We start from the raw sequence: 144,179 nt of genomic DNA, 5'->3' as shown, positions 1-144,179 counted from the left end.
TACAAAGCGCAAAAACTTTTTGGAGTGCTATCTACTGCATCTTTGACAGTGATTTTAATTAGTTTTATATGCCACTAATGCAACAAAACACGTTTGAATATCTAAAACTGGAAAACCAGGTAAATTTTACAAGGAACATTTTACAAATGATGTCTCTCTCTCAAACGGCCCTCCCGTAGAGAAGTCTTTAATGTCTGTGTAGGCGAATACAAAAGAATGTAGGCGTAGACTGAATTTTGTGGATGCTGGTTTTGTAAATAGCTGGGAGGAAGAAACTCCTTTGGGTCCTGCCTGGGAGGATGGACAGGGATGGAAGAATCCACGGTGGGGTACAGAGAGGAACCCCTGGCACAGACACGTCATTGATGGGACATGGGCTGACTTTTACCTTGAGATGATGTCTGGATTTGAGCAGCGTGTGGCCTGAGTGTATTTGAAAATCTGAATCATCCAGAGCCACAGGATTTTGCCTTCTTGTTCAGGCTGAATGTTCACAAGAGTCAGGGATGAGCCATGGCACGGACTGCCTCTGCCTAGAAAGAAGTGCCGGGGCATGAGCTGTGTCCTGAAGTGTCACACAGCCTTCTGGGGAGTTTGCACTGCTAAAAAGCTGTGCGAGTCTGGATTTCCGAGTATGTTTTTGTGCCTTTGTAAAGTGCAGCAGAGCCCCATGCCCACGAGAGGGAGCGGTTGGATTACTTTACACAGTTTTGGTGTTGGTTTTTTTGGTTGTTTTTTTTTTTTTTTTTTTCCTGCAAGGGCAAGTATCTTGCACACAAGAAAGGCAAAATTCTGCTGTCGTCAGTCCAGCTAAATACGCTGTCAACATTTTGGATGAGAGCAACAACAAGAATGTTAATACTTTAGGGAAGGCTCCACATTGCATTGTGTTGAGTTTCAGCTTGAATCTGGTCTTACATAATCAGTGCATGGGTCCGGAGTGGGGCAAATTGTTTCTAAATATACAAACTGCAAATAGAGAACGCTTATTAAAAAAGAAAGAAAGAAAAGAAAACGCAAACCTTGAAGTGGATGGAATTGCCACATCCATCATCCCTCACCTCCAAGGCACGCCTGACTGATTGGCACGAGAAGCAAATGTGTCAAAGCTGTCTTCTGCTGGCAGCCAGCCCTGCTGTTACTGTCCCAACATCTTTTCTTCAGCATTCAGCTGGGCTGGTCATGCAGCAGAAGCAGGTCACTGCATTGCTGGGTCCTACTTTGCCAGGACTCTGATTTAAGAGCATGAGAGAGTGCGTGCTGGGCGGCCCTCGCACCACCAAGGTGGCCTCTGATTCATGGCGCGGGGGAAGCACGCGTGGATGCGAGCACACCCTGCCGTCGCGGTAGGTCCCGAGGCCCCAGCATGGCTTTGGTGGCTCTCCTTCTCCAAACCGCTCAAGAGCATGGGTTCTGGGCACAAAAAAAGACGTGTCGGGGAGAAGCAGTGACGGGTGAAAGCAGGTCAGCTGTAGGGAACATAATGCCACAGAAAGAAGATATCAGAGATGGGAACAGGGTGACCTGAGCCTGAGCACCAGGCCTAGAGTCTGTCTTCATACCTGTCCTCACCCTCGAGCGCTGGCTTGGCTGCCGCTATTTCAGCTGTGATGGAAGTGCGTGCGAGGAAGAATATTCCATTCCATTACTCTGATCTTTTCTTGTTCTTGCACGGGCTTTGTAAGCTTGCCAGCAGGGTACAGAAAGAGGCTTGTTCCCTCACAGAACTTGTTGAAACTTTTCAAATACAACAATATTCTGATCAAAAATGAAATAACAGCATTTATGGGGGTTGTCACTTCCGGCTCAACATTTTTTTACTGTCTTTACCTAGTTGTTTCTCAGACTGGGAGTTACAATTTCTTTGAAAGGTATAGGATGGGCACGAGAAGATGTCATCTGTGTGGTCTGTAGTTTCAGGGGGTTGTTATGTTCTGCCTGTTTTCAGTAGAGTTGGGACAGTGTGTTTCAGTGCTTTGAAAAAGAGTCTTAGCTCAACAGGCAAATGTATGGGGACAGATGCCGCAGCCGATGCAGTACGATGTAGGTGGTCGTTCCTGGAAGGTGAGTTACCCTCCACAGCCCCTGGAAGCTGGTGAGAAGTTGGTGAGAACTGTCAGCCTCGGGAGCCCTGCAAAGAGGGCTCGGACATGGGGGCAACAGCCAAGCATGGCCTTTGCACCCAGACCTTTCTTTTGAGAGTCAGACTTGCACACAGGTATGCAGAATTTAATATGACATATATAGAAACTAATAACTAATATTTCCAATAAAAGACTTGCGCAGGTCGATGAGATGGGGAGGTACACGCCTTGAAAGCCTTACGGTCTCTTTAAACAAATGTTCCGAAGCTGCTACCTCTTGCAGCTTATAAAACACCGAGTCAGCGAGACCACTCTCCTGTCCTGCCTACAAGAAACTAAAAATTGTTTGGAAGTTCTTCATCTCGTTTTTAGCTGCTCTTACAGTGTTGTACATGGTCCTACTAAAAATAGGTAACAACTTCAAGTAATACTAAGCAAATATGTAATATAATTTCTGTGAAATAATTTCAGTCCAAATACCAGTAAGTTGCCTGTAAAGGAATTTCATTTGGTAGCACTCCTTCCTCTTCAGGGAATCTCTCTTTAAGGCGTTTCTCATAAATTTACTTATTCTCTTCTAAAACTTGTAAATTCACTTCAAAACTTGTTCTGAGACTTTTGTGTGCAAACAATTAGTTTAGTCCCATTAAGAAGGATGCAGTACCAGAACAATAGCAATTGCTAAGTTTATTTCAAATGCTCTTGCAACCACTATTGAAGACATTGTGCCTTGGTTAAAAAAATATTTAAAAAAAAAAAGCCAGAAGCATGCAATTTCCTCCCCCCCCCCTCCCCCTTTTCTGTGTGTATTTATGTTTAACTCAGGGCAAGAATTTTATAATATTCTTAGAGGAAAAAATAGAAATAAAAATGGCATGAATTCATGAAAGCATGGGTTTATATATAGGCATTCTCTGTAAATGAACCAAACGTTCTGTATTATAGGTAGAACAACCTTATTTGTCTGCTCATACGCATTTCAGTTACCTCCATGCACTCCCACTCGTCTTACCTTTTTTGTATATGAACTGAATGTATTGTACCATGTTTCTGTTCAGACTGTGTGTGTCTGATGCATAAAACACGAGACGGAACAGCGAGGTTTTCCCCGCCGTCTGCCTTGAGTCACAAACCATCCAAGCTTTGTTCTCATGGTTGTCACCGTTTCACCAGACTCTTTCGGTGTTTGTATAGCCTTATACAGTATATTGCACTTACTGTACCTGTATAGTATCTTGTCTGTATACTGTATGCACATAAATATGTATATTCACTCATGTATGTATGTATAGTATGTTTATATATCTCTGTATATGTATGTGTGTTTGTTCATAGTCTTTCACTAGAAATGTGTGGCTATTCATATACATTATGTGTATGCCAATTATAAAAAAGTATGAATGCCAGCACCCACTTTTGATAACCTACTTTTATTCTCATTTTGTCTTGTTAAACAATGAAAATAAAGATGTCATGTATTTTAAATGAGAACTTTAGAAGATTATTATTTTTACTGATTGTAAGGTTTCCAGTTCTTCAGAAATATTATTTGAACACATCCAAGATTGCAAAGATAGTTGTATTTTTCATGACAGTTTTCTGTGGTTGAAAAATGTTGGGTAACAGCCCACACTGTGTAGGTTTGGGTCTCTGTATCTTACGCTGGTCAAGTGCTCCTAGATTTAGAAATGCCCTTAGCCAGCTGGACTCTCGTGCTGCAAATCCCAACTCTATTCACGTGAGGGACTTGCAGTACTTCTGGGGGGTGACACATCTTGCACGTATAAACACTGGATATGGAAGAGCCTTGGGCTGGAAAGAAAAGTTTCTCTAGTGCAGGTGAGCCTTAGGAACGGGTGAAATTACCGTACTTATGTGTGCATTTTATGGGAACGTTGCAGACACTACTTGTCAGACCTCTTACAGTTTGCAGGCTGCAGTAACAGGTAATTGCCAACTGATTAGGCATTCATTAAAACAGCTAACAATCATTTATTAGCCTTTTGTAAAATTATTCTTAATCACCACACAAGTGTATGTAGGCTCGGTTAACTGGCCTTGAGGCAGCAAAGCACTGGCTTTTCTTACAAAGCAAAATATCTCTGTAAATCAAGGGGATGACTGGTACGTGTTTTCCAGTTTGAGCGCGTGTTTTAAGTTCTTCACTGCGTTGGAGCTTCAATGATAATCGTTTGTGTTTCTTTGAGACTTAGGAGTGATAAATTTGCTTCCTTTACAGTTAATTTTATCATTGTATTTGCTTGTCCAGCCGGAACGGTCTCGGCGTGTAGTAAGTTACTGCAGCAGAGTGGCAAGCAGCTACTCAGAAAAATCTCAGAAGACAGATCTTTATGCAGGAAATACTAAGGAACTTAGAGGGTGACAGAGCCACTGCTAGGAAGAGCCTTCACCCCAGCTAAAATGCATAGCCTAAAATCCTTTTCATTTTTTAATTTAGAGTTACAAAGTTAAATTCTGACCTCACTCACGTCAACAGCGAATTCCCATTTCGCTCATAAGCTATAACTGGAATATCCAAGGAACGCTTTTTCTCAACAAAAAATAGGATGGGGAAAGGACACATTCCACTGATGGAGCTCGGTTCATGGGCCAGCGGCCTGATCTTAGGCCTTTTCAAGTCAGTGGCAATTAGCGGACTCTTGGGTTGGGTTGGCCCATCTCTTTTTTTTCGGTCTGAAAAAGCACGTTTACTATTTGGGGTTTATAATCACAATTGTATAATTCACAATAGAAAAGAATAAAAATGAGAAAAGATAATAGCAACATGCATTTTTAAAATTAATATGTGTCAAATCATGGCTCTTGCTTGATTTCTGCACCAAACTTGAAAACACAAACATAATCAGAGAAAAACGGCAGTTTTTTTGCTGGTTGACAATTCGTTTGCTTACGTTACAGGTGGTATGTGTGTATAGGGTACCATGAAGCTGAATGTTTTGTTTGCCATGCATTGTCGTTAGCCATTCCTTTTGAGACGGCTGTTTAAATTTCCTCCCTGCTCTGGAGATCTGAACTTGAATTCGCCTCACGCTGCCGTCGTAGGCTAAGTCAAGTTTGCCTGGTGGCTGCGCGCGTGGGAGCCTGCCAGCGGCGCCCTGCTCCAGCACACCAGTGCTGGTGGTTTAGCGTGGTACAGTCGTCTTGGTGAGTTAATGCTGAACCGGTGTCACCCGCTGATTCAGCCAGTGCCATCCCTTTGGAGATTTCAACAGAAACAAAGTACAGGGAACTGCTGCGTTCAGTGAATCCCGTTTTCTAAAGCATGCGGATGCCAGTCTTAGTTTCCTGCCCATATCTCAGCTACTCTGCGTGTCAGGAAATCATGCCTATATTAGATTTGGGTACCGTATTTTTTAGCAATTCCTGATATAAATGAAGTTTTATGATGTTGCTGTGAGGGTAGAGCAAATGTGGTATCTCATACTAAGGCAGGCTCTTACGTATTTGGATTCTTTAGGAACTCTCAGTACAGTTTATAGCTCTATCAACTGTTCATTAACTACGTTTCAAATTGGAGGTATCATAAATGGACATCTCTGTCCTTTAATCATGTTTTTATACATATTTCAAAAGGGAAATGTGACCACTTACAAGAATGATTCTCTCTGTACGTTCAGTGTTGTTTTCTGTCACGCTTTCCTAAAATTTTTTCCCCCGCATAATCAGTACAATACTTGAGAAATGGCATTTAATCCAAGAAAATGGTCATTGACTCAATTTCACCATCAAAAAAGGAGAAATGTAAGAGCACATTTCAAAATCTCTCATCTGTAAAGCAACTTCACAGTCTGTAACTGAGGTATTTGTGTATTTAGATCACCTAATTCAACACGAGGAATTGAAGACACCGGTCCTTTCAGTGCTGAGGTATTCTCCCATCATATATTACTTTAATAATTTTTTTTTTTAATTTTAAAACTATTCTTGTGACCATTTTCCTGAAAATGCTAGAGAAATATAAAGACTTAAGGGCTTTGCTGGAGAACAGGTGTGGTGAGGTTCTTCGGCTGTCACAGAGATAAAGGTTAGAGTGCTGAAGCTCATGTATGTGTTTTTAGCTTGGAAAAAATGAGGTTCAATAAAATGGGGAAACTACTGGAATAGGTGGTGTCCCCACATGTCACATTTTTGTAATTTTAGGATTGACCTTGATGCCTACTTTCTCTTAGTTCTTCCAAAGTCTTGGTCTTGTTTCCACTCATTTTCATTCTTCTGTGTTCATTTTCTGGGTCCTTCTTGGCCTCTGGTGGGTGACCAGAAGCAATAAGCCAGAGCATGCACCCTGCTGCCTTCAGCTCCCTCTTACAGGAGAGCTTTTGCCGTTCGCAGGGGTTGGATGTGGAGGAGGAAAGGATCTTGCCCACCAGCAGCTCGTGGTGCTCCATGCCACCTCTTAACACAAAGGGAGATGGGCTGTTCATCTCAGTCTGAGATTTCGGATCTGGCAGTTTTTCACAACTGTCGTGATTTAGAGTGAGAAAGACTAATTGCAGGTGTGTTGTACTGTGGATGTGGTTACTCAGCCATAGGCAGGGCCAGCTGGAGTGGCCATTGAGGTCACTGCCTCAAACTATCCTGCTGTTTTAAGGCTGGTTCAGGAAGAGTTAAGGCACACATGCAAGGGAGCAGCCAGCTCCAGCAAGAGGAGGAGGTGGGGAGGCAGGGTCAGTAACCTCTCACGGCAATCTAGGACGTTGGAGCGTCACCCTGCAGGTGCTACACCGCAAAATGCAGTTAGCAGGAGATCTCTGTGTCGCTGAACTCTAGCAAAGTATTCTGTCCTTTGTCCCTCCTTGAATTTTCCTTTCTATTTTACAGTGAACGACAGGATGCATCGTGGTGGGTTGCTTGAGTTCGGCATTTATTGCTTGGCAAAGGCATCGATTAAGCTTTGATTTTTCATGAGTGATTTCAATAGGAATGCACTTTGTGATGATCCACTGCATAAATGAGATGCATGAGACAACTTAACACAATATCCCTAATACGAGTTACTTTACAGGCTCTTATTTTAAACATACTAGCATTTACAGGATGCGTTAACTAACAGTACATCAAGTACATTTCAGACAGCTGTTTGATGTTGAAAAAAGAAAGCTCAGATGAGAAGAATACATGTTTCCAAATAAGATAATAATGCAAGGTCAGGAAGATCTATAGCTAGACTGATTGCCAGTATAAAAATGGAAAGCAGGATGGTGAATTTATCATTTAAAGTTTGCTTTATTGATAGCCTCAGCAAGAATCCAAGAGTTACCAGAAAACTCGAGGCACAGGAGTATGAGTGCTGCTTCTGTATAAAGTAGCTGTGACATGTAGTAATTGGAAGCAACGAATCATGAAACTGGAGGTCTGGAAGCAGAGGTGCTGAAGGTTTACTAACTATTTGCTAATTTAATTTTAGGATAAGTATTAATTGCTCATAATCTTGAATCTTCAGGAATTCCTGGAGTTACAAAGGTTCTTGTCAGTTGTTTTTAAGTGATGGTCATAGAGCTCAAGACAATGTAATAAGTCTTTTAGCGAGTCCTGTGTTTGAAAAAAGGTGTCCAGAGTTTTCTTACGATACTGCCCCATATAATTGCATTAAGTGGTAGAACAGTTATTACAGGCACTCTAGTTCTTATTTTTTTCTGTAGTAGTATCATTTGTAAGAAAAGCCATTTCCAGAAGTTTAGAGATTTAGAGTAATGGAAATCAAAACATTTCACCCAGGAATTCCTCTGTTACAATAGCCCTAAAACGCGATGCATTTGCAGTTGTATAAGTTGAAATAGCAGGTGTCAGTGAGTTCTTTTCATGTTAAATATACAGTGTAAGATTACAAAGTGCTCCTTCCCTCCCAACTACTTTGTCAAAATTAAGGCTGGGAGAATCCTTTCCCAAGTGCTTACAGGGAAAATATGTTACTTGTGTCTCTTAAAAAAAGAAGAATTTGTGAAAGGCTGGAAAGGGTGGTTTGTGTAGCGCTTAGCACCTTGCGCGTGCTTGTGCTTGCGGTGCGAGTGTGTGAATGTACAGGGGTCGTTTTAATGTGGTTGCTGGCATCGTAGGACACCTTCTAGAAAACACCTCAGACACTTGTGTAGGAGAATTTGCAGTCGGGTTATCCAGTGTCCCCGGGGAGTGTTACCATGCACTGCGAATTGCATGGAGAGTGTCTGCTGTCACAGCTCACCGTGCACATCCTGCGTGTTCCTGGATGTACTGTTACTTTTAATCACCTTTGTATTAATAACCAATTGTTTTGAATTTGACAGTAACAGGAGAACGGGTTAGCAGTACAGAGCTATACGAACAACTGACTATTACACTGTCTTTCACGTCAATATTATTCCAGAGTACCTCTGTCAGAGAGGAAGAAAAGACTGCAGATTTAGCCTGTAGTTTTACCCTCACGTACCGACTTTTGCAGCCATTGGAAGTAACAGCATTCAACTGCAGTGCAGTGGCTATAGCTAACAGTTAGCAAAAGAAATCTTGCCCGACATAGTTTTCCAAGTGCTCTTCAGAAGGCTTTTAGAATCATTTAAAGTTTTTTTTTTCTATTTGTGTGAACAAACTGTAATCAGATTCTTGGACCCGTAAAGTCAGCCGGTACACTCCTGTTGGCTTCCAATGGGTGAGGATCTCGCTGCTCAGATTTTCTGAAACCTGATTCTGGCTGAACTCCCGCCTTGGACAACTCCCCTTTTGCGAACGCGTGCTGAGGACCTCCACATCAAGCTAAGAGTGTCAGATAACAACAGGTCGTGAAGGAACTGTTGCTACCTAACATAGCCCTCCGCCACTTGCACCCGTGGCACACAGCTGCCTTCTAGGAGTGGGATTTCACACCCTCCCGAGTGGAAATACCTTAGCCAGCCCGATGGCTGGGACCCATCTGCACCAGAGAAAGTGCCGTCAAGAGTTTCAGTGGCAAAGAGAGTTTGGAAACTCCTGTCTGAGAGCAGGCAAGAGGGAGGGAGTACCTTTTCCTCCCAGAGGATGGTAAGTGGCTTTCAGAAAGCCTTTCTTCTTCACCTACTGTAGCCTGCCAAAACAAACCAGCATGTTTGGCTCTGCTGAATGGTGTGTAGCACTGCTCACAGATTGCACTGTTAGAGATCACTTTGTTTACAGATCCAGGAGACATTTCTAATAATCTCCTTCAAATGCTGCTGATATTTTTTATTTCATTATATTTTGCGTTGGTTTGAGATCACTTTGCTGTAGCATCACGTCAGCTGTTGGGCTTTCATTTCACCTGTGATGTGCAGTTGTCACAAAGAAAAGGGTGTTTGCACATGACGTCCATGACCACGTACGCGTGATGTGGTTTTCCCCATCCCTCCTGTTAATGAGTAGTCAGCCTCTCTGCCCATCCAGCAGGAGAGAGCAACACTCATGAGGGCCAGAAGAGAACAGTGTCTTCCTCAGCCCCATAGCCTCTACGATTTCAGCACAGTAAGTGGGAACCTATAGTACTAGGAAAAAGTTAATGGAAGCACCGTTGAATTACGGGGCTCTCTTATTGCCCAGAGCGTCCGATTTCACTTCAAACAAGCCAGCAACATTAAAAATAGGCAAACCTAAAGCCTAGTCTAAACCCCTCGTGTAAACTATAGTGGAAAATATGGTTTTAGGTCATTAAAAGTTCACACAGAGAAAAAAAAGCCCCACTCATAGAAGTGTCTAGAGCATGAAATGTCGGGTGGCCAACTCAAATGTTAGAAAAGCTCCCTCAAAAAATGAATGAAAATTGGCAGCATTTTCTAAATCTGTCACTAGTTATAGAACTGCCTACAATATTTCAAATATTTTTCTCCCCCACGGCATTTTTAGCAGCACGTATTTTCACAGGCACTTGTATGAAAAATTATAGTGCACCTTTCAGTGACAGGTTTCCTGAAACGCCCCTCAGCATCAGGAATTAGCATGACTTTATCCTACCTACACTTCACCCCTGTGGCCTGACTTCGGAGGAGCAGAACGGCTCCCGGCAGTTGCTCTTCTCTTGTCCCGGCGCAGGCAGGAGTGCAGGGCGCCTGCCGGCCCCATGCGTGGGGCTCGCCGTTACTCTTACATGGGGCTCGGTTCGAGACAAGAGGATGAGAGTGGGACTTATGTGGCACATACATCTTTTTACCAAGAGACAGCATTATCTATCTATGTATTTATGTATCTCTTTGTCTGTCACCCATGAGCAAGTAAAATTTATCACACTTAAGAAAGAGTCCCAGGCCTGGTGCTGAGGATTTTTCGCTCTGTATTTTCAGACCTGCTCCCAGATTTCTCTTTTAGCACCCCACATGTTTTTCATTTGGAAAGGCTGCACTACATGGGATTGTTTGGTTTGTATATAACTTAAAGGTGTTGCCATATTCTTTTCAGTAGCACGCACGTGTGCAGTAACTTACACAGGCCTGCTTGAGCCCAGTACTTCACCTGGAGCTCCTTATGGCCAAAGGCCAGTTCCTGAAGGGCCAGAAGGTCCTATCTCATATTTTGAATAGTCACCAGCAAAAAGATACCAGATTTTAGCTATACCTACTGACCACAGCTAGCAGGTGTGGAAAGTTGTATCCGCCAGTTGCTGCTCAATTGTATTGTTGGAGAATAGTTTTTTCTATCTTTTTTCCGTCTGTAACTGTTACTCTCTTTGCCAAAGCTGCTTAGTTAAGAACAAGGGAAGAACTATGTTCGTTTACATTTCTTTTTCTTGCTTTAAACATCTGTATTTTGAGCACTTTTGTGAATCTGCTGGTTCAGGCTGCCGCAGCCCAGTGCAGGCTGGAGCTGTGCTGGCATCATTCTGTGGGCAGCGGTGGGGGTGCCCGGGGCCGGGGCAGAGCCCGTGCCAGGACAATAGAAAACAGATATAATCTGCTGTGACACCAGGGAGTTCCTGGCAATGTGAGTCATTGTCTGTTCCCCAAAGCCTGTTTTGAGTTTTCCCGGGGATTATGAGCTTTTCTTGGTAAATTCTGATGTGGCAGAGAGCTACAGAGTGCACTGACCTCTGGCTCCAGGTCCTGTCCTCTAAGAGCGATTGAACTGTAGATGTTCTGCCTGTCCAACCTTTGCTCCAAGACAGCTCTGTGATCTAGCTCAGGGCAATCTAATTAAAGCAATACATTTATTTGTAAACCATTGGGACTGCTAGTTATCTTTCTAGAATAATTGAAAATTTCAGTCCTGTGAAGTAAGAAGAAATGAAGACAGGCCCACTGTAAAAGGAGGCCCCAACACACAAAAATATCCTGGTTGCACTTTGTAGAGAAGGGAACTACTGTGTCTAGTTTGTCTCTCAGATCTTCATAAAGCATTAAAGCACTCACAAAAAGTGATATTTTTTTCTTAGAAAAGTTTTATTAGACAAAACATTTTGCATTGTTTTGAGGATGTGTAAAAGTGGTGTCGTTTTTCCTTAGTGGGTTTGTAACATTACTTCTTGTTCTCTGGCACTGCCACCCTAGAATCTGAGAGTATATAACAGATCTTAATAAAATTCACTTCCAACGTTTTGGGAAGGGCAGATAGTAAAAGTAAGGTTGTCGCAGTTTAACCCTGCCACACAGCTGCTCGCTCACTCCCCCCACTTGCGGTGGGGAGAGAATCAGAGGAGTAAAGGTGACAAAACTCGTGGGTTGAGATAAAGAAGGTTTAATAGGTAGAGCAAAAGCTGCACACGCCAGCAAAGCAAAACAAGGAACTCATTCACTGCTTCCCATGGGCAGGCAGGTGTTCAGCCATCTCCAGGAAGGCAGAGCTCCATCATGCATAATAGTTACTTGGGAAGACAAACACCATAACTCTGAATGTCCACCCCTTCCTCCTCCTTCCCACAGCTTTATATGCTGAGCATGATGTCACATCGTATGGAATATCCCTTTGGACACTTGGGGTCAGCTGTGCCGGCTGTGTCCCTCCCAACTTCTTGTGCGTCCCCAGCCTACTTGCTGGCAGGGCAGCGTGACCAGAAAAGGCCTTGAGTGCCTTTTCCCAAATCCAAAACATAGCACTATAGCAGCTGCTAGTAGGAAAGGCAACTCTGTCCCAGCTGAAACCATAACAGGTGGCAACATAGATGGATTTCTCCGAAGGTTTTCCAGAAAGTTGGTGATTAAAATTGTATAGAAGAATTCAGTTTTGCATAGTGGAAGAAATTTCTTTCTTTTTGATGATGATCAAGTTTGGAACAAGCATTTGCTTTAAAGATTTTTGAGGAAAGCTAGAAAGTAATGAATAATTGAATGGTTAGTGTGTTTACCAGGAACTCACGAGACATCCTTATTTACACTTGCGCTCAGGTGAGAGAGCTTATCCAACCACTCTAGGTTCCTGTACTGTTCCTACACGTCAGGTTAGCACGCAGCTTTTACTGCCTGCTTAGGAGCAAGGATTTGAGCCTACCTCCAACACCTCCTAGGTGAATGTCCAAAATTCTGGGCCTTTGGCTGGTGGTTTCCTTCACTCTCTTGCTCTGTCTGATTTTAAACAAAAATTGTGTCTTAGACCCTGGATAATTTAATGAGAAAAAATTCCATCAGAACAAAAATTGGTGTACAATCAGCAAATTTCATAATTCAAAGGAGATTATGTGACATAGTACCTGATACACATCCTGGGGCCTCCAGGAGATCCCTCCTTACAATCCTAATGTTAGCCGCTGGCTCTTTCTTCTCTTTTCAGTAAGAACAGGCTTTGGGCCAAGACTCTTTGCTCAAAACCAATTTTGCGTCTCCTGTGCTGTGTCTCATTGGCCGTTACCTCCAGTGCTGATGGGTTTTGTGCCTGTCTACCTACTTTCACATCTGCAGCCAAGCTCTGACATGCTGCAGTATGTGTACCATTCCTCACGCGCTATGGGATCTTTCAGGAACAGGAGAGCCATATAGCTGTATAATATTATGAATGCTCTACTTCTTTCCATAAATTTAATTGTAACATCATTAATTTTTGTGCCTCTCACACTGAACAAATCCCTTGTTATGATATAGCAGGGATATTAACAACCTGGTGTGTGACCAGAGGAGCAGGCTGAAGGCAGAAAGGAGGGAGGATATGAAAAAAAATTAGTACTGGAACCTAGTGTGAGCACCGTCAGTTCAGTCACAGGAAGGATTAGGCCTAAGTCCACGGAGTTAAACACATTAGCTTTAAACACCTCAGAAGCCCTACTGAAGTCATCGAGGGTTACTGCTGTGATTAAACAGCTGGGTTGAGTGCTGGCTCGTGAACCTTAGCGCTTGTAATTTGTCCAGGACACACTGAAAATTTAGTTAACACTCTTTGGGATCTTGTATTAGCAACATGGTTATTGTCATATCTGTAGTTCATTGATCTACAAACAGGTGATTTCCTCTTAGGTCTGTCTTGCAACTTCAAGAGGCACACACCCTTGTTCAGTACATTTTTGTTTGGTTGCACATTAGTACTAGAACTGGACAAAAATATCAAATAAAACCCTTTAACATTTGTTCTCACTTTTAAGCTTTTTTTTCTCAAGTCTTTCAACATCGTATATGTTCACTTAGTCTATTTTAGCAAATGACTTTGCACATACCAGTTCTGCACATTCATGCTGCACATACCATTGTCTGAATGCAGTTACAGGAGAGGAACGTACCATGGGGATGTTAAATCTAAGAAGATGCTGGTGTGAAGCACTTAGCCGTAAAAAGAAAAAAAAAAAAAAATCACAAGTAGTCTTGAAAATCTGTGTCTGGGAAAGCAGAAAACCTTGAATTCTTCATAATAAATAATTCACTAACTGCAACACAATATGGTGGCCAGTATAAAAAAGGATTTTGGAGCTGCCTACACTCGGGTTTATTTTAGGGGCTGTTTCGCAGGGGGTGGCAGAGTGTCTGTGTAACTGATACATTCTGCAACACCATTTCTATCTTTGGGAAGTTGCAACTGGTATTTTAGAGCGTAGCATGTCAAAATCCTGCTTCAGTCCCCTTGAGTCCTGTGAAGGAGATTAGCTACCAGCAGACACTGTGTTGGCAATGGCCCTGCCTGTAGTGCAGTGGTGAGAGTCGGGGTGACGTGGATGTAACACCCTCACGGTGACTGTCGTACGAGCTGTGGATGGCGCTTGTGATGTGTGGTCACTGGAGCACACAGCATACCGTAAGGATTTGGTATTGGCACATGCTCTGTTTACTTATATGGTGGTTTATAAACGAGAAGGCATTGCCCAATGCCTAGAAGAGGAAAGCCGTGCTCACGCACCGTTGTCATCAAATCCAGCCCAGAAGCTGGTGTGCAGACTCACCGTTGTCATCAAATCCAGCCCAGAAGCTGGTGTGCAGAAGCTGTGTGTTGTGAGTATTTTGTTTAATGAATTGTGCGCAGACTGTGTGCCTGTCCTGCCCCACGCAGGAGGACCCAGCCAAAATGAAGACACTGCTGCGTAAGTACTGACCCGTCACCGATGAGTAGAGTGGCAGGAAACCTGCCTCAGGTAGATCCTCGTCCAAAGACCCGTGAAGTCGTGCCAGAGGGTGGGGAGGAGTATCTCCGGTTCAGTCGGTGAGTTCTGGGCCAGGCCTGGACACCCAAAGAGGGAAAGTCTCATGGCTGTGGTGGATGACACGCCTCGTACCTGCCTGCACCGCAGTAAATGAAAAATAGGTATTCGATCGGGAAAAGCAGGCCCAGTAGGCTTCCAGAAGATTTTTAGCTCAGCCGCGCAGGAGGACACGCTGCAGATATGCTACCTGGGTAATTCTAAATTCGTAAGAATATTCAAGAACAAAATTCATACTGTGGTTTAAACTTGTTCTACTCAAAGTACTATCTGATGTATAAGGTAAGTGTGGTTTTGTTTCAGTATAAAGAAAGGTAATTCTGTCTGAAATTCTTTTATCCTGTGTCACCCCTTAAAAACATTTTTTACATAGATATTTGAAAAAAACCCCAACATTTCTGTATTCTGTTTATTTTTCTGAGTACATTGTTGATTATTACTTTTTCTGGTAGGCTTGCTCAAGTTTATTCCTTTTGCTTTGTTTCCTGCTATGAATCTGAACATTTTTTCTGTTTATCAATAAATGCCAAATATGCTTCAAGCTGACCACAAAAACTACCAAAATCAATGGAAGTTTCTATACTGGCTTCTAAGACCAGTACCCAGTCCTAGGAACCTGGAATATGCCCACACTTGGCCTTCTAAGATTTGTGAATGAAAGGCATATGCATTATTAAATGTACTCAAGTACGCTTAATAATAAACATACATTTCCTTCATGAATCATAAAACGCTGCCAAAGGATTACTGTACATGTGCATTTTCATGACAAGATCAGAGATGTACTTGGACAGCCCCAGCGAATGTATGGCCTGTGTTTACTTACACACAAATCCTTAATGTATGACTAATGTGGAAAATAAATGTTGGGAGGCTCAAGACATCACTTCAAATTTGCGAAGTAAGTGTCGAGAGGAAGTTTTCTGATTTGCAGGTATACAGCATGTCATCCAAATACAGTGAGCCCTTTCAGGATAGTTTAGTATTAGCAATTTCGGTTCCAATCAAAAGCCTTTGAAGACACACACATTTTCTATCAAGTGGGCGCCCCACTGAACTCAAATAAAGCCACATTCTCAGGCTTCAGAGGGGCTGTGACATGTACTTACAACTAAACATATGCTAACTTCCTTTTTTGGGTCAGAGTCATGTTTTCAAATATTCTACATGCACGAAGACATGGAGTTTCTAAACTCTTGGTGCCTTCCAGTTAATGAAATATCACCACAGAATAGGCTAGGTTTATCCATCTAATTTGCATGGAGTTCATTAAATCATTTTAAAAAAATTAAACACAGACTTATCTTTAGCTTGATACTCAGAAGTGTTAACACCATGCTTTTAGTGTGACGGATTGGATTTGGAAAGCAATATAAAACATGGGTTTCGGCATACAGGTTTTTTTATTTCCACAACTTAAGGAGGTTGTTAAGATCCATGTGACTTTTTAAGATCTATTCCATCATTTAAAATCCAACCAGTGCTAGTTAGCCAAAAACATTTATCTTTATGAGCTTTCAGTGCTCTGGAAAAGTTAAAAAGGGGACCTTTTATTACCTTTTTTTTTCCCTTAAAGTAGTAGTTAGAAGTAAAAACTGACTTTGTTTCTGTTGTCGACATAGAGATTTTCTGTTCATCAAACAAAATAGAGTGTTTCACATAAGAGTAATGTTAACTTTGCAAAGAAACACCGTATTCGACGTATGACCAAATAGTTATTTGTATGCTTTTTTTCCTTCTTTTCTTTCTCCTTCTTTTCTTTCTCCCTCCCCCCAATAGGTGACATGTATGCAGTGGTTGCAAGGGGACCATACGATGCTGGATATGATAGAGAAAAAACGTTGCCTCTGCAAAGAAATAAAAGCTCGACAGAAGTCAGAAAAAGGACTCTGCAAACAGGACAGCATGCCTATTTTGCCGAGTTGGAAAAAGAATACCGGGACCAAGAAATACAGCCCTCCTCCTTATTCCAAACAACAAACTGTTTTCTGGGACACTGCAATTTGACAGGCGTGTGGAGGATGCCCTCTCCACTGTGTTGCACCGTGCACAGGTAGCCTGCTTTCTTAATAAGGCAAAGGCTCTAACCTAAGACTTACCTGCAGGTGGTGAACTGCCTAGGAAAAAAACACACGGATACAGTGCTCACCTGTCAATCGAGAGAGATTTAAGTTTCCGACTGGATTAAGGCATACATATTTATCCAGGATTTTTTTGGATCCAGAAGATGTCAAAATGTAAATATTTCACCAATATATTGAAAACACCCAAACTAATACACTGTTTAAATATATATATATATAAAAATTCAAAAATTTATGAAGAATTTTACTATATAATGTTACTGTTATACTGTTTTATTACCTATTTTCTATGTGGTATTCTAATGTTTCTCTCTCCCCGCCCCCCCCCCCTCCCCATTTTATTTCTCTTACCTGCCTAGATTTGGCCTCTGTACAAAAGCATGTGGTTGTACGTTTTGTTGAACAGGACAATGTACAAAACAACTGGGTGCTAGGGCTGTAGAAGTTACCTAGAGGTGTACTCGTTAGATGTCCTTAGCTTTGGGGGCAGGAGGGCTGGACAAAGGAGAGAGTTTTGGTGGGCAACAGCAAAACTGCAAGCAATGCAAATAGAAGTGCTTAATGCGGATGCCCAAGTTGCATTTCAAATATGAATCGTTCTGCATCAGTTTTCCCATAAAGTCGATCAGATAAATCACCCTTGGTTTTATATGACTCAGTTGCTAAAATTATTTGGCCAAGAAACTAAATTTCCTGCAGAAAAGCCTGCAACAGAAACTCTTCCTTCATGATATTCAGCTGACTAGCAGAGACCATGGTTCACTGTGACTAAGCATCGTACAGCCTGTGGCGGAGAGACCCGGTCGCTCGGCAGGTCGAGGCAGTGGCACTGCAGCCACGGTTCCTGTCACCGCTTGTCTTTGGTCCAGAAAATAAAGGCGACAAAACCTGTTTACACGTTCGTTATTTTTAAATCCAGCAACACATCCTTACTTTACGCTGTGTCCGATTTCCCAGTGTTATTCTTAAAGGCTGGAATTCAGACCCCTTGAAAGCCAGTAGGGAAATCCCTCTTGGTTTCGTGCGGGTTTGAAGCAGAGGCCCACGTAACACGTTCTCCCGGGTATGCCGTTCCTTCTTCCTGGCTGCTTCTGAAATTGGCTCGCAATCCTGTATTATATTACACCCATTTTAACAGAATATTATGTCATGACCAAAGAATTATGACCTCCTGGTTTTAACGGGAGAAAGAGATGGATTATACTGATTATGAGGGTGAAATCCATGCGGTGAAATATCTTCCAAAAGGATCTGTTGAGAACGAGGGAAGCTTGTACTGCTGGGGAGAAAAGGGAGAAAAGATCTATGGCATATATTTTGTATATTTAAATTTCTATCTATGCGTCTGAAGTTTGGTAGCACAAAAGTCCCTCTTAAAAACAATCATTTTAATATTATATTCGCCGAGAAGAAAAGGTGTCTTGTTTGAAACTTCTTGTTATATTGGCTTTTCTTTGAAATTATATTGACAGCATTGCCACAGCCGTAATCGCTGATCAAAAAAACCAAAAATATCAAATTTTAGAAGGTTTTTGTAATCTATATTGCTAAAGTTTGAGTTTGAGTAATGCTTTATCAGTAGTAGTTTCTTTTCAGCCTCTGAAATAAAGTTTTTAAATATTTTATAACTGATTAACTAATGTATATTTTGATGTCCAAACTGAGATTTCTGTAAAAGATAAAGTGTGTGTTTATATGTGTGTATGTATATTCGCATTATTGTATATGTATATATGCATATGTGTACACACATATATATGTATATATGCATGTATCTCTATATACCCATAGATGTGTGCATACGTATATACCCACATACATTAAATATTGGTGTGTGCTATGAATATACAGTGGCTGGAATGGGTACGCAATTGAAATGCAGATTTAAAGAGCCCCTCACAGCTGAAATGACAGAAGACATGAAAAAACCCCGAGGCTGTGAAGGAATCTTTGAATACATGTTACATCCAAAAGACACCAACTGTATATTCTGCTTATTCTCTTTTTTTTAAAGAAAGAAAATGGCAGAAGAAAAACTCCAGAGATCTCGCAAAGTTCCAGAATCTGCTGGAAAGAAGACGACTTGTTGGTCGTGAGAAATCTGTTGAGATAACAGGTTCATTATAAAGAAAGTGTTTATGCTTTGTCTTCCTTGTTATGTGGCAAGAGAAGAATTTTTCACAACCATGCGTGAAATACTTAGCTCGACCCTTTCCCCCAACTGCACTAAGTCTCTGGTGACAAAACAAAAGCCGGCGTTCAGTCAGTCTTGATACTCCTTCTCTGCACTGGTCTCTTCCTGGAGCAATTCCATTAAAAACCCTACTACCGAAGCGTGGATTTTGCAGTCCGGACCCGTGGGTACGCATGGGCGCTGCAGTGCCAGGCCCTCTGGGGGGAGGCAGACGTTAATGTAAACAGTTATGTGTTTAATAGTGTTTGTTCATATTGTGTCCTTTTCATATCGGTACATAATAGGAATAATGATCAGGGAATTGAAGCATTCTTGTCCTAAGCAGGCTTGCTTGTACACTTAGCCCCGCGTAAAACCACTCCTTGTTTTGCTTTTCTTGCTCGACACTCTTTACGTTGTCCTTCCTAAATAACTGCCCGTGTGCTTCCAGACCTCCATTGGATCCCATGGAAACAATGGCTTTTTGTTTTCAAGTGCGACACTACATGAAAAAGTAAACTATAACTTAGCACTTACCTTCAAAGCACTTTAGAAATGTGAACTAAACCTCACGCTTGCGAGAATGATTTTATGGAGGAGGGAAGTGAGGCTCAGGTGGAGTCGTTTCCAAAGGTCACGGACAGAGCCAGAGCCAGAGCCAGACACGGGCCACCGTCCTGTCCCGTGACCGCTGGCCCACCCCATCGCTCGAGTGAAAGGTGCGTGGTACTGCCGAGAGCGTGCCATCAAAACGCTGTTAAACATTTTCTACATCACCTATTGTCTCAGCAGTTTCTGTGTCACAGGGTGAATGACAGTGCTTAGTTACACACGGTCATTAAAGCTGTAGTCTGTCTAAATATGCAATCTGTATATACATACAGATCACATATATACACACACTTACCAAGACTGTATATATGAAATCGTTTGGTATGCACTTACTTTGCTTTAAACTCCTGAAGTTAAACATTATAGTGTAGCAATTTGTGTAAAGTGCACTGTGATTTCAAGAAAGCACAGTAAAGTCACAGGTCTTGTTATTCTTGCACTAAAAATGTGTTTACGTATATTAGCCAATGTATGTCTACTTTATTGCTCCTTTTGACAAATTAAAGCAAATGGTATAAAATGGTATGGGTTTTTTTGGTTTGGGTTGTTTATTTTTAAGTGGACAATGGCACTATGTTTTTAAATGACAGGGTTTTTAAATAAAATGAAATCATTCTGTGTTCATTCCAATGTAATACATTTACCGATATCTTGAAATTGAATGTCATGTTGCTTTTTTTCATATTTCATTAGAAATTGTCAGGTATGTGCCTGAGATTGTGTAGGAGTAAGGAGTAGCTAGAGGCTAACTGTAATCATATATTATTAGCCGTTTCTATATACATGGTATAAATACATATTAATTTTCTTTTCATTTTTGTACTTGATTTTTTTAGGTAAGATGTAATTAAATGTACTTTGATACTTCTGAAGTAATAAGATGTTGTTTGAAGATCAATTCTGCTTTCTTTAGTGCATTGACAATATTTTACAATAATTTAGTGCTTATTTATTTGTGCTCCAGTGTAATTATAATAAAAAGCAATAGTTTAAAATATTTGGCTGTTCATTTTCGTTTGATGGTTTCAGCTTAGGACCAGGTTATTCACTAGGGATTAGCCAGAGATTCCTGGGAAGAAAAGTCAAGTCATAGATGTATATTTATAACATTCCCTAGGCACATTTTTAATCACATCATTTGTTAGAGGAAATGAACGGATTGCTTTAATGGGTTAATATTTGCAAGTCATGCCTGGACGCATCTAATGCCATGAGTACCATCCTCAATTAAATCCTTAGGATAAGATTCCTCAAAAGAGCAGACAGATATTTTCCTGTAAGGACATTTTACAGTTTGGGATGGAAGATGCTCACTCACTTCAAAGTCCCTCCTTCAAAGATCTCCATTGGTAAAATATCCACAAATGAGAGAGGGACCCATCATGCTCTCCATAAAGCTCTAAAAAAAATCTGTTGTGTTTCCAGACCGAAGCTTTACTCCCATCAGGATGTAAAATCCAGTGCTTACAGAGGAATTCCAGAGTGGGAGGAGGGAACAGGAGAGGGGCTGTGGGGGAAGAAAAGGACATGTACAACCTTGCAAATGATACTCATCTTCCAGTGCTCAATTTTTTAATACTTCGGCTATTTTGTTGAAGTTTTGTAGCCTGGATTCTGTGACTGAGAGGAAACTCCAGCCTTTTGTCCCAGGCTCCATGTTTCATAGGGAAATCCTATACGGATGACTAGAAATGAACAGAACAAGGTTTTACAGGGATTTCTCCAGCCCTACAGGAGGAAAATAAAAGAGTTTCAGTTTCTAAGAGGCAGGTTGTTGTCTGTACTCTTCAATGGGACAGTTCATGAAGTCCTGTGTCCTAGGTCATTTCTAAAGACTTTCCAGGATGACTTCCAACATCCTCCTTGCTCCCTATGCCATGCCTGACCACTGCTGGAGATAGCAGCACCTGAACCAGAGAAGGAACAAAAGGGAGGATTGCGAAATGCAGCAGGGAGCATAAATCTGGGGCAAATTCAGGTTTTTCCCTATTTGAAATCTGTGTATTCACTTTCTTTGCCACTGCAGAACCACTTTCTATGTGCCATTGTTTCTTAAACAGAGGAGGTTTAAATTAAAAGGAGACAAGACCATAAAAAGCAATGGCTGAGTTTTACACTTGTATTTGCTTTACGTTTATTTAAAAGTGGAAAGGTGCCTGCAGTGCTCTATCTTGGGTCTCTGCTCCTTTTGCATTTTAAAAACCCTCACAATAACCCTGGCTGGAGTTACTGCTGTTTCTCCACCGCAGTCACTCAGAGTGACCTTAGCTGGTGCCAGAGTGGCTGCGAAGCAATTAAAGCACACAGGGGCCTGTCGGGCTTGGGAACAAGCAACCTGCCCTGAGCAAAGCAGCGAAGTCGAGCAGCCGTTAGAGGAGAGATGGGCCAACATGTCTCAGATCTACGGCCAGCGCTGACAGAGCTGGCAAGGGAACCGCAGGAAACTAAATGAAACTTACAAAAACAAAGGCAACTGAAAAGAAACACTGCTCAAAGGCAAGACCGAACACATTTGGCATTTATTTTCTAAACCTGCCAACATCTCTTTTATGGGGCGGTTTTGCCTTTAAAACAAAATTACACACCTGTCACCTTTTAATTGAGATTTTTGGCACTGGAGCGGGTGGTGGTTTCAGTGTTCTCCCCACCTGTGGCATATTTTCATCGTCCTTTGTCCCCTTCTCTCTTTTTGGATCAGTCCTTTCTTTTGTGATGTGCTTTGGGAAATATATTTGTAGATACAATGAGAGTTCCCCTGTCATCTTTTGTTCCTGTTAATGTTGTGCCCTCCCTCCCCTGTTCTCAGCTGACTCGATGCTCTCTAACCCTCACAAAAACATACAAAGACAGCACGAGCAGCAACCACCATCAATTTTATTTTAGAGGGTAGCATTTATCAATGCTGTTCTCGCTGTATACACAGCAAGTTTCATGGAGGGATTCAGAAGTGGCTAAAAAGAGCTGATAAAACAGAGGTATTGAGAAGCTGCAGACTGAACCATGGCTGCGGTTGGTGGGCAGCAAAGCCAGGGCTGATGCCCATGTTTCTCCTGGGCCCAGACACCCTCACCCCAAAACCAACTTTGGGTGGAGGAACAGAAAGAGTGGCACTCGGGGAAAGGTTCTCTGACTGCAGCTGGCAGGATATCAGCATGGGACAGGAGGAAATTAAACTACAGGTATTAAAACTGTGGTCAAATTTTCCCATAAATCTTCTCCCTCAGCTTTCACCTCTGTCTTGTGTATCTCCTGCACCATGAGCAGCCCACAGCAATGGCTCAGGAGGAGCTCTGCCTACCTCCCCAACCCTCAAGGAAGCCGGTGGAGGAGACCAGGAGCTTCGCCCTACTCCGGCAAGGTACTGGTACGGACCTGCCCTTTCCACCAACCTGCCTTGGCCCCTGGGCTGGGGGCAGTGGAACAGAGAGGGGATGGGGGTGGAAAACTGCTGGGAGCTCTGTGCAGCTGCTGAGGAGCTGGGGCACGGGGGAGCTGGGGCACGGGGAGGAGGGTGTGGAGGGCAAATAATCTGGAAAAATGTCTCACTGTGCCACTGAGGGAGAAAGCAGTTTGTGAGGAGGGAACAGGCTGATGTGAGGAGCAGAAAACTCCTGTCACACCCAAGGGCAAAGCCAGCCCTTCTGAGCACGTGTGGAAAGAGGCCATGTCCCTGTCTCAGGGGGGAGCAGAAGGACATGGGGAGAGGGACCCCAGGGACAGGCCGAAACTGCAGTATCATTGGTCAAGTTTTGGGGGGAGGACAGGCTCCTGGGATCTGGTAGCTGAGGAGGCTGGACTGCTTTTGATCTCTGGAGGCCAGCAGCACCTCACCTGCTTCTGGCACGACTGGAGCTGTAATTCAATAGCCTCACTTGATCAAAATCCAGCAATAATACCTGACTACACCTTCATACCAGGAGACACAATATGAATTTAAAAGACTAAAGAAAGAAAAAAAAAGGAGACAAAACCTTGGTCTCCCACAGCCTCCTGGTAGCTATGGCTGAAGCCAGAGGGCTTCAAGCCTGCAGAGTGCCTGTGTGAGGGCAGAGACCGGGGGGCTCCTGGCTGCCCCACCTCCATGGCTGCTCCCGGGGCCAGGCAGGCGGCGGGAGGCAGCGGCAGCCCCAATGCCACCTCTCTGCCCGTCCCCGTGCAGCCACACCGGGATCTCCTCTGGAGGAGAATGGGGCCAGGGGAGCAGCTCGCGGTCCCCAGGCTGACAGTCCTGCCACAGGTCCCCGTGCCACCTTGTGTGTGTGTGTGGGGCCGCACGCCCCAGGGGTGAGCAAGAATGGCAGTCAGGTTGGGAAAAAGAGAAATGACTGGGAATTTTGTGGAAAACACTAAACTTTAGTCTCAGCCAGGCCAGGTTTCTGCGTTTTCCAGGTGGGGTCCATTCCCCAGAGGAGGCGCAGCAGCCGCTGGGCAGCACCGGCCCCTGTTGGCTCACGGCTTTCCCGCCACTTTCCCGCCTCTTCCCCAGCCAACGCCCTCTGCCCCTCTGTAGCTGGCTCTCCCCTGAGGGAGCTGTGCCCAGCACTGCTGCGCTGCCCGGCCACAACAGGGGACCCTCCCTCAGCCTTCGGCACCCGACAGGCTGCCCAATTCCTTCGCAGAGCACCCTGGCACGGCAGGGGTGGGCAGAAACCGCCGGAGCTCGCTGAGGTGAAGCAGCAGCCAGATCTCCGGTTTGCAGCTGGCGAGACCACCACTTCACCGGGTCATGGCTTGGCCCAGCGCTTGGCATGGGCTGAGCTCCTTGGGCTGCCTCTTGCTCAGGTACAGCTGGCGGGCTTTGGGCTGACAGGCTTCATGTTGGGTCAGCCCTGCCTGCCATAACCTCCCTCCCCTGCTCTCATGTCAGAGGAGCGTGGCAGCATGGCGGCGCCCCATGGGGACAGAGCCCTTGGCTGGCAGGGCCAGCAGCGGGCAGAGCACTGCAGGTCGTCTCAGAGGCGCCGCTCGGGACAGGGGGAGGTCATGGGGACACAGCTCTCCAGCACACGTGACACCCACCAAAAGGTAATCTCCTCTGAACCGTTTTTTGGTAACCACCGCAGGGTGCACTCACATCAAGGCTCCTGTTTGGGAAGCAGTGTGCAGCGCCCTGGCTGTCGGTGCCCTGGAGAGGAGCCTGCACTTCCTCAGCAATCGCTTTTAATTGAATGTCTCTGGGCCTACTCTCTATGACCTTATACTTTGTTTAGACATTAACACCTCTGCAAAGTGGGTGTTAAATGGTGCTGTTAGTGTCTGTAACGTTTTTTACATCCACTTGAGGAGTGTAAATGATTCTACAAGGTGCAGGGCAGTGGAAAATCAGCCTTCCCCCAGCTCCAGCTGGCTGAGGAAATTCAAAATAACTCCTGTGGAATCCAACTCCCACCAAAGAGCTTTTTCTTTCCCACGTTCTTCAGCTTTTTTTACTGTTCTTGTAAACACAACAACTGAATCTCTAGTGTGTTTATTTTTCCAATTTAAAGAGGCTGAGATGTCCTTGGCCGAGCAGGCAGAGGCATTCACTTTCTGCCTGGCTTTTAGGTCCATTGGCGTTTGAGAATTTTGTCAGAATTTCTGCTGAAGTATGTGGCCCATCCAAGAAGTCTGAAACCAGCAACTTTCTTTTCCTGGCTCTCACCCTGTGTGTGAGATGTGGTGACACAAGTCATATATGGAATAAGCTGACAGGATGAGTTATTCCCTGTGGTATGTGTTTGACTGGCCAGGCACTGCCTGGCTTGTTGAGTAGTATGCAAGTGAGCTCCAGGAGGGATGATGGCACCCCAGTGTCCACTGCAGGTGGCTGTGACAATCTGGGGTGTGCTGGTACATGCTGTGTCATTGGGAACAGCAGGATTGGGGAGGAGAGCCATGATCACCTCTCCATGCAAAACTTTGTTGTGATTAATTCATGGCAGGCTGCAAGGCTGTCTGCCCGGGTGTGTGCCATCACCCCCTGGATGCTGGTTTTTGGGGTAGGCAGGAGCAGATACCGTTCTAGACCAACATGAAGGTCAAGAGGTTTCAGAACAGTATAGGCACGAGTCCTCTCTTGTCTGTTTTCCAAGCAGTTTAAGCAAGTCAAGCAGGAATAAAAACTATAGACTGAGTCAGAAGAATGAGTGCACCAGAGGAAAACATTTGGTCCTCCCAGTATACTTTGTTGCTGTGCTGTTATAACCACATAAAATGTGGGAGCATTGCTTCATCCTCTGAACTGTTTCAGCTACAATTTCCACACTCAACATCAGTAAGACTTCCTTGCTGTGCTTTGGCCACCTTTCTCCCTGGCCATGGTAACAGAACATCTGGCCTAACTTCCTGAAAGATATCTAATCTGGCGGTACCACAGAATAAGAGAGGGAATTTCCAAACTAACTGAGATCCAACTTCTTCAGGGTACTCAAGGTTGCAAGCAATGGCCTCAGCCTCAACAAAAACTAGACTTCTACTCCTTGGGCAGCAGCAGTCAGCAGGGGACAGCCTGCAGTACTGTACACAGGGTCAAAGGATTGAAAATCAACACCTGGAAGGGTAATTTTATCTTACCTAATCCCCGAATACCCCATGTAGTGCATTTTGCAGCACTCTCTTGGGTTTGCAGCATTACTGTGAGGAGTGGAAAGGTGATGTCTTTTGAGGGAAAGCCCAACCAAGCATCTCAACTGAACACCAGGTCAGGGGCTGCCCTGCCACTGTGCACAGTCCTGTGAGCTTGTGTGTGTGTCTTCATGTGCGACCAGGATACCGCTGTAAGCCCTTCAGAAACAGGTATGGCACGTATTTACCACAGTCAATGCTGGAATGATCTTGCCAACACTTGTGCCAGGGATTTAGTGCTATGGACTGACAGGGACTGTGAATTTGACAGTTACCATATGTTTTTCCTTGTACTTTTGCTGACATTTCATTTATCCTAGGCAGCTCCCCTCTGTTTCATCACTTATGTCTGTTTTTGTAGACATAGAGAGAAGTACAAATCTCCAGTACGCTGTCTGAATTAATACTCTGAATGCATGTCTGAGAAATACTGAAAACCCTTCATAATAACAGTTTTTGAAATGAACCAAGTAACACTTCAGGATTATTTTAATTTTTTTTTTTTTCAAAATGTTTCAGATTCCCTTACTTTCCATCTGTTCTGGGAATTCAAACACACGCAATATTTTGAGACTTGGTACCAAAAAGAAATTTCAAATTTTGATAAATTTGAATCCAAGTGGGCATAATCTAAGCATAATCTCCCCTTCAGGAACACAGAAAAGCAAATTTGAGCTCAGTCTTTCTGTAATTCCAGAAGAAAGCTTTCTTACTGCCTATTTCATGTCCACAGAGATACTATTGCTTATGTTAACAGACTTTTACCACACATAAATCAACTTTCTGTCCTTCTGTCTCTGAGAAAGAATGAATATGTAGGGCTTTTTGCTCAGGTTTTTCTTTCTCTGTATGTCCACAAGATAAATGAATGCACTGTCAAGTGAGGTTAGTGGGTTTAGGGGAGGGAAGGATTGTTTGGTGTCTTGGTATGATGAAATATAGCACTTAATGTACATATTCTGCTAGTGTCTTAGGAAAGTCTTATACTGTTTCCATGACAAACTAATAGGAAATCAGACAAAATGCTGACTTGGTATTTTCGGTTGTGACAAAGTGTGCTCTGTCCTTCTAACTGTATCTCCACTGAAGAGCACTAGACAATAGAACTGAGAGGAATAATTAATGGTACATTTACTGCTGTGCTAGCGTGGAGAAATACCCTTTTAGATTTACCCTGGACTGAGAATATTTTATGCATCTTTGATTTATCTTTGGGTAGACTGTTACTGGCTGTCTGATACTGTCAAAGGTAAATCAACCCTTAATGAGGGCCCAGTGTCAACCTGTCCCACTGTATTTCAGAGAATATTTTAAAACTTTGGAGATCTTTGCCTCGAGTACTCCCTTAACTCTCCACCCCCTTTTTAAATCTAGTCCCATTTTCTGCAATGTGCACCTTATGGATGCTTTCAGATTCCCTCTACTAGCTAGTTTGCTCTGGGTTTTTTTTTGCTTTGGGTTTTGTGGGTTTAAGTCTTGTGATATGTTTCTGTTCTCCTGAAACTCTCCTGTAAATCTTTGAAATAAGGAATAAATTAGTTTGCCATGACAAGGAATGGACATATCACTTATATATTCATGTATGTATGTATATCTTAAAAACACAATGGATACCCGACTCCAAGTGCTTCTGAACAAGAACGAGGAAATGGGGTCATTTGCCTTTTTGGCATTCAGTTCTTTCACATTAAGAAGGTCTCCTACTATGTTATGACAGCTCCAGCTTGGAATCCTAATTTGAAGATGTCATTTACTTTGCCATAGATTTAGGCATTTATTTACTTAGGCATATGAGTAACTTTCCTCTGGAGAGTACAACATTACCTTCAGAAGGGGAAAGAAATGTCTATCACATGCTCTTGTTGAATCCAGCCAGCAGTATATACTTTAGTTTAACAAATTATAATGGTTTTAAAAGAAAATAGTTTTCAGTGTCACATTTGTCATGTGCTACTTGATTGATGTAATTCTGCACTGGAATGTGAAACTTTAAAATAGACCCTTGTTTTAAAAATTCTTCTGTGGGGCATTAAGCTCTAGCGTATCTAATAAATGCTTTAAATATTCTTTCCTATCAGTTTAATCTTTCTCTATCTCTGTGCTGCCTTGTTACGTAATATTAACTGCTCATTTAAATTGATTGTTTCTGGTCTTTTCAACCATTGATTGTTCTTTCACGGTTGAACATTTTAAAATAACAGTATTGTTTTTTCTTACATTATAACCCTCCTCAAAACTCCTAACTAGAGAGTGTCATTGTGACATAAGAACATATGGGGACACTTACCAGTGCTGAATTTAAAATGGAAAATGCATGTTTAGTGCAATATTCATCCAAGTATCAGGATCTTAAACCAGTCAATTCTATGATTCTATTTTAAAACAGTGCTTTGGTTTATTTTCTTTTAAAAATGGTGAAAATATTTACTCACAAATATGAAATAGTGTGACACAGATCCTAAATGTGCTAACTGGAATATCTTGGGTCTCTACACGCCTCTCATTTACTAAGTTTCCACAGTTTCAGGGGATCAGAGTAGGACTAGAGAATGATTTCTGTTCTCCAGTCTCCTGCAAAAAACCCCTTATACTCACAGGTCTTATCTCTGTTGGGACCATGGGCCTTCATCACGCTCTCCATCATCTCTTCTGCTTTTCCATGGTCATCTATTTCTGAAAGAAGAGGCCTCAAAATCAGCACAGCCTCCTATTATAAAAGATGCCTTGTGACCATCAAAAAATGATTATATCTCTGTCATTTTAGCACTTCATAAAAAGCAAAGTATTCCATGTCTTCCTAACCTTGTAGCTTACATAGTGAAAAGAAGATAGAGAACACCTGCAGAGCTGATCAGTGTCAGATGATTATTCCTGCCATACTTACTGAAGTTAGTGATCTTTTGAAAATACAGTCAGTTCACAAGCAGAGAGGAGGCCACAACAGGTTTGAAGAAACAGACAGCTAAGTGTGTACAGTGGATAGGGAATCGATACCATCTCTTGCACCTCTGATGGCCCAGAGCACTCGCCATGTGCTTGGAGGTGACTGTCAGGCTTGTAGAGTAATCACTGGTGGCTGTGCAGGATAGGAGGTTCACATCTGTACTAAGCTGGTGGGAAAAGCAGTAGAATGACAAATTGTCAGGCTCATCACTTGTGCCTTTTGTGGTCTGATATTACTGTATTACTCAGCCCTGGCTTTAAGGAAAAATAGTTATTGGATTGCTTTCCATTTTCATTGGGGCAAGAGGGACAATTTTAACTTCAGAATGAAATACCATGTGGCCAAGAAAACACTTCTTTCCGTACTATAAATTTTAGGACATACCAGGAAGATAAATGCAAAGAATAGGAAGTACAGTTAATCAGAAAATTCTTGCGAGAAGTCTTTTGTCTTGTTGATATCAAAACATGATAAAATTCTAGTTTTCCCATTTTGAAATGCATTTTTAATATTAGTAGGTTTTATATATTAATAACAAACTTAAGTAAAAATCAACATTTTGTTGCTGTTCCTGAAGTTTAAGATTTGGGAGCAGGAAAGACTACTAGAAACATGACATACTGACACATAAAGGCTAGGTCACTGGCCACGGTCTGGTCTTTCAGAAGACCTGGCTCTGGGCATAGTGTTAATGGACAACATGAATATTAAGAAAACCCTAAAACAATCCCTCAGAATCATGAAAAGTGGTTGTCTCTGCAAGCCCACAAAATGATGTGGCTCTAAAGACCAACACAGAAACAAATATTATGTGTCATGGCCAGTTCTGTAAGATGGAAAGCCTTTTTACTCAAGAGATAGAGGCCATCTTTGTCAGAGCTGATTTCAATTAGCTCCTTTTGCTGTATTATTTCCACCTTTCGACTCAGGATGCATTTCTGACTCTGATCTAATGTTCTCTAGAAAACAGATAATTAATAAAGATACATGACTAATCCAGAGATCATGCTGTGGTTACGAGAAGTGTTTGATTAAAGTCTTTGCCCATGTAGTAACTGAGATATCTGCAGATTAGATAGTGCACCCAAAAGAAATATTGAAGGCAAGAGACCAGCATGGCTGAGTCGAGACCTGCTGGTCAAACTTGTTACGGTTTGAGGAACCCACAACAATTTATTGTTGTTTAGACAATTATTCTCTCACCCCATGACCTCTCCCCACCAGCAAAGGGGAATCAGGAAAAACAAGGAAACCCGAGGGTTGAAATATAAACAGATTTAATAGAATAAGACTAGATAATTAACATTAATAACACTAAAGAACCAATATTGATGTCAATACCAATATAAAATATAGAAGGATTATACTCAGCCAATTATACCAATAGGAAGCTGTGCACTCCCAGCAGTGGACAGCAAGTGTTGGACACTGCAAGCACTACGGCTTCAGGAGGAAGGGAAGGCCTCAGGCGTCCGGCACCAGAGCTAGAAGTTCTCAGGAACGCAGCCATCATAGGAGAGAGAGAACTGCTCATCAAACTTTCTAATTTATGTTAAACATGACATTCATGGTATGAAATAATCCTGTTGGCCAGCTTGGGTCAAGTGCCTGGGTCTTGCTCCTCCTCATCCTTGCACCTGACTATCTCAAAACTACTAAGACCTTGAAATCCACATACCATAGCTGGCTATAAAGTAAATTTTTCCACAAATTCAGACACTAGAGTCTTCTAAAAGTGCAGTTTTCCCAAGCATTAGAAGAGAAATTAGCCCTGTGTCGCTCAAACCAGGACAAAACTAAAGGGCAAGAAGGAAATGCACAGGCAGTGGAAGCAGGGACAGGTATCCTGGGAATAGTATAGGGATGCTACCCAGTTATGTAGGGATGGGGTCAGGAAGGCCAGGGCACAGCTGGAGCTGAACTTGGCACAGGATGCAAAGAATCATAAGAAGGGCTTCTACAGGTATGTCAACCGGAACAGGGAGGTCAAAGAAAGTGTACCCCCCAGATGAGCAAGATGGGCAAACTGGTAACAATGAGGAGAAGGCTGAGGTACTGAAAAACTCAGTCTTCACCGGCAACCTCTCTCCCCACACCTCTTGAGTGAATGGACTGGAAGGCAGGGACTGGGGGAGCAAAGTCCCTGCCACTGTAAGAGAACATCCAGTTCTGAGGAACACCTAAAGAAATCTGAACATACAGAAGTCTATGGGATTTGACGAGATGCATCCCAGAGTCCTGAGGGAAGTGGCTGATGTAGTTGCCAAGCCACTCTGCATGATATTTGAAAAGTCACCCACATTGTTCTCCTTTCCTAAATAGCTGTCATTGCATCCCAGCTGGCAATGGCCCTTTGCTAATATTCCTGACCTACTGCAACATCCATTATTATGTTTATAGATGTGTGTGGTGTCAGAGCCCTATGGGCACATTTTCCTTAATGGTCCTCATCAGCCTCACCTGAAGCCTCCACCTCACTACACACCGCCCCCACCCACGGGCCCAGGAGCCCCATTTAAGCTCAACCCAGCGGCTTTGGTCTCTTCCTGAGCAATATGGTAGCAGTGGTCTTAAGCTCTGCTGCAGTCCTGTCTTGCTGATCGGGACCCAAGTCCTGAGGCTGATGTCTTGCCTGGACTTGGACCTGCCTTGCCCCTGTCTTGCTGCTATGGACTTGCCTGGTGATTGGAGTTGTTGGTTGCACCCCAGCCTGCTCTGCTTTCATGCCTCTCATCACTGGGAACTTAATATTCAAGGGATGAACAGGAATACACAGAAAATGGCAAAATCAGGTAGAAGAAAACTTAATGCAGCAATTTGAGCAACCATAGAAGAGAGATGATAAGGCACTGAAAAGTTTGCAGCCTGACCTAAAAAATGTGAAATATTGAAGAACAGACTGAATGTGCTTTACTGGAGGAAGTAAAACTAAAAGGGAGAAAACAAATGTTTACCAGTGTCATGATTAATGCAGTTAAATAACACCAGGAAAACAGCCAAAGATACTGTTACAATTTAAGCCTGACACAAAGAAACTCGGCATAATTAGTAAAAAAGCAAACCCTGCAGGCTTTAACTGAGCAAATGGGGAAGGATTTTCAGGTGTTTTGAGCACTTGCATCCCCTGTATTGATGCCTGGCCCTTGTGAAACAGCTCTCAAGATTATAATATCCTGGATTCGTCAAGGTATGTTGTGGATACAAATATTTATACTCTGAAAACAATATACTGTTTAGGGTAACTTTTTTCTGGTTTTAAAAACTTGGTCTATTACTGCTGGTGTTTGGTGTGGTGCAGGAGATGCTTGCACCAGGCAATGCTGTCAGCACCCAGCATCAGACATGACCCTTGCATCTTGGGCCCTAGCTATGCATCTTTTTGTTCCTCACTAGCTTCCAAAAGCTGGAAATGGTCACGGGAGATGTTAGGTTTTGTATCAGCTGTTAAAAGCAAAACGTTATTGTAAGGTTGTCCTGTGGTAAATAAGCTGCTCTGGTTTATCAGTTGCTTGCAAGGCACTGTCAGGCACTTCCCTCCTGTGCACGCCTTGGAGAGAAACTGCATTAGAAGCAGTGGTCATCGCAACCAATGACGTATGGCTCACCAGTCCAGGGACTAAGGCTGAGCAGCGAAGACCACTGAGCGAGTATTGTAATGAAGCCTTATCTCTGTGAAGGGGTTTCTTTGTATTTCAATGAAGACTGCTTAGCATCATCTGAGCAAGTCTTTAAACCTTTTTCCATACGGCTGTTGTCCAAACTAGCAAAGCATCATGGAAGACAAACATCAATTACATGAAAAGCCTCCTAAGCTTGGCCTGTATTATCTCCTTGTATTTTCCCGCTGACTGTGAGACTCTCTGACCCTTCTTTGTAAAGGAGTGAACTTTTGATTTTTTTTTTATTTCAACAGCATGTGGTGCAGCAAGACCTTTGGTCACCAGCAGGGCTCCTGGTCAGATCGACTTTGGGTGGGTTACTGAAGCAGGCCTGGAAAACAACTGTTGTCCCTGGGCTACTGGCATCAAACCAAATCCCCTGCGTACTTGTGACAGCAATAGCAGAAGGGGAGTCTCCCTCGATATGAACCTGCAGGCAGGGGGGCTGCTGCAGACATCGAGCCAGAGGACATATGTGTACAGCGAGGCTGCATCAGGGTGGCAACACGACTGTGAGGTGCTTTGCTGGTGGTAGGTCGATGCTCGTGAAACCTTCCACAGTAATCTTTGAAATACCCTGGATTTAATTTTGGTGTCAGGCTGCTTGTTTCTGCCGAGAACAGTTTACGGCAGAGTTGTGTGTTTACAGAGAACTGTTAGGCTGCCCTTTAAAGTGTTTAAATAATATTGTATCAACATGGTGCCGACTGATATGTATCTTAGCAACTGTGTCAAGTTCATGATGGGCTAAAAATCCGAATGGGAATCAAACAATCTGGAGCCTTACGGCTTAGAAAGCTGAGAATAAGGAGAAAATTACAAGGTTATTCTGGGCCCAACTGATGCTCTCCTGCAGCTTCATGCTGTGCTAATTGTAGGTTAACAAGTACCTTGAAACTATAATTAAAATGAAAGATACGCACAGTATCTACAAAAATTAATGCCCTAAAAAATGATGTTTCAAGGCAAGAAAGGAAATTGAAATAACAGAAGTGCAATTGAAGTTTGAAAGGTGGTAACATCCATAATGAAGCAAAACATACTTGCCTGGGTTTATTTACACTTTGCTCATCAGTTTGTTCCTAAGTCTGGAAAACTCTGTATTTGAATACAAGGTTGAATGCTGTATGTTTACCCCAAGTGCTATGTGAGCAAGAATAGAAGTGCAGCGCTCCCTCTGTAAGCACAAGCAAATGCATGTCATCTACTGCGCTATTGCAAAAAGACACAGCTGTGAGCTGTGCAGAAACCAGCACCATAGAGAGTTTGCAGGCCTCTTGTTCTCAGACAGGTTAAGTGGGTCATAAATGGTCCCAGAGCTAGCAACAGTCACTTGGCATCACATTTTGATGATCTACATTCATGGTCACCCTGTTTATTGTGTAACTATTTCAGATCATTCCTAAACATACTGTGTGAGCAATTCTCTTTTTCTTCAGGAGGCTAAATTGGTACAGTCTGCAGTGCCTGATATGGGTCTGCAATGTCTCTTACATTAGGGAATGAAGTTTCCTCCATAAAGCACACTTCAGCTTTCAAAAAGTGTCATGCAAGAGTTGTTCAAATTTCACAGGTACTCATTTATACAAAGATCTATGACTCAACTAATGATTTGTAGGAAGCTGATATTTAAAGGCATTATTAGTTAAGCCTATTAAGTACCCTGAGGATGATTATAGGTCTGAGAGTTTCTGGCTGTCAGTACTTCATTGGGACTCTAACTCATCAGATGTCTCTGAATCTTTAAAAGCACATTTGTCTACACAAGTGAAGCTGATTTATTTGTATGGAAGGTTTTCAATACAATTCTTAGATCTATCTTTTATTTCAATATATTTTTTAAGAGAGAATGAAGGAATAATAATGGCCCTAACTGATTCAAAGTCTGTTTTAGGTGTTAATGGTTATGACCTTATAGTTCTTGAATCTGCTGGGCAAATCACTGCAGTAAGTACCAGGGAGTCTCAACAAAGATTATGGGCCCCTGAGATTCCAGCCAGACTTTGGGAAGAGATGCGCTGTGTGAGAACAAAGCGTTCAGTTTGGCACATGGCGATTAAAGGATCAATTTGGTAAGATGGAGCAAGAATACAGAGTTATTAAAGTTAAAAGGATCTTGAAGCACAAGGGGGGTTATGTGGTTAATGCTGCTTGTTGTACTATGTGAACCTCTGAAGAGTGGAGGTCCCATCTAATCTTTAGTTACTTTGTCCTTCCCACTTCTTGTGTCATGCCTGAGATGTGAGATTTTACTGACTCTGTATGCTCAGTAACCGAATATCCCAGCTGATGACTGAACCCTGCCTGGGAAACACAATGGACAGTCTAAGCACCTGTATTCTAAGACACTGAGTGCATTTCACTATATGAGTTTGAGGACTTCTTGAAGATCTCAATGGCTCCAGATGAGCAATTGGAATACTGGAGTACTGGAAAGAGCAGCAAAGATGGGGAAAAAGTATAGTAACTCCAACACTCAGAAAGGAAACTTATTTTACAAGTTATTCCTTTGGAAGTCGTTCACTTTTATCAAAAATTTAAAGTATGAAGATCTAAATAGAAAGGCAGTGGAGTGATTTCTTAAGAGCTAATAATCTGTTCCTAACAAATATTTTAAAAATTTACTGTGAAATCAGTTTTATTGGATGATAAAATCACATGGGTCTCTTCCATGGTATTCGAAAAAAGTGGTAACTTTTTTTCTGATGAAAAGAGATGTAAATTCTCTGAAATGAAGAGCTCTTTTTGGTGAAATAACTTCTTTTTTCCCATGGGAAAATGATGATTTTACAGGCAAGAAAATATATTCCCCTCGGGAAAACTTTGCCTGAAGTGAGAAGAGGAAACTGAACAGCTTTTTTCCTCTGAATATCTTACTGGGAGATGAAGATGCTGAGTACCCTGTAGCCTCACTGCCCCTTCAGTGGCCAGCCAAGGGAAGCAATATCTACCTGGGAGCTTAGCCTCTCTCTGTCAGCCTAGGCTGTTCATTTCAATTTTATTCCTGTGAAATTACCGAGGTCCTTTCCAGCAGACAGCAGGAAGAGAAAATTCATTATGGTTTTTCCAAAACAGTTATTTTTTCCTAAAATTGCCTTTCTGTAGAGAAAAGACCATGTTTCTAATTTTTTACCCCCTTCTAGAAGGAAAGAAAGCTTTCAAAACTCTATCACCTTTTGAAGGAATGGATGTGACTTTCCCCAGCTGTTCTACTTGAGACATTCACTGGACATTTGTCCAACATAAGTAATGCATGGGGAGCGCTGTGTGGTGAGAAGGACCATTGTGCCTACTGCAGATGACACACTGACATTTCAGTGGCGTCATGGACTAGGGGGTCCTAATTATTATGCCATAGGATTGAAGATGTTTCAGGATGAAGGAGGCTGCCTATGAGGGCTGTAATCTCCAGTGGAGCTTCACAAACAGTATTGTGTTAAATTTTAAGAGCTGTCCAGGGAAATTCCTTTTGTTAGCCAATCCCTGTTGTTTTTTTTTTTTTCCATCTATTCTCCCTTGCTTATCTTTTTCTCCAGTTTCTTTCCTTTCTTTCTGTCACCTTTCTCATTATGTATCACCCCCTACTTTTCTTTCCATAGAAATTTCCTCCTTGGGGGTGGGGGACAAGGAATCTGTTGTATTCAGTCCTGCTTCTTCCTGACAACAGTATTTTTAAGCTTCATGATGTCTAAAGATACTTTCAAGACATGACAGAAGAAAAGAACTAGACAGTGGCACCAGTATTCCTTCTGGCACAGAAAAAAAAAAAAAAAGTGAAATAGTATAGCCTTAATGTTTATGCTAAGGACAATTATAACAACAACATGCGGTGTGTTAATAATATTCTCCTCTCCATGAATGGCAAGGCAGATTAATAGAATTCTATGAAATGTGTATTTTTTCTTTATCTAAAATATTGTGATTTAAGGGCCTTGTTGTTTTTTTGCTCTTATTTACTGGCTCCTTATTCTGGAATTAATGGTGTTGATTCCTTTGAATTGATATTTACCCAATACTTTCCAAATGACTAACAACTTCTTGTGCCTCAAATGAGAGTAGACCAGACTTTGCTTGAGAAATTCAGAAAGAATTATGGCACGTAGACATGTGCCTAAGCCTGCCTGCACTCTTGCTCAGCAGGTACACATTTGCTTTAAGTCTGCCTGCAATTTTAAATGAAAATTTTTGGTGATTGCCTATAAAGTAATAATTTTCCTGAGCAGTATTTCTGTTTCAGCAGAACTTCTTATTATTTTCTAATAGTAACTTTTCCATCAGAAAAAAGTTACCACATCTATTTCCAAGCAGGCTGTGTGAGAGAAAAAAAAAAAAAAAGAGTAGTTGGAGTAGTTGGCAATCCTTTCTTCTTCTTTTAGATACTTTTAGAGAGAGAGTTGCAGGTTTCTGTTGCCCATGATGCACTAAAATGACTTCAAGGGCTTCAAAGAAATATTAATTCTCATTGCAACACTCTTGTTTGGGTGTAGATCATAGTTCTGAAAGAGCTTTTGTATCTTACCCCTCAGTTATACTATTTGACACTAAAGGTGCTGTGTAGAACTCAGTTATTCCATTACAGGAGAATGCATCTGTTTATCTCTTCTAACTAGTCTCCTTAAGCAAAATTTCTTTTTGTGTCCATTTAAAACTATTTTTTAAAATCATAGCACTTTATATGACCATTCTTCTCCCAGATGTTGCTTAACATTCAGCTTCCATCTTTTGGTTTGAATTGTGTTGCAATGTTCTCATTTGTTTTGAGATTGGCTATGGTTACGGTATTTGGCTTCAGCTTTTTGAACACTTCAGAGTTAAATAGTACTTAAATCCAAGATTAATCACGTTGGGTTTTGCCATTAGAGAAAGATTTCCATCTGCTAAATTTAAAATTACTTTGGGTTGAGTAATTTCAAATATTAACAGCAAAGTGTTTAAGCTTGGGCTTGCTTAAATTTTCTCTGTTTGAAATCCAAACTCTTCTGCTTCCTTTATACTTGCTGTCAAATCACAATAAAACATTTAGAAAAATGTTTTGTTCAATTCCATTAGTCACAAAGATATAACAAGATGACATTATACTTCTTCTTTCAGCACCTGGAAAACTTTCATTTAAACCTGCCAAGTATATAATTTGCTATTCTTCCTGAAATGTTTCACATGCAAACATGCAACAACAACAACACAGTTCTGCTATCCTATTGGTTACCACCTTGCCCATGCCTGGTTACTGGACAAACTGTGCTTGAGTAATGGGAAGTATGTGCTGAAAAAACACTTCTGAACCTCTCTCACTAGCAACATTTGGGCTCATGATTCAAAACAGAATTTACAATAGGAACACGGGCCTCCCTGATTTAATGGAGACTAAGATGTGAATAGATATTGTTCTCATCTCTATCTCTTATCTCTAGGTTGTGGACAAAACCACTAAGCTCTTCACCCTGGGGAGCACTGCAAGCACATAAGAAGCCATGCTGAAGCTGGTGAGCCTCCTTGTAGAGACAAGGATTAACTGTCATGATTAATCATCTCAAAAGCTAGCTCTTATTTATTTACTTTATAGGGGCTTATGAGAAAATAACCATCTTGGTTTTGTTTTGATTTTTTGTTGAGTGGAAGTTGGATCGGGGGTTCCTGCCAAGCAGTTATTTTGCAGTGCATTTTTCTATCAATTTTCTCTGAAAACAGTAAAATCTTCCTGAAGCAAATTTCTATAAATCATGGATATGCATTTATTGGGAAAGATTTCCAAGTGCTCTTGCAGAAACTGGAAAACTTCACCTTGAATTAAGTCTATGACCAATCAATGTCTTCTCTGAAAATATCTATTGAAGGTAGTATTTCAGGAAGGAGAAAATATTTGGTACAACGCTACTACCTTTTCCTCCTCAATATTACCCTTCATGTTCTTCTCACATTCAGTTAGGGGGGTTTAAGTCCCTGCAGTGAGAAATATCCACAACTATCCACAGTGTTCCGCCTCTTTTATTTTTTAAGCTTCCCTCAGCATATGGGACTGTTTTTTTTCCTTTTTATCCTAATTTCAGACTTGTTATTATTTCACCTCCCCTCTCTCTTTCTTTACCACATACTAAAGGATTAAAATAGGAGGGGTAGTCGCTGAATTTCTGTGAGCAGAGATTTCAAGAGCATATTTGATTCCTATAATGCGGAGTACTTTCATTTCCAATTAAAAGGAATAACGAATGAATCTGTTTTAAACACAAGTTCAGTCACCAAACAATTTAATTTTACCTATGCTACTGTGGTTTAAAATTTTCATACAGCACTGGATCTAAATGGAGATTCTCCTCTGAATGACTAGGAACTGAGTTTCAAGATACTGAATTTTAAAATGATTAAAAAAAATAATTAAAATTAATTGCAAACCAAGGCATGGCTTGTGAAGCTTTCTGCTTCTTTTTAAAAGCTGCTAGTTATTTAGGAAAAAGGTGAGGAAACTTCATTCACTATTGCATAACAACTCTTGCTGCATCTTGTAATGGATTTTTAGCATCTAATATACAAACAGGCAATAATTACATTACTCTGACCAAGTTCAAGAATCAGTCAAAATCAAAACATTCTCTTTGTGGACTTTAAGCAACACAAATATATATATATTCCTTTTTTCTCTGCAGCAGAGTAAATGCCAGGACATGTGTTGACATAAACTAAAGCAAGCTGGGTGAACTATGTGTATCCTAAAAAAAAAAAACCTTAACAGCTGAATTTAAAATAAAAAAGCTAATACTAATCTATTAATCCCTTAAGTTCATTGAGTTTTACAGAAACCACATAAGGCTGTAGTTACAACAATGTTTTTATACCAAATGTGTTACAGATCACAAAAAAAATTAAGGTTGCAAGATAGACATTATTGCTCAATAAAGAAGCATTTTAAGAAAAATGCATAACCACATAATGATTTTAAAATTAGTAATAAGTTTTTTCGGCCTTCTGAAAGTGGATAGGTAGTCTTTGATGAGGTTCATTATTTGTCTGATAAAGAGGACCATAGTGCTTAAAAAAGAGAAAAATTATATACAGTGAAATTTACTGTGAGTGTGGGTGTTGTAAAACTTCTTGCAGAGGAAAGCAGAGCAAGCATGAATCTCAGCTGTCCCTGCAGTGTGACTTGTTGCACCTACTGGTACTGGTTGAGCAATTTCACTTTTTTTTTTCTTTTTTTTTTTTTTTTTTTTTTTTTTAAAGAGGGGGATTCAAAACGTTTTAACACCTTTTTCACTACTACCAGTACCAGTAAGTCAAGTCAGCATGTTGAGGTCCAGATCAGAGAGGCACGTGGCCAGGCACAGATGCAAAGCAGCTCAGGCAAGGACAAGGTAGAGGGCCTGAGATTAAAAGCAGCTGCTTGAGCACAGGGGGAAAGGTCCCCAGTTAAGCATCTCAGCTGTGTCACACAGATCTTTTCCCACCTGAGATGGGTTACAGCTACCCCGTAGCAGAGCTGGCCTTGAGCACAGGCAGCAAAACACTTTAGAGGGGCACAGGATACCTTGGCAATTAGCAAGAAATAATCTGCATTGATCAGGCTGTGACAGTATCAGAAGATAGCCTATATCAGCTTTGTTTCCAAAAAGCAAGTTCTTGCTCATGCATGCAGTCCCATCAAGGTGACACCACTCTGCAGCTTCTAATCTGTGACGGAAAACCTGTGATTATACCTTTTCTATTTTCCTCCAGTCTTAATTGGAAAATACATACCAGCTCACTAGCTTGTTTTTGTGGTTCTGTCATTCCAGACTATCCCAGGTTTCATAGGTGAAGGCTGTTGATGTGTTAAGAACATTTGTAAATAAGCATGGATTATGACAAGTTTTGGCAGATTTACTGTAATTTGTGCACGTACCTTGTTTTGGTGATTGCTGTTGTGTTTTGATTTTCTTTTTTAATGAGGAAGTAGGAAGTATGCTGGCTGTGTCCATCCCTGCTAGGTGCCACAGGCATGTGTGGGACCAGGTAGCCTTCCTGCCTTTGGGAGTAAGAAGCAGAATCTCCAGTCTTAGGCTGACTATTGAAAAAACAGAGTTAGGACTGACTAAGGAGCTTCTCAGGGAGCAGAAGCTCAAAGAAGGGAGTGGCCAGAGGGAATAAGCCTCACTGCAAAGATTTAATCGCCCTGTTTCACGAGATCTCATCTTTCTTGTCAGAGGCCAACATGGGAATTTGGGTGATTTAGATCAAAGGAGCCATTATTAGCAATTGATTGGATTTCTTGTTTTCTGTCCAATTGCTGCTTATTCCAGTCTTCTCTAGGATATTGACCTTATAATCAACCAGTCAATTTTGGAGTATATTTACTTCTTGATTAAAAAAAAAAAAAAAGGTGACAAAATAATGGTTTTGAGAAAAATGCTTTTTCTAAATAATTTCCAGAAGCCTCAATAATAAAATCAAGCCACAGCAATATATAAAAAGTATTTATCCTTTGTTAGTTCAAATGTGCTCAAGAACTCTTTTTGGAAGCATCTAACTGTTGCTAGTTCATGAGACCATGTTTTGCCAATGCAATTTCCACTAGTTAACTTAATGCTAGCTCCAGTTTCTGGAATGGAAACACAGGAGAATATTCATAAATAGATTACTCTTAACCTCCATTAAGCATTTGGCAAATTAAGTCCCAGGTTCACATGGGTATTTAAAGACAGAATTCATACTTGCCCAATTCTCTGAGGGAAATTGAAACAAATGGGAGTTAAGTGCCTATTGAGAAGTTCTGGATCTGGGCCTAAATGAAAAAGGTTTAGCTTAATTTGCCTTACAGCTCTGCTTTTCTCTATTCCATACCAATAACAAGATTATATTTTAAGTGTTCATACGTGGAAATTTGGCACCATGCCTTTGTTTACTATTGAAGTTTGGTACTGACCAGTGAAGGGAAATGCAGTCATGTTGCCACTGGAATTATGTTTATAGAGTATAAAACAAAATTTTAAATTCTGTTTTAGTTTTGCTCAGGCCCGATCATGCAAGGTGCTTGGTGGGTCATAGGAGAATTTGATTCCTCAAAGTCTTCCAAACAACTGTAAGTCTAACGCCCATTAAAATGGCATACAACCAAGAATATAAAAAATACAAATGGAAGTGATAAACATGAGATAGGTGTCAAATTAATTTCTCTTTGATAACTATGTTAATGAAATTTTGTTTTGATTAACAGAAACTAGGGGACACTTTCTTATTTTAACTTCACAATCTTCAGCAATAGGTGACCTGATCAACAGAATTTGACTTAGTTGGTGAAACAGAACCAGCGCCTTGACCCCAGCAATCCAAGAATGCCTGAAAAACTGCCTTAGGAGGGCAGGGAAAGGTACCCTGATCTGGAAGCTTTTCCAGGCAGGCTAAAACCAGTGGGGTCACTTCCGTGCTACACTTTGCATTGCTATGTATGGATGGCTAGGGTACAACTATCGCCACCACCAGCAAAATGACTTTCCTCTGAGACTGGAGTGCTCTTAACTGATCCCAGATTCAGATGTAAAGTTGTGTGTGTGTGTGTATATGTATATATGATTGTGATTGTTATGCGTTTGTGTAAAGATTGTGAAGAACTGCCTTTGCTTACCCTTCCTTTTAGCAGTTTTGCTAAACGTGTTCTACAAAAGTGGAGCTACAAAGCCAATATCTCAGTTTCTGTGAAACAATGGCATTTGTACCTGTTTGCTTCAGCTTTTGCATGAACTCATTTCACACAGATTCAATATTAGGATAGATTTGATCTCACAGTCAAATTTTCATAGAAGCTGGGTAAAGACAATGGATTTACTACTGAAATATAGTCAAAGCAAACTCTATAGCAACTGAGGTCTGCCTGGATGCTTTCCACAGTTTGCTTTTCACTGTATTAGAACTGATTGATCCCAGAGTACAAATGAATTCCTGAGCTCTAGAGGTTAGTTACATACCAATATTATCCTGGCATCATATCAGGAAAATAATCAACACTTTAGTTATTTATATTTTTTCTTAGTGGTCTTTTTCCTGGGTTTGAGATAATCCATTGGCCATAGCCTTAATTTCTATTGCTTCTCGGCTTATCTGAAAAATCTGATTTTTGCATCTTTATGTATCACTTGGCTCACAGGAATGAAACTCGATATGAACCACAACAAAAAAAATATAGTTAGGTTTTTCCATGACAAATCTTTATGATAGATAAAACTATTCAGTTCCTTAGGGACTAAGTGAATTTTTCTTCTGCTATACTTATCTTTTATCAAGCTTGTTTTTTTTCTATTATAAAATACTATTCTTATATGGGCTGTTAATAAGTTGTTTTGAGGGATACTGGAGGGAAGACAAAAAGGCAGGGGCCTAGTATTTTTTTTTCCTTACATAAGCCTAAATACTTCGGAATCTGAAGTATTGGCAATTTTAGGTTTTAAATTATTTCACACTCACAGAATACCCAGGATTAAAAAGAAACTAACGAAAAATGCTGTATTAAGAGAACTTCACTGCATTGTTACCCACTCAAAAATCAGGAAATGATAGCATTAAGTTTTGTGTCTAACTTTAAATGTACTGCCTTTCTATTGTCATAACAATACAATCTTTAGATTGTAAAAACAGCCTGCTTTTATTACTGCTATTATATCTTATGGGCTCATATCTGACAGCATAAAACACACATCTAAATTAGAAAACAACAGTTCTATTTTGACGGGTTGGTTTTTTTTGTTTGTTTTGTTTTTTAAATAATCTGGCATTTTCATGTTTCATCTTGAATAGTCTGAGAATTTTCAAAATCCTGGGGAAAAAGCTGAGCATGACAGGAGCCTTTCACTGGCAAGGTTGGTTAGCTGGCAGTGACGGCATCCCCTGGTACCTTACCTCTCAGCTGTCAATCAATACTTACATCATGGACCTAAAAAAACTCAGACAAAGTATTTTTGCAATCACCAATGCACTTCAGGATTTAAAAAAAAAAGGTGCTGTAAGAAAAATATTCAGGAATAATCTTTCAGAATTTTCAGTGTTGGTCATTAATGCTGCTATACTGCTGTTCCGGCACAGGGTCATGGCCTTCTTTCCTTTCCCGTGGCTACATGTATGTTAGGAGTCCCTTGGAAAGCACCTACATCCACCTGCTTAGAGCAGCTTTACTTAAACACAAACAGCCTACCCATATTGACTGTAAGATCTCACTATGCAGTGAGAACAATATACTAAATAAACAAGCCTGACTTGTTCTTTAACGCCAGCTGTGTCTAACTCCCTCTTTTACTTAGCACAGATCAGAAGGAAGTCACTTAAAACCAATGAAAACAAGACTCCCAAGTGAAATGAAATAGTCTTGGGATAGGTCTTGCACAGTACAAAATACACCTTTTTACTATGCATCCTTAGGGACTGCAGTAAATATGTTAAATTTAATGTGGTGGTTTTATGAGCTGAGAGCACAGTCTGCTGGATTTTTTGTTTCTGATCATTTAAGACTGTATCATAGCTAAACTTACACTTTCAGTAAGATCTGCTATTATTACTCCAGGGATGTGAGAGCCAAAAAACAGTTTTTATCATATGGTTGTTTTAAATAAATATTTGTTTTGATGTGGGTGTTTTCACTAATCTCACCAACCATTTAGCATCTTCTCCCATGATACACCAGTTGGTGGCAAATAGTAAATAAGGGGGATGCTGAGTTTTGGGACAGAACACATTCAGTGACTGCTAGAGACTTTATTGCTGGGGAGGGAGAAATTGCTATTCATGAGAGAAAATCGGGGTCTTAATTCATGGGTGGCATATGCAATGAAAACCTGGCAATCTAAAAGGGCGTACTTGCCATGTCCCCGATGTTCAGAGCTGGCATATTTATAGCATGTAATGACAGAAGTGGGGGGAGTAACAGGGTCTACTGGATTTGCAAGCCAGCATGGGATGTCCATGCAGTATTGGTGAGCAGAAGTGGAAGACAATGAAAAACAAACTTGTTATAGTGAGTTTATTTGGCAGACTTTCTCCCTCTCCACCTTTCTCCAACTCATCTCACACTCTCCCTCAACCTTGTCTTAATCTCTCGTCTCTCCCAGTCTTGGGTGTCTTGAATCTGTTCGTTCTTCACATATGAGTAATCAGTCGGTCAAATGGATAATCTGCTGTAGACAGATCCTAATCTCTGAATGAGAGTCTAGAAGTGGGAAACTGAGATGTGTAGGAAGCAATTTATTGTTCATTATACCCTCTGGTCAAGATGTGAGACTAACAACTCCTGAAATATACTTTGCTGCATTTGCTGTTACCGTGTTCAGACACTCCTCCTTCTTGCATGCATTTTCTTGGCTAGTCCCTAGCTTCCAAAGAACCTCCTGTACGGTTTCAAGCTGTGGGGATATACACGGTCTCCTTCCAGGGGATGGCTCTGAAGAAGCCAAAGCATGTCCAATCACTCTCCAAACAGTGTGGTGGGAGCAGGCTTTCTGAAGAGTAAGTCAACTGTGGCAAAGCAGAATGACTCAGCCATAGTTTCAACCACTAAGAATCATGTAGCAACATTTTTTTTCAGACAAGAAAAATGTTAGAGAGTAAATCAGATGAGTTCTTAAACCACATAGCAGAATGAAAGTGGTGGTTATGATACAAGCTGTTTTATCACCCTAGCAATTTTCCAGTGGTCTCAACTATAATTTTAGTAAATCCAGCTGTGGTGTTTAGTTAAAAAAAAAAAAAAAAGAGGTTTGGGGTTGGTTTGCGGTTTTCAGTTTGGCTTTTTTAGTTTTTGTTTTCTTTAATTTGACTGAGTTTTCACATACTGTAAAAGGTCAGGGATGAATGGGAAAGGTTGATTCATGTCTCTCAGAGATCTACCTGCCTCTTTAAAAGCTATATTTTGTTGCTCCTTTGGCCTGAAATAGGCAATTTATCTGTAACAGTCTGTATCTTGTGGTCTAAATCAGCCTTATTCCAACATACAGAGGCAGGATTGGCATCTTTGAACTGGAGACATAAAAAGTAGCAAGGTTGTTCTTTTATAATCCCAGAGCATACTTTTTACAAGTCTTCTCTCTAATTGTGGTGAGCATGATGGCCACCCTTCCTTCCATGTACCATTACAGGGAACACATTTTTTTTATTTCTGGCTGGGAAATGAGAGGGATGGCCTGGCAGGGAGCAGCATTGCTGGAACATATCCGTCCCTGCTAGCGGTGGCTCCCAGATGTTTGTAAGATCATCTCTGAAGCCATGATAGTCTAAGAGCATAAGGGAGGCAAGATCTGCAGGAAGAGTTAATAGTTTTTATTAGATTGATATTCTTGGAATAAGACAGGCTCTCGGGCACTCAGCCTGTCTTCATGTCTAGAATGGTGCTCTGCACAGCCTGCCATGGGCTGAGTGCCCGCAAGCTACTCTGCTTTTTTCCCATCTTTTTTTCTGTTCTTTTAATCAAGGCTCTTACTGCTTTCTACAAATGCTTACTCAACTATCAGATAATGTTGAGCTTTCAGCAGGTGGCAGAAGCTAAACTAGTCTGGATTACTTCATCACAAATCTCAGGTGGAACAAGTCAGAGGTGGCCCATACCAAGTCCAGGATTTATTTCTCACTGTGTGCTCTACATATGACAATGACCCTGCAGGGTGTCATAAATTGAAATTCAAAGAATAAGGTCATTAGGCAATATGAACCTAGAGAGGTTTGCTAACACAATCCTTATCTGCCTGCATACTTTTCACACCACCACCCCCTCTCCTTGACACTGGACATTGTTTTACAGCAGACCCCTTAGTCATTTCATTGCTTAATCGTACTGTAGCTAAACAATGACAAAGAGTGTTACAGGAGTAATGACTTGAGCATCCTTTGCTTTTAGCTCCTAATAGTTTAATCAGCACCTACTAGAAAAAATAATATGCATGTTGCCATGACTTCTTAACTTCTGCATATGAATACATGAATATCAAAACCAAAGTATACTTAACAAGTGCAGATGGTACAATTTTTATTGCCTGTTCTTACTCTAATTTTTTTCCCCATTTATTTTTTCCTGAACAACAAAATATAATGGAACTAACTTATATTGCTAATGTCTCTAATTTGACTCTGCAGCAATCTTATTGTGGCAGTTGCCAGGTGTTTCTGCTCACGGCAGCCTGGTCAGCCACTCCTCACTGGTATATAACCCTTAGGAGGTGAGAAGGAAGATTCTTGGAAGGTATTAGTTTCCTGGGTTCTTGTTTGTGCCTGTTAAAAGGCATCTTGCTAATTATCAAATGAGTCATGCAATCCTGTTGAATTACAGTATATGCACCTGTAAAACGTTCTGCCAGATAAAACAGATTCTCTCAAGTATAACTGATGTATCAATGTTGAAGTTAGCTTTGTCTATGACGGGGTGAAAAGCTTTCCAGCATGTGCAAAATTTATTTAACAGCATCCACAGCTTGTCACTAAATTATATCACACCCAGGTGTGATAAAAGTGCCAATCTCAGCACCTGGGTCTCCCTTGGAAACTTGGAGCTAGTCTTGTTAAGGGCAATGAGGCTCAGCTGTTCTGGGAGTGTTGCCTTTGCCTCGTCATGTGCACAGAAGAAGCTGTGGGAGTGCACGAGGTTGCATTTGGCTTGGAGCGAGAGTGCAGCTAACATGGGTGCCTTGGAGGTGAGATCTGCGAAAGGAGCCTGGGAAAGGGCTGCAGTATAACTCAGAAAAGTGATATTACAGAGGTGATTCTCTCTAATGTGCAAGTTAAAAATCTCCTGCTGCATTGCTAAGACAGTCTTCCTTCCCCTTTTAGGGAGGGCAGCAGATGTGGACTGAGAACCAACTCATTTTTGCCAGAGCAAGGGAGGGAGACTTGCCACAGAGTACCTGCGAAACTGAGAGTAAAGGTAAGTCAGAGACTGTTTAAAGCAGCTCACTTCAGGCACTCAAAATTCCTATCTAAGAAGTCGCTCATATATATATAAGTGTATGTTGGATTTACTGTTCGTTGGTGGCTATATGCGATCGTCCTCTTGATTTCTTTTTCTCAGCATATCAGTGATGAAGTCTCCTAGGGAAACAGTTTTTATCGCTATTGCCTACACCCCTCTGAAGGACCCAGTCTATTTTTATTTTTCTTGCACTGTTCTGGTTTATTTTGGTTTAGGCCCTTCCATACTCAGTTCAGAATGCAAAGGACTCTGAAGCCATATGTTTTTAGTTAAAATGTGTCCATTTAACAATATATATCACAAATTTAACAGAAAATTTGGGAAATTTCTGTGCTTGAAAGTAGCTGGGGGGGGGGGGGAGTAGTGGTGAAAACCAAGCTTATTCTATGGAATGTTCTGATAGTCCTTCAAAAATAAGAGCATCTCTAAAACCTTAAGCTTATGTGTTATTAACAGAAAAGCTCTGAATAGTAAGATCTCTAATTGAACCTTCATTATGTAACCACGTGAGTATAACATGGTAATTCCAAAAACTGGTGGTGTTATTCATTTGATGCAGTTGAAGTGAATTGCTAATGTTACAGCTGTTTACACCATCAATGATTTCTCAACTGTGTGGGTTCTTCCGTGGCTCCTTTCATCAAGACTTAATCTGTGATTTATAACTCATAGTAATGAGTCGGACTTGTGGTTTCTACATTGCATCTGGAGGAAATGTTATTTTGTGAGCTAAAACCTTAGTTATTTACAGCATTAGTAAATCCTAAAAGTGACTTAATAATTTTACCCAGTTTAGCATAGGACTGTGCCTATCTAGTTGCTTCCATGTAGCTTCTCCCAGTACATATAGGAGGCAAACTCTCTTGTTAAAAACAAATTTTACAGAGATTTAAAAGATTTTTTTGTCATATCAAGCTTTATATCACCTCTTTTTGTCGGTTCTAGTTTTATAGAAAGACTTAATCTTTTGTAAGTTTACAGATTCTTAGAATTTGTCTAAAAAATTAAATGTTATGAAATGCAAGTATTCTCTTCAATATCATCACTTGGTGTAATTTTGATGGGTCTTGTTTTTAAGCTTTGGGTTAAAGTAATTAAACTTTACAAAAGTCCTCATTGCAAAAGCAGCATCTAGCAGTTTCACACTATAAGTATCAGTGCAACTTGCACTGAAAGGCCTCTAAAGACATAGTTCAATCTGTTTGCTTATGTTGCTGAGCTGCATATCAGTTTAACAGGCAGGAAAAATGAACCCACCTCCTGTCTCCACCAGTGACTCACTCTGCTCCTCAATTTGCCATGTGTAGTAAAACAGTAAGAATGACCCTTTGCCCTGCTTTGTAAAATATCATCGGATATCTGACTGCAAGTCTTCTGTAAGTGTTGAAATTACTTTCTAATGCTTCATATGAATACGCATAAGAACAAGCCACAAGTAGTAAAAATAGCTGAATTCTGTAGGAAGCGACACATGGAAACTGAAGAGTCATACTCTTATGTTTTACTGTCACCTGGTAAAACTTCCACACAAGTCTGAATAAATGATGACTGAATTATTTTGTATTTCAAAACTCCTCAGTAATTTTGGAAAAGACACAAGTTCATTGAGATCCTCACAGTAAAAGAAAGAAGTCTGGAATGGCAGAAGTGACAAACATCTCAACGTTATCAGCACAAATTACCTAAGCTGAAAGAGATTAATAAAACAAATAGGTAAGGTTGAGAACTCTAACATCAGGTCATTTTGAAGGAAGTACTCAAATAACAAATTTGCTCTTGCTATCGAGTGCAGGCCACTTCCAGTCACAAGAACAAGATTGTAGTGATGTATTTGGCCCTTTTATTTTAAAACATGTACTGAGATTGCCAAATGTTGGGCTTGACGTAACCACATTTCTTTTTTTTGGTGCGTGAATGAATAATAGAATAGGAAATATGAGTGTTAGGCTAAGCTCAAAACTACAGCAGAGAAATTAACCATATAGCAGAAAGATGATACAAATGAGATCTCTAACAACTAAATCACTGGCTGGTAAACACAGTTCCTAGTGCTATGCTGACCTCCACAGTAACTTTACCCTTATGTTATTCACCTGGAGCAGAGGGGGACAGAACAGGAGAGGAAGACTTGGTCTCTTTTGTGCTCATCCCTTACGGTTTCACCTAGATCTCTAATGGGCTCCAGTGGCACTGCTGAAACTGTATTTCAGAAAGGCAGAAGCACCTGCTAGAGCAAATCTTTGCCCTATATATTTCCCAGTCCCCTGTAAACAGGGATACCCTTTAGCAGAAAGCCAAAATCTGTAATAGTTGTTCAGTGCACTAAAAATGAAGAAATGCCTTGCCAACTTTGATGCCTGAGGCATGGGTTTCATTAAACATATCATCTTCACAGTGTGCCTAACTTCTATTTGTTAACGGTAGTAATCAAGTCACACAGATTTTTAATGAGCCTTGAACTTAGTTGCCCCGGATCTTCATCTAGTATTGTTTCAGTCTTAGGACAGAAATCCCCTAACCCCATTTGCTCTAGTATTTGTCTTATCAATAAAAGATGCAACAATCTTGGGTGGTCATGAATCTGGAATGTGATACTATGTTAAAGCTGTAAAGTAGGGAATAAGACAACATGTCTCAATGCATATTAGGAGTTTGGATAGCCAAAGCCTGCAGAAAAAGTATGTCACATCTCTGTCCAGTAACTTTGGTTTGTCCTCAGTGATGCTCTAGTGCTGCGTTTTGTTTTGTTTTGTTTTCCCAAATGCAATACAGTCACTTTGGATCCTGAAGTCTAAGTTAAAAAATGTAAAGAAGATGTCAGTATCTAACAGTAGTTGTTAATCAGACAGCATGAATGTTTTATAAATTTTGAGTTGAATTTTTCTGTCTGCTTGTATGAGACTAACACCTCCTGTGTCCATGAGGTACACATACAACTGATTTTTTGAAGTAGTTGCTAAGCCTCGTGCACTGTAGCTGGGTATAGTAATTGGCTTGGCCTAGGCAGAGAACTGGGGCACAGGCCACAGGCAGGCTTTCTGCATATTCAATCTTCCTCGTTAAAAACAAAAGGGGGGGGGGGGGGGGCAAAAAAAAAAGCCAATTCAGCTGGAATATATACACATGTATGTGTGTACCTAGATAAATGCGTGTATATGCACACATAATGCATAATCAGTTCAAGAGAGATCAGTGAGCTCCCCAATAGAACCAGAGAGAAGAAAAAGTGGAAAGTAGGGTATACAAACCTGTGGGGAGTAGAGAAGTGACTGCTTGCTTCAGTTTCCTGGGAGACATCTTGACATAGAAACAGAAAAGATCCTGGCTCAAGCTAAGGAATGGGTTAGTGGGTGCTGTTTAGAGTGCTTGTTCCCACGCATAAACTTTCAGAAGTTTTGGGGCTTATTTAACTGTCTGTCACTTCTAAACAGCATCAAGTAGAACTAATTACTTGTTTATACTTATTTATTTTCCAACAATACAAACCTCACTGGCAAACAACTTCTTTCCTTTCAAAATTGACTTTGTAAGTGTGGGTAAAAAATGTCAAAAGTTTGTGGTTTTGTTGTTATGGGGATTTTTTTTAGGGTTCTGGGAACTGAAATGCAGCCTAAAGCTAAAAATGACACGCCCAAATATGAAGTTTAGATAAAATCGGACATTCTAAAAATACTTCAAGTTGGTCTTGCTTCTGTTAAGTAAAGGGTAGTTACAAGGAAATTTTTGTGTTTGATAACAAACTGAATCCTGACTTCAGTCATGTCTGGTATTAGACTTGGGGGCAATATCACTTAATTCTGTTACAGTAAAAATGCAATAAACTCTTCTGTACTGGTTTCGCACAGGAACAAAGAAAATTATATTGATACTGAAAAAAAATGAGGCTTCACCATAGATGAAGGCAGTAGGTTAAGCAGTAACTATTAATAATGAATGTTTTTAAATTCAGCATCAGGTATTTTTCATCCTGTCAGTGGGAATTGCTCAGATATCTCTTTAATTGCTTCTATGTTTTTAATTACTTAAATAGAATAGCTTTATAACATTAAAGCAATTTGTCCTCGTTTCACGAGGACACAGGGTTGTGAGGGTTTGTTCACTGGGTATGAGCATCCATGTAGTAAGTAAGAAACAGTCCTCTTAGAGGTGTAGAATTGACGTGGCCCCTTTTGGTATGAAATTTCAGAAATGATGCATTAAAAATAAGAACAAGTGCGGAGAACTACAAAATTAATTAGAGTACAAGGACATTCTGTATGTTGAAAGATGTCTACTTGGTCTATTAACTTCTCCAAGTGAAGGTTAAGATGTGACTTACAGTAGTCAAGTGTCTTTGTGGGGAAAAATAATAGATAGCTCTTATATTCAGCTGGAAAAGGCAAAGAGAAATCCAAGGGCAAAAAATGAAGCTATGTAAATTCAGACTAGAGATAAGGCAGTCTCTTATTGGTAAGGATTATTCATCACTGGTACAACTTACCTAGACATGTAATGGTTTCACCTCCACTTAGGGTGTTTAAGGTATGACTGAAGATCTTTCTAAAAGAGATGCTGTAACTCAAACACAAATTATAGTCTTGAAGCATAAATTATTGTGTGAGGTTTGTTGGCCTGTGTTATGCAGGAGGTCAGACATACTATCATAACAGTCCATTTTGGCCTTACTATCTATGACTAAGGAGCTGCCAGCAGGATTATGTGGATGTCTAAATCTGTTTTAGATGAATATCCCTAGCAAGCTTGAAGAATTTTGTATATATGTTTCATGGATCAGGCAAATAAAATAACGTCCATGAGCACTTGACTGGCACTGCATGTAGGAAAAACTTAGTCTTGTGGATTTTCTAAACCCATCCTATAGTCAATCCCAATTCCTTAGAACAGTGTAATGGTAGGAAAATATCTCTGTTATTATCAGCCTTGTTTGTTTAATTCCACTAAACTATCTAGTGAAATCCTAGTAAGGCTGCTGGCATATTTACAGCTATCTGCTAAACTATTACAGTATGATGGAATCTAAAGGACAGCCTATGATATCAGTAAAAATACCAGATGTTATATGCAGGTAAAAGTAATGAATTAACTGACATCAGCTACAATTGATTGTTAGTGTAATTGCCCCAATTTGCAGACTCTTTAATAATGGCTAATGCATAAATATCCTTACTGAAATCAGTTGGGCTATTCACATTGTCTAGTAACTTCCAGGAGCCTTGTTTCTTATCCTATCTAAATAACTAAAAGATCAGACCTTACTTGAGCTTGTACAAATTTGCATCCCCTTGCTGTATGTTTAACAGCCTATCTCACCGGACTCCTGACGCTGGTACAAAAAATTCCAGTAGTAGTTAGTGGTGATGCTTTTAAAATCAGATCTCAATTGCATCTGTATTCTGTTGTAAACAAGGAGTACAAAGAATACTGCCTCTTAACGCATGATAAAGCAACAGATTTCTCCAGCTAAAGATACAGAGGTCTCTTTAGTGAAAGAATTGTTACCCTTGAGTGACTTTTTTTTAAAAAAGGATCTCAAAGGACATCATGTTCTCTTCAAGGTCAAACTGACATGAGGAAAAAAAAGTCTAGATGAGTTACAGGAAAAAACTATTGTGCTCTCTGTACAGACTCCTTTAAGGAGCATGCCAGGTTTGACATCATGGAATTCAAAACAAAATCTGACTCTTATTAACTGTAATTAAAATATGTTATTTGTGTCAGCTAAGTACATAATGCCCTTAAGATCATTATCTTGGGATCTGTCAAGGTTGAACTGTCTCTGTAGCAAAATCTGAGACCACATTTCAAAATTTAGTGAAACCCACTGAAAACCTGCTAAACCCTTGTAGTCCAACACATCCCTATTGTCAAATTCCACCTAAAATAGGTATTTATTTCTCTAAAATTATTATAGTCTATCTAGCAGGAGTAGTAGGCTCTGGTTTAATTTGTGACTAAGTTAACTCTGTATTTGATAGCTATGTATAGGATGGCTGTACAGGCTACAGAACAGTCTCAGTTTAGTATGTTCCTCTAAGGGTGGATTTAAACAAATTTCCAAAGAAAGCTGGTATGGGCCCTGTCCCTCCTCAGCAGGGTGCCATTAGTGAGTGCTGTGCACCCTGGCAGGGTTTACTCCCTGTTCTCTGTGGTGCCTGTAAGATGGAACCCGGTGTTGGGCAGTGGAGGAGGCCAGAATGGGGTTACTACATTCACCTGTGAAAGCAGAGACAGCAGCAGTTGCCACAATCAAGGGTGTGCTGTGAGCCCTTCTGCTGCAGTGTGCATGTAGCAGGGACGCTCCTTGGTACCTCGGAGCATGGCTGGGGACAAACAAGGTTCAGAGGTGGGCAGGACTTGTTTTGTGGCTCGAGGACTGCCTTGGCTGCTGGACATCTGCGCAGCCTGGATGAGTCCCTGCCAATGCTTGCATTGTGCTCAGATAGCATTTCTCACGGGGGAGAGAAACCTGAGGAAACCTAGAGAGGCAGCACCAGTAACACCACTGCCCGGATGACGTATGTCAGTGCCTGACCATTGCATCAAGCCGGTGGGTGCATTTGAGCCGTTCTTGTCTTGACTGTTGCAGGTGTGAGTAGCCTCTAACATGGTTCCCATTGTTACCTGGCTTGGTTTTATAAACAAGGGTAAAATTATTTAGTCCTAAATAAATCCCGGTTCTTCAGGCTGATCTATAATCTGGAGCTCACCTCAATCAAAGCTGAGACCAATTTATATCCACTTAAGGCCAATTCTGACTGTGTTTCTAGCACACTTTTCTTTCACTTCCTTCAAGAACCGTTGTGAAATTGTCTGTAACCAATTTAAAAGCAATAACTGCATTGCTAGATGGTGTTCCAATATTCTTGAAAAGTTTAGGAACAGAGACTAATTCCTGCAGCAATGCTAGAACACTGGCCAGGGCTTTTTATTGAAAGACAGTGTATTCTTGGATTGGACAGTGGCATACTTCTTTATTTCATGATGGAATGTGGCATTTGAGAATGGAGACCAGTGCTGCAAAAGACAAGCTTCCCAATTAACTTTTGTCTCTAAACCCTACAGTAAGATCCTAGTTATGGCTTGTAGCAGCAGTCTAATGTGTAGTTTTGGCATGCTAAAGTTGTCTATGGGAACAGTCAGAATAGTAGTTTGTCTGTGGATGAGCCCTTTTGCTGTGGGAAGGAAATGATCGGTAAGTCTCACATCAGTGAGAAGAACATATAGGTGCCTATACGTTCTTAAAGTACTCTCGTGGCGCTCTTGAAGTTTTCAATGAAAACTTTTTTAACAATGCACAGTCTCCTCCTTATTTTCTTTTAAAATTCTGTTTAACAATTGTAAAAACTTAAAGGATTAAAATTGTATTTGAAAAGCTGGCTAATGTGAATTTGATATCTTTTCAGGTAACTAAAATAGTTACCTGCAGATAGTGACAAGTGTTCAGAAATGCAAACCAGATTGAGGCAAACAAAGCGTCATTGTGAAATTTGAGGTAAATAGAATGACATTTGGCATAAATGAGCTATTTCTAGAAAAAGCAATTATTCAGTCTCTCTTTTTCTAATAACTTTTTATTAAACTCATTCTTATAGACGGAAAAAAATCTTTGCATAGTATATAATCATTCTCAGAAGAGATTATATCACAAGCGTATTTAATAATGGTTATTGCTGCATTATGCATTTGGAGGGAAAATGGTCCTTTGTAATGACTTTCCACAACATCTAGTGCAGCAAGACAGGGCAGGTTTGCAATGTTAAAGTGAATGACGGTGAAAGACATTATTAAAGAAAAAATTACTTGATCTGTGAGTGTGTGATCCTTGGTACCACACTTAATTATGTTCACTATCACTTCCTTACCTGTTTTATGGAGAGATGAGGGGGGAGGAACAGTTACATTTTACTCTTCCAAAATGGTTGTTGAGCAGGTAATTATATTACCTCTTGTCACTGTCAAACTTCTTCTGCAATAGGGTTCTGTGCCCACTTTAAAGAAACAAACCAAATGCATGTGTTAGTTTAGCATCTTGGAAGATAAAGTCCTGGACAAAATGAGGACTGAAATTAAATGTAATGCAATCTAGTTTAAGCAATAGGTAGAAACACAGACTTACAACCACTGAAGCCAAGGGCAGCATGTTTGGTTTATCTCTGCAGAGGGAAGATCAGGCAGCTGGTCTTCAGATGCAGAAGGTTAATTTTGCATTACTGTGGTTATGTAGAATTTTGGTGAGAAGATGATAAAGGTTTGAGTGGCCAATTTAAACAGAGCAAATATCCAAACGATGTCATTCTTCCTTTAAGGTATTTACTACTTTTTTAAAAATAGTTCAACATTGTTTGCTTGATGACTGAGAAGGAACATTCCCACTTAGCATCCATACCAATGTGTACAATTTATCTCTAGATGAATGTTCAGAGGAATAAATCTAATTTGAAATCTTCAGTGTAAATTAAGCTAAAAGTCATGATTTAAAAAAAGTTTCCTATTTAGCAAATATTTTGATGTTGAGTCAGTGTTGTGTAATGGGGCAGTAGGAAGAAAAAAAAAAGTATTACATCTACTTTTATTGCACCTCAAACTTTCTTCCATCAAGAGTGAAACTTGTGGCATTCCTATACAGCCTTGAGTAACAGTGCTGCATTGTGCACTCAGAACACTGTAGGGCTGTACCTGGGGCAGAAGGTATCACTTATACAGCTTTTAGAGAGGTAGTAAGGACAAAGAAAGTCTGTCTTTAAAGGACTCCACCAGACCACAGGTTAGCACTTTCAGAAAGGGATGACAAGAGCGAGAAACGTGGCCTTTTTCTTTAAACATAAATATAAATGAAAAATACACTTTTAAAGAAATACACAAGTGAGAGTTTTGTTTCTTTTCTAAACTGAATTAGCTATGTAATCTGATTAGGCACATTCAAAAGCTGTTTCATCTATACATGTGCATCTTTACACTTCAAAATATTGAAGTCTTCCTTGGATTATTTAGGTTCCTTGTTTTTTGTCTCCTAAAGGCTAAAGTCCTGTTTGAAAACAGGATATAGATACGATGTGGGAATTAGCTGCAAATTCTACTTATGACACTCAGAAGACAATGGGGTTTTCATTATTCTTTGCACAATCATTGTTTTTAAAAGTAGGTTTTGTGACAGCTGGGGAGTGTTGGTTTCTTTCTTTGTCCAGACAAGACTTTGTGTGTGCATATGTCCCATAAAACATATCTTCCAGGTCTGGTATCTCTCTACTTAATAGTCAGTAATTTTCGTATAAGGATAACTTCTACCAGAACATCTCCTGGCAGTCTCTTAGTCTCCTAATTATTCTTTTGATGAATTTGAGGGTTGCATGAATATACACTACGAATACAAAAACAATTGCCATGGAAAGTTCTGAGGAAAAGAGGTGCAGGGTGTAACGGAGGTAATTTCCAAGGGAAAACTTTTGACTCTTTGGGGTGGGGTGTAAAACTTTCCTGAAAACCAGGAACTGATCATCTGGGAGGTGTCATATGAGTTTCTCAAGTTTCCATTTCTGGGCTTAACATGATGTGGGATGCAATTTCCCTGCAAAATGGAGGCAAGTGTCATCCATCCCATTAACCAGATGACACTGCAACCATTTAAAAAGAATTTTTAAATCTTTGGCTGAAATCTGGATGCTGTCAATCTATGCAAAATACTTTGTGGACTGCAAGTTTGTTTCACAAAAAAAAGGCAAGCAAAGCCCAGTTTTCCATCACTTTTTTTTTAAATTTATTTTGCTGAACATAAGTAAATTATGGTACAAATTGCTATAAAAACCCTACACGCTTTATCAGGTATAAATAAGAGCATTTATCTTCCATTGCATGCTTATCTATCGAAGATTAATTTTATCGCTTTTGAGTCTAATTCACAGGAATGGTCTAATATGATAATATTCACTATGAAATTACCTGTTCTGGTAGAACCATTAAAACAATGCATGCCAGAGTTTCTCATCACTTTATAACCACTTCCCTGGTCTGAAGGGCAGAGCTTTTCCATGTGAAATAGCTCACAAGGCAACAGTTGAAATGCCTTGTATAGTTAGACCAAACAGAAGTCAACATGGGGAGGGAGGAATCTTTTTCATGGCTTGTCACTGTTTGTAATCCTGCAGATCAATACCTTGTAGCTAAACGTGCTGTTGTTTTCAGGCCAGTAATGAGCAATTGCACAGTGTATTCTGTAAGGTGAAGTAGAAAACATAAGGAATTTGGGGTTCAAGCAGCAGAGAAATTAGTCTCCAAAAGAGTTGGAGAGGAAATATCAATAAATAACTACCTGAGGTCTAATTTTCAGAACGGCAGCAGAAATACAAGAGGGCTCGTATTAAAAAAACTCGCCTTCTCTACAGGACACGTGTTTACTGATCTGTAAGACCTACCCTTCTTGCCCAAGGTGGGATCAACTGTGCCTCCACTGCTTGTGCCCGTGTTTCTTTGCTGTAAAACCTTGCAGTGAAGGCCCCTACAGTCCCTGCCGGCTGCCTGCTCCTGCACTTCCGAATTCTGCCTTTGGACAGCTTTTCCTCATGTTCTTTGGTGTCATTTCCATCAACTGAAGCCTTTTAGCCCCTAAACCTATCTACTATAGGAATGGAAAGATTTCCTTTCTTGCCACAGTTCATCATGTCTGTCCTTCAGCAAATTCTTTTTTTTAAAATAAACAATTCCAGCTCACTCATTCTTTCCTCGTATGCTATATTTTTTAGGCCTTGACTATTTCTCTTTTTTCCCCTGTTCTTTCTAATTGGCCTAGGTAATTCACATAGTCTGGTGGCCACAGTGGAGCTACTCCTTCCCCTGTGGCACCTGCATGATCAATAGAGCAAAGTTATCTGCTATAACTCCCCAATTCTTTTCTATAGATCAGCTACTTGTACAATCCTATATTGTTAATTCTTTGCTGCTTAAGAAAAATAGTCTGTTCACCTATTGACTTGTATCTGTGGTTTTACTTTTTTGTTTGCTGGTTTAGAGTTCAAATTAAATTTGACCATCCAACTTCCAATGCAGGGAGTAGTACCAGAGCCACCATGGAGTCTTGCAGATTTCTGCATTGATATACCCTCTTCCCTGACAGTGAGAAACTGACAGCTGCTCTCTGGATATGATTTTCCAACCACCTTCAAACTCCTTACTAAATTCAGGGTATGACATCTACTGCTGCTCCTCTGTCTGCAGCACCTGTTATCTAAAACCATATCAAATCAATCCAGTTCCCTTCCATTACAGGGTAGAGTCTATGTGGATGTGTCAATTGCCATGTTAACCCCTAAGTATTTCAAAGGGTCCAAGCATTTTGCTGGATAGGATTTTGCTGAAAGGCTGAGGGATTTGGGTCTTTTTAGTCTACAGAAAAGATGACTGAGGGGGGAGCAGAATCCTACTCCCTTTTGTGCCACAGCTCCTGTCAGCTTGTCATGCTCTGCTGAGACAGGGCCTGGCCTGTGGTAAGATCAAATCAGGCAAAAGAATAAAAAAAATAAGGGTGAGCTATTGATAAGAGAGACCCTCTTCCTAATCGGCAGCCCTAGAATGCCCCATGATCCTCTTGCGCACAGTTTAATAATACTTGGGGATGCTTTTCATAATTGGCACGGTGAGTTCAAGTGACATGCCTGATTTCTAGCTGTCATGTACTTCTGTAGTAAACAACCACAATTACTAAGCACTTCAGCCAACGAAAATCTGATTTTAAAATAATAACACAAAAAAGCTGAATTTGGCAGAGCACTTAGGTATGTGTATACATCCAAAAAATTTGATTTTGCATATGCATCCAAAAGATTTGATTCTGCAAAAGGCTTTTTTTTCCTCTTCAAATGATAATACTTTTGGCATGTGAAGTTTGATTGTTTCACATGGCCACAAGGGTCCACTCTGACTAGCTAGGCCAGCCTCTTCATGGCATGACACAACCTTACAGAAATCGTTGCAACTCCTCTTGTCTGTGGTTGAGACTGCGTATTTATTTTAGACTAATAGCTAGTATGCAACCCTGACCCTGCTGAAGTCTTTAGAAATAATGTTACAGCCTCGGCTTTCATAAAGGCAGAGCTTGTTCAGAGAGGCCCAGGGAACTCAAAAGTTAGACATTGAAGGCTCCTGGCTCTTGGAAATTTTACTCTTCCAGTCTCATGTGTGGGATATACCTGAACATGTAATTTATATAATGATTCATATAATAATTTATCTGTAGGAAAAATTACCTTTTTTTCCAGTAGGGAAAAAAAAAAATTAAGCTGTATTTTGTATTTTTATAAGCTCACAAGAAGCCCTCAACTGTCAGATGCTTTCACTGAGTATAAGGGCTTGGAAACACTGACCAAGTTGCCTTCCTATGCTTGGGTCATGCTCTGAGAAATCACAGTAACAAGGTATCATGGAGGACAGCTACAACTTTTCTCATGCTTTCCTAAGCAAATCTCTCTATCATCTCTGTTCCATATGATACAAAGCCCTAGATACAGCCCAACCAATTGAACGCTAAATCTGCAGTAGCAATTGCATAGTTTATAAAACAACTGTGAATGAAGAACCATCAGGGTATAGGCAAAAAAGAAGTTAAGTCACACAGGAAACTTGGTTGTCTCTAATAATTTAATGTTTTAGAATTCACTTAAACTAAAGTAAATTGCCTATAGCCTACTCATGGGTCCCCGTTAGTGTTTTATGACAGATATAAGGACCTTGAACATCCTCTCTCTGTACCCACGAGTACTGCATATCTCCTTGATCAACTATTGTAGTTCCATTAAAATATTTTAACTTCACTTTTGGGGAATCTCGATCACGTTGTGTCTTGCTACAGCTGTCAAATCACCCAGATCTTTTATGTTTCAAGGTTACCATTCCTTACAGTGAATATGGAAGGTGTTTAAGCATTGGTAGTTGCAACTGGTATAAATTGTTTCTGCAAGACTGAGAAACAGTGATGCTCTATTAGTAAAATTCTGACTTGTTAAACAGAATTTTCCCTAACAAGCCTGCTTGATTGTGTTATGGTATCAGCAACTTCTCACTTGAAGACAGGCAATAACGTTACTAAAATAACATGGTTTGCAGTTACTGTATAAGTGGTATAATCACAATTGTTCTTCCCAGAGTAAGATAAACTCTAATTTTAAACCTTTTTATGATAAATTCTGTTTATAAATATTTTTTTAATACTTTTTCTATTGCTTTTCCTGGCATCTGTCAGGAAATAGCTGTTCCACTTTATAAGGCAATATTACTTCAAAGTACCAGATTACTGTATGTAATCCACTAAAACCCCAATTGTTTCGCAATAACAGCTAGCCTTATATAATATAGGGAAGACACCTTTATAGCTAAGGATATGACTCTTGTTGAGACTGGCAATTGCTTTATGTTTGTAAGAAGTAGAGCACTGGATTCTAGAAGAAATAAATATAGAGAAAATGCCTTTAAGCTTAAAACTGAATCCTTAAAAAAAAAAAAAAAAAAAAGACATCTTTTGTGCTACTGGAAATAATGCAAAAATGTCTGAAAGACTGCAATGCAGTAAAGACTTCAAGGTTGTGTGCGTGCACATGTGCACACAAAAACATGCATGTGCATATATGTTAATTTATGCATGAATTCATCTAAAGTCAGTGGAAGTTTTCAACGCTAGGTAGTGTCCTCAAGAAACTGTGTCATAGCAAATAAAAAAAAAACAAAACAAAACAAAGAACAAACCCCTGTAAAATTATTTAGTATTACTAAAGATTTTCATTCTTTAATTGTGACTGAACTCTTTCATTCAGGAATATTTCTCATATTTACTGAATTGTGCAGAGTAAGAACGGATGGTTCTGACAATGCAGGTGTCTTAAAACTATAGTATCTTCTAAAAAAAAAATAGCCAACACTTGACACACAAAGAAATTACGATGAAAGCACAACTATCAGGGGTACAGTTCAGAATAAATTATTCATTTATCTGTAAAATATAACCTGCTTTATTCAGAAAAATGTGCACAGTGTAATTTTCTAGTGTAAAATAGGCTTTTTAGTGACCTGTTAGTATCTATGAATTTTAAATGGATGCTTTTATAATTGTGTTTTTCTGATAAAATTATAAGTATAGCCCAAAAGAGGCCATTTGCCTGAACACAGGTTATTGGCTCTTCAAGTGTGAGGGATGCATGCCAGCAAATAAAAGGGACAGACTTTTCTGCTGTAGGGTAGTCATAATTCATGTGGGTCTCGTACAGTTCTAATCTATCTAAAAACTAATAGGCTGGTCTTTTCCTGGGCACTGAATTCATAAATTACACGTGATTTTTAGCCACAGTGAGTTTGGCCCAAGGAGATTAAGACAAGCCCCATGCTTATCTCAGTGTTAGCCCAATACAAAAGCTACAAAAAATGTATCATCATGGCTATAAATTGCAAATTTTCCCCTAGGGGTATGTCTTTCTCTATTACTGGATCACAGCTGAAACTGGCTACTGTGCTTATGCAAAAAACATCCAAAAATAATATTTAGGAACTAAATTATTGATTTACTACAGAAAGTCACTGAGGTGCAAATATGAGAATAATTTAATATAGTGCCGCAGTCATTATCCAAGAATCGGAGGCAAGAAAAAAGAGAGGAGCATTCAGCTTTTGCAATACCTTACTAGTCAAGGTGTTCTTTCAAATCACTTTCCAGTTACTTCTGCAGGTAGGATATTTGGGACCCTGATAGTGTCGCAGGAGGACTAGTATTTGACTACTGCTTGCATTTGTTGAGGCAACTCCTCTGCTCACTTGTGCAGCCATTGGCGTGTTGTCTTCTATTTAAAATAAAAAACAAAAACCCCACCCCCCCGCCCCCAAAAAAATCCAAACAAAGAAACAAACCCTAACAAACTCTGAATAATTTTAGTCTTGAATCTTAAGTGTAGAATAGCAAAAATCAACAAAATCGAGCTGCTTCATGGGTTGCAGGACCAAAGAGATCTGGTGTCCTACATCTGTCTCCCTCATCGATCACCTGATGTGTAACAAGGAGAGAGCTCAGTTTGCCACACAGCCTTTAACTGGGTGCTGATAGGGTCTCTGTCTGCCACCCATCTCCTTGTTTGTACTGAATTCGTAGAAACTCAATGTTTTTGGGCCCTCTTTTGAAATTTTCCAGTGGGTACAAAGTTACTGGGGTAGACTGACATGATTATACACACAGCAAGATTGCATAAATCCCATTCCCCTAGGAAACCAAATTAAAAAAACGCATTCCTAACAATTTGTATAGAGTAAGCCTCAGGCCCACTGAAGTCTGGTGGGAGTCTTACCATTTGGTTTCAGTGGGATCCAGATTTTGATGAAGAACTTTATACTTAGTTGGAGTGGTTCTGTGCTTTGGTATGGACAGATGTGTAAGACGTTGAATACCACGAGACTAGCTGGCTCAAATCTTAATTTCTTATGTGAAACCAGTGCTTGTCCTTTTCTTAGGTCCACAAAGACAGTATTAGAGATGGGCAGTCAGACTCTGAATTGTGAGGCAGCAGTGAACAGCACCGACCACAATGTATAGCAAAAGTAGGTGCCTCTAGGAGTAAGAGGGACCTGTGTTTACATGTACTTGGTGGCTCTATTCAGGACAAGTTTTTCAACACACAGTTGAAACTGTGTTCCTGCATACTGACATGCATTGTGGCTTAGAAATTAAAAATAGTGGAAGCAGCGGCAGGATTGATTTAGGTACCTTGAACAAAAGAAAACACAGTGCAGTTTGAGATATTTGTGTATTGAGAATGTTGGTCAGAGAGGAGATGCAATGGACGTCCTCAGGCAGACCTGTAGCTTTCTGGAACAGCAGTGCGGAGGCCAGGCAGGCTACTCTGGGTACCTAGCTGGCACTAGATGCTTGTTGTCAGGCAAATAAACTAGTAACCACTAATGATTCATACTGTTGCATACAAAGGTCTGAAGACTATATTTGCAGCTCTCTTCGCTCCCTTTGCTCATAGCCAATTCAAGTGTAAAGGAAAGAACTTGCAGCATAAAAGAGAAATACAAAGGCAATGTTGTGATATATTATTTTCATTTGCCCAGAACTTATAGCCCTCCTTTATTCATACAAAAGGCTGAAACAAATAAAATTTACTATCTTTTGTTGTATTTGGAAAGGAAAAGAGTCTTCTCTCTTGAAACAGAATTGGAATGAGACTCAAGAGCTCTCTTCTCTATCTGAAATTTGAATGTCGAGGCAGTCTGAATTCAAGAGTTTTAATCAAGGGTTATTGATAGCTCACCCAGCTTTGCAGGCCCTCTCGCTATCTAAACCTCTAACTTCAATCTGTTTCTCTGCCATAGAAATATAAATTGGGGGAAGGGGTGGGGGGGGGGGGGGAAGAAGGCTGGTCCTGCATTCACTGCAGTAGAAGTGCCTTCCCCAAGGACTTTACTGTGGCAAGCTTGCAGGGTCACCGCGTGGCAGTGATGAACACCCCTTACACTCTCACTGGCTTTACATAGGGACTTGCAGAAGAAGTCCTATAGTTGATTTTAATGAAAGTAGAATCAGTCCCTCCAGGATGTAGCTGTTGACTGTCAGCACATTTAACATTAGTAGAAACTTTGGCAATGCTTTACTCCAGTTATGAGTGCAAACACTCCCTTGTTATGCTTGGCCTGCTTGTCCCAAATGGAGAGTAAGAGAGAATAAATGACACATAGCTGAAGCATTAAGACACACTGAACATGTACCATGGCAAAGAGGAAGCAAACCCTCAGAGCCTGAAAAACTCTTCCAGTTCTGAAGAGCTCTAGAGTAGTGAGGACAGGGTCTCTTGGGGGCTGTGTTCCTCATCTGGTGGCCAGAGGTCATGGTGAGGTGGTTGGGCTTGGGATAGGATTTGGTGTGGTGCACGTCCCTGTTGTACCCTCATCCTGCTGCGTGGAGGAGGGCAGGGAGGATTCTGGCTTCGTTCTCCTTTCTTCCCTAAAGAAACTAGAAAAGTGTCTGTAAGTGGGCTTAGAAGGCGGGTGGGAGGGGGCTCCCTCCTGCAATGTTGCTTGTAACAAAAAACCCAATCCTTTGACACCCCCATGGGCACTTGTGTAACAATATAGCACATCGTACTTGTTGGCAAGTCCCAGCAGTGGCTTTTAGCTGGCTGTTGAGCTCGTGTTTCAGTGTGACTGTCCTTCTGGGGCTCTCTGTCTCTCCACCGCATCTGCTGAGTCTCAGCCACCCTGTAATTCTCCTCCAGATCAGACCTCGTATGCATGAGGTGCTGGGTGCTCTCAGCGGTTTCCCAGACCCTGCCCATTCCATTGTGGGTATTTATCACAGTGCTGCTGCAGACAATATGCACCACATTAGTTTTGGCTTCATCTGTGTCTTGGGTACAAAAATACAGTTCTCATCTCATGTCTAGGAGCTTTGCTTATGTTTCCATCATGGCCTTTTGTATTACAGCACTTTTGCCAGAGCCCTTTGCTTTCACTCAGCCTTGAGTCAAGCTTTGGTCAGCCTTTTGCCTTTCTGCTCTAGCAATTCCCTGAAAGCACCTACACTGTGGGATATCTTATTGTAGTGAGACTGAGCAGGCGTCTTTGGCAAGAGCAGTCAGGTCTAAGAACTATGCATGGATCCATGAAGAAACCCAGATAGATACGTGTGTCCTAGAGCAGATATATAAACTTGATATGTTGATGTCTGTAGGGCTACTGATAATTAAAGAGAAAGTGCATCTGGCCAAGGCAACCTCAACATACCAGAGACACAGAAATATCAAGGCAGCTTAGTACAGAGCGACTTAGTAAAGGGTTTGTGGCAGCAGAGTAGCTAGGGCCACATGAACTCCAAAGGGAAAAGGCTCCCTGCAAAATGGATTAATGTCTGCTCTAAGGAGGGATGCTTAGTGTAGCCTGAGGTACTAAATCACTTTGAAAACCAGTTTGATGTACGCATCAGCTATTTTAATGCAAGCTAACCACAGTTAAAGTGGTTCAACAACCCAATGTAGACATGGCCTAAAGCAGTGCAATAAAATTCCCTTCTTTTCCAGGCCATTTGTGGTTGTGTTGGCAGGTAATACAATCCTGGAGGTGGAAAAATTACTGTATTACCAACAGAAATTGGGAGGGGAAGTCAGTTAACAATATTGCTAGCATTTTTATTGCAGAATCAGCAATTACAATTCAATTCTCTGGTTCCGGAAAAATCAAAGTGTGGATACATGGCCTCAATCCCAGGAATATGCCATCCCTGAGAGCAAAGAAGTTCTTACTATTGGCATGTGAGACACTTTTGCATAATCAATTTTTCAAAGGGTTTTTCAGACCTATGGAGTGAAGCCTTTGTCCTTTGTTCCTCACTATATACCTTATTTTCCAACGTATTTCAACACTAGCTATCTACATTTGGGAGAAATAACTTTGTGTATTTCAGCACTATATATTTATAGGTTCATAGGACTTCTAAGTAGAACTTTAATAACTTGTTTAATTTTATCTTATCAGTTTCATGATGCCTTCTGCAGGATTGTATTTTTAATTGCTTGTGCAGTTCCCTGACGGGTTCAATGTCAGGGTTGCTTGTCATTACAATAAATTAATTAAATGATTGCTATTAATGATTATATAATGCTAGGGAAAAAGGCATTTCTTAGCCTGGGGCGTAAAGCAGTAGGGATGCAGATGGTTCTGGTGCGGTAGCTGAGGACTCCCTGTTTTGCCAAGATGAAGCCAACACATTCTCCTCTGCTCCATCTTCAAACAGTAAGGGGGATCATTAGGTTTTGGTAACCTTACTGGGTGTACAGAACATTTGCTCTCCTCACCAAGAACCTTCAGATACTTATGAATATCATAAAAAAATAAAGAATTTGGCCTAGGAAAAATAATACATGTCCTACAAACTTGTGATTTATCATTGTGAGGCAAACAGTGCCTTTTGTCTCTTATTTTCACACTTTAAAGTTAAAATGAAGATACCCCAGTTTATACCTTCACATCAGTGTAACAACCTTGTCCTGCCTGTAACATCTTCCATGTTATCAGCTCACCGTATTTCCAGCAGACTCCAACATTTATTTATAATTTTTAATTTCACCTGGTTCAGTTATCTTTGAAAGCTTACACACCAGCAAGACAAGCAGAGTACCTGCTCTGAAGTGGTCCCTGAAGCACTGATCTAGCTCAGTGCATTGAGCTGTCCATGCCAAAAAGCTTGATGTCTAATGCACCCTCTGTGGTGCCAGAGAACAGTCTCAAAGTTATAGATATGCAAAATGTTGGCATTGGGCTTGTAACAACTAAATGCCACTAGGTTTCTTTAGAGACTTCAAAGCCTAGGCCAGCAGAACGGTTCACTGACCTTTCAACAAAGTAAGGGCAATTTGGATAATACCACTGGTCATTTAAACTAAATTTAACTTTGTTCTCTTAAAAGTGAGATTTGAAGTGGATCAAGAAATAGGAAGAAGAGAGCAGAGGAGAACCACAGTCACATAAACTAAGTGGTGTGTATGAACCGCCTGTCATTCCTACAAAGTTAAAGTGTATGCTGGAGTGAGAAATGAGAGCACATTTTGTTTCAGCTGTGTAGTGGGAAATTACGAGCCTTTTTGTATTTCTGACCAAAACCAACTGTTGCTTCAGTCAGGAAATATTGCACTGAGTAAACCTAAGGAAAACATACCACTGTTTTTCCATTTAATTTTATATGAAAATGAAATGTAAAACTTTGCCAGATTCTGCAAGAAATAGCTCTAAATTAAAATAAATAAAAACCCTGAGCTGATGGCTGCCTACCAGTTACACCACTTCCATTGATCCATCACTAGGAGACCTTCTGTGATCACATAAGCTCATCTGCTATTAACATTTCTAACCTGAGGTGTTTCATATTAAGTGGTTTCCATAATAACAAAACAGTGATTGAAGTGATTTCTTATGAGTCTGGGGAAAAAAACCCACTGATAATTACAGTATTTGAGGTAAATTACTTGGGGCTTGCTTCCTTTCAAATGGTGTACGTTTTGTACTCTCTAAGTCTCTGCATAAATGGTGTAGCTTGTGAACTTAACAAAGCTGAACTCCTTCCTTCTGATTTATATTTTCAATTCACTCTCAGACTTGTATATAAAAAAAAAAAAAAAAAAAAAAAAAAAAAAAACACGCTGCTAGGCTAGAACAGAGCCAGCAGAAGAGAATGACTGAAACAAATCAACAAGCAACCAAAAGCAAGAGAACAAAAATCCTGGCAGGTTCACAGAGCTGATGGAGAGGAAGGATGAGCCTTAATTCCTTTATGCTGTCCTTTCGATTCTGCACTGTGCTTGATGTGGTAATACATCCTGATGTACTAAACACAGTAGTATCTATAATACGGGAAAAATCTTCTTCTGCCAGTGGCCTGTATTAGTTAAAGGGAGAGGTTGGTTCAAGCTGCCTTATGATCTTTCCATTGGTCCTTTGGGACAGTAGTGAACTTCTTCGGTTTTGGATGCTATTTCAAATAAGGGGAGCTTCTGGTACAAATCCTCAGATAGGAGCAGTCTGGTAGAATTTGGAGGCAGACACTGAAGCTTGTGCTTCAGTGTAACATTAGTTACGAGTGTGGGAGAAATAAGGTTGAATGGAAAATATAAGCTAAGTCATGGATATGTTTCATTTTATACCCTGTAAGTTGTACGCAGCTTGTATTACGGAATTAAGCATGCATGTATAGGTTCACTCATGACTGTGGCCTTATCTCTAGTCTAAAGCTTAGCTGTGGTATAGTTTTCTTGTACATTTACCCATATGTTACAATAAATTGGATGACCAAGCTCATCAGGCAGTATTAATAGATTCTTCTGGAGTCCATCATCAGCATGGCATTGAGTCTGACCCCTCAGGGCTCTCTTGCCTGTTTTTAAATTCCCTTCTGTATTTTCACATTCAGACCATCTAGTTTAAGTGATTCGTTGGTTTAGTAATTCTTCAGGTTGCTTTTGAATCATGTTTGTAAGGAATAAGACTATCCAGCAGGAAGAAGCATGTAGCAAAACTGCAGTCAGAGGCAGCTTCCCACACGAGACAGTCAACCTGCAGATCAGCTGCACTCCCCTGGCAGACTGCAGCTTTCTGTTCACCTTAGATGTTCCCTATGATAAAGGACATTGTCTTCAGGAGAGAGACATCCCTAGCTTTCTAACAAGTCAGAGTAATTTAGGCACCCTTGCATGTGAAATGCGAAAAGCCACAGGTGCCAGCCAGCTATGTCGAAAGAGAAAGCAGTGTACTGTGATTTGGGTGCTCAGCCTGGCCCTCAAGCGCTTCCCTGTTACCCAGGGGAAAGTTGGACTGGCTGGGCTGCAAAATCCGGGACCTGCCATGGTTACGAAAGAGCTTCACCCCAGGAGACTGTCCATTGTTCCTAGCTAGGTGATATATGAATAACATCAGGATTTTACTGCCTGCTGTATTCACAGGACCGTAAGGGAGCACACAGTTTTAAAGAAAGGTTATGACTTGCAGCCAATGAAATGATGTGATCCTATTCTTACTTTTATGTAGGTGATCAAATTTTAAAATAGGTATATTCAGGCAATTGACTACAAGCACCTAAGTGTTTTCTTGTTTGACAAATGTGCGTGGCTTTGAAAGGAGATCTCTGAATTTCAGTGACAAAGGGTGCTTGCTGTTTGGTTTTAATTGTTGCTTCTGACCAAACAACTAATGGAAGAACTAAGCTTTTTTCCAGTCACCTAAGGATGTTCTGGTTGAAGTTCAGGTGAAGACTTGTTTTCCTTGATTTACTGGGAGCTGTACATGAACAGTCACTCCTGCGTGTTCCATTTGCTGATGAACTACAAGAGGGCAGAACAAGCAATTTTCAAAGAGCTGTTGAGCTGAAACAGGAAGCAGACAAGATGGGAGCTTGTTTCCCTGCAGAGTGAACATTTGCATATGGAAGTGAAACAGACCAGAAGCATTGAAACCATATTATCGGAATCTGACTCTGTTTCATGGCTGCAGGGCTGGATATAGCTGTGGGTGATCTAACTCTAGCTACATTTACGTAGGCATACATTCACGGTTCATCCACTGAAATCAATAGACTTTAATATAATTTAAATCCAAATCACTGCCAAACAGATCAGATTCAGGCCCTATGGTGTCTACATACCTCTAGAGTGTCTGGCTGAGCCCATTTTTGCATGGACTTTCACCTTGTATAACCCCATTACCTCCACTAGGACCACACAAATGTAATTCAGTGAAAAGCTGGCACCACGTTTCCTGAAATTCAGTCTGTGAACTCGAGTTTCTGGGTGGATGGACACATATTCCAATTCCTTTTCTAAAAATTACATGTAATTCATCATGAAAACAGAAGACCTCTTTTTTTCCCCACTGGTATTTATGATCCTCTGACCCTTCTACACAGGAATATGAGTTTGCTTTGGTGTCGCTGCTTAAAAACTTTCCTTCCCCACACTGGTATGCACATTTTGCATCTTTTAAAAAATAACTAGATGTATTAGCATAACTGAAGAAGGCATTCTTTTTATTTTTAAACTAAAATTACTAATTTTGTTGATTCTTCAGTGTTTGATACTCACTTAGGAGACGAAAACTAGATCACCTCGGTTCTAATGATGATCAAATATGTTTGCCCTTCCATGGCCCTACAGCTAACAAAACAGTTTAGTTAAATATTTATTTATCAGCCTTTTGTGATTAGAGTAACACGTTTATAGTGATGCTAATCCACAAAAAGATGTTACTTCATAAGGCAGAAACACTGTTCCATAGCTCTGCACAACAAAACAAATACATTTATTTCAACCAGCACAATATATATTGGGAAGCAATTATTACAATGTCACAAACAAACATCACTTAGCAGCTGATTACTTGCATGTTACCCTTTCCATGGATTAAATGAGGGTATACCCAGCATAATCTATTTTATTTTCTCTAATTTTCCTAGTTGAATGCAAGGTCCTAACAGGAAGTACTTCACACTTTTGCACTGTGGGAAGCCAAATAATTTTATCTTTTTCTATCTATATGGATTTTTCACAACTGCTCTCCCTTTGTTGTTGTTGCAGGTGCAAAGTTGCACCTGCCTATTTCCCTGCCAAAGAGTTTGGGTTTTTTCCCTCTAACTCACCAGTGGGACAGCAGAGCCTTTCGCACTAACTGTTGCCCCTTCTTGGTGGGCACAGGAAGAGAGTGCTCAGCTGAAGGATCTCCCTCTGCCCTGGGGAAGGCAGGTGGTGCTGCTGCTGGCCCCCCAGGCTGGCAGTCAGAACATGGATGCAAGAACTATCCCACTGTGGTAACGTGCCCAGGCTGCTTTGGGTGGCAAAAAGAAGCAACCCACAAGAAAATCAGCCATCAGCAAGTGTAGTTAATCCACTGGAGATACAAATATGTAAAAAGGGCTTATGTCCCGCAAAAACAGACTCTGAAGTTTGCTGAAAGCATAGTTAGTCACATCCACCGATAAGTATATGACTGAAAAGAATAGAGAAGCAAATATGGCAGTCTACATCATGGACAAAATAAGGCAGAACAGGGCTTCAAGTGATCTGACTGTATTTTCCTGCAGCATGTGGCTGCAGGCAGTTTCACTAAGGAAAAATTCTGTTTGCACTTTGCCTGATGCAAGGTGGTACCATCTGCTGGGACCTTCCAGCTCATTAATGATGGGGAGCCCTTGCATTGCTTGAAGAGACCAGAACTTTCATCAATCCCTTGTACAGGAGTGACTTCCTCTCAGCTTACACATTAAGCCTATTTGCCTAAGGTGGCTAGATTTCACATTTGAGAAACACAACCACACAATTTTTGGTGACTGGTCTCTGCAGCTTTCCAGGGGTTTGGGCACTGTCAGAAATCCAAGCATAGGCAAGGTTGCTCCGAGTGGCTCGTCACACTGAGAAGTGATGTATTACAGGATGCTTGGGATTACATGTTTTGGCTACCTGAAAATAGGTGCGTATTTTCTAGTTGTGTATTTCATTCGTGAAATATTTCTATCCTATTTGTAGCCACCCAAAATCAAAAGTTTGGAGACAGAAAGAAATGCTGCAGTTCTGTTGTTTCAACTTTTTAAGCTGCACACAGTCTGTTTCTGTGGTCCTGGTTCAGTTACCTAGGAAACAGCTGTAGGATGGAATTTATTTATTCTGTCTGAATAAGTGTCTGTGATATACGCACGAGGCCTATCCTGCTTGTGTCTGTGGAAATTCAGTGAATAGCTGTCTGATACCAGCTATCTCGAACTACATGAGGGCAATTATTGGAACTATTTAAATGGTTAAAAAAATCCTCTGTGATTCCCAAAAGAAGAAGGGTGAAAGAACTGTTCAAATATACTATCAAGCATTTCTGATGTTGGGTCAGAGAGGGAAGCCACAGGAGACCACAGCTGTCCAAAGCAAATGGGGACCAGAGTCCAACTGGCCCCTTCCACAGAAGATATCAGTGCACATCTGGAGCATGCTGTGAGCCAGGTGGAGGGCTGCCCGTGGCTCACCAAAGCTGGAGGTATGGAGAGGAACAGAAGTGGGGTCAGATCTGCTTGTCCAAATCATACCCTAGTAGCCAAGACAGCGAATTTGTGAACACTGTCAGCTCTGTCCCTAGGAGCCCCAGTAAAATGCCACCTCTTACAGGAGAGGATCAGGCAGAAGTCCATGTGCTCTTGTGTCCTGACTTTGTTAGCTGTTACTGTGCACCACAGGGTGGTGACCCACTCATGGGCTGATGTACAGGTAGCTCCCCATCTTTCACCTTTGTTCATCCATCCTCACCACCCCCTTCTGTGTCATGCCATGTGAAAAGCCTGTTGCCAGGCTAGAAGACATTTTCTGATTCATTCCAGCTCCCAGTGGGAACCATCGCTCTGTTGGCTCCTTGCCCTCATCTATTTAATTTATTTTTTTGACAAGAACACAGTGTTTTCCCAGAGTGCCTAACCCAACATGCCCTGTGAACTTGGGGAAGGGAGAGAAGATCACCAGCCTGTTCTTAGCCCCATCCTTCCTTGCTTTACTGAAGCTCCCGCCCACGATGAGCTCCGTGTGGACAACCTCTACCCTTGGTGGACCAGCAATCACATACCAGTACTCAGGCACACTGTGTGCCCAGCCTGACATACGTAGATGTAGGTTTCATGGTTTATACTACAGGGAAAAGATAAATGGCAGACAAATTACAACCCAGGCTTCATAGAGATTTTTTTTAAACTGTCATTCAGGCCTTGTTGGTAGCCCAGGAAGGGCTCTTCCAGCTCCCAAGGGTGACTGTATGTTTAGCAGAGATGCCCACGTGTGGGTTTGGAACAATACTGCTAAGAGAGGTTTTTCACTTCTGTTTCCCATTGCAGTTGCTGTAATTGATACAAAGGCAGAGCATCTGTGTCTACTTTTAGTAGCTGGTGTAGCTGTGGCTGCACTGGACACCAACAATTTCTAAATCAGGGTAGTCTCAGCTGGATTTGGGATTCTGAGTCCCTGGGGCTGAAGCTCTACCTCCCACTTCACAGCCCGGGCAGCCCTGCCGACATTGCACCATGTAATCAGCTGCAAGTGCTGGGCCTGCAGTAGAGGTCAGGCTTTTGGCTGCATCCCTTTAGCCAGCACGTTGAGAAGAAAATCTTGTGTTTCAGTAGGGTTCAGTTAGATGGCACAGGGAAATTTTGTGTAAACAGAAATGTTTTCAAATGCATTTAGCAATTTTGATAGTAAATAAGCCTTTGATGATTACCCACTCTAAACTCTACCACAGGGTGTACCAGGTGCGCCCCTATTCTGAGATCACCCCAGCTGTGTTTTAGATTGCTGACATTTACCCTCCTTTCATAAGCTGTGTTGTGATGCTGCTACTGCTAAGTGCAAAGAAGGCTGCTTGCTCTGCTCTGATTTATGCACCATGTAGTTCTGATTTTAACAGGATTAAGCGAAAGGCAAGTAAAGGCAAAATGTGGCCATTTATCGTATTTACGGTGTGTGTATCTTTATTGTAGTGTTTTGGTATTTCATCCAAAATCATAAAGTGCTTTACAAAGACAGTAAAATTATGAGCTGCACTTTATGGGTGGTAAAACTGACTCCAGTTAAGAGAATTTCCCAGTGTCACACAGAGAGTCAAGAGCAGGAAGAGATTCCAAGTTTTTTTAACTCTACATTCCCTCCTTTAATTGGGATATCATTTGTTATAATTAATATAGGCTTTTCTTGATACTACATTAGCATAAAGCAATCCAAATGACTCTCAGAAATCATTTTTAAAAGCAGAGGAAACTGTTAAAATCATAGTGTGAGCATACAGGAAATTAAAGCATTTAAGAGGTTTATGAATATAACAGATGGCAATCTCAGCTCTTGGTACATATGATGCTATGAGCTTTTTAGGATATTTATTTGAGAGGAATTCATTACACTACTAGTGTGGAGTATTCTTAAGAAAATCTTGCTTTTGCCTCTAGATGGCTCACCTGGAACTGTGATTGCAAAAATGTTATCCAAAAAGGAATTCCTACAGTATATTCTCATGCTATAATGGCTTGCTTTTCCAGCAGCAATGGAAAGTCAATCATGTAAATGTATTATATCTGTGTAAAAAACATTCTGCCAAATTGTTTTGCCTTTTGTAAGAACAAGAATAACAGACGGATTAGGGACAGAGCAGATTTATGAGTAAAGTAACTTTCTATTAGTCATTATCATGAGTCACATCCTAAAATATCTTAGGGAGGACTGTCTTTCTGGCTATAATAAACACTTTCCAGGTGCAATCCTTGCTGTGGGGTAGGTGATATGTCAGGCAGTGATCACGTTGTCATCTGTCTATTGTATTTCTGCCCTGTAAATAAGAAACAGCATTTTTCTTGGGGGAGTAGGATACAGACTACTGTATGTAGTGCTAAGACTTTGAATTATATAAAAATAATCATGAATAATCTGTGTTTAACCTAGTAGCAATTAAAAAATACAAAAGCACTTGGGGAAAGAGCTAGCAAGTTTTACTTCTTTTACTAAGTAGTATGGGTCATACAGATTTTGAAAAGTCCAGGTTAAAGTATGTATTTCTTATTATGTCCATAATAAGTCACAAAGAAATGAAAAAGGACAGCTGGTGGCTGAGAATGCAGTAAAACCCACCCAGCTTCCATGAGCAGAATTCAGAAAGGGCTGTCTGCGCACTGAAGCTCACACGTTTTTTGTTGTGAGAACTGCAGTGTTTAGGGGAGTCCCGTCACAGCCTGCAGATACTGTGAATTGAATTTAAAATGCTTAGGGGACATAAAACTATACAAACAACACAGAAATGAGTGTCCTGTTCTCAGGGCTCCTCTGTACCTCACTGGAGTGGGAAATGACTTCCCCAATATTTTTGTTTTGCATGCTACACATTTGGGGTTTTTTTTAGTGGTTTCTCTAGGATGAGATAAAAATCAACAGGAAAGCTGCTTACGTCACACCATTCTCCTGACTGCAATGGAGACTGTGTTTATCCTTCATCTGTCGAACTTGAGCAGCCCCCTTTTTTTCGGCGGCGCCCCGCACTGTTCCTGCTTGCGCATTCCACCTTTGTTCTGCAGGAGGAACTCCCCTTGACGTCGATATGTATTCCACACACCAGGCGAGTGCAGAGCTGGCGATTGACAGCCTCTGCGCTGCAGCCTGGGGAGAATATTTCTCCAGATCGCTTCTTGCATTTTAATAGTCAAGAGAAAGTAGAAATCTCCATTTTCTGAAATGGAGAAAGTAAATAAAGGAATAAAAGAAGGGTCAGGTAATGAAGTAGGATTAAATTAATTTGGGTGGGGTTTTTTGGTAATTCTATTATTTAGTCATACCAGCAACATCTTAGTGATACATTAAATGTTAAGAATGCAGCCTCAGATTGCGCAGATGAGACAAAGATTCACCAGACTCTTTAAGTGAAGAACTGGGACATACAAAGATCATGACGCATGCCCAGACAGCAACCTGGGAACAGGACTGAAATGTCTTGCAAAGTCTATCCTGCCTCTCTGGTGCATGATTTTGGGGGAGAATTTTTTTAATATATAGCCAAAACTGGAAAAAATATCAGAACAATATTCCTCACGGAAACCTGGCTCCATCTCAGCCAAATTGGTCATTTGTTGTAAGCTAGTAATAAAAAAGATCATCTTCAAAATTAAGTCTTTAAAAGATGTTAAAAAGAAGTTGTGCCTGAATAGGTATTATGAATTTTGATAAATGTGTGTCCTTAGAAACAATATGAATTTCTCAGGGTTGTCCCATGGTATATATCTGTGTGCCTGTGCTGTACCTCCTGGTCATAAATTTTTCTCCGCATATGCAGAAATCTCACCATCTTTCCTCAGATTCTGGAGTGCCAAGATCCTCTACACATTGACATTCACCTCAAACTAACCTGTCACCTCTACCTCAACAAAGGGACATTGCACGCATTTTCCCACACACGCGTTTCAATCCACAGTCCAGGATATGAAAGATGCTAGATATCTATGCCTCCCAAAGGACATCATAAGAAATGCCACCTGGAAGTGTCTCTGCTGGGGTTTTTGGTGTTTTTTTTGTTGTTGTTGGTGGTTTGGGGTTTTTTTCTGGTGGGAACTCCACTAAGATGTGAACTGCAGAGCTCACTTAATCTTTGTGATCTTTTATACTTGCTCAGGTCTGTAAGTTACAGTTAGACTGAGGAAGTCTCCAAATGGGAGAGTGACATTTTTAGGAGAGGCCATTTATTAGAAGAAATTCTACCTCTTTCCCCACTCCCCCAGCACACATCGAACCTGAAATCAACCCAACCCTGCTGGTCCTTGAAAAATTAATCACAGTTCAGCATGACCAGCAAACACAGCTCAAGAAAATCCCAGAGCTACATTAACACAGAAACCAAATATGTGTTGTTGGGCTGTCTTGTGAATGGGAGGGTGTCTTTAGGGCAAGGGCAACAGCTGAGCAGGGATATGGCTGCCTGCGCGGTTGCTACTGTGCCTTTTGTATGTACATAAAACTCTGGTTTCCAGGGGTTTGCAGGCACAAAGATCCCCCTGACACACAAACAAATAATCAAAAATAAATAACTCGTGAAGCTGTTGATGATAAAGCCAGAGAATGGCCATTCACAGAAATATGCACTACATCACTCCTCCTGACTGCATGGTGATTCATCACCATTTCCCTTCTCTTGCCTTTTATTCTTTCAATTATCTTTGCTCAGGGATCCCTTAAACACTTTCCACCTAATTTTAGATACGTTTTTGTTTGAAATGCTAGATCTTGGAAACAGCCCTTTTCAATAGGAGTATTTCCTATAAGTAGGTCACTGCAGTAAAGGGGTTAGGCGTGCAGCCTTTGCTGACAAGATACTTTGCTTTCTAAAGCACTTAATGCTGCTTTACAAAAAAAAAAAAAAAAAGGGCAAGAAAAAAAAAAGAAAGAAAAGATACCCATTTATTGACCTTTATTTGGTGCTGGGTAAAGTGTCTTTCTGACCAGCTCAAGAAAGACTTTAAACCAGTGATGTATAGAACTATATTTATACTCTGAATAAATAGACTAAAAATAACCCTTCAAACAGGGCAAGCTGTAATTTTAAATTGTAGCACTTCTAAAGAGCTTTCACTGATATCAGACACTCCCCGGCTCCAAGCAGCAAGGCACTGCATTTTGATCAAATAACTGTGAAACCATTGCCACAAAATTGCAACCAAAATGTTTGTGTAATGTTATGTAGCTACGGAAACAAACTTGGGCTTCTAGAATTACCTTATTAACTGGTTCATAGCAATGGGCTCATCGCAGGGTTTTGGCAGAGTTGCATGTTAGGCTGTGCAATTTCCCCCCTCGCCCCAAAGACGAGTAAACCCCATATAGATTCAAGAATGGGCAGGCATGAAGTGATATTGGGTTTAGATTGGTTAAGGGCAGAGCAAATACTTACTTTACCATTAACAACCGGGTCTGGTAAATCAAAGGTTCTTGAATGCAGGCAAATGCCACGTGTTGTTTATAACAGTAGGTCTCGATTATTTTATTATACAACCTTTCCTTTTAGACCCACTTTATTTCAGTTCTAGCTACTTAGAGCACAAGTAAAGATACAACCTTTTGGCTACTATGTATTCCGTACCTCAGAAAGCATGACACTGAAGTTACTAGATTTAAAAAAAAATATTAATTACATTTAAAATAATCTATTTACAGAGGCTTACTTGTGTTCTTCCCTACTAAGCTTCTTTTAGACCTTGCCAGGAACTATTGATATATGGGACTGCTTGGGGATCAGGAGGTCCCTCCACCCTTTTACTTCTCCCCCACCCCCTCATTTTTTTTTGTGACAAAACACCAAAAATATTTGTGTAGACTGTACTCTCTTGCCTTGCAGTCTCTCTAAAACAGGACCGTTTAGAGCAGATTATTCATTTGCTCTCTGAAAAAAAGCAAATATTAAACGAGAGATTAATTTCTTGCTGGGGATAACACAGGGCTATATTTTAGGTGAAAGACACTCTATGTACCAATAAGCGGTTACCAAAAGCTAAATATTCTAAAATTCAGTCACACTGGAGATGAGTTTCAATATTACTCTGTCATTGTTTCCTCTTTTTAATCTGACATAAAGTGTCATTAATATGTACTGAAATCTTCCTGTAGAGAGGTAAAGAGCAGAAAAAAATTGCACGTTGTTGAGAGAATAATTTTGCAGGGTGTTTATTTAATGAATCTGTGTTCAGGATGAAGAACGTCCAGGCTCTAGAGTGGTGGCCGTGGTGGTGCTCCCATGGGCATGCGGGGAAGGGCAGCAAGGTTCCAGCACTGCCTGGGGGCTTGTCTTGGCTCAGAGCTGGAAGGGGCCAGCAGCTTTTGATGATTAGGGACTGCCTCTTCTTATTAAGCTGCCAAGAGAAGTGCCATGCATGGGTAACTCTTTCTGGTCACAGAGCAAGCTATGAAACACAAAGCAATCCTCATGCTTATTTTCAGTCTTCTGTTTTCATCACCATTTGGAGGCTGTTTTTCTGTAAATTGGAAAGGGTATGGATGTAGCTGGTAGAACTCTCTTTACTACCAACTCACCTTGTGATACAACTCTGCTAAGTCATCTGCTTTCAACAGACAGAGTAGTAATGTGCAGAGTCTTTACCAGAGACAATTCTTCAGGTAAATTAGGTGCCCAAGGGTCACTAGGCTTCACTCTCCCCTCCTGTCCTCAGAGGATTGTGATTGCGCTATCCCTTCTGCTGCAGCCTTAAGCAAATGTCAGAGAAAAAAAAATGCTTGCTTGTACTTATTTTCTACCTCAAGAGAGTAGGGAGTAGTACAAAAACTTTTCCTCTTTCTCTCCTGGAAATATGAATACCAAACATCACAGAAAGCCTCTGGAAAGCAGGGCATACCTGGGGAGCTCTGGGGAAAGCAACCTTCTGCAGAAGCTCTGCAGATAGGGACATAGGAGAAACTCTTTGCACAGCATCATAAAGGAATCCAACAAATTTTCTACTGTCTGCAGCCCTAATGATTGCACTCTGAACTCATGTTGTAGGTATCTGACAGATACTGGTGTACTTGTCTCTTTACACCTACCAATTCTGCCGAGAAAGGCAGATTTAGGGAGCACTATGAGTGACTCCAACACGGGATTGGGCAAGACTGGTCTGGGCCCAGGGGCTTGTGACATGTATTCAATGCCCAGCTCTGCCTGCCCTCCCAGCCAGGCCAGAGACCCGTCAGGAAGGTGGGTGCACTGCAAGGACGTTGCCATTTGTTCACAGGCAGCTAAGAAAGGAGCCATGTAGTGAGAGCCGAAAGCAAAAGTCAGGGCAGCTGCAATAAGACCTGAAATAGACGTTACCCAGGCAAGGTTTAAATCTCTGTACTCTCCTTTCTGAATCTGTTGTTCTCATTTCTGCCAGCAGCAAGAATCAACCACAGTTTATGCTTAAATCTGGAAGAAACTAAACATTTGCTTTTGGGTGGGAGTCAGAGAAGCTGACGATGCGTGTTGCTCTGAAATCAATGTAAGAGCTCTCATCGCAGTGCTGATACTGAAGTCCAGCAGTGCTGATAAAGGCCCATGAACTTCAGCATGCTTTGAATATGAATGTGCTCTAAATACAAACATTTGCATCCTTCACTTCAGATGTGGAAATCCAACAAGTGGGTCATGATCCAGAAATAGTGTCAGAAAAAGGAATTGTTCATGACAGTTAGAAGGAACTTGTGTTTATGGTCTTCATAAACTCGTATTGACCAGTCATAAAACTACAGCCCCTAAAAATGTGCAAGCCTGCCAATTTCATATGGAAAATATGAAGACTTAAACATTAATATGAAGACTGTTTTGCAAAGCTGAAGTTAGCCATTAATGCCAAATCAAAGCATTCAAATTCTGTGAGTCACGTTCCCCAAAAGTAAGAGATTGTCTTACAGTCTTTTTTCTTAATTTCTTTTTTTAACATAAAGATTGTAGAGGTTGTTGTCTTCTGATCATGGAGTCTAAAATTCAGATTTTGAAGTTTTCTCTGCAGCCATGAGAATGAGAAGCTTACCTTTTCAAATGCGTAATGTAAGATTCCCATCACAAATCCATGATTTTAGACCTTAAAGGAAACATGAAACATCGTCAGGTTTATAATAAAATTACAAGAGCTGGCAGTGCTGCTTAAGCCTGCATTTTCTCAGCTTTCCTATGAACACAAATTAAGGTTTTCTTGGAAAGAACTGTGCCACAAGAATGCTGTGCCATTTACAATAGTAATAGTCAGACTGGCTGTTAATTTCAAAATTAGTTGTTAGTCTCAACAAATAAAATACTTCAAGTCTGGGTTTTTTTTTAAATATTTGAACATCCACAATCGCCACTGACTTCAGTCAGGGTTTTGATTGTTGATGCCTCTAAAAATCACACTCAGATCAACTTTTTTTTTTTTTTTTTTTTAATAAGAACATCAGAATAACTGTACTGAACCGGACCAAAAGTCTCTCTAGTCCATTTCCTATTTCTGACAGTGGTCAATAACCTCACTGAAAGTAGAGAGCAGAGCAGGCACACTTCAGTGATGCACTCTTCCAGCCTCCATGAACCAGTTGAGAACTTTCTCAGCCACAAGCATCACCAAGGCATTTTATATTCTCTGACGGTTTGTTCTCATACCAGAATCCTTGTAAATTTTAAGTATCTCGTATTACACAGTGTGAAGAACCTACTTTAGTGTTTTGAGTAGGCAAAAAGATGACCTGTCTATCACAGAAGGCATGTCAAGATTCACAGATTGTTCTGCTAACTCTCCTGTAGCTATGTGGTGAAGATCATATAAGTAGATACTAATTTTTCACACATGGGTTGGATTCCCTTTGGACCAGAAGATGATTAGAGTTGTGACATCTTCTGCATGGTTTTTAAAATCACATCTGTATCTTCAGCAGCCACGTTCATCTTCTTTCCCTCATGTCTGCTTTCCATTATATTGGCATCTAGAAATGCTTACCAGATGCAAGCACAGTATGTACCAAGAAAGAAAAGAATTAGCTAGCAAATTCTGTATGAGAGAACCAAATGCAATTCTTTCTTGGCCTTATCCACCCCAGAAATTCTGGAGACAAATGCTTAAAGTAAAACTAGGGCACTTCTTACAGAAGACTAAGTTGTTGATGCTGTCATCTGTTTCACTAATGAGAAAAACTCAATGAAATTGGATAGAAGCAGCAGCTACCTCTCCCTAGAGATGTGTGAATATTGTTTGCCAGCCTTACAGCCTCTGATGAGTCTCTTCAGCAGGATTCCTTGTGAATATCCACCGTAAACCCAGACTTTTGGCCATATTCACCCAACTCTACCAAGACGTGAAAATATACAAAAGACAGCTGATCACAAAATTAAGTGCCAGGACACAATTTATTCTTAAGAACTCCTATTTCTGAGCAGTTTTAGTCTCTAAGGGAGGCATCCTTAAATGGCATTGTCTTCTATCCCTGGCCTATGAGCAAATCTTACCTGGAGCCCACAAAGGTCTTGGGCAGGAGGAGCTTCCTGTGCTCCTGCAGAAGAGCTGCCCTTCTTCCGATTCTCTCAGGGACCAGTGACAGTAAGCTGTCGTGGTTCACAGCATGGAAACAGCATTCTGAAATGGGCTGGGATGGCTGTACTGGGGCAGGCACGCTGTCCAGAGAGAGCACATCTTTGTGAAAATTAGTGGACCTCAATAAAACTACTGAACGGGCCTTGGTAAAAGTTAAGTAGAGTTGCTTCCAGGTGATGGAGGGATGGCATCTCCCAGCCTTGTGCCATCAGCTGTCTTCTGCTTTAGGCCTTCTTTTCTTGACAGATTTCCCTTCAGTCAAAGGCAAGCTGGAATCATCCAGCATGACTGGTGTGGGTAGATTTTTGACACCTCAAATGAAGCACCGATCATTCTTTGAGGCCCTCCATGCACCCAGTAGAGAAAAGGAGACTCCTCCAAAGAATGCCTCAGAGCAGCAGCCTAAGGTCCGGGATACCATCCCCAATAGCCATGGCTCCTCAGTGTCAGAAGCCCACATTTGACTTACTCTTGGCAGGAAAAAAGATTAATCCTATTGATTAAGATTAAGAAGCCATTTTGTAGTGGAAACATTATTAACAGGCGGTGAGCATGGTGCTGCTGTAACTTACTACAACCCCAATCCTGTGCAAGTTACAGCCAGTTCAGTTGAACTTGCTTTAAAAACAAGTACAGTCTGTAGGGTATAGGCTGAGGAGGCAGGACCCTGCCATTCCCAGGTGGCAATACAGCAATTGCTGTAAGCTTCAAAATCCTTTTGCAAGGACTAAAGAGACTGATTTCTGTGAGTAGTTTGCCTTTGTTTTCATCAGTGCCCGTGAACGTAAGGGGCCTGAATATTTAACAGATCCTGGTAGCATTTTATTCATGACAGAAAGTAAGGGTTTGTAACGTAGACAGACCATACCTTCTAATGCAGTCACTCTGAGACATTTGATCGTGCTATTCTCAGTGTTCCTTTATCATTTTGTTCTAGAGGTTGAACTTATTTTATGTGGAGGTGAGAGAAATGGTTGTTTGCAATGAAAGCTTGATTGCTTAGGACTAGAACCCAGGAAGGTCATGGATTTGCATTTGCATGATAAAAATGCAAATTTGCAGCTTCTCTTGGCATTTGTTTACAATAGCATTGTTGCTTCTTTTCCTAGGGTTGTTGAAACGACAAAGTTACCTACGTTATTATCCTCCCTTTACACCTGCCACACTGTTGTTATCTTTTTTGAAAGATTTAAGTGAAGAAAATCTTCCAAAGACATTAGATACTTTTTGCTCTGGGCTTTAGGAAACATCCTGCAGCTCCTCTCTGAGACCGATATATTTTTAGTATCACATGCTGGTTTTGGCAGCCACCACCACCACACTGTGCACCTAGGAAAATGTAATTACCTAGTCTACGAATCCTGCATAGGATAGGAGTCAGACACTGTGAAAACACTGGCATTTCTTGTACTGCACAGTATCTGAATTTTAAGTATGAACAGAAAATGTCACCAGAGAAGCTGTGTCTAGTGCCTCAGCTATCTACATACAGTTGTATGAGATTATTTTAGTTCGTTCTTGATTTACAGACCGATGCTACCTCCTTTGGAGTGAAGTGTTAATCTTGGTTATGATTCTTAGCCCCAAATTATAGAGCTCATATTCTTAATATCTGGAAGACACATTGAATGTATGGTCACAGACAAGCTGCTGGTTGTTGATTCTACACTAAACCTCCACCAGATCCCACCCCTGTGGGGGCAGTATCAATGATTCATACCCACAAGCCCTGGACTGCACTGCTGAACAGCTATAAGTTGAAAGTTGTTTACTTAAACGGTTCCTCTCTCATCTGTGGTAAAATGTTCAGCCCAAGAGACGTGGAATGGGGAAACCTTCTTATTCTCTTGTGGATGAGCTACAACACTATGTGGTATTGTACGTCAGCTGTGAGGACTTGTAGGGATCCTGGAGTTCATGGTTTATTAAAGATTGCCAAAGAAAATGCCTGAAGTGCTGTTTACCTGCCATAAATTATTTCAAGGCCTTTTACTAGTGCTGTAGTATTAATGGTCTATGTAAGATTTTTATATAAATATTATATTTATTGCTAGTAGCTTGAATAGAAGCAATGCATTCAAAAATTCTGGAACTCTTACAAAGGTAGCTTTTATTTCAGGAATCTGTTTAATTGATTAATTTAAAGTGTTTGCTATAGATGTATTTAAGTACAACTTAGATGTTTGTAAATGGATAACAAAGAGGCAAAGTCTACTACTGAAATTAAATTTTTAAATGTAGTGGCCAGTAATGATTTTTTTACAGCATTTATTCCTCCTCATCAGGCCTCTGTGAAAAAAGACACAAAATGCATGGGGAGAAATTCCCAGTTCTAATGATTTCACAGAAAAAGTATAAAACACCTAAATGAATTATTTTTAAAAAATTTGAATTTTCAGTTCCAGCAATTTCCAGCAAAAGATAAGATAGAAAATTTTATCATTCTAAAAAAAAAAAAAAAAAAAACAAACAAAAAAAGCTGACGTGTATTAACCACCTTTTTTTTTATTTATTTCAATATTTACGCTTGCCTTAGGCACAGATCCTCTAAACACTTACTGTGATTTTAACTTCAAGCATAAAACCAGTCACAAAATCTCTCTAATGGAATTACTCATATGCTTACATTTAGGAACACAAATATGTTTCCAGGCTCATGCATCTTCTGAAAAAGACAATTCCAGGCCTTAAATCAAGACTATATTTCCTCTTGTACGGCTGATTAGTGCTAGATTGCTGTTCTGGGGAAATCATCTATAGAGTTATTTCCAACATCATTCAAATTGTAGGTCTTATTTTGCTTGTTTTGTGGTCCTCCATGAATATTGCTGTATGAGAAGAGAGTTGCACATGACCATCAGCAAGAAAATGGCCTGGCCATAAAAATTAGCTTTGCTTGTTTGTAGCTCTGTGCTGCACAAGCACATCCATCTTATTACTGCATAAGAAATTGGTAACTTAGACATTGTCCAAAAGCAATTCCAAATACTGTTTTTCAGTTTGTGCCCAGTCAGTCAACAGTGTGAGACCTGTAACTCGGCGCAAAATGTTATTTCCAGGGAGAAATGCTTAGAAAGTCCCTTGCTTATGACTGCTTTGAGGCTGCTCACTAGTGAGTGAGAACACTGGCAAGTTAAAAAGAGACTGAATTGAAAAGGGAGGCTTTAATTTCTTGCTTGAGAGCCAGCACTCAGTTTGGGAATTGCTCTATAGTGGGGTTCCAATCAAGAGACCCCAAAGCTTAAGTTTAAGACCCACATGGTGCCATCATGCATGATGAAGTTCTTAGCAGAACATTTCCACAGTTCCTGAACTCCTACACAGTGCATCGTGTCTGTCTTCCAGCACAATTTCTGCTTTTGAAGGGCAAAAAATAAAGATACCTAGAAGCTAATGTTGTCAAGTAAAAGCCAGTCATAATCTTCCCTCATGGGCGAGAGGAACTCACAGTATCGTCTGTTGGCTTACGTTTCATACTAAGTTGCAAAAGTTGGAAAGGTACAGGGTGCCAGTAATACTAGAAGAGGACAACAATGTGACCTAAGGAATATTTTTGTCAGCCACAGCCTGCTTCAAGAAATCACCATCAAAGAAGGGAAAGCTGAAACTGCCACTGCTTTTTAGTGGAAAGCACCAGCCTGTAAACTTGTACGTGAAAGGCAGTAACATAAGACTTCCCCAGGCTTTTTGTATATATTGCTTCCTTCTGGTTGTGCAAGGCGGCTCCCTGCCTGGCATCCTGCATCCCATTGGAGATGCCTATGCTCCCATGCTTGCTGTGGGGTGCCCAGCGGTCAGGCATGGGGTCTGGTCCCTGTGGGGAGGAGAGAACCTGAAGGGTTCTTTGGTGATGGTGTCCATATATTTTGCTGAGACTCCTTACATATTTTTTTCATTACTTTTTTCTTACATGACTGCCCTAAGCACATTAGAAAATCTGTTGTCTGGGAAAAAATTCTACAGGATTGAAAGAGTTTTCTTTATATTGGAACTGGAACAGAAGATATTTCTTAACTCTTGCCCATTTAAAGTATTTAAAGGTCTATCTGAATATTTTGCTTTCAGTCACAGCAATACAAATGATAGGTCCTATTTCTCAGTTCATTGATTAAGTATATAAGCATAATAGTTTCATTGGATCACTTTTTTCCATTTATCACATAACATTTGATTATTTATTACCTAGAACTTTATTTCTCTGAAAATAAATAAATTGAATTAATATTTGTTAATAGCTACAGCTGGGACAAAAACATTATTTTGGCATTTAGATAAGGGTTGCATATCTTATACATACTCACTGGGACTTGACACAGTGCATATAGAGCAATATGTCAAATTCTATGATGTGACTGGTCAGTTTGTTTACGAAAGGACAGAAAACAACAAACTGAGTGGGTATTTCCCTATCCTCTCCATGAAGATTTCTATTTAAGCACTAAATTTCTTTGGTTTTGTATTTCTTCTAAATGATTCTCTGAGTCAAAAGTTTCATTACTCTGATAAATGTGTTTTTCCACCTGAGGAAGGTTTTTCCTCTTCCAGTCTGAGTTTTATGTGGTTGTTTGTTACTGAGACCTATACAATTACTAAATCAATACAAAGTACCCTCTGGGCAACGAGAGACCACAAGAAAGTGCAGCATCATTAAACTGAATTACAGACAAGCACTTAAGGAGACAAATAAGTATTTTGTTACTATAAAGCTTTGCTTTTTTATAGCTATGATGATTGAAAATGTTTACAAAGCATGCATGGTACAGTGGTCGCAGAGACAGAAGGCTGAGGAAAGTGGTCTAGTTGAATGGCAGCAAACTTCTGCTGCATATTGAAAAATGGGTTGGGAGCTGGAAACCAGAGCTCTCCTTCTGGTGTGTCCTGAGAGTCCCTGAGACACAGCTCACAGAGCTCTCCTGAAAAGCAGCCCCAGCTTGAGGCTGAGGAGGAAGCAGCCGCTCAAACACTAAGCAAGAAACGTAGTTCCCCTCTGGTGTGAAAATGTTAGGGTAAACTCACTGATGAGGAATTGAATGTTGGTCACCAAGTAAGAAGTGCACAGGTCCCCAGGGACACCTTACAGGCAGATAAGTAATTTCTACTTTAAATCCACAATTGCCTCCTTCTGTTTTCACTATTTCTAAAGAGCTCTTACTTAGCTATTGAATATTAATAGCCGTGATGATTTCTATTGAAGTAATTTGAAAAAATCATCAAGCCTTCTGTAAGAAGTTGCTTGTCTGATTTCCAACATCCTCCTAATCAAGTTTTCCTTTCCTGTTACTTAAAGAAAATTAGATAAATCACACAGTTCATCCAAAATTCCCATAACAGAGCATGCATGTATCATCCTTCCGCATCTGTCTGTCTTTCTGCCAGGATTGTATAAGAACACCTTCCTTATAAAACTGAGGAGCAGTACTGAAATCCCTGCTTCAGTTGATGTAGTCTTTGGCTCATCTCCCTTTGTGGGAGATTAGCCTTCTGCTCAGGTTAGGATCATATATTTAATCTTTATGATTTGCAGCTGGCATAATTATTTAGAGCAACAAAATACTGAGTAACTTTCAAGATAATCTTAAACAAAGCACAAAGCTTTTCTGTGAACTAGAGCCTTCTTTCATCTTTAAGGTTGCACAGCTGAAGAAGAAAGATGTCTTCATAAACAAGAAAAGTCACCTAACAACAAAAAATGTTTTATTCTAGCCCTCTTCCCCTCTGCAGAAATATGTGAGCAATGGCTTATATGCGTGCTGAGCACACGCTTCAATTCCTCATGCAAAGAAATCAAATGTTTATTTGTAAAAGGATCAGGGATGTGTCCATTTTGCTAACTGCATGTGAACCACTGTCCTGTTTGTGCAGAGAGAGCAATTGCATGTTGGAACTGTGTATCTGCATTGCTTGCGAATTTATGCAGGCAGATCCTTAATGGGAAGTGAACGGCTGGATAAGATTTTTGGGTGAGTTTTTCAAAACTGTTTAGCATTGGCTTAACCTTGCTTCAGTTGACAGAAATCCAAGAATTCATTATTGACTTACAGGAGACAAAATTGGGCTTGTGATGAATGCTTTGGAAAACAGTTGTGTTTTTTTTTTCTTGGTCATCACATGCATTCAATTTGTCATCCAAAACCAACTAGTAGCCTAAAGTGTGTTGAAAGATGTGGCTATGCACATGGGTCTGGACCCTCCTCTTTGCTTTTGCTGGTTAAACTGTATTATGATTAGCTACAAAATGTTTCTTCTCATCAGTTAATGACCCTACACCACACTCCCAGTTCCTTTCAAGCTCCCTTCCTGGTGAAGGAGCAATCACTGGCATGAAGTCTGGGCAAACCTACAAAAGCATGGATTCATTAGGGAAGGAGTGGAGATAAATGTGTTTTATCCCCTCATTAGCACTGGTGTAATACCTACTCCTGGGAAAACCCCTCTATGCATTTATTTACTCCCAGCCTAGAACTGGAGCTAGGCAGGGAGCGTGCAGATTTCCTAGTTGCAGGAACCTTACACACAGTTTGCAAAGAGCCGCAGAAAGCAAATCCTTCTGCTGGCTGCGTAGCTGCCTGTGCCCTGGATCTTGCAGGACCCAGCCCAAATGTTGGCAAAGCTGTGTCCACTTGCTTACACACACAGCCATATACTTTAGAAGACATACACCTGTAGCTGCTGTGCTACTGGTAGTTAACTAACTGGGAGGAGAAGTGATCTGTGTTGCTCTCCCATGACACAAGAGGTGGCCCATAAAACAAACTGTTAAGACACAGTTCTTTCTGTAAAAATGTTTGGGTGCTCTCTGGCTAGAGAATGCAGCACAAGAAGGAATGAAATTTAAAGGTGTTTAAATGCAAGCACAACTGTCATTACCTATCAGCCTCACAAGTTATGGCATCTGTCTTTTTTCAGCTTAATTTGTAAAAGTGTGTTGGCTTAACAATATGATCTGAAGGATCTACAATGCATTAGAGCTGTCAACATTGCTAAATATCAGAATTAGAATGAAATAACTTAGTTTCTTTAAATTATGAAGGCAGGGAGTCCCCAAGAGGGTTTTGTTATGAAAAAATCCCCCTTTTCATCTGAACTTTGGTTTTCTATTCTGTTTCTGCCACTTTGAAATGGGGGAGGCATGGTGAGAAAGAGGTCAGGACAGGTCCCATTCAAGCAGGCACTCTGATGGTCAATGCAAACTGGAATTTGTGTCAAGGTCATGGGAAAGGTCAATGACCTAATTTGTTTTCCTGCTCTCAGCAGAGCACTTCGTGTGCACCAGAAAGAGGGGAGAAAAAGGCACAGCTCTTATGGGCAATATCCTAGCGCTACGAATAAAGTGCTCGGTGTCATCCACCAAACCGTTGTGCAGAAAGTCTCTCCTTTTCTACAGCTACGAGTATGACAGGCCCTCAAATCTCACTAGCCACTACCATTAATCCCACACAAGCAATATGATGCGTGGAAAGGTTATGGTTCCATAAGGAAGCTTGGTACAACAAAAAGCCTGTTTAGCAACTAACATTCTCAGTGCATTATTTATCTCTGGATATGACGTGATCTAGGTAAGGTGGCTGTACTTAAACAGGGCAACACTATGAAAACAATTCTAAATTCTAGAGGAATTTGCTGGCATTTAGACTGAGGAAGAGAGGGAAAACCTCAACAATCTCTTAAAATTCTCTACGATTTGTACATGTGCCTCCTGTATATCTAGCCTGATGTAAACAAAAGTGGCTCAGGCTGTAACTTGGTAGTTCTTCAGATTTGAGATCAGTTGCACACAGTAGCTAAAAAGAAGGTTTAGCACTGTCAGCCCATCAGATTCTCAGACACCAGGATTACCCCTTACTGCATTGACTTATTACACTCTCATGCTTAAATACCATCAGAGTGAGGTGAAATTAAGAAAATGCCCAAATCCTCCAGTATTCATGTTGTAGGCAACATTTCTGCCTGCCTCTGAGATGGGGTTATTGCTTTCTGAGTACATTCTCCTCCAGGAGGGAGTCCAGATTTAGCACTGTCCTGCATCCATATATCCCCTGAAGTGCACAAGGATGGGAGAATGGCAGATCAAATAAAGCGTAAAACCCCCTTTCTGTGATTTAGAGTTGTATTTAGGGCAGTTTTTGGCAACTTTTTAGTGCTAGTCAGCCAGACTCCGATTTTCCTACCCAGTTCAGGGACCGAGCCTACCAGTAGAAAGCCAGTGGGAGCCAGGAGATGGTGCTCCTCAGCGGGTTTGTGGGCACTCACTGCTGCACAAGGCTGGAGCTGCCCACCCACACCAGCTCAGAGTGCCCATCTGGGGATACCCAGCTCCCAGCCTTGCCACATGCAACACGCGTTGCTGATCCCTGTGCCAGAGCCCTGCGCAGCTCCCAGGGCACCCTCCTTTCCTCCTTGCCCTCACATAGCAGTAACACCTGATCTCACTCCCATGGAGATGGCTTTGGAAGCAAGAGTTACCTTGGGAGGCAAAAACCGTTTACTTTAAATATATGATGAAAGAAAAACTAGCAGCAATTTTTCTACTGTGAGAAACAATGTGTTAAGAAAAGAGGTTTTGTTGCCTGCTAAAGCATTGGCCTGTCTCCCTTTAAGGCTTGACTGGTATCAGACAGAGGCGCCACGGGTATGGAATTAATTGAGGTGGTTCATCTCAACCCCAACAGAAAATAGATCCCATTAATTTTTTTTTTTTTTTCTCTACATCAAATTTGTTCAGCTTATCCGGCTTGGTAAACCAGATTTAGTACAGAAACTTAGCGAGCACTTCACTAAAAAGTGACACTTTCAGTTCAATGAAGTCTTGAGTACGCTGGTGTGGCAACCCTGGTTGTACATTTCTTTATGCTCAAACATTTCAAGATCTTTCTTTTTCCCTTTTAGCTGGTGTTTCTTCCTCCAGTTAGATACATCTTCGCAGATTTATTGTCATGGGACCATCACTTATAGCATTGTATAGAAGTTTTTTTTTAAAACTTCTTTAAAGAAACTTGTGTAGAAGCATTGCTTTTTAAAGTCAGTCATTTCCATAGATATCAGAAACCTGACTGAGAAACCATTAGCATCAGGCACTTAAAATAACCTTTCTTTAGTGCACTCATTAAGTCTTCAGTTCCTTTAATTGTATATATTATATTAGCATGTAAATGTGTGGCTGTGCCCTTCATGAACTTTTTTGGTAACTCTGTAAGTGTTTTTTATTTCCTTGTTCCTCGTGGAAGGAAAATGCTAAGCTGCAAAGAAGTGTTATGAAATAGAATAAAATGTCTCCTTACATCAAGGGATTGCATCAAATCCTGCGCGCAGCTTGCTTTGAGTTTTCCAAAGATGTAGTTACAAGGGTGTTCCCTAAGTATTAGGTAGCATTGAACTGGATTGAGCTAAAACGATTCAAGGTGGCAAGTATCTGCTCTTGAAACGTATAACTGAAGACAATGAAGGTCCCGAGGACCAGTTTTACTATCAGCCCCGGAAGGCCTGGGACACGGGCTCCGGAGTGCCAGCCCTGCAAAGAGCAGGTTTGGGCATCTTCTGGAACTGCCCATATTGGGGAAGGTTCCCCTGTTCTTGGCAGGGATCACTCAGTAGCCCATACAGAAAAGCCTCTGGGGTGCACCAAGGGAGGGAACGGCGCCTTCCGTCACAGAGTGGGTCACAGACCTGGGAAAATTCGCTAGCAGTTCAAGGCAGGTCTTTGGCAACTCGGGCTAATTAGAAACGTGGTATATTGACCTTGCTGTTAGACGCCTCAGCTTTTGCCATTTTAGGGACGTGCTTTTCTCTAGTATCAGTATTGCTTACAGTCTGTTTCTCAAATCTGGGGTTGTTTGCCATCTGTGAGATTAAGTATTTATGTAGATAGATTAAATAGCTCGCTCTGACACACTACTTCCATTTCTATTGTGCTAGTGTATAAACTTACATGGTTACAACCTTCTCTAATTCAGTATTAAGAGTAACATCTTTAGACACAGACGTTAGTAATATTAACTCCTGCCTCCCCAAGTATGGCAAGCGACTATTAGTGGCATTAGTATTCTATTAGCAGACATTTCACAGAGAATGAAATTCACTTAAATTAGAGCTGACTGAAAAAGGTAATACAGGCATTAAATATTAATACAGTTTTCTCAGGAAAATATGCAGAGGACACATCAGAATTGTCATTTAGCTTTCCCTTCTGTTTGTGGAATATCTGTGATCATAATTTTCTTCCATTCATTCTTTATTTAATGAATTGATTATGAATACTTGAAAGTCAAGCTGTGCTGCTCAGTTGTTATTCATCAGAGAAGTCACACTACTTTTTACATATTCAAGCATTTATGAAGCAGATCCTCACATGTGCCGCCTTAAAATTTTGTTTCCATAAATTCTCTGTGATGCAGCTTTGAAAATTCTGTTTTAAAAACAGCTGAACACAAATGACTTCTAAAAGTGACAGGAATTGTGCATTTGGGGGTGAATTCAGCAACACAGATTCTACCAGAGGCAAATGTCCACGTGCAGGACTGACCTAATAAAACAGTAAGACAGTAACAGAAATGCTCATCTTCCAAAGTGGCTGCTTGTGTTTAAAAGTTGCGTTATACTCTGTTTTTTAGCAAATCTAGGGAGACATTTATCTCAAATAACTGTAGCACCTCCAAAGGGCTATTCATTGCACCCTCTCTTAAACATCTCTGCGTGTATCAGTCCCTTTGCAGTGAGTAGTGAGGCAGCACAGACAGCCAGCTTAGACACGCCATTTTTAGACAGCTAATGCTGGGGCAAATGAATGTAGCTGAGCAGTGCAAGTCTCAGATGTTGCATTGGTTGATTGTTGCATCCCTTGCAACCCAAAAGCGAAGCCAGTTATGAAAAGTACTGCTTGACATAGGTATAATTATCAGCACCCGATTCTCTGGGGGGTTTTGTGTTCAATTGGAGCTCTTAGGAGTTTATTTTTTTATTTATTTATTAACCGAGGTTTTCAAGTGAAAATGAAATGAAGTTTCAAATGAAGCCATTTCTGTGTACTTTCTAATTTAATTCTGTGTGGTACTAAAGACTGCTTATTGCACTTGTTCAGACTATTCCAGCCTCTTTATCTAAAACTATTGGAATGACTTGCAAAGTTTGAGCCCATGCAAAAAATAGTGTGCTGAATTTTTGCCTTTGAAAAAAATCTGAACTTGCTATATATTCAAAATGAGCAACAGGGTTTCTGACTTGACTAAGCAACTCCAAATTCAAGATATTTAAAAGTCTCATAGAGCCTCTCATGAACTCTGGAAAGAGTAGCAAATAGTATTTAGTCAATGCTGAAAGAGCTATAATGGAAAGTAAGCTCTACAACATCTCAGAATATTATTGCATGAGGTTTTCAAGCACTATTATCTTCAGCAGCGCTTGAAATATTCATGTATTTAGGCAACTGATAATTCCAGAGTGCCTCCCAAAATAATATTGGATTTTTCATTTAAGGCTTTTCAAAGCAGCACAGAGTACTCACTCCCAGAACATCCAACATCTGTAAGGCAATTTAGGCTAACAACCCAAAAATGGAGGCACCGCTAGCCAATATTAAAAATGTAGATCTTAGCTACACTGCAAGGAATCTGATGAATCGTAGCACAGTGCGCACCAAGATACCAAGCACTGATCTTTTTTTTTAGAACAGATGTAGCCTCATGCTGTTGAATCTTCATATTCAAATAGACACATGAGAAATGCATAGCATTTAGCACATTCCTTCAGAGCAGTAACTCCAAGGGCGAGTTAAAATAACTAGCATTATTTCTCTGACTGTTAACAAAAATAACTTCATACTGCATATCTTTGGTTATCTCTCAGTACAGTATAATGCATTTACAGGGCCTCTCTGCTGGTTTCCTTCAAAGAATATGCTTTCGTTTGCAGTGTGGGCAATTGCAAGGGCTGTTCACCTGCAGATCAGGGATTCTCTATGCTGTACAAACAAGGCACAAGGACACGCTGTCTAACTGGGGTGAAGCAAATAGGCACTGTGTTTGAGCTTCACAGCACTGTTCATTTTAACAAGCATTTAATTTTCTGTACAGTGTTGGAGTCTGCAACTTGGCTTTAATAGTAACACAGAGACGAAAATGTGACAAGGACTTTACAGACATTAGCAAGATGCATCCTGGGTCCCAAAGGGATTTCAGCTTCACTAGCTGATATAGCAGCTTCAGGATAAGCATCGAAAGAAAGGCAGCCAGGCTGTCATCTATCCTGATCACCACTCTGTTTTGTTGAACTCTGTATTCTGATTCATTCCCTGTATTTAAATTGGGAAATTCCACTAACAATCATTGTCACTTTCTTCACTGATTTTGATGCCTTCTTTTAAAGGCAAGCCAATACTGAAGGGCTGGCCAGCTGGTGAACTAGGTGTTGATAACTCCTCCAGAAATAATGATTCCATGAGCTGCAGAAACAGGGTGAAAAATCTTTTCAGAAATATGAAAATGTTTAAAAAGGACCATCTTACAATTTTTTCCATTAAAAAAGTCTCTGGCTTTCAGCATTAGACATCCAAAGTGTAACTATTAATCTGATAAATTCCAGTCTCTATTTATTGCAAAGCTAGGAGAGACATTGGCTTTTGCAGAATTTATCAACTATTCACAAGTGTTAATGTTTGCAAAGTTGCTAGGTTGCGCTATGCATCTGCACAGCTATTTGGAGAGAGATAAAGGCAACTTTAAAAAAATGCCCTATCTCTCTGCTATGATATTATTAGATGCTCCATGGGGTGGGTTCTTGCTTGTCTAAGGTTATTCCATTCCAAAGATCTTATGTGTTGTCCTTAAGATACTACTGTCTTTGGAACCACAGAGATGACAGCAGATCATTGTTTTCCTGAATTAAACACACAGTAATGTTTCTCAGCTCCCTATGCCTCTCTTTTTCTTTACATCTCTTATTTCTGAGGACGTTTCTTGTAACTTCAAGCCTGCTTAATATAATTGGCCAGAGAACAACAGTTTCATTCTATGATAGCTTTAAAGGTCTCAAATTTTTTTGTTCCACCCTGGAACACACAAAATATGGTCTTTGGAAAATATCACAAAACAGAACTGTTACTTTTGTCTAATAGACAAAATAGGAAAAAAAAAATCACTGTTTTTGAGTCACTGATTTTTCCTTTTCTCTCTCTTGTTGGAACTGATATGCACCACAGGAATATTCACATTTAAAACCTGTTGAATCTGTACTGCTTTAGAGATTTTTAAGCTTTGACCATGCAGACTAATCCACGGAAATATATTTAGTCAGAAATTTCTGGCCATTTCTTTTGTTTCAACATTGGGCAAGGCATGGTTATGGGGAAGGACTTCTGATATTTGCTGATGCATCTGCCAAGTGTGATCTCTCTGATTTATTCATCAAGTTTTACTGCCAAATCATTGTGCCACAAATGATTATATCATCCTATCACTTAAGGCAGTTCAGGACTCTACAGGAAAAGCCTTTCCCTAGAAGTTCACTGAGAAAGCGTTAGCCTATGCATTTGTCCTGGTGTATGCTAGCATGTGGCACTCCTCACCAGATCAGAAATGAGATTAGAACTGCCTCAGAACTCTCAGTATTCTGTGATTTCTCTTCTGTTTGCTGCCTGAATGTGGGCTCTCCAGGCCATGCACTTGGTTGTCTCGCTTGTGCAGACTCCTGGCTCTGTGTGGGGTCTGTGCACTCCCCGTGGGCATCTGACTGCTGCTGGCTTTGTGATACCACCAGAGCTGTTGCAGCCGGTGTCCTCCTCCAGCTCTTTCTGCCTCCATGTTTTCTGGTCCAAAAGCTGAGCGCACCCTGCTCCTTCCACTTCATCAGATGGCCCCCAATCACTCTCCAGCAGCACAAATGGCTAATCAGGCCCGCATACACAAGTCAGCTTGCAGAAGGACCTGTACTGCTGCTGTCTGCTATTCCTAACCCAAGTCCCAGAACTCAGACTGATAGGGGAGCCAAAGGGTTGACATATTAGCACAGTTGTACTCTGTGCTAAGATATGACCCAGCCTTTCCATTTGCCGGCATCTTCATTCTGACCTTTCCATTGCTGGCACATCTCGCGGGCCCAAAGTAGCTCCCTGGACAGGTGGTTTAAATGCTACTCACATCTTGTTTCTCCATGTGTGGTTTTGAGGCTTTTGTTTGCATGTTTGCTTAGGGCTAACATTAGAAGAGGTTGGAAAGGGAACTTCTAAAATAAATCTTTCTGAGTGTATTTACTACGTGTGGCAGATATACATACATCTATATAACGAGGTGTGGGAGCTCTGCAGCACTTCCCTAGGACACGTAACTGCCTCAAAATGGTGACATGTATAAATAAATGTATACTCATAAAACCGCGTTGACGCTCATTGATCCTGTTACACCCAAGATTTACATGGCAGCCTACTGCATTTCTGTCCTGGTGGTTGTAATTCTTGCATAATTTCTGCCAGTCACCTGACCTCCGTCTTTTAGTCTTGCTTGAAAAAGGGGTGGAAACTTGGCCTCGTTGACGTCAATGGTAAAACCCCTGTGAAGTTCACCAAGAGAAGATTTTCTTGGCCCTTTTATGGGGCTCTAAATGAGGGGGTTGTATATGTGTCTTCAGCAAAGCAGGCTTTTGCATCTCTAAAGAGAGCTGTGTTGCAAAGACAGCACAATGAGAGATGCTACCCACTGTAAATTATATAAAGGGACTAAAAGGCCACAGCACAGAGGCTTCTAAAGAGAGGCAAAGTGTGAGGGCTGTTGTGCTGAAGTTTGTAGCGCATATGGGGTTCAGCCCAGGGCCTGACCACACAGCCTTCTCCCTGCTTGTGTGAATGATGTTCACCAACAGCAGGAGTGTCTCCTCAGGTCTTTGCTAAGGTCACTGATTTTGGAGCATACAGTTAATGCAACTCTGATGGTTTACTGAGATCCTAGATGGCAGACTTATTGATTTATATTAATTGCGCAAATTCACAAACCCTATAAACAAATGCAAAGCTCTCCTCTGCTGCACAGAGAATAGTGCAACCAGAAGCCACTTCTCTAGTGCAGGGTCTTCAGATGCAACAAATGTGTCTTTTGGTTTCAGCTGCACACACTGGTCTTTCCCCAGGCCCTGTTGCTGCCTAAAACACACTGCCTTGCAAGCAAGACAAGGGATTAGGCATATGTACCCGTAGTGTACAGGTCTGTAACTGCAGACCCTACCTTGTGGACTTAAGCAGAAGCTACGAAATGAAAGCTGCAGGAAGCCTCTCATATCAACATAAGTATCTGACATCTTTCTTATTTATCCCTGGGCTATTCATACATGGTGTCAATAAGAAGTCTAAATTACCTAAAAAGTGCAACAGATGAAGAATTTATTATGCATTCACTGGGAAAAAAGAAAAGATGTCACTCTTTTGGATGAGAGAGAAACAAGACAACATCTGTGATTCCCCCTTACAAGAAATGGCTCTGTACTGTGGTATATTTCAGGAGTGTGTTTACCTTTGTCCTATGTTCCACTTCAGATTACAAAGAGAAAAATAAGAAAATGTTCAGGCAGAGATGATGTCTTTGTGGCAGAACCCTGTGGCAGACCAAGTTAAAAATACTTGTTCCTACTCTTCATGTCACTGCAGTCTCTAATACCACTAGAAGAATCCAAAAGTAGGTGTCAAAATGGTTTCGTATGTAGACTGTGTTGCTACTGCAGAGATTTATTTTGCTTAGATACGTTATTTAACTCAATGGGCAAGCAACTGCATTATGGAAATGCTGTGACTGAATGGCTAGGTACTATGTTCACTGCTCTGTCTTCAGATATCTCTGTGCAATTCAACTGCAAGACCTTTCAAGCTTGACAGAACAAAAGCCTGTACTTGGAGGCACTACCAAACGGAACTGTGGAGTCCTAAAATTTTGTAACGATAGTCCGAGTTCCTCGAGATTTAGCTACAGAAAATGGAATTTAGCTCAGAGGGAAGTGTGTGTGGAAGTGCACAGGCTCTGTAGTTTGCACCAGGCCCTGTCTGAAGAGGTTTACTGCAAGAGACAACACAACTCATGGCAGCAAGATGTCAAGGTTCTCCCTCACATATACAGGCAAAGGACCGCGAATTTTCCTTTTATAACTTTAATATTAGGGAATAACAAGCAGTCATGAAATAATCTGAAACAGACCCTACTGAGGGATTTTCCTAATGCAGAGTCCATGCCCCATATACACACTTTGTCAGTGCAGCTAATATTTGCAAAAGGCCTGGTCTGACTCCAAAGGAGCAACCCTTGTGGTAAGAGATGGAGAGGCAGCGGGGGCCCAGGGCCTGTCTATATGGCCACAGCCAGAAGCAGCTCAAGATTCGCTGCCTAGTCTGAGCACTCAGAGGACATCAGATCTAAACGCATCCTTCAGTTAATCTTACACTGAGCCACATATCTTGCAGGGTCTGTAGTGGTTTCCTTAAAAGAACTGAGGCTGAAGGGCCAAACTTGTTTTTTCCTCTAGGGATTTTTATCCCAATCTTGGCAGATAAAACCTCATAGCAGCCTGTTTTAAAAGAGCTTCTGGAACTTTTAATAGATGTGATTGTTCTCCAGAACTGTTAAACTCTGTAGACTACAAAACACAGTTCTGCATTGCCTAAGGCTGGAGGTAGCCGCCACAGGTACTTCAGCTAGCTGGGAGATGAAAAACATAACTCACGGCAGCAGTCAGTGCTATAAAGGGTTGCCCCAAACTTAACAGAATAGAAAATATAAGAAGAATATAAATAGAACTAAAATTTAGCTATCAGTAGTGTGTGAGGATGATTGCTCAACTGATTACGAAATGCCATAACTTCTTAATCTCATGCATTGCTTCATAAAAACTTAATGGGGGCAGAATTCTGTTTTCAGGAATTAGCTTTGCTGAATATTTTTGTACAATGCATGTTAAAAGCCAAAAATATTGACAAGCATCACTGGGGTGAGGCAGAGTAGCAAAAAACACTGCAGGAAATAAATACTTGGAAGATGATGGCAAATATATTTGGGCCAACTTGCTTTTTATTTATACCAGTAAATTTAGGGGTTAACTCCAATCAATACTGGCATTTAGAATTATAAAGACAGGAAACTAATGGGAGAGAAATGAATTAACTGAAGTTCTTATGCCTGCTTTTCCTGATGCAGGAAGGTAAAAAGAGAACAAGTTTTCAGAAATGAAAATAGAAGTATGAAATTATGATAGAAATTAAAATCCACAGAAGATTGGCCAGAAAAATGTTAGACTTAAATGAGCATTAAAACAGCACCAGCTTGTTCCTGGGGATCTTGTGCTATTTATTGCCTGGTTTGCTAATGAAAGGTGCCAGACTCACTCTTCTTACTGTATAACAACACACCAAGGGGTTCTGGACAGAATACAGGATGATACTAGGGTGTCTCAGAAGCATAGGCAAAGCCAAATAATGCCATCTGGTAGCCAGGTTTCAGTGAGTAAACGGAAAAGCTGGTGGAAGGTTATGACAAGCACACCAAAGCTTAATAATGCAGAGACATTAATCCTTTCTCCCCTGCCTGATTACCCCAGCAGAAAGTCTGCACCAGCCTGTTCTCTGTAAATGATTCAATTTACCTTTTTTTTCCTGGGCATGCTTGTACAGCATTTCCTATGTTTTCAGCATTGCCCAAATAATAAATTAACAATCAAATAGGAAAAAAAAAATTCTATTATCTTGAATTGTATTTTCCCAAGGTACAATCTATGCCTAGAATTAATTTTATGCAGGCAAACTGTACTCTTAAGCAAAACAGAAAAAAAAAAAAAAGTGTCTTCGAGAAGTTTCACCAGGTATAAATATGGCATAAACAGGTGTGGTTTTCCTTGTGGTTGTTTGGTGCAGTTCACTCCTCATGTCTACAGGATTATCAAAAAGTTTTACCTAAGTCATTGCACTCTGTCACGCCTGAAGGCCAGTGGAAAGGCAGTAGTACTTGCAGATCCCTGTTCCCAGAAGATGCTAACCAAGTACTTTGAATCCTAGGATCCCTTATCATGCCCTTTGCCGGATCACTCCTATCTCCAAACATTCTTCATAGCATCAAGATCCGGGTGAAGATACATTGTGCGGATGCTCATCCTACTTTAAGGGCATCATCTTGTGCCTGACATAGGAGGGTCAGGACAGGGTTTCCTGGGGGAGAACAAGATCTGTTTGACTCTGGTGCAAATAGTACAGAATATTGGCTGCAGTAAAGGAGCTATTAACTGCCTTGCTCCAAACCATCCATCCCATCCAAGGCTGACCCTGAGCATATGGTACCTCTACTGTTATAAAGAGCCCTGCCCCCTCTGCATTCAAGCCCATCTTGCTTCCCGTGTGCTGGCCACATGCCACCTGCCAAGCTCCCCTCTGCTCTCAGCTGCCATTTGGCTGATAAGTGCTGTCTCCAAGCTCCCTGACGTGGACAGCTAGGGCAGGGACTAACCTGATCTGAAAGGCAGGCGATCCTCCCAGAGACAGCTCATCCTCCAGGGATGGAGAGTCATGGTGAGCCAGTCTGTGTTTTGGGAAGAATAAAAGCATGTTTTAACTTGTAATGGGAATGAAGGAAAAAAAAGACCGTGCTGTGGGTTGAAGAGCTGCTCTGGCCTCTGTTAATGAGCAGATAAGCTGCAGTGTTTTTAGATGGAAACCTAAATCCATAGTGTTTGGCTCTGAAACTGGCTGTGGCCCATGCCAGGGAGAGCTCTGCCAAGAGAGACACCTGCGTGTTGTTCTCTATCACAGGCTGCTAGACCACCTACATTCTCAAGATTCACCCTTCTGGAGTGTGAAACCAGAGTACTCAAGAAACGCAGATCCCTAGCAGAGACACAATCCACTGCACTTTTTTTTTAAGGATCAAACTGTCCTTGTCCTAATGAACTCTTTGGTAGGTGTGGAGGCATCAAAGCTGGTGGACTTTATGTGAGATCGCGTAATGGAAAGCTGTGAGGCAGGTCATGAATTGTGAGACAGGTCATGAATTGTCCAGTGTACAGAGGTGGTGCCTACCTATGGCAGGCTTATTACCCTCGCTTCTGCAGCCTGTAGAAGCCTGAACAAATAAATATCAATCATCCACAGTATCCACAGAGCAATGAATACAGGCAATGGAGTAGTGATATATGTACTAGGATAGCCATATGTCCTTTAAATGTCCCCTCTGGCTTGCTGGATAATGCCCTTATGAATACTTGTAATTAATGGTAAGAACTGAGCTGAATACTTCCTAGTGACAGAAAATCATTTTGAGCTAGGTCCTGGTGTTTAAAAAAGGTGCTCATGCACCTGCCTGGAGTACCTGTGCTCAACTTGGGCATATGCAGCAGGCAGAGCAAGCCAGGTGGGTGACCACCCCAAGGGCTGGGGGTCTAAATTCGGCATGTGCCTGGCAGCTGTCAGCTGGCCCTTGCTTTGGCCGCTGAGGCAGGGTTCAGGACCTCCGCTTCTCTACTAACAGGGCTCACACTTGGCACGCTGGAAAGTTCATCAGCCAGGCCTGAAATTCTGTGTATGGAGGTAAGACACTGGAAAAAGGGAACTCTAGAATACAAAATTCAACAATTTTGTACAAAGTATGCCCTTTCAGCCAGCAACAAACTGAGCCAATGTCCATGGCCCAATGCTTATTAATGCAATCCTCTGGGTTAGGCAAGCACAAAATAACTTTTTCCTGCATCAGTCTGCCAAGCTCATTTGAAGCAACCAGTACCTTGCAACTTCTTGCAGGTCATGGTTGTTGTTGGTTGAGAAGTAACGTGAAATGAGAACATCCTCAGTGTCTTTCATTGTGCCAAGAAAGGTTGGACCAGATGATCCTTGAGGTCCCTTCCAACCTGATATTCTATGATTCTATGATGCTTGTGGGAAAAAATTTACAGAGAAGCACCCAAGCAAGGCCAGTTTTGGACCTTGCAACTAACAGCTAGAAAATCATTCATCTTTAGGATAGTTACCCCAGTTGTCATTAAAAGGCCAAGGGAAGTAAGGTTTAAACCTCAGTTTCAGTTGATCACATGGAGCAGTGAGCTGAAGGCTGAGTAAAAGCTCAGATGTTGAAGGCTGAGAAGCATGAAGGCGACTTTGGTTTGAAAAAGACAAGGTCAGATTTCAAGAGATGGTACCATAGTGTTTGATTTGGAAATCATGCAACACTGAACAGAAACAGAACAGAAACCTCTCTCTGAAAACATAGATCACTCAAATATTTCTCACATTTTTATTGATAACCTGTAAACAAGCTTGTTCTGGAGTGTCTTAAGTTATTCAATAGGTGCTGACTCAATTACAATCCAGAGGAACTCCTCTGAGGCACGGAGAAGGATGTTGAATGTAACTATCATTCTTATCATGGAAAAAATGTCGCATTTCCAACCAACGTATGTACTTCCATATGAGGGAAGAGGTGCTGGACATGCCATGTCAACCTATGCCTCTCATTTTCTGCCAGAATAGTGGAGGGACTCTTGCATGGATAAGTGTCCTTGGCACATTTATTATTTTTTTAATCCACTAGCACAATATACACAAATCTGCCCAGCTAGTGTATTTTTCCTCCCGTCCATATTATATATTCTCCATGCTAGCTAACGTTCATACAAGGAGTGCTTCTGCAGTGGCCCGTTTGTCAGTAAGCTAAGCTCTGCAGTGTAAACCTTTGTAGTTTCAGGAAGATAAGTATAGTTTTCACCCCTCTGTTCTCCCTTTGGGCTGCCGTCCAGCTTGCCTTGTCCTTTTGCGCCTATTTCATCTGACTGTCTTAAACAAGTGTGACATTACTGCCCAGTGCCCTGGTTGTGTGTTGCTCTGAGAACACTGAGGCAGAAATCAGATGGTCTTCTGAGCCTTAAGCTCAGCAGAAACTCTGGAGCCCTCCAGGAAATATTTCAGTGAAACTGAGGTGATGGGTGGAAAAAGGCAGCAAGGCTAGGGAGGAAAGGCAGACATATTGTTATTTTAAACACATGTACTTGTCTTGATTCATAATGGGAATTTGGGTGGGAAGCACAGCTGGGAGGACAGAGGGAGAGGCTTATTTTTATTATGAAAATATGTGCTAATTGTGGCTCAGAGCAGGGAGGGAGGGTGTGACGGTATATGATGGAGAAGCCACCTGCAGTGGAGGTGCGGAAAGAAGAGAAAAAAGGGCAAAAAGATACTACATTTTTCATACCCACTAACTGAAAATATACCTATTTCTTCTCTAGTGACTGAACACCAGCCAGCCAGGCAGCCTCAGAGCACCGGCTAACTCAGCTTCAGCTCTGCTTCTAGCAATAACTTCTATGGCGTGGTTCTAGCACCTTTTATTTAGACTTGTGTGAACAACTGGTTTTGGGTGGACTGAAATGTTTCAGTTGACCCAAAACTGACATTTGTTTTCACTCAGTCTTCTAAAAAGCATATTCTTTCCCTTTCAGGCATCAATTTGTATTATGTTTGTGTTTGTATAAAGCCAAGTAGTGGAAATGCAGAGAGGCATGATTTATACATGCAAGAAATTAGAAAAAGTTCTCTTCTTTCTCAGCAATGAAAAGTCCAGGAATGTCCACAGCACCCTCCCATGTTGTAAGACAACTCTCTTTGAGCCGTTTATTTCCTGAGAAACTTTTAACTGCCAGGCTATGGGTGATTCTGAGCGGCAGGGTATCTGGCCAGGACTCTGTATTAAATGCCTGACTATGCATTGGTATTGACGCTGTTAAGAAGTCAGGCACCCAGTTGCTCCACACATTGGGTAAATGTCCAAATGCTCTTTTTCTCAATGGCTATGGTAGAACTCCATCCAAAATAGAACAGCTTCATCAGGACAGACCCATAGCATGGCGTTAATTAATCCAAAACTATTTGGCAGAGATAGTTCAGGCAGTAACTCAAAGAGCATTATTTGAATTAATAGACTAATTGCTGCTGGTCTGAGTTTTTATGAGCCTTACTTATTTTTATTAATGCCCGGAACATAAATGTGGGTCAGTAGCACAATGTTATCAGGGGGCCTCAGATGTAATCTTGCCAAGATGTGCTGGAGGGGTTCTACGACAAGTGCCAGGAGATACAGCTTGTTCTGCAGTAAACCATATAAACTCCAATGGGCCCAGTACCTCTTCTGAAATAGTAAAAGCAGTTCCACTGTTTCTAATTACTAATCTAGTTCCCTCTTAACCTGAATGATTCAGCTTTACTTCTCTGGAAATGGCTCTTGAGCCAGCGACCCTCAAGAAGAAATACAGCAGTATTTTTTGTTGTTTTGTTTCTTTTAAGTCTTGTAGGCAGCTAAAAAACCAGAAGGGCTCATAATTTCCATTGACTACCTTCTGCTTTCACCTTTAAAAATTCTGCTGTGATCCTAACTAACTGCATTGTTGAGGTATCTTAATACCTTTGAAATCTACTCCAAAAGCACTTCATCCTTCATGCAGCAAAATACAGTATTTTATGTCTGGCTGAATGAGAAAATGGCACATTAAGGAGAAGATGAAAAGTAAAATTTGGGCTGCTACTCTCTTAGTTCTAAGGACCAAGAGGGAGTTTTGGTGAGGGAGGAAAGAAGGAAAGGAAAAAAGTTAGGGATATACTGATATAGGCTGAGTCTATGGCCAAGTTTTTCCTACTCTCCCACGCAAACAAGTTCTTATTGTCTGGTCCTTTATGTGAATTATCATTAACCACAACTTGACTGCTCTACTCTGCTTACCGAGTTAAGCACATTTAACAGCCTCTGACAACACTTATATGCCTATGCCTACTGGGATAATTTCAGTATGAAAAACACTACATAAAAATCAAACTCTTCTCCAGCTCTTCTGTTTGTCACAAAAACTCAGTAAGCAGATACATATAGCTAGGATTAATGCACAAAGTCTCACAGACAAAACATTTTTCTACGGCACCACAAAATGTTCTGCTAAATTTTTTGTTCTTCAGACCCCAAAGTTGGCCAGGAGGTGCTCTTGAGAAGAGCTTTACAGTGAGTTTCATTGAGCTCTGTAGTGAAAAAAATGCTCCTAAGGGACCATGCATGAAGTAATATAGAGGGTGAGTCAATTAGAAAATCATCCATGTCATGTGATGCAGGAAGTTCTGTGGCTGGTATATATACTACACTTTTCCCATAAATAGAAGTGAGGAAATTGTTGCTCTAAAACTTGAATGTGTAGCTAATTTGAGCGTGATCTCACAGAGGGCTGTTGCGGAGTTCCTATTTGTTATTATTTGGTGATTAAGCATAGCTTGTACATCTGAAACTCTTTGTCTATTCATTCCACTTTTAGACTTGTAGCAGCAGATGCCATACCAATTCACAACAGAAGATGATTCAAGCAGAGACTTCTCTCTATTTTGGGGACTTGCAAAGGCTTCCTCAGCACTCATAATTCTGCTCATTAATTCCTTGACTGCTGTCATAAATCTTGTATTTTGATAACTCCCTCATTAGCCCAGACAAGCAACATGCAACCCTTGGCAGAGCTCAGGACCCATCTTCTACATAGCAGATAGAAAGCAACAAAATATCTGCCTTCCTCACTGGAAATTTAAGCCATCTACATTTTGCTTTTCACTGCCCAGAAAAAAAGGTTGATGCTTGGACTTCCTAGGCTCAGTTCTTTTTTTTCAGTTAGGCTGCATTTTACCTTGGTATACCTTCATTTCAGTTAATGAGAGTTGCTGTTTTCCAGTGAATAGAGAGTCATTAATCATACATTGTAGCTTCAAACAGAATCCACAGACACTTTTCTTATTCTAAGGGAAGCACCTCCCTCCTCCTCTGAAGTCCCATATTTCACAAAAGGTTTCCCAGTACTCAGAGACTAACTAGGAAATCTGTGTCTCCAAAGGCCATAGGCTCAAGAAAATAAACAATTAGACTGTCACCAGCTGTTTAAGTTAAAAATGATGTAACTGTTCAGATTTTTGCTTCCATACACACAAACAAGATAAGCAATGGTCAGGAAGGAATTTGTTGTAAGTACCAAATTATCTGACATATTTAAGTAAGAATTTTTACTCAAGAAAACACACATACAAAGAGTTTTTTCCAGCACAAATAAATGTTAAAAGTTTGATCTTTCATGTAAAATCTGTAGCAGACATACAGAAACTGGTAGGATTTTATCATGTTATTTCATTTTAAATTGTAACGCATGTATGATGAGAATATGGTTAACTGGGAATACCAATAGCATCAGTAAAGGCCAGCTCTTCTAAAGAAGCTCTTTTACTGAAAAGCAAGCACTTACCTATTTGTCTACTAGTTTGGAATCAAAATTTCAACAGCAAAACTGCACAATCTTTTTCTGGAATCTTGACATTACAATGAACTTATTTTTGTCATATCAAAACAAAAATAAATAGGATTCTGTAAGTCCTTACATCCCTGAAAGTCTTCCTAAATCTCAGTGTCACTCTCCAAAAGGAGTGATTTAAAGAGGGCATACAGTGAGCAAGGCCTTCATTGTCAAGCTGCAAGTGAACAAGTTATTTTCATGCTACCAGTTATATGCTATTGTCAGTTTTTCCATTCACTGTGACAAGGAACATGCTTTGATTTGGGTCACTTTTGGTCTGGGCCACAACCACATTAGCTATTTCACTGGTGTTAATCTATGTAGCTAAATGATTGCTATAGCACCAACATGTTTAACGAAGATGAGGCTCAGAATGCAATTATATAATTGGAGGGGTTGTGGTAGACAGTAAATTATCCATGGCCCAGCAATGTGCCCTTGTCGCCAAAAAGGCCAATGGAATCCTGGGCTGCATAGGGAAGAGTGTAGCCAGTAGGTCGAGGGAGGTCATTCTCCCCCTCTACTCTGCACTGGTGAGGCCACAACTGGAATACTGTGTCCAGTTTTGGGCTCCCCAGTTCAAGAGGGACAGGGAACTGCTGGAGCGAGTCCAGCGAAGAGCAACTAAGATGATTAAGGGCTTGGAGCATCTGCCTTATGAGGAAAGGCTGAGAGAGCTGGGACTCTTTAGCCTGGAGAAGAGAAGGCTGAGGGGAGACCTTATTATGGCGTACAAGTATCTAAAGGGTGGGCTGAAGGAGGATGGAGCCAGGCTCTTTTCAATGGTTCCAAGTAACAGGACGAGGGGCAATGGGCACAAGTTAGAACACAGGAAGTTCTGTTCAAATACACGGAAACACTTCCTTACGGTGAGGGTGCCAGAGCACTGGCACAGGCTGCCCAGGGAGGTTGTGGAGTCCCCTTCCCTGGAGATTTTCAAGACCCGCCTGGATGCAGTCCTGAGTAATGTGCTCTGGGCAATCCTGCTCTAGCAGGGGAGTTGGACTAGATGATCTCTAGAAGTCCCTTCCAACTCTGATAATTCTGTGATTCTGTGATAATGAGTTATTCCCCCAAAAGTGCTGAGGGTGGCTTTTGAGGGTTTCCAAACTAGGTATTAAGTGATGTTTATGTACATACATCACAACCATCCACTTAGAAATCCAAACCTTGACAACAAAAGTCCATCTTTTACCCTATTCTTTTAAGTGAAAGTACTGGGAAACAACCTGTTTTCTCAATAGAAATTATATGACCCCCCCACCTTCCTAAGACTTTTTCTGCGTTCTTAGATGACTGACAAAATAATGACAGCTGCATCCTTTCTAATTTCTTAAAGGAATGCAGCTAACACTACTCAGAAGACAAACAGCCAGGGTTGAGGGGAGCTGGGAAGGGAGAGAGCTTGCACGGTTCAGGAAAACAAGCACTGTAAAAGCTTCCTGAAAACATTCAGCTAAAATGTAACTACTAAAACAGCTTTGAAAGAAGGGAGTTAAATTACTGAGTGTGGCTGTGATCATTCTCCTAGTTTAAATTACTCTGGTATAAATGAAATTAAATAAGACCTGGACTCCGCTAATTAACCACCCTGCTCACAGGTGATCACAATATGTGCCATGGAAGATCCCTGCAAGAACAAAATTTATACACTTAGAAATGACAAGTGTGCATATGAAAACCATTTTTGCAGTTTACAAGAATAGCAAAGTCCTTTGATAGCTAACCAGGAAAATTATAGTGGGGGGGGCGTGCGGAGGAAATTCTGCATACATTTCGAAGTAATGATTTAGACAACATTTCCCTTGAATTAGTTCATTTTAAAAGAGAACAAAGGGTTTGTCCTGCTGGGTAGCTTTTCAGCAGGGATGCCCTGCCTGCCTTATTTCAGATCTGCAACATTATGTGGTTTCAATTAGTGGTAGCACTTGCAAAACTAGTAACACAGACATTTTGGCATGAAATCTGACTCCAAGGCGGTGAAGGGTACTTAAGATCTACTCAGGGATGGGTGGAGAACTATAGTATATCTGAAAGAGTGTTGATCATTTGTCATAAAGGTGTCACTTCTAAAAACCTCATTGTATTTTTATAGGCTTAGCTTTTAATTTCTTCTTTGCCTCTCTAGATTTTGCTTTCCAGTTATCAAGCATCCCTATTTCCTGTTTCTTTGGCTACTTCCTAGGTCCTCAGTTAAGTTTTTCTTCAGGCTTTTAGGGCAGCCAAGTGTCCTAGCTAAACATGCTCAAAATACTATGGTACTTGCAACTTTAGAGTCTTCTTCATCTTCAAAGGCCTTTGCAAACACTAGTTACAATAAGAACGATCCTGCCTTGTCAGGGACTGTCTGGTTTAATAGTCCGTCCTTCCCTTTAATGTTGTGAAACAATTACTAAAATATCCTTTTAAGGCAAATGTTAATTCCTTTAACTTTGCAGTCATGAACGCTACTGTTGCTATTCCACATCAATATAAGTGCCTCTTGTAATACATCTGCTGGCAGAAAAAAGCCTGTGGATGATTCAACCAAGTTTCCCAGTCCTACTTATCCTAGCTATCTTGATAGGCAGGTGACATTTCCATGAGCAAAATAACAAATGTCACTGCTGTGGTGATAGACATATACAATATTCCAAATATCCACTGAAAGATAAGTGTTTAATACAGGAATGAAAGAGGCAACTGCTTGACAGGATTTGAACATGTATAACTATAATATTTTTAGCAATAAAGTCAATAATTTGTCTCACTATCACATCTATCATGGTGCTGAAGTCGTTTTTACCAAGACTTTCCTACATACTACTCTAGTATGGTGATTGTCAACAAACTGCATAGCTGAAAGGAGACTACAGCACAGACATGAGAACTTTTTTTCAAGAGTTGCATTCCTAATCGCCACTAAAGGACTTCGATTTGCTTCAGTGGTGCTGAAGGCTGGAGATCAAAACAGACCCTAAAGATTGTCACCATATATTTGCTTTGCTAACCTACCGCTGGTAATAGACCTTATAAAAAAATCTTTCCTCAAAATCACCACATATTTGGCAATGTTTCATTTTGATACTTGTGGTTGCTCTCAAGCTGAAAGAGAATTTAGGGGCTGCAAATGGAAAGAAAGTGTGGAAAATGCTGCTCATATCAAACCCCACAGTATCCATCTGCTGAGTTATTCATGTGTCTGGTCAACAGCATTTCTTCTTATCAGTATCGACCTCAACCTTGCTCGCACAGCCATTTAGCCTTACTCTCACTCACACTAGGAAGCAGCAACCTGAACTTAGGAGTGGAGGAGGAAGCAAAAGCATAGGATGGGGTTAGACTTTCTCTTTCTGATCCACTTAACAGAAATGAGAATATAACCGAGCAGTTAGGCCACTGCAATCAAACTCATATACAGTGTAGTTCAACTGCTTTAAGGCTAGAACACCAAATTAACCCCATACTCCTTGAAAGTCTCTGCAATGGGAGCATCTTATTTTGGGAACAGTCTTTCTTTTTACGTGACAGGTAATCCACAATGATTCACAATCATACAAGCAGGCTTTCCCCAGTTTCATTCCGACTGCTTAACAGCTTTATTGCAATTCTAGGAATAAAGACGATCACATTTCACTGACTTAAGAAAGTAGGTTTAATGCACTGTGCCATTTGCCACTATCCTGATGGGCCTTTTTTGTGTGTGTGATCAATACATGTATTAATGCTAATAAAACACTTACGGTGTTTCCCAGATGTAGACATGGCCCCTTAATCCTTCCCTGTTCTGCTGGGGATAATCATTTTTACAACATGAGATCGCTTGCACCAGTGAAGTGCATTTTAACACCTTTCACTGTTATCTATATGAGCTGATGATCCTAATAGAATCCCAGCAGTGCATTTAAACTTTATTTCCTAGGTTAATCAGGCTAAAAGACAGTTAACTAAGTTTCCCAGTTCCCTAAATTCCTTCTTTACATAAAAAAAAAAAATGCTGCTGGAATTGTTCATCATTAGAAATTTTGCTCATTGAGAAAAGAAAGGCAGCAATGCTGTAAGAAGAAAGGGTGTTTTTGTCTTATAGTGGACAGCATGGCACACACCCAAAAAAAAAAAAAAAAAGGAGAAATATTTTCTGAACAAAGAAGTCAGGCCAGTCCCCCTTTTTTTTTTGATCTTTAATCCCTTCTCTCCCAAGTAGAATGGCAAAGGAGCCCTTCTCTCTTTCTAATAAATAGCTAGCAAAGGAAGGCATTCAATGCTATGTCCCTTTGATCAGCACAAAGCTGTCAGCTCCTGCCGCTTTTTTTTCTACCAGCTCTTGTTCCTGGTTAAAAGTGGAAGTAATACCCCCTGAAAGAAATACCCTAGGTGTCCTGCAAATCATCAGTCCTATTTTTTTCCTTGTTGTTTTTCAGTGGCCCACCCTCCTGGCCTGAGCAACCTCCTTACTAACACCCCTCTTCCTCTTTCCACACTTTTTCCAGAATACCAGTTTCATTTGATACGCAATTCAATGTGCCAGTCTGACCTACTGGGACCTTGCTGTCTGAGACTCTACCATTGCGCAGACAGGGGAGACCTTCCTGCTAGCAATACACAATGTTTACTTCCATACATTCATCTTCCTGTAAAGGAATTAAAAAATACTTCGTAGACTCAGCAAAGGGATTTTTGGAAATTAGCTTTTAATTATCTATCATACAGCTGTAACTTTTAAAAAAGCACAACCCAAACAACTAATAAAAAAATTACAGGCTGTGCTTGACCGAGTGTCTGAGAGCCCATTTTGCTCCAAGCTCCAGGCTGCTGCATTTCAGACGACATCATTGCATCTCAGCAGTAAATGGTTTGCAAATATTGCTGCTTTCAGACAGGTCACTCCGCGCATTTTAAAGCAGGCTCCTTGTATACTGCTGAGATTATTGGCAATCTGCATTTCTACTCCTCGTAGTGTCAGGACCTGATACGCAGTTTGCAAATATTATGCAAAGGGAATAATTCACAAAGCCAAACAATTACAATCAAGTGTAGAGCACGAGACTGGCTGGTAATGGGAGAGCAGGGCAGTGGCTTTGGTGTCTGTGTGTGTGCATAAAGGGTTGGGGGGGGGGTAAGGGGGATTAAGGAAAAACGACTGTATAAAAGAGCATTTTTACTAGACAATGTCATAACCTTAGTGACATGTAATGATGTTTAAATACCTTTGCCATTTCCCCCTGGTGATTGCTGCACTGGGTGCGTTCTGTGTGCCTATAGAGATATGTTTTTCAGAAATCAGGATGGAGTGAATGCCGCTCGTTGTTCTGGCTGCAAAATGTCAAACTGCAGTGGAAAGAAATACAGCATTGCAGTGGTGGTGCACTGAGGCCCCCGGTAGGAAAGCAGGAGCTATTAAGTGGAAAATTCCTGCAGAGGACGTGTTTCCATTTCTAATGCGAAGAAAGAGGGTGTTGTTTGAGGCTGGCAGGTCTGTGGAAAATACAGAAAACACAGGGAAGATGAGAAAATGACCTCATTGAACTCTGAGAACTTAAGCAAACAAACAGCTTCAGCCAACATACCACATTCTTGTAGCACTTCTGCCCAAACAACAAATTGACCTATAAGTTATATAATGGCCCACGAGCCCCCGTGCCCCATGTAAATGTGGGGAGGGAGAAGGTGTTTTTCACAACAGGGCAAGGGGGAGGCGGGGGGATAAGCAATAAAACCCGGTGCATAAGTAAAGAAGATATGGGGGTGAGCTGCCCGTCCCCCGACACCACCACCTTCCCATCTTCCCAATGGAGTACTTACATGAGGTTCAGGTTTAATTGTGCTCTGAATACCAGCAGAATGATGGCACTAGTTGTTTATTATAGTATGAACTATTTCAGCACAGCATAAATTTTCCATTTCAAAGGATCCTGAACGCCTGCAGGGAAGGGACTAGGTTTTGTGAGCTGAGGGTGGCCTCTGTAAAAGTTGATGGGGGTTTCATCTTAGGGATGGTTAAAACTGCATTCTTTGAACCTGATTTGGGGGGGGGGGGGGGGGGCTCTAGGGAGGATGTTTAGGGTCCGTGTTTCCCCCTACAGAGGCTCCCTGTAGGGGTTGACTTGGACTGCCTGAGTTACCATTTTATATCAACTGAACAAATCCTAGTGTGAAAATGCAGGGGCTAACCAAAGGCCATGGGTTCTTCTGTGGTGGTTGTTGTTCTGCATAGCTACAGCCTGGCAAAAAAGGAAGATGTATGCCAGCATCGCCAGTATCTGTGTGCTGAAAGGTTTGATTCGTTGTACGAATGCTTGCCTCAGTGTGTTTCCAATAACTAATTAATTGAACATAGCAGAAAGACAGTTATTAATTGGCAGAACAGCACACAAACCATAATTCATAGTTTACAGTATTATTACTTACAAATCAGAAAAGGGCTTTTCTGTTAACTAATAGTACATTTGCTGTAGGAACATGTTCTCTGCTACCATGTAATTCCAATTTGCACTTTTAATGGATAGGGCTTTTTTTTTTTTTTCTTGTTTACGCTGTTAAAATCCTGTTGTCTCCTAGTTGCTTTATGCACAACCAAAACCTTCTCTACTACCCAGCATTTTGCATGGACTTTGTCTGTGATAGGCATGTTAGTTTTGAAAGGTCCTTGTAACTTTAAAGACTGCACGATGCTTTAAGGAGAAGCGTAACTATAAGCAGATAAAGTGTTTGATCTTGAAGGTGCGTGTCTAAAGATATATATAAGAATAGGCAAAGTTGAAATATTAGTAGCAACAAAAAAGTGGCTGACACAAGTCACGAACTACAGATGCAAATTCAAATTTCATGTAAGCTGCTACTTAGATCCAGTGGTTTGAGCCATTCCGTCATTAGATTAGGCACCACTAGCCATGAATGCAGAGGTATAATTCAGAAAACTCCAGCAGCTGTAAGGAGCTGACTATATTCAGTGCTCAGCTTCCCTCACCAAAACACTGTAGCGCAAGATAAAGTGAATTAAAGATGGATGCTGAGAACAAAGTGAGACCATGCTAAACTTGATCCAAAAATGCAACCCATGCCTCTTGCAGGTTTGAAAAATGTAACTAAATTACCGTTTTTTCTTTTCTGGTGTGACATCTCTCTGAATACCTGGAACACAAGGAAAAAAATGACAGAATTACATACTAAAAAAAACCCAACCCTGTACGTACAAGACTGTCAGCATTATTTTTCAGGCATACTTTAAGTTGTTTGGACAAAGATCAAAAAAGGTGGGTGAAGACTAGGGCACGTGGCTAGATCAAACTGAAATTCTCCTACAGCTATTAAGTATTGCTTTTCAAGTCTCCATATGCCACTTATTTCAGGTATGGAGGAGATACTATTGTAGTACTACAAACAGGAAATAATTCTCATCTGTGCAGCTCAGATCTGAAACCAAATTTGCTCAGAATCCAGCACTGTTTCAGTTTAGCCCTAAATACCTGCATCCTCTGCAGCACAATGGCCAAAAGACATTTGAGAGCTCTACAGCATTGTATTATTCCCTTTCTGGGAATGTTTAACCAGGGCAAACTATATAGTGCGGCATTTCTGCACGATGCCATGGATTCTGTTTCTCTTTTCCTTGTGCTGTGTAACTAAGGGGCACTGTAAGGGGCGCATAACTTACAGACCAGAACAGCTTTCTACTCCACACTCTGACAGGAAATAAAAAGCTCCCAAAAAACTCGAGAGAAAACCAAACTTTGTGAATGACAAATAGAAGCACTGCCAAAACTAAAGAGTTTTCTGCATCTAATAAAAGGAAAAAAGGCAGTTTTTTGCTCATCCTTACCTTGTGGCTGCAAATGCCAAGAAACAGATGTAAGGAGTGCCCCTGGTATAGTTAGGGCTCTGGATTTTAGCACCCATTGCAGGATTAACTCTTCTGAGGAGTGCAGGGCTTTGGTTACACTTTCCCTCTGCTTTTTATATGTTCTTTGTCTTTTACATAGTGGACTCAACTCATATCAGAGCTTCTCTTTTTCATTCAGTTTAGAATACTTGAGATCTCTAAAGAGACTTCTAAGAGACTATTTTAAATAAAAACTTAGATAAATTTGGGTGATGAAGTACAAACCTGAGCCAAGGAGATTGCAGGCAAGCCACGTTCAGCTCCTGCCAATGCACCTCAGTCCAGCCCTACATTAAACTTTCAGAAGTGTACAGAAATGCCTGGTCAAACCAGCCTGTGCAGGAGTTTCATGAAGCACAAAAATAGGTAATAGAATAAACCAAAAATGAATGCTTTGTGAGTTGCGCTTCTCTGTGTCACAGTATCAAAAGACATGGAGTAAAAGAGCCACAGAAATCAATGATCAAGATCTGGGCTTTATTTCTTTGTTCTTTTATTTTAAATCATCAGATTCATCACAATTGGGAAATGTGAGCTGTCAGCATGCCCAAGCTTGCTTCAGCACTGTCCGCTTGTTCTGACCGTAGTGGAAATAGTACACAATAGGCCTCTGACCACTGATGGAGGCGTTAAATTCTCTCTCCTGGATTTTACTATCACTGATCATATGGGTCTGGTTTTTATGAATCTAAGAGCTTGAACGAAGTTTTGAGATCATTACCTGTAGAAAACCTGAGCGTGAATCAGTCTTCCTCCTTGTTTTGCAGTTCAGATGACTCCCAGTTTGGACAACTGGAGGATGAGGGCCAGGACATGCTGAAGAGTAAGCTTACTGTTTTATCTGGATGCAGAAAGCAAGCCTGTTGGTCAATGGTTTCATACTGAGGCAGGAATAAAAAAAGGGAACTTCATAGTAGTATGCATACAGAGAACTTTGATGGACAAAGCATGTGTAATCTGCCCCAGCACTGACAAAGTGGAGACCTTTATCCATCTCAGGAGCCATAGCTCAAGATGTGGGTCCTGCTTAGGAGCCATAGAAGGCAAGAAGAATTATTGGGTGTTTAGAAACCACATCTTGGGAAAGCATTGTTCAGCCTCCAGAGGGAAAAAAGACAGAGCTTTCAAGCGCTTGAAGGGCAGCTGCAAAGAAGGAGGTAATCTGTGTTTTCCATGGCCATTAGAATAAGAATTGGCTCAAATTATATTAAGACAGAATTATCTTGGACTGTATTAAAAAAAACTAATGTTAAGTCACAGGAGGAGGTGCAAGTACAAAACTGAAAGTATTCCCCTGAATTCACATCCTCCACATACCAGAAGGAATAGGTAAGTCAGTCTAAGTGTAAGTCAGTTTATGCTTGAATGAGGTTGAGGTTTGACTCAACGAGAGGTTGAGTGCTGCTTAGCTAGGTTTGACTCAACTGGATGGTGCCAGCTGCTCATGAAAATAGCATGGTGGTAGAATAGGCCCAACGTTTGAAAGTGATGGCACAATGGAAGGCTTTGGGAGGGTTTGGACCTTGTTGTTGTTCCTAGGTTCTTGAAAGATCTGTGTCACATTTGGCCTCTACAGATATATAGAGATATGTATTTTTTCTTATAGCAATTAATCTGGCAACGAGGAGCACTTGATTAGGCGTTCTGCAGACTGATGTGTTCACAGTGCAGGAGCCTAACCATTAAAATGGAAAAAAGGCTAAAATTTGCCTCCCCTGCTGAAACAGTCAGTTTCTGTAGAACTTCCCCCAGTTTTACACCAGGGAAGCTAAGTTAAATTGTATATGAGGCAAGACAATACAGATACTAAGGATCTGAGTCAAGATCAATCAACCCTATGATTTCTTTTACAATTTAAGGACATGTCCCTGGAGATTATTAATTTCTATAATATGTATTACTAAAAGAAGTCCATGGGGTTCAGGGAGAAGCAATAAGGGAGGCTTTTAATATACTCTCTTTTCTGCTTTTGGTTGTGATTCACATCATTAATGAGTATGATGCTAAACTCACTCCATCCAGCATAGTGGGAATGTTACCTAGTGTCACTAACAAGTATTTCATCCGATTCAGCCCCATAAGCCACATCACATAGAAGATAATTGCGAGGATTAGGGCACACCAAGACACTCAAGCTCCACTCCTGTGGGTTTGGGGAGAAACAACACATTTAAACATTCCAGCTACAGTTCCCTTGGCAACGTACATAACAACAACTCAGTAAAACTACGGGTTTCTGTTTTCTTAACCCTTCAGGACATTGACTGAATGAATACTTCCTTGAGGAAACAGTTCAGTCAACCAGATGTACTCAAACACTCTTAAATCCAGCAGGCCTTTTCTCCATACAAAAACAACAGCTGAATTCCATGTCAAACTGATCCTCTCCCCTAGCATTAAAGGGTTTAATTCAAACATACACGTATACCATTAGCAAAGCCTCCATAGAAGTCTACATGAAAAAAGACAACAAAAAACAATCCCAAAACATCAATGTTACATATCATTATAAATTTCCTGTTGATCAGCGGACACAGAGAAAAAATACACAAGAAATTCTATAAAGCACATATGTAGTCTTAAGAAACAAAATAATATTAGCATTTGTGTAGATTACAGAACACAATACTGTTCCTTTCAGTTATAGCAATAATAACGTCTATAGCAACTTTATAATGATTCCTCTGGGAATTTAAAATACTAAATATTTAAAATACATAAATATTAACTAATACTGTGAAATAATAAGATTTACACCATCTTTGTGAAATACATGAGAACTTCCTTCGAGTTTATTCCACTGCCCAATGAACTAGAGTTTCTCGTGAGGTTAAGCACATCTCCTTTTTAGCAGTGGCTGTTTGTATTGCACAAAAGTTTGGAAGAGGAACCTCCAGCTGAATGCATGTGCAGGGTGGTGGAAGTCACCAGATCTCACCTGCACGTCACAAGGAGCTGGTGTAGATTTTGGGCTGTTATTAGTAGGCAGAATTAATGAACATGCCCACAAGTCCTTAATTAATAGGTATTCTGAAGGTTTATTTAAGAGGTCTGTCCTCTATTGTCTTCCTCAAAAGTTTAGGTTTATGAAAGCATTAAAATATTTACCCTCGGGACCTTTACCTTAGGTTGGGGTCATCAAATGATGTACAGCAGTCGTCTGAAGAGAACTGACCTTGCTTCCTCAGCATGCAAGAAGTTACCTGATCTAGCTTTTAGGAAAGAAAGAGAAACCATCAGTACCTACGATAAATGTATAACTATTCCTTAACCATCAGTGCACCAATGCACACTTACTTTCAAGAAGTTGAAGCTACAAACTAAATCAGGGCTCAAACAGATGTCGGTGCAGTCTAAAGCAATTGCAGTTCATAACCCTGCTTTTCCCCCCCTTTCTCTCTGTAAGCTTTAATTTTTGTTATTTTCAAAAGGAGCCTGTGTAACCTTCCCTTAGATCTTCCATCCTATGATGGCAAGGCACCTTGGCCATGTAGCTTCATACAAGAAAGAGTAAGTACACCTGCAAAATTGTTGAAGGCTCTTTAGCCTTAAACATCTATGGCTTCATTGCTCCAGCATTGCTCTCCATCAATGGGAAGTGCTCACCTTCTCCTCTGCAGCAGCTACTATGTAAATCACTGGAAAGCAGACCCCCCCACACACACACCTCCACCATCAGCCTTAGCTCACAACAGTTTGTTAAAGATTATGCAGCATCCTCACTAACGCATGGTTGCCAGGGCATCCTTGTTCCCTAGCCAACTACTATACTAAGACTTTACTGGCAGCCATCCAGCTGTGCTTCATTTAGGAACCTCTGCAGCAGTAAAGGATGTGTTCTCTCAATTTACTAGAGAAATAAGTCAGTTTGTTGCTTGTCTCCTAAAGGCTCTAAGAATTTGGGGAAGCAGTAACTTTTCACAGAGGACTGTAAAACAGGGAGCTTCTCTTCTTATTCTCTACAAACCAGAATTTAAACCTTACTGCTGAGAGCTTGGATTTTGCACTAACCCAGCTAGTGTGGATCCAAGACACATCAGTGTGGCACTGTGCCCAGACCAGCACGGGCACAGAGCCACACATGGCGATACTTTCCACAATTGGGCTCGTAACTCTTAGTTTTTTTCTATGCAATGTGGCAGTATTGTCTTGCTTGGGAGAAGAGGAGGTGTCTTAGCATGTGCTGCTGTTTCTACAATTCCCATTTCGCTAAAGATTTTATAGCCTCACAGCAACACAAATCCCAGCTAACATTGCTTTTAATGTCAAGTTTTCTTGGGCAAACTGCATTTAAGATGGAAGGAGCATGATGGCACTAGATAGCTATGAAAGGGCCTTTCTTTCCATTTCAATTAGTGTTGGTGATACCCAAAGATACAGCAATGCTATGGCCAATTCCAGGCTGGACAGAAGCTGATTACAGGGATAGCTGGTGCCAGCAGCAGGCACAAATCGTTGCCATTGCAGTAGTATGTGTCCAAAGAGAGCCAAAGGGCAGTGCCCAGGCTGAATGAAAAGCCAGAGGGAGGGTCACACCAAGAGGACAGCTTGACAGGTTTTTATTGCTCATGCCATGATTCTTCTATTCATTAATGCCTCCAGGGTGTCACTGCTCTTGAATTTCTCATTGCTAGAACAATTAATGAGGTGCATTTGTGCCCTTAGTGCGGTCTTGTGGTAACTTTATAGTAGCATTCACGCAGTAACTGCCAGATAAAGAAAGGAAGGGGGCATCCAGCTGGAGATACGATTTACTGGGTTGTATGTTCCTGCTGTCCCCAAAGTAGATCAGGGTTCCACACACTAAGGAAAGGATAATTTAGACTGAAAAAAATCAATAAAAGGCAGATGCCACCATCACTTCAGCTGTCACTCATGTACCTAACAACTGCTGCCTATATGTCAGTCTTTTAGATGAGAATTAATCCAACTCAATCTCTTTATTTTGAAAAGGCAAGAAATACAGCCACGTTTAAGACAGGACTGTGCAAATTCAAGTTTTGGAGGTCTCTTTACAACCGGAGGCGATTTGTTACAATGGTATCTATACAATTTTGCTAATTTGGGCAGCAGTTTAGTCAAATCCTGGCACTCTTTTTATCCATACTGTGTATGTGTTAGCTTATGCTCTGGCTTTAGCCTGGGAGAAGCCAACCAGGTTCTCTAGACAGGGGAAGTCAAGACAAATTAAACACCAGATCACATTTAAGGTTTCTCCCTGCAGAATGGGTAAACCTCACTTAAATCACTACTCTGAGACTGCAAGCACAGCTGTTGAGAACAGGCCAGATGCAAGCCAGGTCTAGTTCCCAAAGCGTAACGTGGATTAAAAGGTATGATTGCAGATCTAGTTAGGGAAACTTTACCATAGACTGTAACAGATGAGCTAAGAATGATAGCACAAAAGTAGAGATTTTTGCACTCTAAGGCTGCCTTAGCTATCACTTAAATGTGTCATAGAATAGAAGTGGCTGATCCCAAAGACATATATCAGACTAGTTAACAGACTAAGGCGTGTTGTCAGTGGACTACATTTTTAATATATATAAATACATACATAAAAATACATAGGAATGATATGTGTAGTGCTCCTGATTGATAGTACCCAAACTATTTATAGTCTAGTCTTGTTAAGAGAAAGAACACTGTATTGCAATTCATTTGATCTCCGAAGAAATAGTAAACTCTGTCTGTGCTATTAAGTAAATGTATGAGGCTGAAAAGCAATGTAATAGCGAAAGAAAAGATGGCAGATGAATTATAGAGCTACATCAAGCCTTACCCTGATACCACCCAAGAAGGCCTGATCATCAGTATTCAGCCCTCAGTATTGCACCTATAGCTTTAGCATTTCAGACCTAAAAAAAAAAAAAAGACAAGAATTTGGCTTTTGTTCACTGTGTGAAAGGGGAGTGTGTAGCTCCTCACATAGTCCCACAGGACATGCAGAATTCAGTGACTCGCTTTATACAACCTTTCACTGGAGGAATGTGCAGGCAGCAAAAGTATTTGTAATACTAATTAAAGATTAGAAAATCCTCATTTAGGAAAATGCCCCTTGGCAGGGTATTTCAAAATAAACTACATATTTCTGTCCAAAGCGATGGAAAGGGTTGTATTTCTCAATTTAGTTAGAGAAAAGGGGATTAAAAATGCATTCTGGTTGGGGTGAAATGGGTTATAAAAACGAGACATAAAGTATTTTAATTCAGTGCTGACAAGGGTCCAAACTAAAGAATGGTCCTGTAGTCTAAAGACTGAAAAAACCCAAAAGACATCTAGATAGAATAAAGTCTCATTTAATATAACAAGCTATTTGAAAAATTAGTAGCTCTCCTCCTAAAGTAAAGCAATGAAAAAAAAAAGTCACTCTTTTTGTCACAATTAAAAAAAAAAAAGGTGAATATGTTATAACCAGTATTAAGGCTCAATGGAACACAACCTATAGTTACAGCACCAAATTTTACGAAAAGACAGACTTCTAAAACTGGGACAATATTTTGAGACCATATTGTACCCAAACCTAAAACTTGAAACATTTTGACCATCTTGATTCTGTATGGACCTTGTCAGAGTAGCAAAAAAAACCATCAAAGGTAAATTAATAGGGTATCTGGAAATACCTGCATAACTTAGAGTTTTGCTGATGAAAAGTAATGCACACAACATGAACTGATACTAATAAGTGTACAAAATAATGCATTATCCCTCATGGTATATATAAATGTTGGCTATACTTATGTTTTTTTGCAAGTACTGTTGTCATGGTTACCATTCAGCCGTCTTTATGTTTTAATGTGCCCTGTTTTGTAAGGTTGAGGTTCAATTCAAGTTCATACGAAGCAAATCAACTGAAGTTTTCCAATGTGGTCTCTAATTTAACATGCATCATTTTCTGAGAGGCCAACTTGAAATACTTTCGGCATGATTTTAAGAGATGTCAAGCACCTTCAAATGCAGCAGAAGTCAATGCCCTGTATACAGTGACAGGGTCATGAATAATTTGCCAAACAGCTCAGTCCCTAACAGTCCTATTTTAAATAGCTATAAACCTCTTTCAGTTGGTAGAGGGAATGTTTCTGTACTCCTACAGGCAGAAACTTCCACTGTTAGACACTAAGTGAACGACGTGTCATTCTCTCAGCGGCATTTATTTGTCTGAAGCTATAGGAATGCTTGACTGCAATGTTGTAAAACATAAACTTGATTCTTATGTGTAATATCAATAATCCAATACTTTTCATCTGTTGAAACGGAAAACTCCGTTTCCCTTTTCCTTTTGCAAATTTCCTCATGTGCAAATGTGTGGGGGGGGGGGGGGGGAGGAGATGAAAGACATTTTGTCTTCTTTAGTTCATTAAAAACCTTGAGCTTTAAACCAAAATACCAAGATTCAGCAATAAACTCAAAACTCCTAGCCAGGGTAATTGAGAATTAGCTCAAGTACCTCTCTGTGGGGTTTGCATTGTCCTCTGCAGGTACACCCAAAGAGTCAAACTGGTGTGTAAACGTCCTTTTTGCTAGATAGACCTGCTCTTCAAAGTAGCCTCTTTACCTTATTAGCCTTAAGAAAATCCTTTTCACTGCCTCCAGCAAGCCACTGGGAACTGCAGAAGACTCCAGGAATGGCTCCTTCTTTGCCTTCTCAATTTAGCTTTAGCTGAGCAATGTGGCAAGGAGGTGTGGAGCCTGCTTATAAGGAAAGGAAGCTTTGTGGTAAAGTTTCAGTGTAGCTGACTTCCCTATGAGCATATTACATTCAATTTAGAATTAATGTTAATATCTCTTCCTTTTCTTTCATATAAAAATGGGAAAGGAAAGGGTAGGGGAGAAGGAAAGTTCTAGATCAGCATCTCTCTGTATTCTCGGTTCATCCCTTGCATAGTCTTTCTGCTTTTAGTATTTCTAGTTCTTGACTCCTGTTCTCTGAAGGGTAGACACAGGTGAGCTAGCTATGTTCTCCATGGCAGGTCTTCCTCTGGCTTCAGCACTCATATTCTCCTAGAAGTGCTCAAAGACTGTGGTCTCTTTTCCCTTTGATTACTGGGCTGTTTCTTTGGTTTGCTTTGTTTCCTTAATGAAATGGTCCTTGGGGATATCCCTTTGCAGTGGGGTGAGCCAGGAGCATCTCTTTTCAGATTACTCATTCATACATCTCACAAGTGCATAGGATGCAATTGTTAAAAAAATTCTTGCCCTTTCCAACAGCTCCAGAAGATTTCTGATTTAGTCCAAAAGCAAAATTCAAAGTGTAGGACACAAAATGAAGCATAAACCAAAGAGAGAACCAGGTCAGCGGTTTTGTGTTGTATGAACATATGCACGATGACCTGTGTGCCTAAGTGCACATATACCATTGGGTGTGTGTATGTGTCACGCGTGTGTTGGTAATAAATGTTATCGTGGGCTTTACAAAACACACTCCCACCCCCTACCTATGTATTATTTATCCGATTCTATCTTTTGGGGACCTATTCAGACATATAAGTAGGGTTGATATTTCTCTGTGTGGGTGTGTGTATTTGTAATCAGAGCTGCTCAACTGTATTTTTTTTATCAGACATCTCAACATCATTTCATGATTTTGTTTCACAGTGTGCATTCTTTGTGGCTCTTCACCTATTTTGATACTAAATGGGCCAGTAAATTATAAGCTTTATCTCCTAAACCCTAGAGTTAAGCATCATCAGAGAGCTGAAGATGAGTTGTAAGCAAATAGGATTGAAGGAGGCCTCTTTGGCCCCTGTTTCCAATTCCAGTGTATGTTCAGATGAGTGGAAAACGTTTGCTGCTAACCTCAGTGCAGCGCTTCCAGATCATTGCACAAGTGATACACTTCCATACACTTGATGATGTGGTCTGTGATCTATGGAAAGAGGAAGAGAGCTCTGAGATGAACTCTAGATGCACCTATTTGTTATGCTGTGGGCTCTGGAGGCCTGGCACCATGCAAAATAGCATTTAAAAAGTCACTTTCTAGGTCATAGCACGAGACAGTAGTGATAACATCTCTAAACAGGCTGCCTTTGCAGAGAAAGCGTCACCTGCGTTCGCACCACGTTAAACACTGAACTGATCAAGAGACTGTCTGGCATCACAGGCTCAGCTTTCTCCTCTAGTGAGTAAGTGTACAGTATAGGGACAATGCAGTGTCAGAATATTTTTATCACTAGCCCATGCTTTTAAACAGGTTATTAGCAAAGCACCAGCGGGGGGGGGCAGAAAAAACAAAGACTACTTTTTGATTTGTTCATTAAAATCAAATAATTATTTAGAGTCTAACTGATCAAACTCTGTACTTAAAAAAAAAATAATAATCGGCATTCTGGCTGCTTGACGTTAAATGGTAAAACAGCACAGGAGTGAAAATATCCTGGAGCCCTATATCATCTTCATTATCTTCACTGGTGAAGTGAGTGAGTGAGTGGAGAGGTGTGAAATTCCAGCAGAGAGGAACATGCTGTTTTAAGAGGAAGTGCTGACATGCAGCCTACAATTAGACAAAAAATGACTGCTGACATTTAAAAATCATTACAGAGAGGAAATTGTGAGTATAATTATGTCATCATTGACACTGTTCAAGTGTGCTGATGCATTTTTGCTGATCAAAATCAAGTGTTTATATTTGTAAATAGAATGCACTTAGCAACTCTATCAATGGAAATGTTCTAGCCAAGAACTAAGGAAAACGGAGCCAAGTCACTTTGACAAAAACTTCTTTTTTCCTTTTGTTGATTTTCAGTATTTTGATTTCAGGATCATCTTTTGCTAACAAAATTGTTTCTTGTTATTTATTATTTTGGATGACTGTTTGATTGGGCTTTGTTTGTAGGATTTTTTTGCATAGAACAATAGGAATGGCCATTCTGGAGCAAGCCAAAGGTCCATTTGCCAATATGTGTCCTATGGCCAACAGTAGACACCTACAGAATGATATAAGAGAACACTAAGTATATAGTGATATCAGCTACACCAGTCTCCCAAGCTTCCAAAATCTGCTGCTCCAGGACTTCACAGACTGCTCAAAAAGATCAGAATAATGAAGTCTTTCTGACTGGCTTTAGAAATAGTTGGATACTGAAGTCAGTGCAAAGGGAGACATGATGTCAACAGGTGGCAAAATATGTAAATGTTATAGTTTACTTGGAGAAAATGAGTTTGTTGACTGAGCTAATACTGAATTCTTGGCACTGTGTTATTTAACAGAGTTCTGCCTTAAGCCCTGTCATATGTCTTTTACCTATGACATATTATCACTCAATGACAGAGAAGAGTGACCAGTCTACGATACATACAAATCCTCAGTTCAGAATGGACAAAATAAGTGAAATAGTATGTTTCTGGCTGATTTCAAAACCAGATATTTTTTTTTTTTATCTTCAAGATTTGGGAGATTATATATAAATACATTTCATAAATGTGAAAGCAGAAGTGTTTGCAAAGGCTCTTGAGGGAAGTAAGAAAAGGTCTTGGCTTCTGCAATGAAACATCCACAACAAAAAACGTCTACAAATGCTAGTTCTCCTGAGGATAGCATTTTGTTCATAGTATTCTGGAATATGTTTATGGTGGACATTAAGAAAAAGATTAAAAGTGTGAAAAAGAAAAGGATGCTTAATAATGAGGTACTCCGCATTATTAACACAGTTATTCTCAAAGGCTGTGGCAGAAACAGAAATATTAATATTGAATGTCAGCTATTTGGGTTAAAACTAACCACTCTTCAGCCTACATCTACTGAGGTCTAAAATTCTCCTCAGTATCTCTCTGTTATTTTTATAAGAAGGAAATATAAAAATTGGTTTACCTTTTCTTTCTGTTTTGTCAGTCTTCTGTATATGGACTTTGCCCTTTGGGAATGAGGTTTTTTACAATCCAGCTATGAATTTTCTGGGTGTTCTCCTGCAGCCAGTTTTTGTTCTTTTGACATTGGGTCCATCAGTTTCCATCAGTGTCCCTGTTTCCTGGATGTCAAAACGTATATCCAGTAAAATTGTGTTACCAGAATAACGTCAAGAAACTCTACAGTCACCACATCAGCGAAAGAGCTGCTTTCATAATGTCATTTTATGATTAGATGAATACTGTAATTCGTTTTTAGAGTGATAAGGATTTCCGTGTCAAAACACAGAGTTCTTTGTGCCATTAAAATAGTAGAAATCAGTAGTTAGGGAACAACCCACAGTGGGTGTCTTGGGAGAGGCCAGTCTCACCGGTATTTTGGTTGACTGCTTATTGCAGCAGGCAATACTGAAGAACCTATGAAAGTGTAGGCCACAGAAATAGGTAATAAGGCTTCACTAGCGTATAAAAATAGGACAGAAAAGTTACGTTATTGTGTTTTATATTATAACACTTCTTATAAGGCTACTTTCATCTTTATCTCTCTTTTCATACCTTTCTAGATTTATTTTTTCTTTGGAATCAGAATTTTCCATATATTATCTTAGTAGAAGACTTATTTAATTACTGAGTATGACAAGGTAAAGAAAAACTGATTTTCCTGTTCTCTGCTTGATTTTGAAAGACAGAGGTTGAAAAAATTAATCTTTATTTGCACAGTAAATTGGTGCCACACACTTAACTCATTTTAAACACATCATTCCAGAACAGCTGAACTTTGAAACTTGGCAACATCTAATAATTATTTTTAGTAATCTATCTCTAAGTGTACTTGAAAGACATTACTTTGTCTGAAATTTTAATAAATGCAAGATTGACAGGGTATTGCTGAGTATCAGGACTGACCAGTAGTTAAAGCCCCATTCCTACCAAAGGGAGGCAAACACAAACCAGTACCAATGGACAGCCCTGTGTAGACCACTTAAATGCAAGGAATTTGGCACCAGTTCAAGCTCTGACCCTAAAAGCAGAATTGGAAGGGGCTGTCCTCTAGTGCATCCTCAGTGAAGAGTCAAATCTACGTGTTGTCCTTGATGATGATTGTGTTTTGTGAGAGATTTTATTTTATTTTATTTATGGTTTTGTTGTTTGGTTTGTTTTTTTTTAAGACTGTGATGGGCATTCCACAACCCCCCTGATAAAATGTATCCATCCTCACTCCTGGAGATCTTTACCTAAAGTCTAACCCAAATCTTTCTTGACATTACCTCTTTGAATACCTACCATGGAGTTCTTTTTGCAGGATGACTCTTTCAGACTTTGAGGTTAGTCCCTAAGAAAACTCCTAGCCTCTGTAACACAGCAGTCTGCATTTTCATCACTTCATGTGACAAGAACAAGTAGTGTCGGTCTGAAGGTATTGCTGGATGCTTTGTATGAGGCAGAAGGGAAAAATCACTTCCCCAAATGAAACACTGCATCAGCACTGAAATTAGAAAAAATATTGTAAGCAATAAAAAAATGCAAGTCCTTGGAGACTGGAGGGTGTCTCCTTATATTGTCTGCAATCCACAGTATTCTGTATAGTTTATGGTTTCATTGCAAAACAATTTGTCAGTCTCTCATTTGCCAAGACATTGTCAATATAACATAATGCAAGTCATGAGCTCCTGCTCTGATAGCCCAATCCTGTAAGCTGTCTCCATTTAAGCATAAAAGCCCCTTTCAACAACAAAAATAAATAAAAAAATAATCTATTTTGCCAGTCTTTCTGCAGACCAGTCACCACAGTGAGGCGTGAGCTTCAGAAGTTATGCAAGGATGAGTAAATGCTAACATTGAAAGACACCTGCAGTATTATTTTCTTGCACTGTATATTATTAACAAAGCCAGTGCAAACAGCAAGTGTAGTAACAGTGTTCGGTGAAGACTTCAGGTACAGCAGTAGGAGAGACTATACAGTAGTTACAGTCATTTCATATCAGTGCAATTTCATATCAGTTTGTTTTGATGACATGGAATGATCTACCCTGTCAGCTTTCAGGCAGAGACCAAATTTTAAGCCCTTTTATCTCCACTGTGAATAATTATCTATCCAGGTTGTCTTTTCTCATCACCGTACCAAGGTAGGGGATTTACCAATACACATTGGTATGATCATTAAAACAATAGAGTTCTACTTCTTGATGCTCCTGCTTTATAAATGTTAAATAATAATAACAGAAAAAGGTGTTGCCTGCTTTTATTAAAACATACCGTAGTAGGAATACTTATGCCTTGATCCATTCCAGTTTGAAAGGCTTCAGTTGAGCCTGCAACTAAGTTATGCTGTTATAAATGAGACTATAGTAATCAGTTTCAAAAACTGTTAAATCTTTCAGTTCTATGAGTATAATATACTATTTCTGCTGTAGAATTAATTAAACGAATATATGACCAAGGTGTAGATAAAAACATGCAGCAGCAAGTCTGAAGGCCATGCCGGATAAAATAAGAACAACTTAAAATATAATAATATGATTTATCAACTAAAGATTTTCAGCTATTAAAAAAACCCTTATTCTCTTCTCCTACAGCCAAGTACAACCAAAAAGATCAGGAAATCTGAAAATGTGGGAGCAGAGTAACAATCCAGCAAAGAATGGTAAGAAACGAAAAAGATAAGATACTATCCAAATGTGATTGTTGAAACATTTTTGCTTCTGAAAATACTGCTAATTAGCACTATTTACTCAGGTTTTGCTAGTTAAATTTCAATTGTTATATATGTGAAATAAATTATGCAACCTGTAAATCTTAATTACATTGTTAATTAGGATAACTTTATGATCATTTTGTGATGCCTTAAATCAGTGAAACATGTTTTTCTATTTTAGCATTGCTCAGAGCTGTTAACACTTTGAATATAACACACTGCTGGTACATTTTGATAGAACTGAAATCATTAATTATAATCTTTTGATTACTGCATTTTAAGCACTAGTATCCATAAACCAAAAAATACAACGGTATTTGGATGTAATATGATATTAATACTTCATGCAGCAATTGCTTCTGGTTACACAATTGGTATAAATTATGCAAGAATGAATCATTCATATACCAGGGTTTTATGTCCGTCACAACACTGAAGCAGGTTTAGATTTAGAGACAGTTGCAATTGGCAGAAGCAGCACTTGTAGTAAGACAGATCGGGAGGCTCGGACACTTTAATGCCAGGGCATTTGTGAACCTGGTAGGTTCGCCATGCTCAGATAATGTAAATCAGTATTGTTTATAGACATTAAGACGCGGCATGGATTTATGCCAGCTGAATGTCTGGCTTCTTTTAGCATCAGTTCATCCTCTTTGCTTTTAATTAAATGTTGAAAGCAGACATTGGCATTCCTGGTGAAAGCAGTCCTACCAGAGGGACTGAAAGAACCATAAATCAGTCATATGACAAAGTACTGGGCACTGGTAAGGCTTCAGTTTAAGTATCAGGCCCAGTGGCGAGCACAGGACTTCCAGAAAGTTGTTCAGTGGCAGGAGAGAAGGCTATTAGATAAGACCTCTGAGAAGAACCAAAAATCTAGAAAATACAGCTTAAAAGGTAAGATTGAGTAATTGGAGATAATCAGCATGCTGAAGACATAACTGGGATAACAGTCTGCACACACAGAAAAGGCTGGTATAAAAATGAAGAACTCTGCTTAGCAGATAAGAAAAGCGAGAACAACATAATTGGCAGCACAAAATACTCATACTGGACATCAGGAAAAGCTTTCTAATGTTATGAACCAGCTCAGACACAGCTTGCTTTTTGGGAAGCTATGGAGGTGCTCCATCACAGAGGTGTTAATAACAGGCTGGATTGATATCAGTCAGAAATGAAACCAATGCGTTTGGGCCTGTGCTGGGGCAGTCCTTAAACGACCTCTTATATCCTCAGCATCTGAAGCTTTCTAGGATGCAGAAAGTGCTCCAAAATCCTAATCCAGAAGTTCTTATAAGAAAGGTATTCAGTGATTCCCTGCTGCTCTGCACCCTAGGAAGAGGTGGTATTTCTGTTGAAACAATACACAGCTCTCTAATGACTATGCTGAATTGAGGCACTTCCCTGGTCAGTGTGCTGCTGCCATTGATCTGACACCTACGCACAGCGTACAGCTCTGGATACACCTAAATCCTAACTATACTTAGACATTACACATCATGTGTGAGCCAGAACTTACAAATACCAAAAGTTATTTTTCTATTGGCTTGAGTGACATCTTCAACAAAATTTGAAATATTTCCCAACTGACTGAGGTGTGAGAAAGCTGGATTGGCCTCTCCTCACAGAAAGATAACTCACAAGTGATCTCACACATAAGTGTGCAGTCTTAGACCAAGGCAAAGCTGGTGTAGGTGCATGATCTTCCCTAGAACCTATTTGCAGCTGTAAAAGGGTGGGACACTGCAGATCTTTTGCAGCCCTGGTTCTGGTTGTCTTAAAAATTTTCATTGTGCTCTTCAAGCATGTCACTCCACAAAGCAAAGTTCACACTGTGCTTCAGTGTGATCCTGGAAGCTGATTCATGTACTGTGCCTTGTGTCTATTTTAAGATCAGGCTCTTCCCTAGGCTGCCGTACAACACACCAAGCCAAATTCCCTTCAGAGCTACATTAAAATGGTGCTACCTCTTGCACCACAGGGTCTAGTAAGTAAGTGAAATTAAAAATTCCAGAAAAAAAAAGATGAATCAGAAAGCCTCAAAATCAAAAATGTCTTTGCTTTTTCTCTCTGCACTTAAATCAGTATGTCAAGAGGTAAAATAAATATTTGGGGAACAAAGTTCATAGGTGGTGTAAATAATACCATGGCATCTCTCTTTTTTCTTCTTTAAGAGAATGCCTAACTTCCTACTGAGTACAACTCTAGGGCAGAGATCCACCAACCTACTCTGTTACTGGCTGAGTCATACAGCACTTTATTTCACCGCAGCTGAACAGCTCGGTCTTTGATAGCCTGTTTTCAGCAGTCACTTTGTACATAAGGTTTTAGAAAAGTTTTTCAAATCATTGTAGAATAAGTAGGAATATACCATGAACATACTTGTAGGTAAAGCTAAGAAATATTCTGGTTTGATTCTGGAAGGTTGGCTACAAGCCCTGCAGCTGAAGTTTTCAAAATATGCTTTCAAAATAAAAAAGCCTCACTAAATGCCTCTTGACAGAGTAAACAGCCAAAGCAGCTTTGAGCTTCGCTTTGTGCTTCGCTTGCAGTAGTCATCTGACCCAGCCTCACACCTCCCAGCCTCTAACTCTGTAACAGGTCACCACAGCATAGTGTTACATGCTATAACCTTGCCCTGCCATTCATGCTTAATGTGGTCACGGCTTGATTTCTTACGGCGTGCTCAGACTCCTGGCCAAATTTCATTGCTAACAGGAGAAAAAGTCAACCTGACAAACTGAACATTTCCAGTGCAAGCAAAGGAAGATGGAGTTTCTTTTTACTCCAAAAATATATATAGGCGTATATATATAAGCGTATAATAACTTCCTAGGTGAAGGCTTCTTTGTGTTGCATTTAAGACTTACAGCGTTCTGAGAGAAAAGCAGCCATTCCCCTTGTCAGAGATCTGCAACTCAGCCAGTCAGTTCAGTATGAAAACTGATAATTTAGCAGAACACTGCAGGATTCAAAGTATACAAGGTAGCACTAAGCACAAAGTTAGCTTTACATCCTTTTCTCCACACCCCTGCCCCACCAAAAATTTCAGATATGGCAAGCCTCAATGTTAGGAAAGAGGCTGTTATAGTTCGCAAATAGTTTCCATCCTGGAAGAAGGCGCACCCAACAGAATTCAAAAAATGCATGCTGCAATCTCAGTTACAGTGCTATAAATTAGGATCAATTCCACTGAGGTCAGAACAGTTATATCAGTGTGAGACATATGAGGATTGAGCCCGATTAACTGCAATAGAGTTAATTCTCATCTACTCTCCCTTAAGTTGCAGCAGAATCTGGCCCCTAGCTCACAGTTGGACTCTGTCCACATAATGGGCCAAATGTGGCTTTGAATTGCAAGAGAATAAATGTGAAAATACTGATTTTATTGGAGCTATTCCAAACTACAGTAGTACAAATTTTGGCCCAGAGGCTATTTAGAGTCCAGGCACCAAGCAGTGGCCAGCAGTTAAGGTCACATCATACTTTGGCCTAGGTGGACCGGAACATTCAGCGTGCAGACTACAAAAGCATTTCCGTGTGGAGTACTACGGTTCACACCTATGTTCGATCACAATTATTTCTTGCACAGATGAAGGCAGCAATTCCAGAAATACAGTGGACGTGTGGAACACACTTCTATACCTGGTTCTTCTCCCACCCCCGGGAATATTTTTTGACTTGTTAACTACTGGAACCTGATCCTCATGTAATACAGGAAATGTGTAACAGCGATACCAACGACCTTAGTAAAGAGCAAGCTGTGAATAGCCCTGGTGAAGCCGAACAGCCAGAAAGACAAAAACATTGGTATGCCAGCTGGTTACTTCTAATGCAGGTGAAGGGCTTTTAGAAATATTTAAGCCAGTTGGAGTATACTCAACCCAGTCCTCATTAATGCGAAAAAGGAAACAAGGAAGAAAGGCAATAAAACGTAAGTGCAATCATCACATATACTAATGCGAACAGCAAAGATTCTTCCTTCAATGGCAGGAGCAGTGATATAGGCAGTGGTAGAAAGGCACAGCCTAGCAAAAGGCTACAGAAACGCTAGTGCAAGCCATAAGATTTAAATGGGCACTCAAGGAGGAGGAAGACTGTCCTGTTTGATGGAGAGGAAGCAGCACCAGCTCAGGGTGCTGGGGTGTCTGCCACCTCTTTTCGCAGACGGGTGAAGGCTGCCTCCTTCCTGCAGCGCCTCTGTGCAGCTGCGAGCTCTCCGTTAGGGTAGTAATTATAAGGTGAGTGAGAAATGTAGCTGTATACGATCAATTCCCTATTAAGCGTTCTCTCCCATTATTTAAGGTTGAACTGATGCAGAGCTTAATGAATCACTGCTTTCTGACAAACAATAAATATACCACATAAATGAATTTCAGAGGGAGTAAGACTCTTCCTGAATTTGAATGGAATTTAGCAAATAGTCCCAGATGAAACAATGCAGAGAAAAAAATTAAAATATCAAAACACTTCATTTTAGTATTTTCAAAATGGAGTATTTCATTCTAGAACTGCCAAAACACTTCCAAAAACTTTCAAAACAAAGCTTTTTAGCTGTCCATTTTAAAACTGGCCTAAATGTAAAAAGAAAAAAGCTTTAAAATGTGTGAAACAGCCCAAGACCAAAAATGAAGCCATTCCTTTGAAGCTGAACTAAATATTTTGGGTTGAACAAAAATTATACTTTTCCTGATTATTTTTTATTTTGCCAACATTTTTTAAAAGCTCAATTTGACCAAAACTAAAATCCATTTCTGAAAGTAAAATAGTTGTTAGATAGAGCTATTGACTAAGAATTCATGCATTACCAAGCTTCCATTCTAAGTAATCTTCTGCCCAATTAATGCCTCTGAGTTTAACAGAGCAGAGTCATGCCCATTACTTCCCGAAAACTCTTCGAGCTTATTGATTTATTTTTAACTGGAAAAGCTGAAGAGATTTCTTTATATAATGGCGAAATAACAAAGGTTCCATCTGAAACCTTCCAGCCAGGAAGACTTCACTAGCCATGCAAATAGTAAATTTAGGTGCTTGAAGACATCACTGTTCTCTATGGCACTGTATGAGAATCAGCATCCTGCTTAGCCTGACCCTGGAGCTCGTTTTCAGCCCGAGCTCTCTGAGCATCCCTGCTGCCCCGGCTTGCTTGCACTCAGGCCCTAGCCTTGCAGGAAGAGCGGAGGGAGAAATCAGCTCACAACAAGATTCTGCTTCACAGGCAGCATTGCTGTCACGTGCTGCAGCCATTTGGCTGCATGAGCTCCTGTCCCTACTTGAGCTCAGCCATGTAAGGCAGTAAAGATGGGGCGTTGTGAGCCCCCTCACAAAGAGTGTGGAAATGAAGCACCAAACTGCCAGCCTCCCGAGAGGTGCAGCAGCAGCACTCCAAATCAATACTTTCAGCCAGAAATATTTGGCTTGCAGGTGTTTGGCTTTCTGATGAATAGCTCTAATTTCCTACAGAAAGCAGATAGTTTTTTTGTGGAAAAAATATTCTCACAAAATAAAATTTTCCCTTTAAGGAACAGATGGCAATGAAAAATTTTAACCTATAAGATGTAGCAACGTGCGTGATTCTTTTTCCCCAAACAGTCTTTTCTGCATATCCATTGACTTGCCTTGCTACAGAAAACTGCACTAAACATCGCTGGCTCTGAGCCCAAAACATTGCTCCCTTTCCCAAGTGCTGTCAATGGATTTATTAAAGATGTTTCTGTGTGGACCTTGCTTTTTTCTCATACCGAACCCATTAGAGGTAGAAAAACATACTACTGTATTGCACGTCGCTGGGTACTATGATCACGTTCCCGTGTTGGCCAATGGAAAAAAAAAAGGGTGCTTGCAAGGACCTATAGACAAAGAACACAGAACAGGTCACCAGGAAGGGGGAGTCAGGTTTCATAGCTGTCTTAGAGGTGTAAAATATTTTATTACCAATACACATCTGCAGACATTCTAGAATTAATTTGCTTCCAAAATAAAAAAGCACAGACATATTATCATAATAGCAAAATAAATTCATCTAATTATGTTTGGGATTTGTTATCATCCAATCAGCAAAAGAAAGGAAATCCAGGGTCAGAGATCACCCCCTCCCCACCGCCTATCACAAGGGGTTACCATCCTTAATTTTACCCCACTGTGTCATATTGTGACCAAATATTGGAGGCTTAATCCTCAACTTTGAAGTTTTTCTCTTTTGTGGAATTAAGCCAGAACCACAAAATTTTTGAAAACACAGTGCTTGACTGAATTGTATGTAGTTTTTCTCTGTGAAAGTAAAACTAAACAGAAAGTGTTTGCCATTCCAAAGGATGGCTTTTAAATTGTCTTTGACCCTTTTTCTTAGTATTTTTATTGGCTCTGGTTATTTGATTAAAACTGTAGGAACTCTAATTCAATTCTTTTATTTTTAAAAGAGAAATAAGGAAACTTTGATAATTTTTTTTTTTAATATCTCCTGCATTTTTTTTTATAAATGCTTTCCAGATTTGGCTTGACATTCTGATACATTTCAGGATTATCTGAAATGTAATTCAAGTAATACTTTACTTTGGCCCTGCTTTTTAGTATTTGGATGTGTAAGTATTAGTGGATTTTAAGTGTTCTCTTTCGGAGAATTTGATGTAAAATAGAGGGTTTGGAGATCAAAATCCAATATACGCATATGTACACATATGTATACATATAAATACATGCATATACATATGTATATGTAGCCCACATAAATTAATCATAAAAACGTAATATGTGGTCAACTAGGCAAATACAATAAACATATCATTTGTTACTTTAAAATTCTATTGACCTTAGTGATAACTTTTCCTGAATAAAAATGTCAACCCTGGCCACAGCAAACCTTACTGAGTTTAAAATAATATTTTAATAGAACTATACCTAAATTCAAGAGAACTTCACAGAGGGAGGTTTCAGTGGCTGATATGAAGGGAGGAAGTTTTTGTATCAATAAATATAGAGGCATCTGCCAGGTAGAATGTTGTAATAATCCTCTGGGTACAACTTCCCTCCCACTAATGTGTTGGACAGTTTAGATGAACACCATATGCCTGTTCATAGAATGAGCTGGAAACCAGTGTAAATACAGAGAGAGAGAGAGAGAGTTAATTTCACAGCCTTGTTTTCCCTGTATTACTGCTATTCCTGGGCTAAGGGTTGGCAGTATGTGCAGAATTCTGGAAGAGGAGGAAAAGAGCCCCAGGAACAGGTGGAAGTACAGAGTCAACAGAACTGGGGGAAGGAAGAGAGAAGCAAAGGCTGGGAAAGAGTTATGGAGAAATTATGGGGATTGGGGGGCAGGTTAGTTTTTGGTAGAATAAATAGACAAGGGGGATTGTCCAGTGACTTTGAGGAGAGAGCAGTATTCAAAAGTGACAGCAGTAAGTCAGAAAGGGGAATGGTTCTTTTGGAGATGTGGTAAAGAAAGTGAGAAAGATTAATTATCTCTACGTCTAGAGATACGCGGGTAATGCCAACAGCACAGGAGGGAGATCTGGAGTGAAAGGAAAAGAATCAGGCAAGCATGAGCATCAGAGAAGTTATTACTCACTGATAGAGAGCCAGAACTGGAACCTATGTGCCACACTGCTCCTATTGCTGTGCCACTATGTGAGGCACAGTAAGGGAAAAGAAGGGATGTAAACAACTTGGCTTTTAAGTCTACATGTCAGAATTCAATCCAAGCTTCAATCCAGTTTTCCTTTAGCTCCTTCTTAGCTCTAAATGGACAAGTAAGTCTGATGTAGCTGGCCATGGTGCAGATAAGCTTGCAATCTCATCAGGGAACAGCAGGTGTATTTAGGGAAGCTCTTGCAGCTGCTTTCTGATAGACTGAGGCTTTCATTCTCTCCCATGTCCTCTTCCCAACTTCTGAACTTGCCTTGCTTTGCCCTCACACGGGGATTGTGCTCCTAACGCTGAGCCAGACTGGCTACACCTCACCCAGTCCACAGGGTTTCTCTACTGTGGGCTAACAGCAATCCATGGCAGTGATTTATTATAAACTAGGTGCAATTTAAGTTCTCTTGTCCTTTGGGAAATTTGTAGATAGAGATGGTTGTGTAGCATCTGTAGTTTCCAAGCATCCATATGCAGGATGAATTAGTCAAAAATTATTCCCTGACTTTGTGTTTATACTGTAGTCTTCTTGGCAGAAAATATTGTTTACTTATTTGTAGCAGTATAACAAGACCTTTACCCTATTGTTTGCAAGCTTTAGCCAGCAGATGAGAAATAAAAATTACTTCAAATTAATACTTGTACCAAGCTCATTTATAACTGAATTAAATTACAGCTTCAGAAACAAATGTCAGAATTAGCTTCCACTGTGCTTTATTGTCACCGTTGTATTAAAATTTACGGTGTTAGGCCTGTCCCCTTAGACATACATACCTCTCCGTCAGCAGACGAGTTACTAAGTTACATGGACACGTACTGAGATTCAGATGGAACTCCAGAAAATTGGCTCCAAACAATTTCTATGGATTGGCTTCTTTAGATAAAGGGCAGTGATGAATGCTCCGTTATTCCACAGGCAAAGATGTTTTTGTGGGGGTGGGGGGAAGTAAAACCAAATGGATAGTCTGTTTTCTACATGGACAGATATATAAAGTCTCCTCACATTGTTTTTCAAGAAGAGCTCTGGGCTGGTCTGTTATTTGTGATAATGGTTCCATCTATTTTCCTCATGGCTTTTGTATTTGAGAACCTAGGACTAATACCAATATTCTTTTCAGCCTTTAATGAAGAATTACGTTCCTACTGGAGGAGAATGCTGGAGTAAATAGTACCAAAGCAAGCAAAATATTTGCAGGTCATCACATTGGTTCTTTTTTTAAAGAAAATATGGGCCAGAAACATTGCAGGCAGATACATTGCAATCCACCTCTGGTAAAATAATGATAGAATACTCATAGTTACTCAATTAAAAACACCAGAATTCAAACTAAATGTTATTCATAACAAATGGTTAAGCTAGATGAATTCATGGTGTGACAGTGACAGCTGTAATGAAAATCAGCAATGCTATGATCTTTTTTTTTTCCTTTCAGAGAATTCATAATGTGTTTTTAATTAGAGGGAATCTAGTTTTTAAAAATCATCGGACGTTTCTGTGTAACCAGTCTGCCACTGCCTGGTCCACTAGTGCCAGCAGGAATTAAGCATTAAAGGTGGACCTCTGTCCCAGGGCCTCAAACCCCCAGGCAGGGGATAGCTTCAACTCCAGCATTGCAGGTTTCCCTCCAAATAAAACTTGTTTAGTAGACTGCAAATGAGAAGGTCTAAGTAATGGTCCAAAATACTATGAGCACTGACAGATGTTCAGACTCAGAGCTCAACTGCATGGCTTATGCCTATGCAAAGGATTGTAAGAAATGTAATTTTTTCCCTAAACTGAAGGAGGGCAGGGATTCGATATTTTCTCTTAATCCTTGCTTAGGTTAAGTGGTCTTCCACGAGTTTGGCTTCAGTTCTAAACTAGCAGTGAAACAGACAAAAAGAAGTGAGGAGAAGGGAAGTGTTTTCTAACAAAGTTGCATAAAGCTGCCTTGCCAAAACTATGCAGTGACATAGCAGGGTACATTATAAAGGTGAGTGATTGAGTCAACTTCTTGGCTGCAAGATTTACATCTGAAGGCAACTTACTCTTATTTTGATTTCTGTGTTTCTGAAGCCAGCAGGACTGTTTCCTAACACAGTGCTTGGGGTAAGGGAAACGACATGAACTGTGTAGCCCTCTGCTCATGAAAGTTTTACAGACCATAGAGGCTTGCCTGACAACAGAAATAGCAGCTGTAAAAGTGATTTACACTCAAACAATCAATATTTCAGGAAATGCTAAGAGATTTGCATCATAACATATAAACAAATTTGGAATAGGTAAAAACAAATAATGCTTGATTCTAAGTATTAATCAGTTTTCCTTGTTTTACTCTTGTTTACAGTTTAAACTCTTATTGCTCCACAACCATAAGTCTTCAATGCTTATGTAAAAACAAAGAGTAAGCATTAGACCTTAGACAGGCATAGGACTCCAGACTGGTGCTTCCCATGCAAAGAAAATACCAAAGTCAAATTACAGCCCATATCTCTTTGTTTAGAAAGTGCAGAGATTATGTTTCAAAGTGAGAATTTATATCCTACAGTCTTAATCAATGACTGTGATCCCAGTAACTGTTAGGCTATGACAGAGATTTCCCCCCAAATAATGTTATTTTGTTAAAGATGCATAGATATACACACAGACACAAAGCAACAAAACTGTACTTAATAGATCAATAAAAAAAGAATTGAAGAATATAACTGAGATCTTTTTCATAGGAGTGGTCCCATTTACGTCAATGGAATAATTTGCTACAATAAGGGTTTAGGGGATAAAGTCTGTATAACAACCATCTGTGTTCTTTAGGTTTTATACTCAGATAACATTATTCTCTAGTAACAGAAAGAAAATGCCACGTTGACAGGTAACCCAACCTATTTCCAAACAGCATGCCAAGTCACTGCTTGGGCATGACATTTGACTGCAGTTGCTTTCACACTTTGATTTATTCTGCTACTCTCATCAGTGCCCTGTTTCCCCTGTGCAAATTCCTGCAGATGCATTAGCATGGAGGCTGTCACACTGCTGTCCACTCGTCACAGCTGAGCTCTAAGCTATTCAGCCAAGACCCTGAGATTGACCCTAACCAAGGTGGTGGCTCTACACACTACCTTCTGTATTGAAAAACATGGAAAGAAGACCCTTACCGCTGTAATGGTTACTACAGCAGACACCACAAAACTGCTAACTGTTACTGTGAAAATATATCCTTATTAAGACACCAAATGTTGAGCCTTCTACAAATGTTTGAAAGTTATGTGAAATAACCTTCACTACAGTATAATATTACTGCTATTATTGTACTTAATAAATTAATCAATTTTACAGATTTTCCCTAACAAATGTTCAAAGGGAGACTAAGACCAGACTGCAGGATTTGGCTTTTCCCAGTAGCCACAAGTAACAGTGTCTTTTTTAGGCAATATTCTGCCCATATAATAGCAGTTTCACTGTAAGAATTTATAACCTGTTTCTGACCAAAGTATTGTAAAATCACGATGTAGTTAAGGATTTTTGTCTGATACAATGTGTCGAGCTTTATTTTAGTTTTATTTTTTAATAGTTTAACTTGCAAATCAGAGAGGCACTTGCTTAACACCAAAGAGAAAAACCCTCCTTTTGCAATGAGCAGCACAGGGAAAAGATAAGAAAGTTTATAAGCAATGTTTGCAAAAACTTACTTAGGGTCAGTATTATATAATCTGACTTGTGAGATGTCTTTGCTAAAGACAGATTTCCCCAAGAACCTGTGCAGAGAATTAGATTTCTAGAAAAGGGTACCAAAGGGAATAGCTAAGAAATGAGATGCCAATGGATGGAGCAGGGTCTAGGCACCTCTCTATTTCTTTCCCCAGGGGCTTCTCGGATGTGAACTTTCTCATAGAGTCACACGTCTGATGCGGTGAGAGAGGATTTCAGAATAATCAGCAGATTCTTCTCAGTCAGAGCAAGAACTTCCTTACCAGCTTAGTGCCCCAAGCACCTGGTAATTGGCTGTCCTGGATGGAGAGACAGGCTCTGTTCCTGCTAGGGCATTTCAACCTGGTCTGAATAGCAAAAGAGTCACTGAACCAGATTAAAGAAGCATTCCCAACCTCCCTGGTAGTGGCTAAGGAACTCCCTGGCATCTGGGAAATTGTGATTCAAATGTGTGTTCCAGAGGAGTGGATAATGTCTACAGCACAAAAAATGACAGAGAGGAAAAGCAGTGAGGAGCCCAACTCCAGCCACTCAGGAACTTCAGCTTGAGTTGGCACCTAGAAGTTAGTTAGTTGATGGTCAGCTTTAAAGTCCAATCCAAAGGGACCACAAGGAAATAACAGAAGGACAGAGTTACCTGTGTAGAGGTACTGCGAATCCTCAGCAGTGTCATGCTGACATGAATCTTCATCTCTTGCAGGAGGATTTGCGATAATTCCCAGTAGTGCTGCTTCCCCAGGTGACTTAAAGGAAAAGGTTCATCAAGGAGGGGAAGCAACCAAGGTGAGTCTGAAGGAAGACTTCATCCTCCTGTGCAAATCCGTTCAGTCAACTCCAGCCAACGTGCCTATCAAGTTATAAGGTGAACGTGGGGAGAAATATGGTGAATAATTTCTGGATTCTGTGTAGTGGTACTATAATATCAGCACGATATTTCAAGTAGCTTCTGATTAGCATAAATGTAAGGCAAGCACAGAAAATTGTTGCTGTAAATCTTGAGTCTAGCATTGTAACGTTCTTCCTACTGCCTCCTATGAACAATGTGATGCAGAACAGGGCCTCCTGTTGGAATGAGCTAACTCAGATGCTGTGCACACACACTGAAACTGAGCTCTCACTGTCATGTCTCTGTGGTACACAAGAAGGAAATAAACCACTGGGAAATAGTAACATTGACTTTCAGAGCAAGAGATGCAGCATGAGGCCATGAAGTTTTGCTAGAATTGGATAAACTGCACCTAGAGCTGTGTGAAGCTCACAGCTTTAGTTTACCTATGCTTCAGCAAATTTTGCCAGTAGGCTGGTTTACTTTGCTTGACTTCCCATCAATGAATTTCAGATTTATGTGTGTTGGAAAATCAGAGCTAGTGCTGAACCTAGGCAAATTTTCCACATCCTCTTTTCTTTTGCACATTATCAGCACACAGTTAATCTCATGCTGTCTCTGATGGCATAGGGGAACAGTAGTATCATACATGCTCAGAATCATCACACAAAATGTTTCAAGAGCAAACAAGGAAAGAGACCTAGTGTTGACTTAATATGACCTACTGCCACAACACTTCCAAGGTCATTTACCTGTGCCTAGAGAGAAGATACAAGATTTTTTTCTGGATGAAGGACTTGCACAGCTAGTGGGATCTTGAAAGCTGCAGATCCATACCCACCAGCCACAAGCTTTGCTTTTTAAATACATTCCTCCCATGTACCAAACAGCAGGCCATGATTATTGTTTCAGGTTGGGTGGGATAGAATCGCTTGCACACCGGGAGCAGAAGGTGCAATGCTGCGTGTTTAGTTAAATTGTTTTTTAGCATGGAAACCATGTAATCATTTAAACCAGAGTTATATTGGATCAGGTGAAATGACCATCAATACCCACTCACTCCATTGCGCTGTTTTAACAGAGCTCTTTCAGGTTGACTCCTTGCAGCTTCTTTATGTAGAGAACCTTTTCTCAGAAACTCCTGTTCTGGCCCTGCAGGCCAGACATGTGATGGGAAACTGACACAAGTGAGACACAGTGGCTGGTGTAATGCAGTGTTCTGACATGTGTTAGGTAGGTTCAAGCATGAATCCTGGAATAATATTGCACTCCATGTGCAGTGACTAGCACAGCTATAGCCTGAAGTGACGGCTTCTGCTTTCCCAACATAGACTTTTGTTCTACCCGACCTTCATGTCCCGCACTCACAGCCCTGTATGATCAAGAATATGCTTTTGGAAGAACGTTCTGTCTTCGAGCAGTTGCCTATGAACAAGTATTGTGGTTACCAGCCTGCTACAGCAGTTTCAGTAATTAATGACATTTCAAATCATCACACTCCTTTTTGTCAAATGACTATATCATGCATTTGGCTTGTGCAAAAACTACTGTTCAGTGAGAGATGTAACCACTGGAAAGAACTTCTTTAAAAGAATGTTTATATTTCCTAAGACTTAAAGAAAATATATGACATTTTCCTGTATCTAGAAACAACACAAAGTCAAATAAGGTATTGTGCCAATAACAATGTCAAAATCTTGTTGAAAAATGAACACGAAAGCTCAACGTTATCAAATCATAGAGAGCCAGCCTAGGCTTTAAGATGTATCATTTGTGCAAGAGAGAATAATTATTATTTACCTCTTTTTCTGAAAATTAAAATCCAAAACGTGTACACAGGTAAACAAGTTTTGCTATATCCTTGCTACAGGAACTGAATCCATTGATTATATTAAGTGTGAATTGTTTTCCTGGCCACTCTCCCACTGTGTGGAGACCAACTCAAATCAGGTTTCCTTGAACATTTAGCATCTGGCAATTGCTGGCTGCAGACTACCTGCCAAGACACTGTGCATACAAACAAAATATACAGTATTATACACCTACTTACATATATGGAAAAGAATAGGTCATGTTTAACCCTACATTAATAAGTATATCAGCTTTCACGGTGCTGGAATGAAGCATCTTCACTAGGCAATTGCTTCAGCAATAAATTTGCCACTATTACTGACTTTGCAGGACACATTTCTTGGAGGATGGACAGTAGCTTCTAGTATCTTTGTCTACTGTGAGTGGAGCAATAAAAAGAATTGATCAGATGAGTACTGAAAATGCCACTCAAATGTAGTACCATTGACCATCCTAGCAATATAGACAGGACAGGTGTATTCTGTGTGTCTCATCACCCTAAGGATACGGATGTCCTACTAATATTAGTCTGGTGGGTGCAAGAGGAAATTACAATTGCATTTACCCCACACTGAGAATGGAGCTTGCACAGCAAAGCAATGCTGTCGCACCACAGTAGGCATTAAAAGGCCATATAAGTATACAGGCAATTATCATGTAGTGCAGTGAAGAGGAATCTAAAGTTGCTACAAGTTGGAAGATGGCTAAGGAAGGAAAAAAAGAGTTCAACATGGAGAAATCTAAAACTTACCTCTTGAGCTTAGCTACCGTTCTGAGACAATGCCAAGATCCTCCTGTGGTGGAGGGCCACAGTGATGGACAGAGCTTCCTGACAATGCTAACATCAGGGCTTTGTGGTGAAGGCAACCAAGCTCAGTGTCACATATTACCAAATAATTTCTTAGTGTTCAGCAAGATTCTCACTTTATGGTACTCAGGACCCTGGCTCAAGGCTAAATTGTGGTGGAAGATGTGGCCTGCTCCAGAAGTGGTGGTGGAAGTCATTGCACCTCAGTAACTGACTGTCCTGGTTACTGCTCCCAGAGGTTCCAGGGTAAGTGTGTTTAATTGTCAACTTTTAATTTGCCTTTAGAAAAAGTAGCTTGCATATATGCACATTCCTGCAGTTCCCTGGCCTGGTGCAGGTGTGAGGGAGTCTCCCCTGCCTGATCCATCAGCTGGCACAGCTGGAGGCAAGAGGATCCAGCCAGCTGCGGGGCTACGATTCTTTGATACGGAAATATTACAAAGTACCGGGTCTCCTTGGTACTTTCCCCACCACGTTGACATACACTAGCTAGGGAAGCCACAGTTTGGGTATGGGTTGGTACTTAAAGCTGCAACAAATCGTTGTCAATAATAATTACAAAATGAGTTAATTAAATAGATGGTACGAACGGGAAATAAGATTAGAGGTGACACTTAGACCAGGAGGCCTTTTTCAGGCTGTGGAAAAAAATAGAACACAGTTATTTTTCCCACAGCCGGGAGAAGGCCTCATGTCCTAAATGTCATCTCTAATCTTGTTTTCTATTTCTAGTGTATATTACACTGCACTGCCTGTGCCACTATAGTTAAAGTGGTGTCAGTGTTTCCATTAGAAACCCCTATTTTCAGAGGCTTGTAACTCAACCATAAAAATTTTTCTCTGGGCTGAAACTTGGCAAACAAGTTATAGAACTGAAACATATTTTATTTATTTCTTCCTGTAATTCAAAAATTATCTATATTTTAAAAAATAATTTTGCAAGCCATTAGGCTATAAGAGAAACGCACAATGTGTAGAGTTTGAACTTACACCAAAAGTACTGTTAACAGCTTATGGGGATAATGTGAAGGGGTTTGTTGGTTTTTTGTTTTTTTTTTTTTTTATTCCAAATACAGATATACTACAGGGGCATTTTCTTTTTTAAGAATGAATAGTTATACCATCAGGTCAAATCATCTGAGTTTTAAAACTATGAGTAAATATTTATAGGACTGGGTCAATAATCTGCATTTTATAAAGGCTCCTAAGTACATATTTACATGATAAAATGTAACAACGCTGCATCACAGACAAATAAATCAATAATGTGCTTTTAGAAAACTCTGTAAATGTAGTTACATGGGCCCATAATCTGCAAGGTTTTTTCACATGAAAAGGGCCTCTGTTTAGCTAAGAGAACCTTATTCATGCAGAAATAATCAGATCTGGTTCATCCGTCTTTCCTTTTTCCATGTGTCGTGGCAATGAAAGAGTTGTACATATAGTTTGGCTAAGACAGGAAAGATATGATAGATGGCTACTGAGGTTTGAAGAACACATTATAAGACTGTGGAAGAATTATTTAAAGTGAGACAAAGGGGTTCTGGCAAGGAGTGCAGTAATATCATGAAATTATGACTGGAAAATAACAACCAGGAAATCCTGCCAGATGACTGAGGAGCTGACAAACACAGGAAAACCCATGATTTGGAACATGAGAAATAATACTGAAGCAAATAATAGAAAAGTACATTTGACAGGGAAGTACCAATAGCGTATGGATTTAATACTTACATGCGCTTTGCACTTATTTTCTATGCTGAAAGACACCACCGTTTCAGTAGACTAAGACTTTGATTTTGCAATTGGATCTTCACCAATGAATCCTTTTGGAAAGTTTTCTGGAGAGGAACATCTGACTCAGAATTCACATGTGAAGAGCAAGAGATTGCAGTAATTTTCTTCACCAAGGTCTAAATAAAAACCGTGAATGGTAATCACATTGGGAGTATTGCAAAATTAGCTCAAGGGGCAATCCAGAATTGCTAGTAAAATCAGACAA

At 40.5% G+C, this 144,179-nt stretch overlaps 1 protein-coding gene and 1 long non-coding RNA gene across 2 annotated transcripts in view; both read left to right on the top strand.

The window, feature by feature from the left end:
- Positions 1-16,724, top strand: part of NYAP2 (neuronal tyrosine-phosphorylated phosphoinositide-3-kinase adaptor 2) — a 146,393-nt gene extending 129,669 nt beyond the window's left edge. Inside the window, exon 6 of the mRNA XM_082487061.1 lies at positions 16,405-16,724. Coding sequence (XP_082343187.1) covers positions 16,405-16,632 — 228 coding nt within the window. The 3' untranslated portion in view covers positions 16,633-16,724. The remainder of the gene's footprint in view (positions 1-16,404) is intronic.
- Positions 16,725-47,540: 30,816 nt separating this feature from the next.
- On the top strand, positions 47,541-139,406 carry LOC309674863. Its single transcript, XR_014269431.1, has 3 exons — positions 47,541-47,560; positions 127,254-127,321; positions 139,393-139,406. It is a non-coding gene; the product is annotated as an uncharacterized lncRNA (long non-coding RNA).
- The last annotated feature ends 4,773 nt before the right edge of the window (positions 139,407-144,179 follow it).

The sequence above is a fragment of the Vanellus vanellus genome (assembly GCF_965231255.1).
Source record: "Vanellus vanellus genome assembly, chromosome: 8".
Lineage (NCBI taxonomy): Eukaryota > Metazoa > Chordata > Aves > Charadriiformes > Charadriidae > Vanellus > Vanellus vanellus.
Note: the sequence above shows the minus strand (reverse complement) of the source record. Positions and strands in the feature narration are given on the sequence as shown.